Source organism: Hirundo rustica, chromosome 12 (genome assembly GCF_015227805.2).
Source record: "Hirundo rustica isolate bHirRus1 chromosome 12, bHirRus1.pri.v3, whole genome shotgun sequence".
NCBI lineage: Eukaryota > Metazoa > Chordata > Aves > Passeriformes > Hirundinidae > Hirundo > Hirundo rustica.
In genome coordinates this window covers 17,873,306-18,016,058 of record NC_053461.1, presented here as the reverse complement: position 1 = coordinate 18,016,058, position 142,753 = coordinate 17,873,306, and the positions used below count along the sequence as shown (strand labels likewise).

The 142,753-nt window shown below is 44.6% G+C and overlaps 1 protein-coding gene and 1 long non-coding RNA gene across 5 annotated transcripts; one reads left to right on the top strand and one right to left on the bottom strand.

The window, feature by feature from the left end:
• The first annotated feature begins 29,433 nt into the window (after positions 1 to 29,433).
• LOC120758291 (contactin-3-like) lies at positions 29,434 to 126,647 on the top strand. 4 transcript variants are annotated; one of them, XM_040076389.2, is made up of 21 exons: positions 29,434 to 29,525; positions 53,555 to 53,691; positions 75,920 to 76,015; positions 87,924 to 88,127; positions 89,201 to 89,303; positions 90,246 to 90,430; positions 98,684 to 98,820; positions 100,838 to 100,967; positions 101,992 to 102,142; positions 109,466 to 109,593; positions 110,925 to 111,100; positions 113,692 to 113,809; positions 114,918 to 115,076; positions 115,938 to 116,087; positions 116,922 to 116,992; positions 118,075 to 118,309; positions 119,021 to 119,136; positions 119,670 to 119,856; positions 122,987 to 123,099; positions 124,007 to 124,175; positions 124,750 to 126,647. In XM_040076389.2, the coding sequence occupies exons 2-21, from the start codon at positions 53,634 to 53,636 to the stop codon at positions 124,851 to 124,853; spliced, it is 2,790 nt and encodes a 929-aa protein (XP_039932323.1). In that variant the 5' UTR covers positions 29,434 to 29,525; positions 53,555 to 53,633; the 3' UTR covers positions 124,854 to 126,647. The 4 variants fall into 4 exon arrangements, with proteins under 4 accessions (XP_039932323.1, XP_039932326.1, XP_039932325.1 ...); XM_040076391.2 differs by lacking the exon at positions 29,434 to 29,525 and adding an exon at positions 31,261 to 31,352; XM_058422232.1 differs by lacking the exon at positions 29,434 to 29,525 and adding an exon at positions 31,350 to 31,479.
• An 8,803-nt stretch (positions 126,648 to 135,450) lies between these two features.
• Positions 135,451 to 140,320, bottom strand: LOC120758292 (uncharacterized). The gene is made up of 5 exons (XR_005702842.2): positions 140,093 to 140,320; positions 139,937 to 139,996; positions 138,186 to 138,277; positions 137,697 to 137,869; positions 135,451 to 136,181 (listed from the first exon to the last, which is right to left on the bottom strand). It is a non-coding gene; the product is annotated as an uncharacterized LOC120758292 (long non-coding RNA).
• Positions 140,321 to 142,753: the final 2,433 nt, after the last annotated feature.

Here is a 142,753-nt window from a genome sequence, read left to right as displayed (position 1 = left end):
GACTGTCACAACAAATTTTTTATTCTTGTCTTGATCCACAACTATGCTCATGTTGAAGCCCTGTGGTAGAAATCATATCTTACACTTACATATTCATGATTTTCTCACCCAGAAACTGCCAGTGTCGGACTTCTCCAGGGTGCATTGATGCACTGATAGCCAGTATTCCCAATGACCTGTGCAACACAGCCAAAAATTAGCAGATTTTATTTATTTAAGTCTCTCTCCTCTGCTTTTCCCACTGCTGTAACATCATGGAGTAGCTGCCTACAGTTACAGCTTTTGGGACTCTGCTTGAGCAGCCTGAAACCTCCCCAAGCACTCCTGATCTCCAGGAAGCAGAGTTTGCTCTTTATTATCATTTCTGATTGCAATGACTTCCTTGGAGCAGATATCTCTGGCAAGATTTCTCTTTCTCTCGCTTCCTGTTCCATCAGAGGTTTCTAGAGGGTTTTTAGCATTTTTGTTTTGGCACAGGATCAGGGCTAAGCTTGGAGCAAGAGTATTGGGTTCCCCTGTGGGACACCAACATCCTTTTCTGCTTGCCAAGGAAAGATCTCTCCAAAACCAGCAGTTTGTGGATGCCTCATCCCTGGAAACACTCAGGGCCAGCTTGGAAGGGGCTCTGAGCAACCTGAGCTGATTGAACCTGTCCCTCCACGGCAGAGGGGTTGGATAGATGGCTTTTAAAGGTCCCTTCCAACTCAAACCATCCTGTGATCTATAATTATTATTATTATCCTGAGCATTTGGGAGGATCCGAGGCTGATAGGATGGACAGGTTTCTTACCCCTTCTTACCTTTGAATAACAGATTTATTCACTAAATGTGTGGGTATTCTGGAAGAGCAAAGCAATGAAATAATGGCCTCGCTGGAGAGAAGGGAGGGATAAGCAACACCTGTGCTTAAACCCGTGGATTTCAGGGAAAGAATGGTCTTGTACTGATGCCTTCTCTTTTGTTCTAGAATTAAGAGCCAGACACGGTTAAGAGATAAAGGGATTTTTTACTTTTGTATTTAATAAGGATTTTTTGCGGTGCAACAATTCGCCAAGGTGGAACACGCTGAAACGCACGCACCGGGTAGATCACGTGCACAATTTTATAAACTTTGCAAATTAGCATATTCAGCAAAGATGCTCCAATGAGAGGCTCAAATGAACAGCGTGATATTTTTCTGTCTCAGAGTATTTCCCTTTAGATGGGTTTAATCTCAGTTTACAGGATGTGTTTTAGAGGGGACTTTGGTTTTTCAAGATAGTGTAAGGCATTCTGCCTTTCAGCTGTGAGGTGTTTGGGATGTTTGGTTCTCTGACCTAACAGAATACCAGGATTATGCTAAGGTATCAGACTTTAAGGGATTACAAGTATGAGTGTTAAGGGTACAGAGAATACATGAGAGGTATGGACAAGAAAAGGCAAAAAAGTCATCATGGCATCAGTACAAAGCAAAAATGCATCAGGGACCCTCCTGAGCTGGTGCTGCTGAACCCGTGGCATTGTCTGGGCTTTTGCTGCCTGGCCTGTGGCACCCTCCTGCAGCCCCTGGTGTCACCTGCGTGTCCCTGCCTTGTCCCCCTGCCTCTCACCCTCCTCCTCCCCTCTGCCCAGGGCTGGTGGTCACAGCCTGTGAGCATCCTCTGCTCGTGGAGGAACATCTGCCGCCACCCCCTCCCCTCAGCCCGTTCCCGGTGTCAGGCTCCAGGCTGCTTCCCCTGCTTTTGCAGCCTCTTAAAACTCCGTGGCACTGCTCAATGCCTCTCGTGATGGATGAGCTGGAAGCAGTGCTGGCTTCTTTCAAGATTTATGAGATTTAGCTTGCTTTGAGCTCTTCACAGAATCTACAAATGACATCTAAACACAAACCCTTTGATTTGTGAGCAGGGCTGCGCAATGCTCTACATGTGCTTTTTTTTTTTTTTTTTTTTTTTTTTTTTTTTTTTAATATATATTTAGGAGAACTCTTCAGGGCTCCCTTCTGGAAGCTGCTCTTGCAGGGCTGCAGAGATGCTGTTGCAGGCAGGAAATCTGCTGGAATTTCCACCAACCCTGGCCCCAGGAGTTGCTTAGTAACCACCACTGGTTTTCCCGGGCACAGCTTCCATGTACCAACCTTAAAGTCCAGAAGAGCCAAAGCTCGAAAGCGGCTCTGAGCTTGCACATCCCCCCTGCTCCTGATGTGCCATGAGGCAGGAAATCTCACTGCTGAATTTCAGACAACAATTAGGAATGTATATATCCAACAGAGAGGGTGTTTGGGTTAGCTCACACTGATTTGGGAAGCAGTTTGTGGAGTCAAAGCATTGCTCCTATAAATTGGATTTACAGTAGGACAATGGGCATTGACTGCATTAAAACAGGTTAAATTTCTGGAAGAAGATAGGAAAAAAAAAACCACAAAAACCCCTAATTATTCACTTCTGGTGATTTATTAAATGACAGATTTCAACCTGTCCAGACTTTTTATACTTAAGCCCCACGAAGGAAGAAGGGGAAAATCCCAGTGTGGCAACACTGCTGGGAACAAGGGAAAAGCTGCAGTGGAGGGAAGGCAGAAGAGAAACTGGACAGTGCTTAGCTTGTGTCAGAACAGGAATTAGCACCTGAGGCTGTGAGAGCTGATATCTCTGCAGGATTACTTTAAATCAGGATTCATTTTCTGAACTGATTAAGAAACTGCTGCCTAATGAAAATTCAGTTATGTACTTAGAGACTTGAAATTTCAGACAGGTGAGGCAACCTCGCTGGTGAAGGCAGTCAACAGAAATAACTCCTTTTTAAATGCATTTTTCTCAAAATAAAGACAGAAAACAGGAGCTAATCATCCAGACAACCCTATCGGAAAAGCTTGGGAATTGTATCACACCCTAACTAACCTCCTCCCATGCAGATAGTTAAATCCCTCTGTGTCAGTGCCAAAATGTGACAGCACAAGGCTGCTGCTCCTACCTTCAAATGCAGCCCTTGCAGGATGCCAGGGATGCTGGGGAGGCCCTGCAAGGAGGAGAAATGCAACTGCAAAGACAAAATGCAGCTCATTACCTGTGCTATCTTGCAGTATGTACTGGTTTGAGATATAAAAATTATGTTTGAGTCACAACAGTGTGTTTCTATTTTTACAAGAAGAACTCTAAGGAATTTTTTTTTTACTTTTGTTTTTGGTCGGAGGCAAACCACCAATTCAACTGGTGTCCCTTGTTCCAAAAGTGGCCGTTCACCACCAAGTGATGCAGGGCAGCCTTAGTCTGGAACATGGGCTGTTGGTTTGCTGTGGTTTTGGTTCTGTTTCTGTGGTTCTGATCACCAAAAGCGCATTGAACGCTTCAGCCTCTGCTGTGGCAGCACAGTTTTAAGCTGGGGAGATCCCATCCCTGGCTGTGACAGCACAGCCTGAGCAGCTCACTCAGCACAGCCATTATTTTGTCCCTGCTACTCACATGCCACGGCTGTGTAAACCCATCAAACTCCCAAACCACAGATATAACCCCCTCAATTGCCTGGAGCCCCAGCCAAGGCCCCATTTGGGTAATTGCATTTTGTCTATTTAAAATTCACATGTCAGGTTTCAGTTTGCTGTCGATTGGACTCTTCCCCTCTGTCCTCGCTCCACCATCTGCACGCTTCCAGGCAGGAACTGCAGTGTCTCTTCCAGGTAGCTGTGCTCCAGCCCGTGGTGCAGGGGCTGGAGGAGGGATGGCCAGGCTGTTCCAGTGCCGTGGGCAGTTCAAGTGGCTCCTTGACTGCCTCATCAGCAGCTGCTCCTTCTCCTCAGCCAGGGATGTCCCCTCTGCCTTGGCGCGGTGATGGCAGCTCTGCCAATTCCACCCCAGGAAATGCCTGAGATTTATTTATTTTTGTTCTTGGCATCAAATCCCTTGAAAAACACAGCCTGGAAGGAATCTGGTAGATTGAGCTAAACTTGGTCCCCTGCCACCTTGGCAGGCACAGCTTACGAAATGCTGCTGTCCCATCCAGGCTGTATTGATCCCAACACTGCCAGGAAAAGCTGTTCCCTGTCCCAGGGGCGCACACCGACCCTGGAGGGCTCAGCTGGTGATCACACTGCTTGCTCCTGGCCTGTCTCCACCCCTGCAGTTTAATATTCCGACAGAATTCGCTTACCAGGAATGTGAACTTTGCTGCAGAGCTGAAAGGTCCCAGACAGCCCTGAGGAAAGGTCCCCAAATGCGGCTGGGCGGGGAAAAGAAAAGATATATTCTTCCCTTTCATCCTGAACTTTCCATGAGGCAGTCAAGCCAAGTTGAAGCTTTCCACCAGCTCCAGATAATTCATGGCATGAAGGAGGAAAGTGGGATACAAGATCTATTTCTTGCTGAATATATTGCTGATGAGCAGTGGCTGAAAAGCTCTGATGCACAATTACAGGGACAGAGTGCTGGAGCCAACTGTAATTAAAGTTCTTTTGACATTACAGTAAATCCTTAGTAATGGGGTCTTGTTATTCCAGTTTCCTTTGACTGGCGTGCCTGCAATGCCCACTGGGAATGGGAAAAACCCTCCCTGGAAACCCTCTTGCCTACTCTGCTTTTCTGCAATTAGCCTGAGCCAACAATGCCCACAAGAATATCTCTGAGCCACTCGGTGGACGCTCAGCTCTGCTTGGAGTCCTTCATAAACTGCAGATAATCGCCCAGAAAACAAATACAGCTCCACCTCACCCTGCTGAGCCCTCGGTTCCATCTGGGCACCTGAGAGCTGTGCCCATGGCTGTGTCCATCAGGATAAACGTGGGCACCATCCTGGTGTGTCCACGAGTTGCCCTCGTCAGAGGGTTTCTCCTCAAGCTGCAGAGAGAAACAGACACAAATTCTTTGATCAAAGCCAGAGATTGACAGAACGATTAATAAGGGTGCAATCCATCCTCTCTAAGTCTCTCTTCTGCTTAAAATCTGCTGGAAATCTGTGTTAGTGGACATTTCCCAGCACCACTGGCGCTGTAGTGCTTAAAGCTCCTGGGGTGTGCAATTTCCTGGGGTTTAAGATGCTTTTTGGGATTTTTTCATGTGTTAACCAAGGAGAGAAACTTGTGAACCTCATTTACTCGGCTAAGAAATGCAGAAATGCAATCCAAAAAGAGGTTCCCATATATAAATTATCACAGCTCTGTCATTTCCAGTGTTCTCTTCTCTACGATATCTATTACCTTGCAATAAATCTTGGTTCTTTAATATTAATGGTGTAAACACTGAAGATTTGCAATATCTCCAAAAGCAAGATACCCAGTCACATTCAGATGTCACTCTCACAGACCATACATTTCTTTCTCACTTTTACAGCATTTGTAAAAATAAGCAAGTAACTATATAAGAAAAGAACAAACCATATTTAAACATTAAAAAAAAAAAAAAAAAAAAAAAAAAAAAAAAAAAAAAAAAGTAGATAATTCAAAAGCAGGAAGGGAGGAAGAAATAAGAAGCAGCTCAAGGCTGATGGTAACAGATTTAGGAACGTTTTTACTTTTGAAGGAAGTTCTCGACAGCAGAGCTCAAAATAAGCCTCACACTTGGGAACAGGGGGCAAAGCAGAGCAAACAGGGTGGGGAATGCAGGTTCATTAGCTCTGTTCAAGTAATTGAGGAGTTGTCTGTATTGCTTTAGTACTTGCATTACCCTGATCTATACAATGTTCTGTGGAATTTATACAATATACACCATACATTCTATGGGATATGCGAAATGCTTCTATGGAATTACAAATTTATCCATAGGTTGCCTGTAATGTCTGGAAGTGGTGGCTCAGACCGGGCAGTTTGTTCTCCAGATTGTTCTAGAACTGAACAAAAAGAAAATCTCAAGCTTCTCTTGTGGTTTTTATTATTTTTTTTTTTGTTTGGTTTTTCTTCTGGAAGAACACAAAATTGTGCAATCTGTGAAATTATCCCGAACTTTTGTTTTGTTCAGTTGAGTTCCATTAAAAACAACAACAAAAAAAAAAGAGATCCAATTAATGACTGCAGAATAATTCATTTAAACACAGACAAGCCAAGAATCTCCTGATGAAGGGAAAATAAGATTAGTGCAGGAAGGTACAAGTGTCGTTAATGCTGCTGCCAACTACCCAACAGCTCATTTTGTGCGTTTTGCAGGGAACAAAACCCTCAAAAGGCAAATCAAAAGGCTGATGTAGGAGACAATCGTCTCTTAATTCCCTCCACTGCCCAGCTAACGGCTGGTGATGAGTGTGAGCATTCCCTCAGAGATGAGGGTGTTTCTGTGGGACATCCCTCTTGCCATCCCAGAAAATCAGTGTGGGGTTTGGAGCTGGCAGCCACCCCCCAGGGAGTCAGGCTGGGGCTTGGGGCGGGATGGTAGCAATAATCATATTTCTTAGTTTATTTCTTGTAATTGCTCCTTTGATTAGAAACCTATGCCATTTATATGGTCATCCTGCACAGAGGTTCTAAATACAGAACTAATCATTTTTCGAGGGGAAAACTGCAGGAGCTGGGCCTCCCTTTACTGCGCACACACAGAATCCCAGATATTTGGCGCCAATTTAGGTTATTATTATTTCATTCTCCCTTTTTATATTTATTTCACTGTAAAAGCAATACCACCAAATCCTTCAGAACCAGCCCCGTGGCTGATGGGCGCTGCTGGGAGTCAGCTCAGGGAGCAAACAAATGAAAGTATTTGGTGTCACTGCATTGGATGGGATTCTGTGAGGCCTAAATGCTGTTATCACTTCGTCATGAGGAAATTTCTGTTGAAAACCATAAATAAAGAGGACAATCTGTGATATTTAGCCTGCCAAGGAGCTAAGAGAAAGAGGAATGTCTTAGTTAATAACTAATTTGGGTTATTTCTGAATGTTCTAAAAACATGCCCAAAACTATTAAAAATTAAAGCATCAACAAGATGCTAAAACCATATGTTTCCAATATGCTGTGTCTGAAAACTTTTTGAAGCCTGGATGCTTTTGAGTGGGTTAAAATCCTGTGGAAGAGATTCATTCTGAGCTCTTCCATGAATCAAAGACCACTGAAATGGAAAGAGGCCACCAGCAGCGCCGGGTTCTCCAGACAGATTTGGATGGGAGCAAAAATGGCACAAATATCCAAACGACACCAGATGTTTCTGGCCAGCCCTAACCTAATGAGCATGAGCAGCAGCACTGATAGGCAAGAACAAACACACTTTGAGGAGCTTCACTATTATTGGCTTCTTTTGGTGGCTAAATGATGAATCTGAAAAGTGTGTGCTCATCCCTTATATAAAACTTTGATTTTTTTTTTACTAAAGTGTGGCATCATCTTCACACACGAGCTCTTGTCCTCCTCTCTCCTTATTTATGAAGCTGTTTCTTAAATTATTCTGTCTTTCAACCTTGAGAGTGGAGGCAATGAAATATGTCACAGAGGTGACTGGAGCCCAGCAGTTCCTAACAGAAGCTCTTTTGCTCCACAAAAAAACCCCCCACAAACTTAATTACTGAGGAAACTTTCTTTTTAAGTACAAAAATAAATTAAAAATTCTTTATTTTATGAAGAGGAGGAGCAGAGGATCAGGAATCCCTTGACGTTGTCAGAGCTCAATCCCACTGAATAGACCCTACAGATTTCTCTAATTATTCACAAAACATTTGGAGCAGATGTCCACAAAATAAATTATCTGCTGTCTGCCAAAACCTACTTCTGGCAGGCAGCGTAGCAGGTAAATAAGATGAGAGGTTGGGAACATGAATAAAACATGAAGAGAACAGCTTTGGGCGTTTTGTTCCTCGTAAATTCAGCAGCACCAGTTGAACCCACAGAGGTGCAGAAGGCCATCATATGAGGAGGGGGTGGAGAAAAAGCTCTTAACAAGTATTTTCTTGTCTTAGAGGTGGTATCCCTGTGCCAAGTCACAAAAAGCACTTCAGGGCAACACTCTGCAGCATCTACCACAGGAGAATTTGAATTTCGAGAAGAAGCCTAAAACCTGGAAGTCCTGTGGGACACCACCTTGGATTCTTATACTTAGCAAAAGTTCCTAAATTGTGGTTTTGGCAAGGACATCTTTATCTAATTTAGCCTTAGTTTGATAATACAATGAAAAATATTTCATTTCTTGCCCTTCCTACTAGGAATGTGCTTGATGCTTTCCTAATGAAGGCAGGATGCTCTACACCAATAAAATCAGGGAAAAATTACCCCTACAACAAGGCTGAGCATTTCAATGAGTAAATCTGCAAACAGAAATTCAGGAGGCAGAACTTAGGTTTTAAACCAGTCAGTCTCTTGTTGGCTCATCTAGTTCTGAGATCACCTTTTGGGTGTGGTATCATTTCAGGCAGCTTCATACAGATCCAACCAAAGAAAATATAAATTATTTGAGGGGAAGGGGCTTCCCAAAGACTTTGTATTGAGTTAAAGTTTGTTACTCCATATTCTTTCATTGAATAATAAAAAATTTGTAGTGTTTTAGGAACAGGTTTCGTCCTTCATCCATATCAGCATTTTACTGTGCTGCACAAAACGTGCTGTTTTTTTGTTTCAAAGAGGAAGACCCCATAAAGGGAGGCTGGTAAATCTAAGCATCAAGAAATATCAATGAATCATTTTACCTTATGGGAAAGGTTGCCACATAAGAGAGAGAGAGGAAAAGATGGGAGGGCAGAGTAATTTGAAAACTGTGATTAAAAGAAATGTATGGGCAGGTAGGTAACTCCATAAATAATGGACCAGATTTATTCACAGTGGGTTCATTAAAAGCAGTGATAAATTAGTGCCAAGCAGAATTCTGCTTCTCTGCAGTGGTTGTGACCTATTCGGTGGAACCATTGTAGTTACTAATTCACACAGGATTATACATAATTGGGATGCCCAATTATTACAGCTGAGTTTCAGAAATGACAATGTCCCCTCTCCTTCAGGGATCTGTAATTTATTCCATTACCTTGAACCTTGCGTTATGCAATCTGACAAAATAAAATTCGCAAATGTTCTGCTAAATCCTGCTATCTTTGGTTCATACTCAATGTGTGAGGGAAACATGTTGAGAGGATTAAAAATATGGGAAAGAATTACCATTTTAATGCATTTGACTTGTCCACCAAGAGACAATAGAAGGATTTCAGCCTCTGTAAATCCACTTTAATATATGGAAAGAGTTCATAAAAAGTTATTCTATCCCATTGTCATCATGAATGTTATAGCTGGTCTGTGCTGGAAAGGCCAAGAATAGATTACCAAAGAAATCTAAAGATTTATTTTGTTTTGCAGGGACAGCTTCCCTTACCATGTTTTATTCTGCTCAAATACTTCCTTACCGTATTAATTCAGGTAAAATCATTTATATAAACTGCCAGCAGAAGTATCAACACTTTCAAAAGCTTGGTTGATGCCACGTTTCCCTGCACTTTGAAATTTCCAATGCAGAATTTGGCTAATGGCTCTGCTTTCCACGTGTCGACTCAAGAAGTTGCTGAGATATTAAGATAATAAGTGTTTGAAGAAAAGGATCTATTCATACAGAATCAATAAAGCGTTGCCAGGAGAAACCTGAAGCTCTCAGAAAGAGGTTTCCTAGAAAAAAAAAGGGTTTTCCAGGGAAGAATGGCTTGTACATGTTTGATCCCTTCTGGTTGCTGCAGTCTCATTGCTTCTGTTCGTGTGGCACTCAGGCCTGTCTGCTTCAAAGCTGGAATTCTCCTCAGGAAGATCTTCCAGCAGCAGAAAGTGGAAAAATGACTTGCTAGGATGTCCAGTCTGTGTTACAGGGGTTGGATGAGGGAGAGGTGTGTGAGCAGCACCCCAGCAATGCAAATACAGAAGAGCTGGGGAGGGCTTGGGGTTTGGGGGACCTTTGGGTGTGCTGGAGAATTTTGGGGGGAAGTGTGAGAGCTCTGGGGTTTTACAGCTTCCATAAGGGCAGGGATGATGATGATTTGATCAGCTTGCTGGAACCTGGAGGAGAAAGTGTTTTTTCTCACAGCTTTTGTGCCTGGACAATGCTCTTGGGAACACGGTGTGGTCCTTGGGGTGTCCTCTGCAGAGCCTGGACCTCCAGTGACCTTCTGGATCCCTTCCCACCCAGGATGTTCTGTGATTTCTGTGATTTCTTTCTCTCAGTGGAACAGTGCAGACGTTATTTTGTGGGTGTTCAAATGATGTGAACTATAGAATATGCATGCAAGTACATTTTTACCTTTTTCCAGGGTTTGAGAGAGATATCAATATCTGTAAGATGTGACAGCATTATCTTCTCTTGCTACAGTGAACAGTTCATCACCAGCCTCTAAAAAATTGGATCCTAAAAAATTGGGGATAAAATGGATTATTTCCTAGTCACTCCTGCAGAGTTTTTCCTGTGTGGTCAGCAAGCCTTTGGGCACATGTGACACAAGAAGTGGTGCTGTCGGAAACCTTTCTGCCTCCCCACAAAGCCAAAATCCTCGGACTGTCAGCCCAGCCCAAGGACAGGCTCTGCGCTGCTGCACGCTCCACGGATATGAACTGAGGGGCTGTTTCTTCACCTGCCTTTGAATTCAGTTTACAAGGCAATGACTTGGAACAAAGCCAGAGACATCCCCGAATGTCAGAAATGGGATCTTTGAAGTGATTCTGGATGCACAGCCAGCCAGACAAGTTCGGTCCCTCTTCAAAGTCGTGATGCAGGTATTGTAATGCAGATTACATCGATTTGCCACCAGTGGCTGACAGCTCGCAGGAGTCTTTTCAAGATTCCCCACAGCACCCATGGAATAAAGAGCTCTCTGCATAAATAGGAAGTTGTATTTTCATGCAGATGACAGCTCGAGAAAAATAGTATCAATGTTATCATATATGTAAGGCAAAATTCAATTTTGTGTAGTGGATTTTATGGCTGTGTCAGGGTTCAGCTTACAGCACAAAGACAACTTACATCCGGCACTTGAGGACCGGGTTTAATGGTAGTTCTGGGTTGATGGTTGCACTTGATGACCTTAAAGGTCTTTTCCAACCTGAATGATTCTCTGATATTATCATTTAAGCACATAAGAAAGGCTGCTGGCTCGAACACCTGCTTAAGAGCTTGTTGATTATTTGTTTTGTAATTAATGTATTGCAGAGAGGCAACAGAAAAGCTGACTTGCAATATCCCCACAGCGAGTTTGCCGTGGTTCTGAGCTCTCCTTGGGCAGGACCGGTGTGCAGGTGTTTGATGAATGAGAGTAGACAAGATTCTACAATAAATACCTGAAATACCAAAGCCATGACTACTGAAGCATAAAAGGAGTGCTGCACCGGGCCACAATTCAAAGCAGCATTCCATTTACAAATGGAATAAGAGTAATAGAAAAGATTAACTTTCATAGGGAATTACAGTTTGGGTGTGTGGAAGTGCCTGTTTTTATGAAGTGCAGTTTCTTACAGGTTTATGTTGCTGCATCAAAGTCACCGGACGGATTTGAGGCTGCAGCTCCTTTCAGTGATGTTCTGTCACTGTGTATCAGTGCTCCCAAGGACTGCTTCCCACTGGGACCAGGTTTTTGCAAAGATCTCTGTGTGTATTTACAGCCTACGCATAATCCAAGAACTGGAAACTGCAGTGTGTGCTTTTTTTTTTTTTTTTTTTTTTTTTTTTTTTTTTTTTTTTTTTTTTTTGCATGTAAAGGCACCTGCAAGACTTTGGGATTACACCTGAACACTGGCTATAGCTGGATGCACAGATTTGCAGACTGGAGGAATATTCTCCATAATCTCTTTCTGTATGGAGGAGCTGGAAGTGGTTTTGATTCATCCAATGCCATAAAATATGCTCTGGCCCCTCCAGTTCCTCATTATCTATGGACAAAGGGATGCAATGTGCAACCAGGGCAGGGACACCTTCCACTGTCCCAGGCTGCTCCAAGCCCCAATCTCCAACCTGGCTTGGACATTTCCAGGGATCCAGGGGCAGCCACAGCTGCTCTAGGAAAAGATGCCTTTGACTATCCAAACTCCTCTAATTTTTGATGCATCTGCTTTTTTTTTTTTTTTTTTTTTTTTTTTTTTTTTTTTTTTTAGTTGAGTATAAAGCTGGTAATCGGGATTTAGCTAGAGCGAGCACAGAAAGAAAATTCCTGTGGACAACTGGATAACTTAGGGCTCTGTTCCACATGGAAGATTTTCAAGAAATGTTTATTTCTTGTTTGTAGCAGGCATTCCCTTTTTTCCCCAAATAACTTGGGAGATAATCACTTGGTGAACGATTTTCAACTTTCTGTGTGACAAAGACATTAAAACAGAATTGGGTTCCCAAGGCTAATTGAATGAATGAATTAATTTTCTTTTTCTTTATTTTGCTGCCATTTTGCTCCACTGTAAATTATTCCATGTACTCCAGGTAACCCCTGTATCACCTATTTTTCCAGAGTTCTGAGCTGCTAAGGCTTGGGATACTGCAACCTCCAGAGGTGCAACTGTGTGCTGAGCTCTTGCATGACTTAAAATCCAAAGTGGAAGCCCTTAACATGATGGACCACCTCTAAAAATTCTAATTGAGCTGCACACTGTAATAGATTGGGGGAAATGAGGTAAAACGTTATCACTAATCTTTGTGCTAACTGCATTAAATCACAGGGTATATTTATAAAGGCAAGGGAGGATATTAGCAAAAAGATTTATCCAACAGTGAAGGGTTTTTTCCCCATTAACCAACTTCTAAGTTTCAAAGTTCTCGCAGTTTAATTGGAGATAGTGGAATTTAGGAGAAATAATTATAAACCTGACTACACAGGCAATATGCTGCTATTAAGCACAAAATACAACAACTGTTTGTTTGGGGCTAGTAATTGAACCAACACAATGGGAGAAAATTTGAATAAAATTAACTTTCATTGGGAAATGGGAAAATGATAATAAGGAAATTTTGAACAAGCTGTCAAAGGCTTAATCTGACTGCCATTGAGAGGAGCATAAATACATGGAGCAAGAACAGAAAGACAACTAAAACCAAGTGGCCTTATAGAAGGTTTGGGGTTGTTTTTCTCAAGGAAAAGAAAGAATTTAATGTCTGAAGTCAAAGTTAGACCCAATCAATACATTCAGGGCTCTTGAGAAATTTTGAAAATAGTTTCCTACTTGTAGTGATTTAGGGCAGTCAGGCATATAAAAAGATTGAATCGGTTGTGAGAAATCAATGACCTCCCCCCAACATCCCCCCCCAAGATTCCTGCTGAAATGAAAACTTGCCAATTACAATGGGAGTTTTGATAAGGCCAGCAGGAGAGGGATGCTCCAGACTCAAAGAAATAGCATGTGAAATGCAGTATCTGTTATTTTTTGTGCCATTAGGGTGTCTGACAGAGGCCTGCTGAACATCTTAGCTCAAAACTCCAGCCTCCATCTCTCATGGCAGATTAGGGGTGGTGATGCAAAGCAAATAAGCAGAGTTCTCACCTGCATGGGATAATCATCCTCCACCTTCCAGGGATGTCTGCAGACATTTGCTTCCACACCCAGCAGGTAACTGAGATACTCCTCCCTTGCAGTCTTTGGAACACTCCGTCAGAGTCAGAGCTTCCTTTAGGTAAAACGTGACAAAAAAAAAAAAAAAAAATACTACAATAGGTAAAATAACAGATAATGGACTATTTCCCTTTGCCATTTAACACCGGGATCACTGGTTTCTTATTCTTTCACCACAATGGTGTGTCTTTTGCCACGCCAAGCACACAGGTGCTGGTGGAGCCCTGTCACCACCAGTTAATAGGGGAGATCCACTGCTGTGGGGAGCTGGTGTTGGCTCTACAATTCCTGGGGCTTTCAACTGCAGAACTGGGCTGGTCTCATCCCCTGGGATGAATTTCCTGAAGGTGTTCACTGTGTGTGCTCCTTTGGGGACATTTTCCAGTTTATTTTCACTTAAGAGGAGCCAACTGGTGCAATGTGAGAGTTTTCCAGGACGGGAAGTGATGGATATAGGGGGTGATGGGGGATTCTGTTTGACGAGTGCAGAAGGGAGGTCCTGGCTTACAGAGTGGAAAGCACCAGGTGCAAACATGGAATGTGGGTCACCATAACCCTGCACTGCCCTTTCCCAACCCTCTCTCCCTTTTCCATACCTTCTCCTTCCCAGTTTAGATATTTCAGTTGGGGCAGCATTCTTCCTTGACTTGCTGCTATGGCCACTTGCCAAAATATCTCTCTGAGGGATCAACTAATGCTCTTGGGGATGAACTTCTCAAACCTCCACATAAGCGCAGGACCCCAAAAAATCCTGATTGCCATGGCCTCCTGCAAGCACCCAGTGATTCCTCCTAAAGACCAAGGCCATTCCCTCTTCTCTTGCCTTCCAAGAGCAGTGTTTGAGGGAAGAGCCAAGCAGCTGTGCTTATAGGATCTCACAGAGATCCCTAAAAGGTGATAATCAGGTTTGACAGTCATGTCATAATTGTTAACAGTGGTACTGGAGACACGCCAACAACCTCACACTCTGCTGCTGCCGCTCTGGCTGAGAGGAATTGCTCCATGAGTGCAAGTCTGCAAACCAAATTTGACACCAAGGGATGTTTCATGAGGGGAAATGTAAAGTGCTGGATTGTATTATTGCCAGATTACACAGTGGCCTCGAAGGGCAATGTAATGAAAGAGAAGAAGATGCAGTGACACCACGTTAATATTCGGTATTTCTGCTCTCGGTGTACTCACACTTATTATGTTTTTAAGGCCTTTAGGAACCCGATGGAGAGCCTGGTGTGCAGGTTTGGCAGAGGGTGCTGGGCGTGCTGTGCTGGGAGAGACAGCAGTGATGGATTCACGTTGACTGCTGCTACCTCACCCCATGAAAGGCTCTGCCCTTCTCTGCTCCTGATACACCACACCAAGAAAAGTTTGCAAAAGTGTGATTTGGAGCTCCTTGTGCTCCTCTCCTGCACAGCCATCTGTCCCGGTTAACATGCACCCAATAATGTACCTGCCAGAATAAATCACAGCAAATGATACTTTTCCACGTGGGTGTTGTGAATTTCAGTGCTCAAGGTTCTGGGATTGTTTCAGGCCGATGGAGGGGACCAGCTCCTTGTGAAATTTGTTGACCCTCAGACAGCTATAACTCTTAGCAACCTTCACTGTGAAAGGAATCAAAATACAAATCAACACCATAAAAAGTGACACATGAGAACGATGTCCTTTCTGCCCACGTTTGAAATTCCTTCTCAATGGCTCTATTAGAACTCCTATCAGCAAACCCATGCAGATCTCTGCACGAGCTGTTAATGATTATAGACTGTTGTTTACCTTATCAGGGAAGCTGTCAATACTCCTAGTTAATGAATTTTTTTTTCCCTTGTCATGGGCATTTTATTTAACAGTTTATTAACTCCTAATCCAATTCACTAGAGGTCTTGGCAGAATTCTAGAAGATGTATTATGCATATGCTCATGCTTTCTTCTCTATTTAGACAATTTCTGGTCCAGAATTATTACATCAATTTCCCAGCACTGCAGATACAACTCTGACCACTCCAATTATCTGTCTGCTCCACAATACAGCAGCCGTAACTTCGAGCCATCATAAAGAAGTTTATTAATTTAGATCCAGCTGAGTGCCAACCATTTCACTGCAGCGCAGCAGAAAGTGATCAGCCCACACAAGAAACCTTGCCCTGTTCGTCTCTTGGCTCTTCTAAAAGGACTTTAAAGAATTTGCAAGGATGAGCAGTGGCTCCAGTGCAGAGTCTGCATGGAAGCTTCCCCAAATCCCTTCAAGAACAAAGGAATATTTCAGGTGAGAAGCTGCCATTTTTTGAGCCTCTGAGGTCAGGTTTGCTGGGGACTGCAGCAGCACTGAGGACCATTTTTCCCCCTCATTTCCAGGGGCTGGAGTTTGTTTGTTTACACTTATTAGTGTGTGCTGTTTCCCCTTGAGTGAGCTTTTGCTGGTAACTCCGAGAGCAATCGCTGAATATAAACCTCCAAATTCACGCCTAGCCATATTCTTCCCAAGAATGCTCACAATCTTAATATCCTGAACATGGGATACACCTGACCTTCAGGCAAAATTGGGTTGAATTTCAACTGGCCGCTGTGCCCTGGGGCTGTACAGACACCTGGGATGTCAGCAGGTGGAAGGAGCAGAGGTGCAGCAAAAAGAGATGTTCAGAATAGATAAAGCTGGACTCTAATGGCCAGTGTGTCATGGAGGAGTCACCTGCAGAGCACCTGGGGATCACAGAGCTGCTCCAGGTCTGAGTAGAGGGAAGGAAGGGAGAAAAAAGCTCCTCAGCTAGATAAAATGAAGTACTCACCCAGGAAATCAAGGAGTGAGGGAGGGACAGCCCTGGCAGGGTTGTCAGTCGGGTTGTGACACCTGATTGTGTGCAACCTCCAGCATGATCCTCACTCTGCATCCTTCATGAGACAGGAAAATTCCTAGGGATTTCCTCCAGCAGAAGAGATTGGTCTGGGATGCAGAGGAATTGCTTTTCCTGCAGAAAGAATGGTATTTCTCAATGTTTGGCATAGATTCTGTGCTTTCCAAGGTACTGAAGCAAAACAAAATTCCCTGAGCTCATGGCAAGTGCAGGTGCTGCAGCAAACCCGGCCACTGAAGCTGAGCACGTTTTGCAGGTGAGGTTCTGCTGTCTGTTTGAAAATGTTAGTTGCTGTGGGCATTCTGGTACAATTCCAGCCATCTCCTGTCATCTCGAATTGCTGCTGGTCAAACACCTGTAACCCCAAACTCCGAGCCTGTCTCTGAATGACAGAAAACAGCTGCCAAAACCAGCAGCTTAAATATCATCACTCCATCAGCTGGGCACCAGCCAGGGGTAAATGCCAAGGAGATGTTCCTGCAGGGCCAGGCAGGAACACTGCAGCCAGGAGAGAGCCTGGGGGATCTGTGGGTCTCCTGAATGCACCCCAGTCAGGGTGCAGAGCCCAGTACAGGGAACTTGGATGAACTGGGAGCAGGTCTGGTTTCCTTGACTGCTTTGATAAGTCACACACGAACCCCTGACAGTCAGTGGAAGACAGGGCCAATTTCCCTGATTAGATTTTCTGCTTAATGGGGGGAGGAGGAAAAAAAAAAAAAAAAAAAAAAAAAAAAAAAAAAAAAAAAAAAAAAAAAAAAGAAGGCAGGTCCTGTGCAGTGCTCCCAAAAGAGCCAAAAGTGACCTTGCAGAGCCCAGCTGCTGCCCAGGGTGAAGGCCACACTCCATTTCACAGGAATATCAAACACGTTTGGCAGTCAGAAGGTCTTTTCCTGAACGGAGAATGAACTGTTGCACTTCATGGATGGTTACTAGTGCAGATGTCTGGGGTTATGAAAGAGCAAAGATAGATTCCTGATCTTTAGGCAAGGCAAAACGGAGAATGGAGGAAAACAGAGATTTTCTCAAGTGTGATAAGGAACAAATGTGAAGCAACTATTTGAAAATTGCTTCGAAGACACTTAAGCCAACGAGAGGTTTGATTCCCCACTCATTCCAGTAAGCTTTTAATCAGTCCAATAAAGGGGAGACAGAAACAGACTGCTGGAAATTAGAGAGGTGTAATCAAAACACGTGTATCCATTTGGAAACGGGACATAAAACGGACTTTTCCCTTTGCACCATGTTTAATGCTCATGCTCCTGAAGATATTTATTTAGAAAAACAATCAGATTCTGGTTGGCAGGGGACATAATAATCTAATAAGTTTTGCAGACTTATTTGGAATGGTAGCTATAAAAGACACCACCTATAAATTAAGGTTCAAAAGGTGATACAGAAACAGAATATTAAATAACAGCACCTTTCCCTAAGTTGAGTTAACTGTTCCAGCAAAATTTATTGCCAATCTGGCTACAACATCTGCAGAACTAAAGGAATTGCTAGAGAAAAATGAAACTTGTCTTTCTGCCAAAGTTTGGAGAGGCTTAAACAGAAATTAATATCCATAAGAAATCCTGGAACATTTTTGAAAAATTATCTGCCTGGCAATTCCTGCTGCTTTTCAGAGAAATAAAAGCATTTTAAAAGGCGTCTTTCACAGCGCAGCACAAACTTGCTCCACAGAAATGATGGTGCTTTGATACAACTGCTTTCAAATGTCGTCCCTGTGGTAAGGTAAATTTATGCTAATCACTCTTATTTCTATCAAAACAAATCTGATGCATTCTCTACAGAAACAGACACCAGGCTCTTGTATCCTCCCGGAACGTGGCACGTGTTGATGCTGAATGCAAGGGATATGGATGATAATGCAGGAGCACATCCCTATGAGCGGGTTCAAGGTGACACCTGAGGACAGTGCTCTCCTCTGGGTCATAAATCCTCTCTCTGGTGTGTGTTCCGGAGGAGAACTGCCAGAGCAGCTGAGATGGGCTGCAAGAGGCCTCAAAACTAATCAACACTCACCCATTTTTGCCTATAAAAGATCCAGCTGCTTATAGTCAAACCCGCTAATGGCTCTTCCTTTCAAATCCTGGAATCCTCCAGTTCCTTTTAATTACTAGATTGTAAGAGATTAATGGCACCAAGAATTCAGTCACTCCATGACATGCTGCTTCTCTTTTTTTCACTGGAATCTGATGCTTACAACCTCTACTATTTTTAAGAATAGACCATAGAAAAGAAGATAGTCTATGCTGTTACATTTTTAAATCTGAATTCTCTCTCTTCTCAGGGCACCTCTCAGAGGCTCTCTGGGCTGTTCCTCATTAGCAGGAGGCACATTGCATTGCCAAGCAACACTGTTGCTGAGGGACATGCCCAAATTCCTGACTCAGGGTGCAATGCCAGCACTGTTGGAAAACCTGGGTTTAAAATGGCAAGGCCCAGAGAAGAACATCAGCTGAACAAAGCAGCCTTCGGTACAAACTGAGATCCCGGTGCTGGGCAAGGGTAGGGGCTGAAACGCTGAATTCACGACCTAGAAAAAGAAATTTTGATTAGCCAGTAGTTGGTGGAGGACCAGAAACCAGGATTAAATCGACTCAGGGATGGCAAAAGACACAGCATTTGTATAGCATGAACTTCTCCAACACATGGAGCACTCTTCACCCCTGCTCAGTCTAACTGGGAGGAATTCTTTCACAGCATTAAAGGATCGTCAGGACTGTGAACAATGATTTCTGTTCATAATGCTTTGGTTGTTATGACACCTTCTGGCTGTGGATTTCAGCTAATTACAGTAATTATTTTATCCACAGCGTCTTCAGCTCTGGTAAAGTCACCACCCTCCCATTATCCATAAGCACTTCTGCACAGGGCAGGTCCCCTGTGCCCACAAGGACCAACATGTTTGGATTTTTCTTCCCAACAGAGCATCAGGGATAAATCCAAGGTGCTTCTTGGTTCTGGGATTTCAAACTTGCACAGTCCTCATGTGTAAATAAGTCCCTCATGCATATTTGATTGCTGCCTTGGGTGGCAATATCCCTGCCTTTAATATATGCGCACATTGTGCAGTTGCTGTGGGAACTGTAACTTTGAGGTTTCACAATTTAAAAAACAAAACGGAAAGAATGTATTTATAGCCTTTATTTATTTGGCTTATGAATCAACATGTTAATATTGATGCAATGGAAGAAGAAAGGAAAACAAACTTCTAAACAGAAAGCATAACATCAAACACTGATCTGTTTGCTTTTCTCTTCCACAAAGTTCCCACACCAGCAAAATCGCAGCAGCAGAAAGGGGAAGAATTCTAAACCAAGGGCCAGACAAAAGAGGAGAAAGCAAGCTGCAGAGAGGTGAACAGCTGAATTAAGTTCTTAGGGACCCAGTTTTGGCAGTCACAGATGACACCGTGCCTGAAGATGCTGTGACACATCCCAGGATCTGCCATCTCCAGGTGTTCCCCCAGGAGCCTCCAAGCTCACCCAAGGCTCAGGTGAGTGCCCCAGGCTGCTCAGGTAATCGCTGCACTGCTTTCCATAATCATCACTGAGGTCTGGGTGGTCACAGAATGTGGGATCTGGCTTTGCTTGTAGCTTTGGGCTTGTCTGAGCTCCCTTGAGGGGTTTGTGCTCTGGGGAGCTGCCCCAGCACTGTCCTCACTGACCATGTGAGTAGGACTGCTGTTGGTCCCGCTGAGAGTTCAAATCACAGGTATGTTATGAAGGAAAGAGAAAATTCCCCTCACAGGTGGCCCTGTGGGGTGAGTCCGTTCTCTCTGAGTCCGGGAGGGAGAGATGCTCCTGTGGTGACGTCAGAAGAGTAAAGCACTGTGGTTCATTTATTACACCAGGGAATTTCAGGGAAGGATCCAGCTCGATCCCTCTCTCCCTCCCAGGGCCAGGCCACTTCAGCACTTCCCTCTCAGATGTCCTTTACCTGCATTCCCACCATGGGAGTTATGGCCACAGAAAATGCCTGATATCAACCAAATGTGGAAGGAAGATAAAATCTTTCCACTCCTGTTTCACGGAGGGCTGGGATTGTGCCAGGGACACGGAGCAGGGCAGAGGAATGGGGAAGCAGCTCTGGTGTGTGGATGAAGTGGAATGAATTTCTACGATTGACCCACAAGTAACCAAGGGCCATCAAGCCTTGGGCACTCTGGCTAATTGTTGTAACCAATTAATAAGTTGGAGTCCACATAGTGAAGCCCAAGGAATGAACTTGAATGCAACAACTGCCTGAAGGTCGAGAGTTTTGTCACCAGGCTCAGGGTGGAGATGGTCATGGCAACAGAATTGGCTTTCTCTGAGATAGTCCTGTGATACATTAAAAAATATTCTGCTTTCCACTGATTCAGCAAAGACACGCAGTAGATTTCTAATTTAAAATATTAAGGGATCTCTTTTTTTTTGGTACAGAAAAGGGCTCTGCCATAAAGGTAAATACATTTGAAATAGACAGCAGTTCAAAGCAGCAGTCATGTATGAGACACAAATATTTACTTCTATTGTGACACAGTTCAGCACAGAGAAGTTGGCAGAAAGAATTGTGCTATAAGCACAAGTCCATCCTCCGCTTTCCTGTGTGATTACAGCTCATTTGGGCAGTGCAGTTTTCCCTGGCAATGAAGCCCTTAATAGCAGCTTGAGATTTCTGAAGGCTGACCCCGTGCTATTTGTACCCACCTCATCTCCGCATGCAGGTCCTTGTGAATAAAGCCACTTAGAGGGGACATTATAACTTAATTCTGTGATTAATGATTTGGATTCTGCTGGTAAACAAACCCTTCCCACTGCAGAGGGACAATGCTGGAGCCAAAGAAAGGGGCAAGAGCACACTGGCCCCTTCATCTGCTGATTATTAAGTTTTCTGGGATGTAATTATTTTTTATTCTTCTCTGATCCGTGCGGTCTGGTATCCATTTAATCTGCAGTCTGAAACTACATTTTGCAAAAGGTGAAAAATGAGGGATCTGATGCGTTCCTATAGGCTGGAAGAAAAGTGTGGAGCCGACTCCCAGCGCGGGGCTGCTCCCCACAGCTCTTTCAGACATGGCCATTATTGCCACTGTGCTGCGTGGATTTCATATCGCGGCGTAAATCTGTCAATTAGGATTGCAATTAGCACCCCTGACTAATCCTGCCCATGCTGGGAAGTTGCAGCATGCGAGCTCCTCACCAAAGGGGATGGTTTTGTTTCTTTGTTATTCCACTTTAATGCCAGTTGACAACTGCAGCGGTGGGGGATAGGACAGAAAATCGAGTTTTCTTTTTAGTGGGTGGTGAAGGGTTGATTAGAAAGGTTTCAGCAGAGGGTGAGGTCTTGATTCTCCTGTATTACTCAAAATTTTATATTCAAATTCACATTATGCATCAACTCCTACAGATTTGCTTTAAAATGAATGCTCCAAAGTTGCTCTGAACTTCATCAAGGACTTTGTCACAGGCTTTGTTCTCATGGATAGCAACAGCCCTTAAAAGTCTCATAAAAATGAAGTTATTCTTAACTGTGCAAACACACCCTCCCCACCATCATATTCTTCTATGATAAAGCCTTTATACACTCTCTTAACAGTATAAACTGATTTTTATTAATATATATATATATGTAAGCAATTAATGTGCTAACATTTAATGATGAAAATAATCCAGTCTTCAAATGTGACTAAAATGTAACTAAAAAAAAAAAAACAAAAACCAAGGAACAACAAAAAATTGATTTGGGCACTGTGTTTTGGTACAACATATGGGAAAAAAGGGATTTCTTTCTCTTTTTTCACTGTTTTCTTTACGCCAGTAGAGGGCACAACAGTTTAAATCACATTTACTTCATACACAGTGGGCCGTAACAGAGGCAATTTAAAAATTCATGGGGAAAAAAAACCCCTCCACATCTATTTCCAATAATGAAAATTTTGTGGCATTTTCCTGCATTATCCAGGAACTGCTAATAGCAAAAAGAACGTTATTTAAATGATTTTGCATTCCACAACTGCAAGAGGGTTTGAGTGTTTCTGTCGAGTTCACTATCAGAAAGCAAATTTTTGGGCAATGGGATTAAGGGAACGAAAGATAATGAGATGGAAGTGCATGAATAGAATAAAAGCAGTGTTAATTTAAACCCAAACCCCCATTAATTTTCTGCTTCTAAATAATAGGAGTTGGCATATTTGTGACTTTTAAATCAAATTTATATAAAAAATTGGTAAACTTTCTGTACAAATCACCTCTGCAATGGGAAACAAACTCTTGGGGTAATTTTTCATTGCATTATTCCATCTGACATCCATGTAAAGGGAATTAGAGAGGCTTGGGATAAACCACGGGCTTGAAAATGACAAAACAGCGGTTCTACTTTTCATGCATAGCTTAGGATCCTTTCATCCCAGAGTTTATTTCTGGAAAGGCTTTGAAAAATCCTCAAGTCAATAGATTAATAGCTTACCTGGAATTGTAAAGGAAAAATTAATTAACAGAAAGAGCATCCAGTGGGACAAAGTTTAATAAAACACAGGAAAAAAGAAAACAACCCAGTAACTTGTTTTCCTCCACTTTCTGGCCAACATCTCCAAATTTTTGGAGCCAGCTCCGTGAAGAGTTCCAGTGAGTAGAAAACCTGATCTTGGATTGATTCTAATGCTGAAATTAGAGATGTTATCTTCCAGCCAACCAGCACTCTGCTGTCAAGGGAAGTTTGACAGAATTATTGAAGAACGTGGAAATTTGCCAGCCATGGATGGAATTGGCGTTTGGGAGGGGGGCACAAGAAGGATCAACAGCAGGAACTGGGAAAATCATATATTATCAACTCAAATTCTCTTAGAATCTTCCTTTTATTTTAACATTCTCCAAGTATTTAAAAGTCTGCTTTCAATGTGTTAAGGTTCACAAGTGCCCTGACGCTGAGCTGCAGGAACATTCTGGCTGGAGGTCACTGACATGCTGTTTTCCTTATTTTTCCTGCACAAAGACATTTGCACAGGGCCATTTGTATTCATTACTGACGCAGAGTTTTCCCATCAGGGTATTTATAGATCTCAAAATTATTAATATTTGATTTAGGGAAGTATTCTTAACCCGGGCAGGAATTAAGGCGTGTGTATTTTCATGGAGACAAACGTAAACAGTGGCTGAAATATTTCACCAAATCCAAGCTCCTGGGGCCCTTTTTTGCCTTGTTTATCTCTCAGGTAGGCTGGTTTTCATTTTGTTCCTTTCCAGGTCACTGTTATTTATGCTCCTTGTTTTATCTGGCTGCATCTGATCCTGCTGGCAAAGGATTAAATGCATTTACCTTTTCTTCCCCTCAGACATGTTTGGGATGCCTGAGCTAACTCATGAATGAAACTGCATAATGCTGAAGCCTGATCCTCCTTTATCATATTAACATTTCAAGTGTCAGATGCTTTTTAAAGTTCTGCAGAATTACTCCTTGGCTGCATGGAAGGTGCTGTGTAAGAAATGGCTGAAGGGATGAAAACTGGCTGCCATGAATTCCCCAGCTAGGAGGGAAAGCTTTGGGAAAGACTAAAATCCTGCATCACATTTGCAAGCAAATATTGTCCCATTACAGAAATAACTTTAAAAATATGAGTTAAGCAATTTGGAGTAGAATGAAAAATCTCTGTGAGGCCAAGGAGGGAAGGAGGAGGAGCTGCTGTTTCCTTCTCTCCTCCTTGGCATGACAATGCCAGTGATCACATTTCAGAGCACTTTTCAGGAGTATTTCTTTGCTGGTCAAATATTTACCAACCACATTCTACTGCCAGTGGCTTTCTGTTCTTTGGTCTTTGTATTCACCCCCTGAACAGCAAATTCACAGTCAGGCTCTGGATTCATTTATCCTCTGTGGGTTCACCCCCTCAAAAACCAGTTTGAGCCCAGAAGAGGAGTCATTTCTCCTCCAGAGAGAGCCTTCTGCCCTGTGAGAGCTCCTCAACACTCTAAACAAATTCTCTCATTTCTTTAACAAACTAAGCTGAGCTTTCGGTGGAATTAAACCCTCTCATTTAGAAAATGTTCCGTATTTAGCAAACTTGCATAGTACATCAGGCAATTTGTTGGAACAAAGGGTGGCAGGGGTGGTGGGAATATAATTTTGTGTCTAATTGGATTTGATTAGGAAAGTTACACAGCCCATCACTCAGCTTCCAGGACAGCCATAAAATGTCTTTGCCTTCCACGGAATTGCTGGCCAGGCCTCCAGGCATCAGGCTGGCTCCTGCTGAACACTTCAGCTCAAGGTTGCCAGTTAATGGGTAATGATAAGAACTGATCCCTTGCATTTTAATGGTTGTGACAAAATCAGGCAGAAGTACTGCAAAAATAACTTGAAATATAGGGGAGCGATCGTATTTTAATGCCTGGTAGCTGCAGATGTTCAAATTACTGTAATGCTATTAAAATGAGTAGCTATTAATACACAAATATTTCAACGCCACACAAAAGCAGAGTCAAAAAAACCAACCCTGAAATAATGATAAAACTAAAATTGCCTGTTTATTGGAATTAGCCTTCAATCACTTCTTTCTAATGGGCAAAAGGCTGCACGTCTGACAGCACAACTCTCATTGCTCTTCCTCCCAGAGTTCACAGATTGCTTTTATGCCTCCATCTACCTATATGTGAAATCATTTCCCCATTTTAATTTTCTTTCCCTGTGATTTCAAGATATTGTGTATCAGTTTGCACTCACTGGGCACTCAACCTTCCTATTATAACTTTCTTTCTGTGCGATGCTCTCCAGCACAATTGCACATAATCCACTTTCTTTGATGGCTTTTGGAAGAGTCACTGCAGCCTGCTGCAGGTCCTGCCTGCATTCAGGACATTTGCACCCACAGAACACCACTGGGGTTATCACAGAGGCGTAAACCCTTCATGCAGGCTCTGTCAGGGCAAAGTGAGGCTTCCAGTGCTGCACTTTAATCCAGCCACAGAATTAATTTCCTTAACACAGACAGGGCCTCTCATTACACCTCCCCCCTCCGGCCCTTCCCTCCTGCTGCTCCCAACACCAGTTGCACTCTCCATTTATTAGCACCAGCAGCAGCTCATGGAGGCAATGAAATGGGAATTTTAAGATGCTCAGGGATTTAATCAATTGGGTCCGATGCCAAAGGAAGTTTCCCATCCAATTCAGTGAAATTGGGCCAGAGCTGTGCTGGCTGCTTCTGAGAACAGAATTATTTTAAGATAACGCCTCCCAGGCCTGTGGAGAGCAGGATTATCCAAGGTGGGGGTAAAATCCAGCTGGCCATGGGCACGAGGAGCTTGGCTGATGTTGGGGTCAGTGCTGGTGACCATGGACCAGGCAAAGCAGGGAATGCAGCTTATCCTGTGGCACCACCACACCAAGGGATCTCCCCTTGGCTTGTGACACAGATACTCCCAAAAAACCCCAGTTGTTACAGCTGACCTCGATCTTGAAAGAAATGCACAATCTCTTAACTGTGCCTGCAGATCAAGCCCTCAGATTAGTTGGTATCAGTGTCAGCTTAAGGAGGGAAGTGTCACTTAAAAATTAGGAAGATTAAATTGACATTAAGCACTTCTCTTTAAATAAGAATTTCATAACGGGAAAGATTTTTCTCCTCATTTAATGGCATCCAAAGAATCCTATATTTTGACCATATATTTTTTGCCATTGACACTATTAAGCCTAAAAGCGTGATTGGAGAAGGTGGGCTGCTCTAACCTTTACACCTAGAAGGACTGAAAATTGAATTTTCAACAGGTTTTAAATTTATTTTTAATATTCTACTTTCTAGTGGCTGTTTCTGTTAATTGAAGCTGATAGTGATTGTCAGTGGTAAGACCAGACTAACGGTCCATTGAGGCCCATTGGCAAGATGCCACTTTGGCAACGTCCTAGAGATGTTTCACAAACCAAGTTCAGCTTAAGCCTGAGGTGAGTTATTTGGTATTTCTGCCAGTGGTAAGAGAAACTCTTCAAAAGCTAAAGCAGCTGGGAGAAAAGCACTGATTGATTTATTTTTTTTTCTGGAGGAATTCACGGTGCATCTGAGTCTGCTTGTTACTGGTGGCTAAATTCCCATCTAAAATTTGAAAAAGAAGGTTTGTCAAAGCAGGACACAAAAGTTATACGGGCAACCCATGTGTGAAAACATGAACATAGAAAAATTGCTTGGAAATTGATACAGCAACTAAAGCAGAGGACAGTGAGAGGGTGTAGTTGATAGGAGCAAGAGCTCAGTTGGTAGTTTAGGTTCACACCAGCTGCCATCAGGATGGACAGGGTTAAGCCAGGTCTTTGAAACAAATTTTTAATTGGGAAGTTTAAATATGATCTTCATGGACCTGCTTACACCTGTGCAGGGTTTGGTTTTTTTCCCACTTTGGTTCCTAGGAAGCGTTAATTAGACAACACTAGAGTAGAGGCATTGCTGCTCATCACATGTAATTTCAGAGAGCTGTCGACAGTGACGTTTGAATGACAAGTGGAAATGAAAAAAAAGAAAAAATCATTAGCTGGAAGGAGTGCGAGACTGGCAATTAAGTTGTTATTATTGAACGTGAATACTGCAGTGGGTTCAGAAGCCCCAGATGGCAGAAGGGCAGCACAGGCTCAGGGGCTGTGTGGAAACATTCCAGGTAACCTCAGAGAATTCACTGTCTGCAAATTGTTTCCCTTCAGTAAGTACATGGCGATACTGCAGCTTTGCTGTGTTTTCTGGAATGAATACAGGGAAAGCACTTACAAACTCACTATTTCTGCATGCCTGGGTTGCTGGAAAATAAGTGAGGGGAAGAGTGGGTTTTGTCCTTTTTAACTTGTCATCTTAAAGATTAGAGTCATCTTTTCAACCTCACAATCTCATAAAGTGCCTCTCTGACAAACTTAAAATAAAAGCATCTTTTATGTGGCCTAACTTGATACCTATGACAGGAATTTGAAGTCCTTGACTTAACTGAAATTGAAAAAATATATTAGTTGGCCAAAGGAGTCCAAAGATGGGGCTGGAGGTGACAAAGGACACCAGACAAGGCAAGCTGCAGGATGCATTTTCAGAATTCAAACAGCCTCTGGGGTCGGTCAAGCATAAAAATACAGGCTATCCTTCTCACGCTGGTCTTGCACAGCTAAAGCTGATATTTCCACGGTGAGAGCTGTGCCACAGGTCCCCGACCTTGTCAGCTCTTGTAAGAACTCGGGTGTTGTGAATACGTGACCAGCAGAGCTCTGCAGAAGCCAAATCTGCATTTGGGGTTTGCTCCTGCCCCGTGCTCAGCCACTGCTCCACAGAGGAGCTCACAGCCTGAGCTGGAGCTCGCTGGGGAACCAAGGCTTGAGCCCAGCCCTAGCGAAGGCTTTGTGCAATAGTAACTGAAAGTTCGTATTGCCTTCCAGGCAAAAGCCCAAAGTGGAATTTCAGAGATGTGGTGAGGTGATCAGACCGTGCTACATCAGCTCCAAGCAGGCTGAGAGCATCCTCCTGCTCCGTGCCAGGGCTGAGCTGGACCTCGCTGGTACAAATCTCTGCGCTGAGCTCATGGTAACTCATTAAATCCCTGTAATTCTATCATGTCTACGAGTCCTATTTGATCACACTCTGCCAATTAAAAATGCATCTTGTTTTTCTGAGCTAATTTATTTTTTGACATCCCTTCCTCTGACCAGTTCCACGTTTCATTACAAAAGTGGCTGCACTTCTGTGCTGGACATTTCTTGATTAGAGACCTGCACACGCATGGAAATTAAGGACATCTCTTCAGGTCAGGGCTCCTACACCAAGTCTGGGTCAACAGATGCTGTGTCAAGTCTCTGCTATCCCCAGAGGAGATGTTATTGTTTCTCAGCCAGCACATTTCAATAATTCATGACACAACTGGACAGAAAGGGAAACGGAGGTGACAGTCACTTAAATCTTATTTGCTGAAGAAGCAAATTGTTTTCCTCACGTCCTTCCTCCTTATGCCATGACAGCAAAGCATCCACCACCCTGTCCAGAATTCCTCTGTGTACAGAAGGACAGACATCAAGTTCCTTTCTCCCTTCTGGGAAGGTCCCAGCACAGGGAGGAGCTGGAGCTGCTGGAGAGAGCCCAGAGGAGGCTCCAGGATGAGCAGAGGGATGGAGCAGCTCTGCTGGGAGGAAAGGCTGGCAGAGCTGGGATTGTTCACCTGGACAGGAGGAGCTTTGGGTTCACCTCACTGTGGCCTTGCAGAGCCTGAAGGAGCTCCAAGGAAGATGTAGAGAGGCTGATTAGAAGGGATGGAGTAACAGGAGAAGGGGGAATGGCTTCCCACTAGCAAAGGGCAGGGCTAGATGGGATATTGGGAATAAATTCTACCCTGTGATGGTTCTGAGGCCCTGCCACAGAGTGCCCAGAGCAGCTGTGGCTGCCCCTGGACCCCTGGCAGTGCCCAAGGCCAGGCTGGACAGGGCTGGGAGCAGCCTGGGACAGGGGAAGGCGTCCCTGCCATGGCAGGGGTGGCACTGGATGGGATTTAAGGTCCCTTTTCACCCAAACCACTCTGTGGTGCTGTGGTTGACTCTCTTACATCAACACTTAACTTGCGGCTCTGAAGACAAAGTGATCCCTGGCAAAACTGGATTTCAACTGAGGCACAGGGAGCTAATGCACACTTTATTATAACGCACAATTCACTGTGCTTTGGGATGCTGAAAGATAATACAGGTTTCAGGAAATTTAGTACCACCTACTTTAAAAAAAAAAAAAAATAAAAAGGACTTAAAGGAATTCTGCTCTGCCTTAATTACACCACCCAGCTCTAATGCTTCGATCAGCCGGAGCCAGATCCAATAAAACCTCCACCCGGCTCCTGCACAGCGATCTACGTGAACCTGACTCCTTCCCTGGGCTTCCAGCCCAGAAACGAGATGGAGTTTTTTATTTAAGCCGTAACGCCTCAACTTTCCCCGGCAGCGCATCCACCGTGAGCGGGTGGGTCCAGCGGGGCTCTCGGGGGAACCCCGGCCGCCAGCGGAGCATCCTCGGCGCCACCGGGCCCGGCTGCGTCCGGAGGGGCTGGGCAGGGCTGGGCAGGGCTGTCCAGCCCCGGGGCGGTGAGGATCCGTGAGGATCCGTGAAGATCCGCGAGGAGCGGTGGGCGGGAGATCGCGCCGGGCCCGCCCCGTCGCCGGCAGCGCCGCTCCAGAAGAGGCGCCGGGAGCCGCGGGAGCCGCAGGATTACGGCGCCGGCTCCGCGGGGGAAGGCAGCGCTGCGGCGGCTGGAAAGGCTCGGCTGCAGGTGGGCAACTTCGGGGAACAAAGTTGGGGAGCGCCGAGCCCCCCGCATCCCTCGGGGGGGATGGAGCCGGGCTGGGGGAGCGAGCACCGGGGACACGGAGGGTCCCCGCCGGGAGGCGGGATGCGGCGCCAGGCACGGGCGCTCGGTACGTGCCGCTGCCCGCCTGGGTGATCCTCGCTGGTGGGATTTGCGAGGCTCCTCGCCTGCCTGCCTGCCTGCAGGGAGCTGCTGTCCCCCCTCCGTCCGCCTGTCCCGGGGGCCGGGGCTCCGCCAGGCGCCCGTGGCTCCCCCGAGGGCTGGGGATGCTCCCCGGCTCCGGCGGCGCCGGAGCGTGCGGCTGCTGCTGCTCCGAGCCCCGGCGCGGGGTCTGGGCTTTTCCCACCCCCCCTCCTAGAATTGTTCTGAGTCTGGAGTTGCTCAAGTTCTAAAGCTGGGCGGCTCTGGCTTTGCTTTTAATTAAGTGCTAATTGTCTCAAACGCGAGGAGGCGCGTCCGGGAGCTCGCCCCCAGCCCTGGTGGGGCTCTGGCGTGTTGGCTTGAAGCAACCCCCGCACCACGCCAGTGAAGGCTCGTGGAAAAGCCTTTTCCCTTTCCCTCTCGAATGAGAATTCCGCTCTTTCTGCGCGTTCCTCGCGGTCGTTCGGGTTTGACGGAATCCTGGCGATCGCGGAACTTTGCCGTCAGCCGGGGCAGAGCGCACCGAGCTGGCCGCCAAGTTTCAGCCGTGGCTCGGCGGCTCGGCACAGCCGCTGCCTCCGCTCCCCGAGCAGCCTCGGCAGGGTTCGCCTGCTCTGCTGCTCCTTCTGTAACCACCGATGTGCTGCTCCTTCTCTGAGCAGCCCCTTCTCCAACCACTGCTCTGCTGCTCCTTCTGTAACCTCCGATGTGCTGCTCCTTCTGTAACCAGCCCCTTCTCCAGCCACTGCTCTGCTGCTCCTTCTGTAACCTCCGATGTGCTGCTCCTTCTCTAAGCCCTGCTCTGCCTTTTCTCTCACAACTTTACGTTTGTGGTTCGTACCTGGCTGGCTGCGAGCTGCCCGTGTCCCCTGCGTGGTGCTGGGCGTGTGACCTCGTTGCCAGCCCAGCCTGGTTGCCTGGCTGTGGTTAACCCAAATCCAAGGACCATTTTGTTGGATGCATCAGAGGGAGATCAGCCCATTCCTGATGGGGGGGTGATCCAGCAGTAGGGTGGGAATTGGTTGGTCAGGATTACCTTACACACTGACACACGCACAGAATCAATCCTGATTTTTAGCTGTCCTCAACGCGCGTGTTTTACACGAGGGGAAAGAATGTCGGTGTTTTTATTGTGAGTGCAAAAATCAAAACCAAGACCTTATGGTCTTGATCAAGATCTGTTTATTTTGATCTTTATGATCAAAACCAGGGAACTTTCCGAAGTATTGACTTCTGTATTTTGCAAGAGAAACTTAAACTCCAGCTTAAGCTGCATGCTGGACTTGTTCGGTGATGTATTTTTTAAACGTATATGGGAAATTATGAACAAAATACTAAAATCAGGAATGGAAATACTGAACTTGTAAGCACTGAAAGTGTGTTACCACCCCATGTGGAGTTGTTCCAGAAAGTTGTTTATTATGCAAGAGACTTCCCATAGTAATCTGGCAAATGCATTAGTGAAAGCATTTGAGGGGAGTGACTGGTGAAGGTGTTTGACTCTTGCCAAAATGCTGCCGGGTTGGTGTTGGGGCTGCAGCCAAAGGCACAGAGTGCTGCTCCTCAGGGCTCCCACAGCATCCTCGGTCCTTCTGCTTCTCCCTCGGACTCTGGCGTTGCCTTGCACTGCAGGGGATGGATGAACCGCAGGTTTGGAGCTGGAAGCAGCGGTGTTTTCTGGGAATGGAGCAGTGGGAGGTGCTGCTCGGGATCTGGCAATGGCTCTGGGGATTTTCCAGACTGGGTTTTGTGGATGGCACCTCAATGAATAGGACAGGTAGGGGTTGTCTAGCTGATCTGAAGCTTGGGTTTTTTTCTGTTTTAAGGAAGGTAAACCACTGGATTTTGGGGGGTTTGGAGCTGCTGTGGGGTGGTGGCAAGGTTGCAGCCCAGGCACTCACTCAGCTCCAGTGCTGCTGGCTTAACTTGGGGTCTTGTCCAGAAACCTGAGCATGCATCCAGCTGGCTGCACACCCTGCAAATCCTTGAGCTGGCTGTGATACATGGACCTACCTAGACAACTTGCTCTTTAAATTCCTAAAGATCACGTCACCGTAGCTAAGGAGCCGTGCCGTATTTTCCTGTCGCTTTTCTGTGGTGCTTCTGTTGGAGCTTCCACCCACAAACAAATGCTTCCAGCCACTTGTGCAGGGGAGGTGGTTTTGGTTGTTTGTTTTTTTCTGAGCGAGCCTCGCTGTCTTTGATGTTGTTTATGTTGATGTTGTGGTGCTTCTTGTGGGAATTTTCCCATTGCAGTACCACAAGAACATCTTAATGCTGTTGTGGTACAGCAACGGGAGGTTTCTGCAAATAGATTCAATCTTTTTACTGTTCTTCCAGGAAGAGGCTGAGCCTTACAAGTGACATAAGCCAGTGGTTTTATATGTATGGAAGTGATTATCAGGATTTACTTTGATACCAGAAGACACAGATTAACTGCTGTCTGCAAACAAGATTTTTTGTGTATTCACAGTGGCTTGAGGAGTGTCTGAGGAGCCAGCAGGGACAGGGAAGTTATTAGTGATTGGGCATGACTGGGGCTGGAGGTGACAGCATCCCTCCTGACTTTGGGTGACTTGAGAAATAATCACAAGCCTGGTCTTGGTTTACTAGATCAAGGAAAATGGGAAGTTTGGTCATATGTAAAGTAATTTTTCATCCTTCTTGGTGCTCAGCTTGGAGCTAGGTCTGTCTTCTTGTGCTGTCAGATCCATAACCTCCTATTCCTGCTGGGAAACCAGGGAACAGTGGATTAGAGTCCCATGGGATCCACACACACACATTGAACACTGCTGGAGATAAAAGTGTTGAGAAATGACTTTTTCAAGGGACTTGTGTGGTGCAAGCAGTGCTTGAGCTCCTGTTGTGCAAGGGTGATGTCAAGATGGATGAAACATCAGAATAGTCTGAAATTAACTTTTGTTTGAAGGAGCTTAGGAACTTGATGTTTTGGTTCTTCAAAACTGAATGTGCCACAGGAACTGGCTCTGGAAATGGATTTGCCTTGGTGCTCTGCTGCTGTTGTCCTTAAAATAGATGTTCAGCGATAGGAATTCTTTTTTCAGGTATTTCCATTTGTTTGTTTTGTTTTGCAGCTGTGCAGCTGAAGTTTCCCTCTCTCGGCCAAACCAGGGATAATTCAGTCAGTGATTATCCCATTGAAAAGCAACTGGAATTCAGAAAAAACAAGACTGGAAGAGCTGTAGTTCCCTCCTGTGCCAACATCTCCACCTTGGATTTAGTGAAGCTGTTTAGAATTGTAGCCCAAACTTTTCAGTGGAGATTTGATGGTCCACGTTTTATAGACTGTGATGTAGGAAACTGAATTACAGGCAAAAATTGAATAATTATCACTGATAATTTGTAATGTGCCTTAACCAGGAAAAGTTTAGGTAAAGGCTGCAGGTTTGCATAAGCTGGGAAGGACTTTTCTCTTTCAGATCTCAAAGAGCCTGACAGTTCTCTTGTCCACTGAGACAGATGAAAACCAGATCAGAGTCGATGCCCTTTCAAACAGAAGTGTATCCAGGAGAGCACTGTTGGGGTAACAAAAGTGGGAAGGGAAAAAAAAAAACAAAACAACCCTTTGAGCTTTGACTACAGTCGACTGAAATTTACTGTACAGAGATTATTTGGTTTTAAACTGCTGTCTCATACAAAGAAAAGATTTAATACAGAGTGAGAGGAAGTGGCAGGAGTTCAAAAATCTTATGGATTCTCAGTCTTCCTGATTGAGTGAAGATTGAAGGTGGTGGGCAGCTGATGAAATAATGGAGTTGGTATTTTATTAGTGTGAAGTTGAAATTTGGTGTGAGAAAATACCAATGGAAATGCTGGTCATGGTGTTTATAGCATTGGCTTTATTTTTAGAGAGCAGTTAGTTTTAAACCCTAAAGTTTCACTTTTAAAATGTAGTAAAGTATAATAATACTCATTAAAATAAGTAATACTTTCCTTTGGCATAGCTGATGTGGGAATTTTTCCCAAATTGTAACGTCCAGGTGTTTTTCTCTTGAAAAATTGATCTGTTAATTAATGCAGGGAATAATTAATTAACTGGCAGAGATGTTGCACTTCCAGCTGGAGGAGGCAGCAGTGGGAGCTACTGAGGTTGTGCTCAGCCCTGGCCAATCCCACCTGCAGCTCCTGCTCTTCTGGAGAAACTCATTTAATGGGAACAGCCAGGATTTGAAACCTGAATGTGTATTTTAGTGTTTTTTTTAATCCTGATTGCACGCAGGAGGGACTTTACCTGTGTTTAACTGAATCATGGAGTGTTTCAAATCTGGGCTGCAGAGCTGCCAGGCTGGGGGGCTCCCAGAAAATGAGATTTGGGCTGTAAAAGGTTTTGGAGTGAATGGCAATAGGAAAAGTAAAGAAGAGCAGGAATGACCAGACTTGTCTGGGAGGTTCTTTTTGTCAGCCAGTTCTTGGCTGCTGGAAAATCCAAATAAAGCATTTCTGAGCTTGCAGTTTGAGGGGGGAGCACTGACTTTGATGGCAAGGAGTGAATGGGTGGGAGCAGGAAGGAGCTGAAAAAACATCTTTGTGCAAGTGAAATCTGGCTTACAAGACAGTGCCACCAACATCCCTGAGGAGCCTTGTGTGATGTGCTGCAGTGTGAGCAGCTCTCTCTGCTTTCCTGGTCCCTGCTTTGCAGAACGAGCCCAGAATGGCTGAACCGGTTCAGCTGTTACAGATCAGTCCCTCCACACTGGGTTTAAATGAAAAAAAAAACCACCTAAATAAAGCAGTTTCTAACCCTAGGAAGTCACTTGTGTAGTGCACAAAGGAAGCTTTGGGGTCCAGAGCTGTTCTGTCTGAGAGATGGACACAGCACTGCAAGAGGCACCAGGTGTGGGCAGGTCTCCTGCCTGTTCTGTAGATGTGTTCCTATATCCTGTTCCTTTGGGTTTGAGATATGTGGCTGAGGAAAGACACACTTGTACATTGAATTTTAACAGAGAAGTGAGAAGTCTTGAATTTGACTGTAGTTTTGAAACAGTGGTTTGAGCCTCGTTGAAAATCTATGGTTAAATCCAGATTCCTTTTCCACCAACATTTTAAGTGGTAATGAGCTACCCTGGTATTAACTATTCTAAAAACACTCCTCTCACTATTCCTGTTTTTTGTGACTGACTCTTAAAAAAAAAAAAAAAAAAAAATCCTACTGCTTTTCCAGCGCTGCTGAAATCACAGTGCCATGTTCCTGATGTGGGAAGCATATTTCACTTCAATAGGCCTTGACAATTCTGAAGAGTATTACTGCTCAACATGTTCAGGCCTTTTGTGAGATGTAAAATACAATAAATTACAGCTGTTTGTAGCTGTAAACCTCTCGTTGGAGTAAACTGGTGGGGAAAATCAACTGGCTTTCCACAGTCTGGCTCAATGTGAAGCATGTCCAGCCTGCCTTTTGCCTGTGCTGAGGTCAGGACAGTAATTTCCAGCGTAGTGCAGTGCTTGCCTACATAAGGAGCAATTCCTGTCTAATCCAATCCAGGGTGGATCAGTAAATGATAAATTCTGTTCAGCTTGCAAGCATACAGATTTTCATAGTTCATTTGCAGAAGGATCACGCATCTCTGCATTCGAAGGCATTCCATTTGTTGAAGTTGGCGTCTCTTAGCATTCCTGGTAAAGTGTGCAAGATGAGAAATACTGTTCTAATGACATATTGCTGTGGAGTATTTTATAGGGAGAAGCCGGCAGATTCAGCCGGTATGGTTGTTGCAGAAACCAATATTTATTTCCCTGGATATTGCAAAATGTTTGGATTTTATCCTGACTTCTTAAAGCTCAGTGCAGTCACCTGGATGTGTCTGTCCCACCTGTCCTGCTGCTTTCTAAACCCATGAAAACAGGGTCTGTTTTTGCCAGAGTGGGGGGATACTTGATTTTTATGAGGTGCTGGAGCAGGTAACAGCCCTTGGAGTGGTCCTGGGTGCTGCAGTTTTCACATCAAAAGCTCATGACTGAAAATATCAGCATTCCTGTGATGACTTTTTTTTTGTTTAATAGGAAATTTTTGGTGCCTGCTGCTGCGAGCGTGGTGCAGATTGTTGTGTGGGCAAAGCAGAGTGGGAGGAGAGCTCTCTGCAGCACCCTGGGTTATTTATTTAACATCTCAGCCCAGTGTGTCGGTGTGGGTTGTAAATGACAATAAAAAGAAAAGGCTGGAGATGCATGTTTGCTTTGCCAGGGTAATTTATAAAGCAGGATGTAATTGGGAACACTTCTGCCAGGTCACCGCCTGACCACCAGCGCCTCTTTACCTCTGGAGTTTGTGTGCTCTAGGAACAGGCTGCTGGGCAATTAAATAATAACAGTGACCTTGTTTTCAGTTTTTAAAAACAAGTGTTCTAAAGGAACAGGATGGAGAACCATTAGCCTCTCCCCTGCCACAGGTGCATTCCTTTCCACTGTTAGGATCAGTGAAGACCCCAGGGTTCTGTTGTTTGTAGTCCTTCAGCTGCATCAGTTCAGTGTTTAAGTTCATGTTTTTAGCAGCGTGCACCTCCCTTGGATAAAGATTTCTGGATGCTGCAGAGCTTTGTGTTGGTGTGTGTGTGTCAGTGGTGTGTGAAAAGCATCTGTTTGCACGCTGAGCTTTCCACCCCACAGAAAATGTTTTGTTTTAGACTCAAGATCGTATCGTTGATCCTCAAAGAAGGAAGATGTGCCTCCATTTGCTTTCCCTAATGTCTTCCTGCTAAAAGTGGTCGAAGTGGCTAAATTCATGGTGAAAACTTTAGTTTTGTGTGCTGGGGTGGAATTCCAGGTTTCCTGGACCTCTGTTAGCCCGGGGCTGCATTCACAGCCCCCAGGAGTTCTGTGCCATCCCTGCCTGCCTGCAGGGGAAATGCACTTTAATGGGTTTTTATCCTTCTGGACAAGATGAGAGGCAGCTGGTCATGTGTAACCCTTCCGTTCTTGGGCATTGACTTGTTTGTTTTCTACTCTTGACTGAGCAAGAGTTCGCTTTTGTCCCAGAAGGAGCTGAATTGATGTAAGCCAGAGTTCTTTTCCTCTTCTCCCCCATTTTTGAGGGGCTGCGTTCTCGCACAGCACCGTTCCTCTGATTGATTGTGTCACATCTTTCCTGGTGTAAAAACCCTCCTGAAATTACAGCGGGAAAAGCAGTGAAGCCTCGCAGAGGACTGGCAAACAGTTTGTAGAAAATCAAATGCGGTTCTTGAAGTGGTTGCATACGCATGGTAGTTTTCCTTTTAGTCGTGGAGCCTAATCTGTTTATAGATCTTGCAAATTGTTTCAATTTCTCGCTGTAATTTTTGTAGCTGTTTGATTTTGAATCTCACATTGACTGTTTTTGCTGTTGCTGAAGAAAATAAAACCCGCCACGGCCCTGGTGAGGAGCAGTGTTTCTAATGCTTTAAAAGCTGTGCTTCGTGGTCTCCTTGAGCATCTCTTTTCCTCGATAAGCTTCAAATGTAAACAGAAGAGGTGTTACGTCTAAAAGTGCTGTTCTTCTGCGACTGTTAAATGAAGGATAAGTAGAGTTTCATGCCCTCTTCTCCTGGAATAAGAGAGCGTGGGTTTTGCTTGGCACTTTTTTCCCTGCAGCGGGTTTTTCCCTGCCGCAGAACTGTGGTTTGCTCGCTAAAACCCCGAGATTGGAAAGTTCCAGTAGTTCATCAGGAGCGCTTGGGGACTGGAAAGTTGTTCTGCAGATCTGTTCTCCTATGCAGCAGCTGAGATGAGCGTGATCTCGGTGAGGAGGTGCCCCATCCTCTGCAGAAGCACAGCCCTGGGAGCCCAGGCTGGGCAGGGATGTGGTGCCAGTCCCTGCGGTGTTTGCTGAGCCCTGAGCCGGTGTGTGGCACCGCTGGAAATGGTCCTGCTGGCATTTGGTGCCTCTCCAGGAGGCACTGAGGTGAAAGGAAGGACTTTTCCAAGCTTTTTTCATGCTTTCTTCAACACCTGCCAAGAGGACTGCAGTTTGTTTGGTACTTACTCAATTCCCAGCTTGGGTGGAACTTAATCAAGCCTCTTGTAAGTCCTTAAGGCTTTGTCCTTTGTCCCTATTCTGTCCCATAAATACCCTTGATGAGGCCCATTGTGAGTTGATAGGTTTTCTTCCAGGTTTATTTTCAGATGAAGAAACCTCAGTAGGTGAGAATGGGTGCAGTGTTTCTGTTCCTTTCTGGAGCTCTTTTGCTTGCACAAGTACCAGCACAAAGCAGCTTCTTCATAGTCAGGCTCCACTTAGAAGTGTGAAATAATCTGTGGCTCAGAATCTGGGCTTGCTGTGCCACTCCCAAGGTGCAAGGGAAACACCAAGGAAAACAAACATGGAACTCATCTCCTCTACTCAACTGTACCTGGCTTCTCCTGGACAGATTTTCTTTTTTTGGGAGGGGACTTGGGTTTTTTGCTTCTTTCCGTGGTCAGAGGGGGCAGAATGACTCCTGAAGTGTCTGTCCCAAGTGTGACTTAACCTGAACGCTGTTTGCCATCACTTTGCTGGGTGTCCTCCAGAGTTAAGAAAGTTGCATAAGCTCCTTATCTGGAGCTAAGCAGCTTAAGGAAGTTGCAAAGCTCCACCACCTCGCTTCCTCCTATCGAGCTGTTTTAACGGAGTCCTCTCTTCCCCCAGCATCTGAGCATCCTGATGTACCAGGTTTTGATAACCTGCATGGTTACCTCCTCCCGCCTCTGTGTCACCCCGAAAGAGCAAAAAAAATCCCAGGCCTTTGCGTAGTTGTGGGTACAGAATGAAAACACAGCAGTAAAATGTGTGAACCTGATAGAAAACAGTGCTGAGGCTTGGGGTTAAATCTGGAGTTTTCTCCAGTCTCTTCTCGTTTTGAGATGGACTCTTGATTACTTAATGCAGAATAGGCATCACTTCTGACCTGGGTCATTGAGTCCCTTTAATTCCTCACCTGCTGCCTGCTGTGTTTTTGAGAACCTTGGGCGTTGTCACATAAGGTGTTTCCATGAAAAATTATGTCTCAAACTTATAAATCCCTAATGACATAGACATACTTCCCCTCGGTGTCTGAAGATGTATCTCTCTGAAGATAATAGTTTAGAGGGACATTTTTAAGAGAACCAGGCTTGGTATTTTTTATTTGAAACATAGAACGTACAGAACGTAAAAATTACTTTTTTTTTTTTTCCGTGCAGGTAATCTAGGAAAATCAGGAGAAGGAAAATAGCCTCCTTTGTCCTGATGCCCCTTTACAATATGGGAACAAAGGCCATCTTCTCCCAGCTCTTGGCTCCCTGCAGCAGTTCCTCAGTATTTTCAGGAAAATTTGAAGTGCATTATTCCCCAGAATAAGCACTGCAGACAGTTAAGTGCCTGTAATTCTAATGCAAATTTCTTTTAATTCTAGCTTGGTAAAGATCCACATTTTTCTTTTCCAAAAGGCTCAGCAGCTTGTCCAATAAGCCTAATTAAAGGTGGTAATGGACATTCCATTCTCAGATTGATTTATTCCCGTGCAAAGCGATTTGAACTGGTTAAATGGCACCTGTGAAAAGGGGTTGAGATACAGGCAGGGATGGCAGCAGAGAGCTGGTGTGGTTTTCTTACTTTCACAAAAGAGATGTTAACTCTGCGCCGGTGGAAAAGCCATTTACTCCTTCCTTTTAGAAAGTTTAACTCATAATGAAATTAGAGAGAATCCCAGAATGGTTTGGGTTGGAGGAGACCTTTGGAGGTTGTTCTACTCCCTGCCATGGACAGAGACCTTCCACTGTCCCAGGCTGCTCCAAGCCTTGGGCACTGCCAGGCATCCAGGGACATCCACAGCTTCTCTGGGCACCCTGTGCCAGGACCTCTCTCCAGATGCAGGGAACTGCAGTTCTGGGCACACTTGTAACTTGTTATTTATCTGCTTCCTTGCAAACGCTCCTGAGGGATGCATTTTTCTGATAAAGTTCGCGAATTCTCTTTGCATTGTGTGGAGGATTTCTAAAAAATCCCAGCCCTTTGTTTCACTGGGATAGGTTTTACATACCTGAGACTTTTCTGGCTAAAAGAGGTTGGTACTTCTAGAAACAAAATCCCAGCAAGGCTTTATCAACAGTTGGCAGAGCTCTGTGATTGTGTTCTTCCTCTCCACGATGTCCAACACACGGAGATCCAATTAACATTATAGGGAAACGAAAGAAGTATTGAAAGTCTTTAATATTAGGCTTTGAAAAATCCTGCTTCTCTGATTCATTGTGGTCTGGTGAATTTAATGGTCTGCTTAGTCAAAAAAAAAAAAAAAAAAAAAAGGCTCCAAAAGCCTTTGTAGAATTAAAATTTTTTTTTTATGACTTAAAAACACGCATTGCAGGCACAGCTTCAAGTACTCTGGTGCGAGGCTTTTTCGTAGATGAGTTTATACTTTGTTCTTGCATTAATGGCACCACTTCAGGCCAGGCACAATGTGTTTTCTTCAAGGCTCTGCTTTTCACCTTCGCTCTCCTGTACAATGAAGGATGCAGAGGTGTCCCAAATGTTTTAGCAGCTGCAGCATCTTTCAGGCCATGTGTAGCAAATGTGACTGCTCAAATTCAGCTTATTATTCAGCTTATAATAATTTTTCCTTGTCAGGAAGATGAGAACCCATCCAATATATGTGTTGACACACACAAATACCCATTCTTCAGAGAGCATTTTCCCTCCTGATGATGCTAACTCCAGAAAAATGGAATGCAGAAGATCTGGAGTTCTCGGGGAACATCTGGAAAGAGTTAAGAGGTGCTGCCCCTAGATCTGAGAGGTTTAGGAAGAAATATTAGGTAGGACTGTGCTTCAGCACAGAAAAATACAGATTTAGTGGTGGACTGAATTTATGTAGCACATCTCTAGTCTCTGTTTATAAAGGACCTCTGGAGTCTTCTGGCCTCTTCCTTCCTTTCCTGGCTCAAAACACAGCACTGCCGTTAAACCATATAAACAGTTTCCACCCTGTGCTTTAAATCAAGGTGCTAGTGGATCTTGCTACAGGGAATAGAGCAGCTTTGTGTGCCTGTAGCCCACTGCAGGAAGGGCTGAGCTCTCTGGTTCAGTGGGTTTATTGGTTTTTAAAGAATTATGAATTTAGTTTGAGGTCATTTCTGGAAAAGCACTTTCTCTTGGTCTGCAGTACACGATTAATGGTGAGAGCAACGCCAAGTGCATTAAGACATGAAGTGAACCTTGGAGATCTGAAAGAAAAACAGCATCTTCTCAGGCCTGGGGCTTGCTGCTGCTTTCCTGTTAGACATGGTGCAGAAGAATTGTTGCTCTCTGAAGGAAAGCGATGTTTGGGAAGTGGAGCTTTTTGGTTAGTAAACTCCCAGTGTAGCTTTTCTGGAGTTGTACCTCAGACTCACTTTGGTGCCGTAATTAACCTCACAACAACATTATTATCATCATCATCATGATGAAATAAAGCTCCTGAACCTCAGAATTTAAATTTGTACTTGTTTCTCCATCCCCCTCCATGGGCTCTCTTTGCATCACCCTTCTGCAGATTTGTTTTCCTGTCAGGGAAAAATGCCAGGGCATTTTGTGTCTTGGTACTTTAAATACAAACCAATTAACCTCTCTCCCCATCTTCTTTTCCTTCCGTGTTTTCCAGACCTTTGTCAGACAGAGATTTCCTAATTTGAATTAGTTCCTAAGTCAAGAAATTGATTTTTTTAGTTCTTTAGATGCTCTTAGGTTCATCACCACTGAATGTTATCTCGGTGTAGCTCTCTGCTCCTCCCAGTTTTGTTTGGGTTTTTAGTTGTTTTTTTTTTTTTAAAAGCTGTCGAACTTGCCCAGCAAAGCCAGTGGAGTCTTATCACATCTAACCTTGTACTGATACTTACAGAGATCTTGTTAAGTAATTTAAATACTTGGTTGCTTTTTGGTTTTGGGGTTTTTTTTCCTCCCTGAAAGTGAGGCCTCATTACATGGGAAGGATAAAAGAGGTGTCCCACAGTTGTTTGGCTGAAAAATCTGGTTCTTTTTTACTGCTTTTGGTGGATCAGCCGTGTTTGCATGCATTAATCTTGCAGTGGGCTGTAACACTCATCTTTCAGCGTCAGTGGAAGAAAACTCAGTGGAATTTTACCTCCAGTTTCTGCTTTTTCCAAATTATGGTCTTATGCTGAGGTTCATTTTCCTGAAGACACAAGGATCAAAGACACCCAAATAATAATAATTATAATATCTAGATTGTACAAAACTGAGATGAACTTTCCTTTCCATCCCAGGGGTCTGTGTACTGGCCTCTTCCAGCAGCGAGTTAATGAAGCAAATGTGTATCTAAACTAATGCTGGAGTTAAGTGGATTAATGAAGGGGAGCAGGGATGTGGGCAGCAAAACACAGAGAAGGTGAGGAGTGGGAGGAGGTGGCGAAATGTTCATTAAAATGAATATAATTATTAAAAAGAAGGTATTCTGTGTTGCTAATAATAACCAGGAAATGGTTTGAGTCTCTTGCTCTCCTGTCATGTGCACACAAATCAGCCACACTCATCCCCTGAAAATCTCCAGTGGGTTTTGTTCTGCCTCCTGGTTGGGTGTTTTTTCTCTCTTACAATCTCAGTTTTTGATGAATATCTGTGCTACCGGTTCGGAATTTGGCTGAAATGCAGTATTCAAGTTCTCAGGCAATGTCTCATAGCTTTCCTTTGTTAAAAAAAAAAAAAAAGAAAAGAAAAAAAAAGAAAAAAGAAACTTTTTAATAAAAATATTTGAGCATTTTGCTCCTATTCATAAGAGAGGAAAACTCTCTCAGGCTGGAGAACTTTTCAAGTGAAACTTCATAGACATCAATGCAGATTAAGCTGCCTTGGTCTCAAGTAAGAAAGAGAAGCGGGGGGGAAAAAAGGTGCCGGAATGGGTTCAGCTCTAACCATTCAGCTGTGACTTTGAGCTTTTCTTTCCTTTCACATCAGTGCTCTATGCTGCAGGGGATTATTTTCCTGCATGTGACTTGGAGGGAGATAATCACAGACAGGATAGATTAAGGGTACCTGTGGCCCTATCTCCCAAAGCTCAGTTCCTTCCTGAAATTGGTGAATATTTCTATCAAACTCCTCCATTCCCAGGCTACATATATATATGTATTTGAAAAGAATAAGAAAAAGCTGGCAAAGATGTATATGAAACGTAAATTTCACTTTTTTTCCCTTTATTCCTCTTGTTTGTTTCCTTGCTTAAAGCATCGATCCCATTTTTCTCTCTTGCTTTATTACTTCTTGGGAATTAATTGCTCTTTTGTGATTAAACCGAGACAAAACATCTCTACCTGTTGTGTGTTGGGCTGTAAACAGATGTGATGCTGGAGCATCAATTTTATGTCAGCTCTGCTCTGGGGACTTTTCACTGATGTTGGTCAGGAAGAAACAAATGTGTGTTATAATAATAAAATATCAAATTCACACCATGTGTAGGATCCATTTAGAGGACAATCATCTGCCTTTGTGTCATGTAATGCATTTATTTGTTTGCGTTTTTGATGGATTAGACTCTCTAATGTTAAAAACCTCGAATAAAACCAGCCCTGCCATCAGAGATCTGCAGGGCGGTGGGGAAAGGCTGTCCTGCCTTGCTCTGAGTAAATTGGCCAGAAAAGTCTGCATTAAAATGCATTATTAAAGAGTTTAGAATCTGCAATCTTGGAGGCTTTTTCCATTTAAAAGCCACGTTGAGGCCAGGGCTTTGTGGGAAGCCCCGATTCCATGGTGGCATTTGGGTGGGAGAGGTGCAGGTTCTCCTCTTCACATCTGTTGGGAATTCTTTTTAATTTCTAGAGGGACAAAGAAGTAACTGTACCGCTTACTTTTTTGGAAAACTCCTGGCTAATGCAGTGCACAGGTCATATTTTAAGGTTGGCTTGGGTGTTTTAAAGATGTGGTGGTGTATGGGGGATTTCTTGTTGTGTTGGGTCGGTCATAGGACAAAAACGCCGTTGAAATGGAATAAATTTTCTTGTAGGCACTTGAGCATTAATGAGACTCAGAAGGAGGAAAGAGAGGGTGAGGAGGAAGAGGTTTTTCTGCCATTCTCTCTTTAGCATACATTATTAGACTGATATATCTCTATATTTCTCTGTAAATACAGGTATATGTACGTGTAGGTAGCAACACATTTTACTGTTTAACCTAAAAAAGTCTCTAGAGTTTTTCAGTCCCAAAGTGTCTGACTTGTTTAATTTGTCAGCTCTAAAGGTATTCAGCACAGGATGATTTTTCTTGTAAGTTGCAGTTTAAAGTGTCAGTGTAAGGGAAGTTTAGTGGGTTGGAAATGTTGTTTCTGTGTGCTCTGGTCGAGTTTGAGTCTCTCCTGTAGTGAGAGGGCCAGGCAAGCTGGAGTGCTCATTCTGACGAGGATTTTTGGGACTAAGAGCAACAACAGGGAGCTCCGAAAATCAAACTTCTTAGGAGAAGTTAAACACAGGGCCCTGCTGATGTAAATGTTGGCACGTTTGGATGTTGAGAATATTTTGGTGTTGAATTTTATGTTCTTTCAGGTTGCAGAGTAGAATTTAAGTGGAGTGTCTGTGTCGCTGTTTTGTGGTGTTTAATGGGCTGTCTATGGTTGGGTTTTGTTGTTTCATTTTTAATTGGTTTTAAGTCTTCGTGTTGGGAGGAAGTTGAGGACAGGCAGATTTTTTATTCCCTTTATTCAGGCGCTTGCTGGCCTGTCATCACTTGGCTCCCTGGGTGCCTCAGTTCAGGATCTGCCTGAATTTCACTTCCTGGGATTTGAAGCCCATCTCAGGTGTAGGATCTTGTCCTATCCTGTGATTTTGAGCAGAGATATGAGGGAGAACGGCACATTCTGGTTAAAAAAACCCAAACATTCGAGGTAGCCGGTTTTACCGTGGGCTGCAGCATCATTGGAAATTCAGCAGCCTCTAAATTTTTGATGAAGAGGGAACTGCTGACAAATTGCTGCAGGTGACCCTTGGAGCCAGGGCAGCCAGTGTGGATCAGAATTCCCGGGGATCCGTGCGGGACCTGGGTGTTAATTCCGGCTGGGACGCCACGAGAGGCGTGGCTCAACTGTGTTCCGGCCAAGGGATATCAAAGTGGGATTATGTATGCGGTGCAAAGTGAGGAGTTCTTATTGGGGCAACCGTGCCAGATGAAAGAGGCTTTTGAAGTTGTGATTTGTAGTGGATGGCACCAGGGAGAAATGCTGATTATTTGTGCCTCGCCGCAGACGGAGCTGCGTGTGGTGACAAAGGCTCCGGACTCGAGAGTGAGGAATGGATCATAAAAGTGTCCTGGGCTGATCCCGGCAGGAAAGGGGGGATTCTGCCCCTCTCAGGTGGGACCCCACCTGCAGAGCTGCCCCAGGGAGGAGCTGGAGCTGCTGGAGAGAGCCCAGAGGAGGCTCCAGGATGAGCAGAGGGATGGAGCAGCTCTGCTGGGAGGAAAGGCTGGCAGAGCTGGGATTGTTCACCTGGACAGGAGGAGCTTTGGGGTCACCTCACTGTGGCCTTGCAGAGCCTGAAGGGGATACAGGAAACGTGGAGAGAGACAGCTGGCAAGGGATGGAGGGACAGGACACAGGGAATGGCTTCAGACTGACAGGGGGCAGGGGTAGATGGGATATGGGGGAGGAATTGTTCCCTGTGAGGGTGGGCAGCCCTAGCACAGGGTGCCCAGAGCAGCTGTGGCTGCCCCTGGATCCCTGGCAGTGCCCAAAGCCAGGCTGGACACAGGGGCTTGGAGCAGCCTGGGACAAGTGGAAGGTGTCCCTGCCATGACAGGGGTGGAATTGTGATGATCTTCAAGGTCCCTGCCAACCCAACCCATTCTGATTCCAATGGTCACCCTTTTCAGGGGGTAAGAACTGGCCCTGCAGCAGCATCTCCATCCCAAGGCTCCCTGTGCTCCTGGCAGTGAGTCCTGGCAGCCCTGGAACACAAATCCAGACATTGCAGTCATTCCTCGTATGGAAATCAAAATCAGGTCTCACCCTTTCCCCCCACTGCAGCTGCACAAGCCAGAGTTCACCCAATTTCGTGTTTGATTTTCTTAAAATTCCAGCAGCTCTGATTTATTTATCATATTTCTCGAACCCTGCGTTATTTTGAAGTGATCTGTGACATGCTGTCATGTGGGTTCACAGAATTCCTCACCTCTGGAAGTACCTGTCTTGGGACGCCTGGTTGAAGGTGGTGACCCATAAATGTTACCAAAAGGGTGTCTGGAATTGCTAGGTCACAGGGGAAAGCTTCACGCATAGAAATTACAACAACAGGGGCCTGAAAGTAGCAAAGGAAATACTTTACTTGTGACAGGTCACTCTTCTGGGAAGAAAAAAAAAAAAAGAATTTTTCAAGCTGATTATTGGTGTAAAATATTGTTATTCCAAGAAAGGAAGAATTAATGGGCAGAGCACAGGTGATGTCATCTAGGGTGCATTGCAATTTTAACGTTTTTGTGTTAATCAGCATGGGTTTAAGTGCACGAGTTTGTGCTGTCGTTGGTTGGGAAGGCACTTAATAATTACTGAAGTGTAGAGAAATATGTCTGTGCAGAGTAATAAATGGAAATATTTAAAGCAGCAGCTGAATTTAGCTTTTGGCAGTGAGTGCTGAATATGAGTGTCTGCTTTTCAATTCTATTAATGCTTGTACGGAATCTCAAACTTCTCTTTGCGCTAAATATGCAAAATTCTGGGTTACCACAGGTAAAGAGTTCTTCCCAAGATGCTGCAGCCTGAAAGTATTTGGTTTTTAACATCCTTCCCTCCTGTGTGTTTGGGAAGTACAATTTTTTTGCTGAACGAAGGAGCCTGGGGGTGAATTTGGTGTTAAGCAGGCCACACAAAGTCTGTGTGCAGATGAGATGAAGGAGATTTCCACAGCAGTTCAGTGCGTGGACGTTTCACCAAGTAATGCAGAAAAAAAAAAGGCAATAAAATAGCGATTTAATTTGATAGCTGCATTTTGAATATGAAAAATTTAGCCTGCTCTATCAGCATAACACCTTCACTGCACCAACACCGAAAATTCCCAGGAACTACACATGGCATGAGATTTGGGTACTGTGGTGGGAACTGGTCTGCAACAAACCCAGTTTGTTGGGTGTTGAGTTGCTCTTGCTTCAGACTTGCTAATTTTAATTGTGCCTCACAACTGATGAAATGGCGAGAGTTTAAAGAGAGTCTGGTAAACTTTTCCCAGAAAACTTTGGGAAGAATGCAAAGCCGGTTCTCTTGTGAAGTGCTCCCATGGGTGTCCCAGCGTTGGTTGAGCTGAGCTGTCTCCAGAGGTGCTGCAGAATAAAGGTGTGAGGAGGCTCTCGAGTGGTTGCTGCAGAGTTGTGGATGGTGATGGCCCTGAATCAGAGCAGGATTCCTGAGGACTTTAGGATAAATGTCACGCCTTAGTTATTTTCTTTTTGCAGCCATGCCGCGTTTGTTGCGATGGAATAACTCCCTGTGGTAAGGGCTGAGCTGAGCTAAAGGTTTTTTGGTGGTTGTAGCTGTGAGATGGCAGAACTGCAGGTAGCGAGTTCAGAAAAGCCTGCTGGTGTGTGCAGGGGCTGGAATGTCGACAGGAACGAGAGATAAAAAGGAGAGATGCTCGAGAGATGAGGATGTGGGGAGAAGGGGGCATTCCATCACTACAAATGCTCTTTGCTGCAGTGGGAGAAGGAGGGACTGAAACAAGTTCCCGAGCCAGGGTGGATGTTCTGCAGTTCTGCAGAGCAGAGCCACCTGTGTGATCTGTGTTCCGGGGAAAATCAGATCAAGTGCAGAGGAAGGACGGGCAGGGGAGGCGGGGGACACTGCCTGAGAGCCGACAAACGCAGCCGGGCAGGAGAAGCCGTAATAAACCTCTCCGCACAACGCTTGCTGCTGCTTCCGTATTAAGCCGTCGTAAATTAATTTTGTATAAAACGATGCTTTTAACTAGGCCTCTGCTAATGGCACGCTGGAGAGAGCTCGAATGCTGCTCGGTAACGGAGGAGCGTCTGTGGAAGTTCCTCGCCGGTTTTTGAGCTTCCAGCCCGGTCAGCAGGGGGATTGGTGTGCGGTCAGTGCCCCTGCAGGGACAGGAGGCTGCGAGGAGCCGCGGGCACCTCCCGGGGGCTGCCCGGGAAGCAGCTTCCTAATGAGCAGAGCTGGGATCTAATGAGACCCCAGAGGAGATGCAGCGGCCGCGTTTTCCCTTGGAGCGCCGTTTTAAGCTGATCTCAGGAGCGGGCCACGCAGCACCGCTGAGCAGGGTTTTGACTGGTCAATCCCTTTTGATTTGCAGCCTCTCGGGTGCAGCGGATGTGTTCGCGTGCCTTTCAGAGGCGTGCTGCCGCTGCCGGCTCTGCGCTGGTCAATACTGCCTCGGTGTTTTGTTTTCCGAAGCCTTTCCAATCTCGGACGCGAAATTACTCTGATATCTTACTCTCCTGATCTGCCTGGTGGATGATGTCAAATTGAATTAACTCTTTCCTTCCACTGGCAAAAATCCCTTCTAATGTTCTCCAGTTGACGCCATCTCCGCTTCAGTGCAGCGGATGCCAGACACCAGTTTGATTTTAGTGAATAATCAGTGGTCAGCTGTGGCATTGGGCAGTCTGAGCTTGCCTGGATATTTGCAGATAACCTGTAGCACTTTTGGATTAATCTCAACACAGATTGAACTGGGCTGTGTTGGTATGGAAGCAAAATCTGGAGATGACCTGGTATTAGAGAAGGATTGGCTCGATAAATCAGGTACAAATGGAGAGAACTCCCAGAGGGGTTTAGTTCTCTCTCCTTTGGGTTTCTGAAAGCCTGTAGGTAGCAGCATTTTTATAATTAGTTCTTTATTGACCATGGAGAGGTAAGTGTGGAGTTCCCATGGGAAACTGGAGTATTTTCATCGTGGCACTGGTGCCTTTCAGGCTTGGAGGAGGAACTGTAGGAGGCAGAGGTTTGATTCAGAGATGGGGGGAATCGCCAGCTCAGCAGTTCGCTCATTGAGACCGAGTGCATTGGCTCACTTTTCACAACTGCTGATCTCAATCTGAGGGAAACCAGAGATGGGTATCACTCTCCTCATGGAAGAATAATAAAATGCTTGAGCTTCTTGTGGAGTGTTCAGCTCCTCATCTTTTCATGCACTGTGCAGATGACTTCAGCATTAACTGGAGTGTAAATCTCATCATTTATCCACCTGAGGCCCTGGCACAGGGTGCCCAGAGCAGCTGTGGCTGCCCCTGGATCCCTGGCAGTGCCCAGGGCACTGGGGCTTGGAGCAGCCTGGGACAGTGGAAGGTGTCCCATGGCCGGGTGGGAATGAGATGATCTTTAAGGTCCTTTCCAACCCAAATAACTCCGTGGTTTTATGAGATTTTAATAATTCCCTGCCGTGGCAAAGATCTGCTGACCTCTAGTGTCAGGACATCACTTGATTTTCTGTGCTGTGCTTTGTGATCAATACAGAAAAATAAGTTCTGGGTCTCCGTAGCTCTCCTGAGTTCCAGGAATTTCCGATTAATTTAGACTCGATGACTCCACAAATTCCTCCTGCTCAAACTCCCAAGTATAAAATGAAGTTGCCAGCCAGCTCTGACAAGCTCCAGTTCTATATATAGAAAAAAAATTTCCACCTTTAGGGAACTGCTGCTTTTTATGTTTGACTCTATGTAGTAAAAATTAAGGTCACTGACTAAAATTACTGACTCTCGAACCTTTCCCAAACTTTTTATTTCTCTCAGACATCCATGTGCATCATTTGCCATATTACGTGATCTGAAAGCTCTGAGGTCTTCAGAGGCTAATTTTAAAGGGGAAAAAAAAATGAAGCTGATTTTTTTAATATGTGCTCCCATCCTACTTAATTTGTTTGGCTGGTTGTTTTTTTTTTTCTGGATAATCAGGGGTTTTAATCAAAAAAATGTTTGGAGCAACTCATGAGAATGGACTTTTCTCTGAAAGTTAAAGAAATACATAATAAAGAAATGTAATCTGTTCGTTTTTCACACCACTTCACAGCTTTGCTTTTTTACTGCCTCCAAATAACTTTGGCTTCTGCAAACAGAGCACTGCCTAATAATAGGAAGCTTTCTGATTTAAAAAATAAATTTCTATTTCCTTTTGCATATTCTTGTGGCAATTACTTGGTTTCTTTACAATCTTTTCCAACCACACCACGTGCTCTTTGTCTTTATTTTTTCTGGCCTTTACATACAAAGTGTAGAATTTTGAAGGAGCAAGTTTAAGTCTTCTTTCTAAAACCCCTCCAGATGATGTTGTGGATCTTCTCCTTTGCTTTTGTAAAGGGGGGCGTGAAATAACTCTTAATATTAAGAGTAGGTTTTTGATTATTGAGATTTTATTATTATTAATATTTTCATATGGATATTTTAATATTACATTAACATTTATTTTTTTTGAAAACAAAGTCCAGAGGCAAGGGGCTGGGAGCTGTGGAGGTGACAGAGATGCTCAGCGTTGTCCTTGGATTTTGGCTCCCTGCATTGGCAGTGGATTTCCTTGATGCAAAGAGATCTTCCCACGTGAGAAATAAGTGGAGTATGTATATTATAAAAGGCTGCAGTGAGTTGCTTTCCTAATGCAATGTTTTGGGGGTTTTAACATCTTAATTTTTAGTTCATCGCGGTAAGAAAGAAAAAGTTACAGCGAAGCTGAGCTGCTGTGGAGCTCAATATTTGAGGAGGTTTTTTTTTTTCCCCTTTTGGAGCAATTTCCAAGGCAGAAGCTTTCTCCAGTGCCAAGCATTGACCAAGGGTCAATAAAGAGCCTGATCCCAGTGACTTGGCCAGGAGCAACTCTGCTTTGTAGCCCTTCATGGACCTCCCTGCAGAGAAAAACAACTTTGGGCTCCTTTTCCTTGTGGGGAGGCAATGAACTGAGGAGGAACTTGGTGAGTTCCTACTTTGGGTGTGTGTCACCGACACACAAAGCAGTCACACACGGGCAAGAGATTTTCGCAGAGGTCCTTCCGATCCCAGCTCACAGCTGAGAGAGCCGAGAGAAGAAGAGAGCCCTTTGTTTATTTTTTTACTTTTTATACATTTGTGGGTCTAGCAGAAGATTGGCTTTTTGGGGTTTCCACCCCTCAGCCTCAGTGGCCAGACCAATTGTCAGTTACAATTGTTTTCAGGTTAGAAATATGCAAACAAAGGACAGATAATGAAAAACAAAGGATTTGTTTATGTTACATATGTGGGAAAGGTAGAAAACTGCTCTTAATATTGTACACTAACTAAAAGATCTGACTCCATTTAAGAAAATCAAAAGGCTCAGAAAAACCAGGGTGACAGTGTGTGCATCTGGGTTTGCATTTTGTAAAAAGCAGCCATTGCTGGGCATAAGGATGCATTTGTCTGGCTTAGAGCTGGAAGTCTGAGCACTCCCAAGCGTGGTGCTGTTAAAATGAAGCAGTGGTATTCGGGAGTAGATCCTAGATTAGCAAAGCCTTACAGAACGCGGGGAAAATGAAGTGTTTAAAGTAATTTAAGTCTTACAATGCTAGCTGGTAGCTACTATTCTCTCTTTAGATATTAAAATTTATTAAACTATAATGCAGCCAGAGGTTGGGATGCATTTCTGATTTTATACCCACATACAAAGCTTTCAATTTTTTAATTTTGGTTTTTTATCTCCTACCAAAGCAGTTTTTTTCTGGCCTGAAACGGATCTATCATGTTCTGCTTTGCCCAGAGCGCTTAGAGAACAAAACCAAATTAATTTAGCTTCTCCATATTATTTTTTTTTTCCTTTACAAGACTGCAAGGAAGCCGACACACGAGAGTGACCTACTTTAATATTCCTGCTTCCCTCTCCCCTTTCCACTCCGGGGAGCTGTGGAATTCCTGGATTCCAGGGGCTGGGATGGTGATGTTCCAGCAGGATTTAGCTCTGCAGCCCCAGGCTGGGCTGTTCTGGGATGCTCCTGTGCTGGAGGGTGTCTGGCTGTCTGTGGATATCGTTCCCTTCTTAATTTCTTTGCTGGTGCCCCTTGGAAACCCAGGGTGAGGAGTGACCCAACACCAAGTTTACAGCTTCAATAGGAAATTTTTGTTGTTGTTGTTGTTGTTGTTTGATTTAGTTTTTGTTGTTTCAGTTTGCCCATTTTTCGTGGGGTTTTGTTTTCATTCTGCTGGTTTGTGGTTTTTTGGTTTGGGTTTGATGGGTTTTTTTTTGTGGGTTTGCTTTGCTAAGGAAAGAAAAAAGGCAAAACCAAACAGAAAAGGAGAAAACTAAAGCCTTGAACTGCAGGTCTCACAGAAGAGGTTTCTTTGTAGTCTCACTTTTTTTTTTCCTGGCTCAAAGAACAGTTTGGAGAATGCTCTTGGGCACAGGGTTGTGACCCTCAGGGTGTCTTGTGCATGGCTGAGAGTTGGGTTTATCATCTTTGTGGCTCCCTTGCCACTCAGGATATTCTGTGAAGAATGATGCTGCTGCCAGAGCACCATTCTGAGGTTTTTACCATGCAAAATGAACAGAATTTGCTGTACTCCCATCGCTCCTTTTGAAAACCAGTCACATTTTCATTGCGTGTCACGAACATTTTTCAATGTGAGGTCTGTGAGAACCTGGGTGAGGCTCCTAAAATTGCAGCCAGGGGTGGGATATTCCCCTTCCCCTTCCCCTTTGAGGTGCCTGGGGATTGCTGCACCCCTGCAGTGAGCCTTCCTCTGTGGCAGCTTTGCTGGCAGCAGCTCTCTGCTGGGGGATCAATACCTATTACTTGATAGAGATGTGAGGGCTTGGCTTTGCTTATTTTCTGGTTTAGAAGCACGTGGGGAAAATGAGAAAGCAGGAGCTTCAGCGCTGGATGGAGGATGTCACTGCCAGCTCTGTGTGGAGGTGACAGTGGGTCCCACAGGGATAGCAGGATGAGGAAAAAAACCTCACCTGGTGGCAAAGGCTGATGTGTTTTGGAGGAGAGTAAATTCTCCTAGCTAATCACAGCTTGGGGATGCATCACAGAGGACCCCCTGAATTGTTTTTCGGGGGGGCTTAGCTCGAAATTCAAACACTTGTTCCACAGCAATATCAATCCCTTAATTCTAATGTTAAAAAAAAAAGAGGTAGTTCACATGGAAACATCAAGTTCAGGCAGCTCAGATCTGGCTCCTCAGAATTGGTAGTTGCTTTCTTGACCTGAATATTGCCGTGCAGTGATCTGTAGGTTAATTCCAGAAGGAATCATTTACTCTGCCTGCCTCCCTTTCCTCTGAAGAAAGAGGATGCTGTGGAGGTGACATCCAGGAAATAAAAAGGCCAGAGTTGTCTTGCAACTAAAGGAAAATTATTGTAAAGCTTCTTTTGGAAGAAAACACAAGTAAAAGAGTGCCACAGCCAGGTTGGTAGGCCTTGGCACAGGGTTTATCATTTGGCCAAAGGTAAAAGTGGCAATAAATTGGTTCATTGCACCTGATACAGAATCCAAAGAGGAATTAAAAGCTGAAAAAGCCATCAGTGGGCACATCACACTCCAGTACATCAAAAAAAGGATGGGTTGGACGTGGTTTTAATTAAATCAGTTACTGGTTTGTGTTGTTGCCAGCAGCACAGGCTGCTCCTCCCAGATGTGTTCAGCTGCTGGCCTGTGTATGGTTGTGCCTCATGGAGTCCCTTCCTTTAAATCCACTGTATCTCACAAATAAATCAGTGCTGGAGCTTGGTGGGAAGCGGGAACTGCAAAGTCAACTCAGCTCTCAGCTCCGCTCCTGCTGGAGGATAAAACTTCCAGCACCTCAAGTACATGAGAAAATGTGAAATACGAATGCACCCTTGTGTTGGGGGATTAAGTCCTGGTAAAAAAAGAGGAACATTAAAGGATCCGCCAACTTTGTATTTATTTAAAAGCGCATTAACAAGGACGTAAGTTCTTAAGGACCATCGAGGGATTCAGTTTTATGTCTGTTCTTTTAACAGGTTAAACCTTGCCCCCTGAAAGAATTAAACGCACAGTTCCTCCGAGACCAGCGGAATTACTGAGTTCAGGAGGCTGGAGATGCTGCTGCTGCTGTGGGGGCAGCTGCTCCTGGTGTCATTTGCTGGCTGCCTTGCAGGTAACTATGATCTCTAACTTCTCTTTCAGAGCTGTGCTTAAGTTCCCAGATTCGAGGTTTCAGCTGCACTTGGGGAGAACCCAGAGGCTTTGAAATGCACGAGTGATGTAGGGTTTAGACACCGGGCATGCGATAGACGTGTTAAATAATGCAAAGTATTAAAAGTGAGTGAATCAAAAGAAGCTTTGCTACGTAGAGGTGTGCTTTCAAAGCAAGCAGAAGATGTTTGAATGCACTAAGGATGCTGCTGATGGGTGTGCTGATTGAAGAGCTGTTTGTCTTGAGCTGGACACTGCAGATTCTCGCTGTGGCTGATTGCTGCAGCTTCTCTCACAGCTCTGCGTTAGGATGGGGTTCATTCCTGAGGAGCAGCGCTGTGATGTGTGGCTGAATCTGTGCGGAGGTTTGCTTTCCTTGCTGTGCCAGACAGCTCTGAGAGTTTGGAGCTGGTGCTGTTGTTGAGGTCTCCTCTCTGCTGCCACTTCAGCTCTGCAGAGTCATTTTTCTTCCCCTTGTGGAGCTCAGTGCTCGCTCCCAGCAGCACGAGGCTTGCCGTGCTGCTCTCTGCTCCAGCATCCCCAGCGCTGCCAGGTGTGTGAGGGGAGGGCAGGAGCTCCTGTCCTGTGTCAGGGCTTGGCTCTGGTGAATTCTGTGCCCCTTGGCCTGCCAAGATCCCCTGTGCATCCTCTCCAGGGTGGCCAGCACAGCTCTGGGGAGGAGGGCAGAGCCTGTACTTCATGGAGCGTGAAGATGGAGTGGTTTGTCCCCAGGGACTCTTGTGGATGGATGAGTTTGCTTTCCAGGAGCTCCAGTGCAGGAGGGGATGGGGGGAAATGCTGTGGCTGTGATTTCCTCCTGATCCTGTGCTGTGCCAGCCTCTCCTTCCATCCCCTCCCTCCTGTTCCCAGTGCTTGTGTCCTGGCTGTGCTCAGGGGGTTCAGTCCTGCACGCAGCTCAAGGTAGATGGATTTAGCTTTTCATGGAGGCTCAGGAAGCCAGGGTTTGGTTTTGGCTTAGTCAGGAGCTTTAAAGAAAGGGAGGTGACACTGTTAAGGCAGTGTCCATGCTCCCAGTCCTCCTTTGCACCTGTTCCAGGTCGCTCCCTGCAGCTGGGCACTTGCCAAATGTCATTTTAGTGCCCATGGGGAGTTGGTAGATCGGAGGCACAGCAAGAAGTCGAGTTAAAAAGCTGAATTTTCTCTTTCCAAAAAAAGCCAGCTGGCGTGGTGGGGCAGGGCTGCTCGGGGGCCTGGAGCACCCATCACAGCTGTGCATCCCTGATTTAATGTTGGCACTGAGGAGCTTCTGTGGAGTCCCGGTCAGCACTTGCAGAGACAAGAGTTGAGCCAGATGCAGCTTGAGGAACTGAGCATTTCCAGCTGCCTGGCCCTCAGAGCTCTGCAGAAGGGCTCAGTCCTGACAGAAAAACCTCCTCTATTTGGAGCCTGGGTGTGTGCTCCACGCTAACATTGCCTGTTTGCTTCGACTGTGTGGCTCTTTAGTGGACCTTTGGAAGAGCAGGCTGCTGAAATCCACTCGGGAATCCCTGAGCTGAACTGATTTCAAAACAGATTTTAGTAAGAGCGCGCTGTAAATGTGAAAGCAAGTTGTCAGGCAGTTTGGAGAATGTTATTTTAACCTCTTATTAAGACAGATCTGCAGGTATTCTGCCTCCCCACAGAAAACCATTTTTCTTTTGCTTTGCCTATAAGCAAAAAGACAGTTGTTGTAAGAGCTGTCTGCGGTTCAGTGTTATGAAATAACATCATAGCTGCAGAAAAGGAGGTGATGCTGATCCTGCCTTATAAACCCTGACATTCTCTGTCTTTGCAGATAATGTATTTCAAACCAGGCCCCTTATTGCAGTGTCCTGTATTGAATTGCTTTTCCTTGATCCGTCGTGGATCTTCATAGTTCATCAAAGAGGGGAATGTGAGAGGGTGTGATGGAAAAAAACAACCGGTGGCCCTTGGGTTTGTGTTTATTGAAGTGTGATTACATCTGTATGACTAATGATCCCGTGGTCTTTTTGTCCATTTACCTCGGGGGAGCAAAAAGGTGATTACTGAGTGTTAAATACCTGTCTGTATATGTGGGGTTTCCTAATGTCTGCCTTGTTAGAGAGGAATTTCAAAACACACTCTTTAGCATTGTTACCTTTAAATTGCTCTGAAGAGCGACTTCGAGGATAAAAAGGAGTAAAATATGCAAAACAGCATCAACAAAAAAGTGCAAGACTAAGCTGTGGGGAAGTCGTGGATTAATTCCAGGTGGAACTTCTTGCAGCTCCTGGTTCTTGTGGTGCCTTCACCCCTCCTGAGTGCCCTGATTGCACTTGGTCCTTTGGGGGGCTGGGGCAGCAATTCCTGCCTGGAACGTGTGAGCACGAATCTGCTGAACACTTTGACGAATTTGTGAACCCCCATCGCTCGAGGGTGTGAAAACTTCCCGGCAGCTGCGTTTTCCCACCGCTTTTGGGAATTCTGGCTTCATTTTCCCGCTCCCCTGGAGGGCAGGAGGAGGCTCCTGGGGAGCCCCAGGTGCGGTGCTCCAGCCCTGCAGAGCCTTCTTCAGTTCCTCACGATGCTCTGCTGTTTTCTGCTGCTCAAACCAGCTGCTCTCTCCTCCCCAGAAAGGCACGTCCTTAAAGGATCACCTGAGAATTAAGGGGGAAAACAACTTTGGAAGGATGGTCGGAGGGGAAGGAAAGCTGTGGATGAGGAGAGGGTTCAAAGAAATGAAACAAGGAGGGCTCTGTGTGTAAATGCATGAAATGCTTCTCCTTCAGGAGATGAAAGGGCGCCTTTCAAACAGGGTGAGACCTGGAGACGCCACTTGGATTAAAAATCCTAAAATTCTGACTCCTTGCCACCACAAACACTGTATCCTAACTAACACTGTCTTTGCTGCACTTTATTTAACTAGAGAAAACTGAAAATAGTTACTATCTTTTTCCTCCAGCCATTGCAACCTTGGCAAAAAAAGCAACAACAACAACAAAAAAAACAAACACAAAGCAAACAAAACAATCCACCAAAAACGCAAAGCCACAGCAAAAAATCTACCCAATGCACTACTGTAATATACTGTAATATATAGAAACTATTTGGACATCTAAGCCTGGTTCCTGTACTGTCACTTCATACTAAATTATACAAAGTGGTTTTTTTTCCTAATTCCTTATTCAGCAGTCCATTTGAGTTTAAAACTAGATCATGTTCTGTGTATTTCTTTGTGTCAGTTCAGGTGTTTTTATTGCTTTCATTTTCATTTTTTCATTTTGTTTTCTCAGTCTAATACAGAAATAAACTGCGAAGCCCTCAGGCACAGCAATGTCATGTATCAGATTCACAGTTCTCCTCTTTTTCAGTATCAAGTTTAGGAGACTTATGAAATTGGAAAGCATGATTCTTTCTTTATTTTCCAAAGAGCATGAAAGCAAACCTTCCGTGTTCTTACTGCTCTGATGTTGTGATTAAATCATACTACAAGGAAAGCAGAAACATCCTCTTCAGATTTAGTCTTTGGTGGAGAGTTTCTTTACGGATAAAAGTCCATTTGTAAGAGGGGGAAAAAAAAAAATAAATAGCATCATTCGCTACTCTTGTTCAAATTCAGTTTTCATTAGGAGTTACAGCCTTCAGACAGAATCAGCCTGGCTTTTGATGCATAATGCTTTTGCATATTAATAGTGATCTCCTTTTTGTGCATTCTACGTGTCCAGCCATCATGTTCAAGTGCGGCTATGCCAGCAGTGACTGTCAGAATTGTTTAGCTGGGATGCCTTGTGCAGCACTGCCAGGATTCATTGCACGGGCAGAAAGTTTGGGTTGAGTTTGTTGCAAAATGAGAAGCCGGTCTTAAAGAGTTCTGCTTTTTTTCTGGAGTGTTTGGTGCCCGTTTGGGGAGCAAGAAAGGTGATTTACTGAGCATTAAGTATATAAAGATATGTGTGTGTATGTATATATATATATATTTGGAGTTTCAAAATGTCTGCCTTGCTCAAAATTTCAAAACACGCACTTTAGCATTATTATGTTTAAATTACTCTGAAGAGCGACTTCGAGGATAAAAAGGAGTAAAATATGCAGGACAACATCAACAGTTGGATGTGCAGAAGTCGTCTGTGAGCTGTGGGGAAGTCATGGATTAATTCCAGGTGTAACTTGTTGCAGCTCCTGGTTCTTGTAGGGTCTTTACCCCTCCTGAGTGCCCTGTTTGCTCTTGGCCCTTTGGGGAATGGGGTTGCAATTCCTGTCTGGAGCGGCAGGATGTGGAAACACGAAATGGAATGGGTGCTGTGAATCGGCAAAGGCTGTGCTGGATTTCCCTCTGCGCTGAAGCCTGACATAATCCCGAGCCTAACTCCCTTGCGGTGGGCACAGGACGCAGGCTGGTGTCCAGGCTCAGGAGCAGGGATCTGTCCTGCTCTGGCTGTGTTAGTGAGCTGGCAGGTGCTGGGAGCTGCTCCTCTTTCAAATCTCGCCTTCCTCTGCAGCTCCTTTGTTCCTCCTGGAGCAGCCTTGGGCGCTCCTGGGTGAGGTGACCACATTCAATCCATCCACTTGGAATTAGGGGAGAGGAAACAAGAATCTCCTTGAGCATCTGTGTTTTCTGCTCAGCTGAATACAAACTTGGACCTGGATATCAATTTAACTCCATGGATTTCCAGGAGTCTGGGTTTCCGTGGTGAGCGTGCTCTCACCGGTTACAATATTTATTTCCGTAAGTGCAGAAAATGCTGTTATATTCAGATTCTTTCTGGAGAGAGGCCTCTAATAGCTTTTGAAGAGTCTCCTTGGTTTCTGCTTTATCTTTGAAGCTGAAGAAAGCCTCCTCTTGAAAAGCAGCTCCCTCGTGCTGCAGATACTGTCTAACCTTAAAGCTGAGTCCTCACCTTCAGACAATTAATGCTGCATTTCAACAAGACAAATGCTGCCTTTATCTTCATTAATTAAGCTTATTGCAGATTTGATGACATTTGAATGGAGAAATTTTGGCTAGTGGCAATTCTGATTTTTCACATAAATTACCAAGAAGGAATTTCTAAGCAGTTTATCCTGCAGTAAAATTTTGTTACTGCAAATATTACTGAGCATGAAGGCTGTACATTTGTACTTACACAGTTCTTCTTCCTACTGCAGTACAATAGAAGAAGTAATTCCAATGTATTTCTTGTAAAATGTTATGGAGCTTGGGCACATTGAATAGTAATCCCTACTGGAATACTTACTCCAATGCACAAGCTAAATATTGATTTATTAGGAATTTTGGTAAATCCCAGCACCTTAGGATTTTTGTTTGCTGTTTTTTTTTTTTTTTTTTTTGGTAGGTAGATCATTGCCTGGTGTTTTGTTTGTGCCTACTTACTTTGCTGTGTGACTTCAGCCTTTTTCCCCAGGCACCTTGGAAGAAGTGACTTTTGAAGATTCCCAGCTTTCCCTGATGTCCCTTAGCGTGAAGCCTGGCGTCAAGGACAGGACAGGAGCCTCTCCACGGGTGTTTTTTGGGTTTTAGTGTGGGCCAGCACAAAGTTTCAGGAGAAGTGAGGTCCTGGAAGTTGTTGCAAGACCTTTGGCTTCTGTCCCTTTCACATCCTCACTTGGGAACATCAGGACACAGTGGAGTTAAAAAAAAAATCAGATTAACGAGGCTCTGACTGGCAGTTGAAAAACAGGGGAAGGTACACTGGGTTGAAATCTAAACTGAATAATTTGGCAGATGTTCAGCAAAACAGCAGGACTGAGAATAATTCAGTTTGTATTTAGAAAAAGCTCTTCAGTAGAAACTGTTCTGATTTTTCTTGTTGTTCTTAATGATGGTGTTCGAAATGAATGCTTTAGGTTTTTAAATTTTGTGGTGATTTTAAATATGTGGCTGCCAGTGCCTTGGACAAAAGCTGTATTTGTGCCATAATTAACCTCTCAGTTTTTTGTGTAATAACAAATGTGTTAATAGTAGCCTTTAGCTCTTCCAATACAGGATGAACGTATCAGCAGTGAGATCCCAGGGATCAGTGTTTGTCAGGGATTAGAACACAATTTACACGCTGTTTTTTCAGTAACAAAATAACACAACATCATAAAGTATAAAGCTTAACCTCAACCGTATTTACTAAACGTGTGTGAAAACCTAAGCGGGCAAAAGCTCATTTGTATTCTTGTCTGATTAGCACAATCAGAACTTATTGATGCTAAAACGAGCCAAATTTCCATAACTATAAACAGAATATTAAAATGCAGTTGGCTAGCAGAGCATGATGTTTTTTTCCCCTCCTTGGATGGAACATGGAGTTACGACTTTCTTGGTGACTTTTTGGGGGTCTTTCAAGAAAATCAAAGGCATTTCAAAGCCAGGCCTTTGGGCAGGGAAGCAGAACTTTTTGTAGGCAAGTGTTTGGTGCCTTGGAATAGAAAGCAAAAGATGGCGTGTAGGTAAATGTGTTTGTGCTTGGCTTCATTTCGGCATAGTTGGGGGTCAGATGTTCAGGAACATTTGTAGAAATCTCTTTATTTCAAGCAGCCACTACAAGTATTTGTAGTATTTCACTCAGTAGATTGGGCCTTAGTGAAAAGGGGAATGTACAGAGTGACTTTGTGAAGTGATGTAAACTAAGGAATTCCACGCTGGGTGTTTCCTTATGGTATAAAATGAGAATGACAGAATAGTTTGGGTTGGAAGAGACCTTGAAGACTATTTCATTCCACCTCCAGTCCTGGGCAGGGACACAGAAACGTGGAATAGCACAATGCAAGGAGTTTCGAGGAGACCTGGGTTTGAGTGTGATGGCTGTGAGCTTGTGCAGGTGTCCCAGGTTTCCATTTAAATTGCCAGGAAGAAAGATTTATGACACTTTGGAAGTTTTTGTGTATTCCCAAAGGTCTGGGTGAAAAGAGTCCCAAAGCTGAGACTTGCCACATTTATCCTAAATGGACTTCAGGGTTTGTTCTTATCTCTGAAGTGACATTTTGTCAAAAAGTACCGTGTGAGGAATGAGCATGGCTTTTATTCAGCAGAGACAGCAGAGTGTGTCAGGTTCCTGTTGGAAATAATCAGGAAATTCTGCATCTCCAGTGCTGCCACTCCACCCTCACAGACTGTGCTGCAAGCTCACACCTTGCACCTGCTTTGCACAATAATTCGAGGTGCTCTGCATCCAGCAAGAAGCGAAGGACTGCAAAGGAAAGCCTGGCATTCCCTTGCCTTTGGCTGTTGTTGAGCAGTGAGGACCTGGAAATGGTTTAAACCTGAATTAAAAACAGCTCCATTTGCACAGTCAAGGGTAATTAGTGTATATTTTATCCTGACTCCTCCGACGGCTGTTTTTGACTCTGGAAGCAGTGAAGAAAATCCTGAGGTAGTTTGATGTTTGATTCAGTTAAGGATTCTCCTGAAGCTCAGAGGCGGCACATGAAGATCTCACTGTCGGTAAACACTGAATGGCAGATTTTCATATGGTGTAGCTTGGGAGAGATGAGGTGCAAAGGAGAATTCTGCTTCCAAAGCTGTGCTGCATGTCCAGGAAAAGTTTTTAGCTTGATTATTTCCAGTCTTTATGTTGCCAAAGGTCATCCACTGGTAGAGACTTTACGAATTGGGTATTTTAAGGTTTGATCCCATTTCTCATTTTTAAGGTTTGCCGTGTAGGGAGATCTCATGGCCCTGGATTTATTGAGTCAGGACAGCTCTGGGGTTGTGGAATGGAAGGAAAGACATTTTCCCTGCGCTTTTCAAAACGGGCAGAAACATTTATCCTGTATCAACAACTGGAAAATAGGACAGATTCGTTCCTTGCCAGGGTGTTTTGTGCTGGCTGGGCAGCGATTCCGGCGAGCTCTGATAAGAGACAGTGTTTTCTGAGATAAGCTGCTGACAGTAATGGTGCCTTGACTTTTTGGGGAGAGGAGGTGTGTGACAGTTCTTTCTGCCTTCAGAGTTTGTAAGAATTGCCTTTGATTGCGGCTGTAGACAAGCCCCAAATCTGCTTACTAGCCTATGTAAAACTTTATTGTAGGCCATAGACTGTGGTTAAAAGTAAGACAATTACATGGCTGGATCTATTTTTTATGCATAATTTATATATAAAATCTAAAGATTCATCTCCAGCTTCACATCTCCATCCATAGCATTGCTGCAGAGGGGACATATTTCAGCTTTTGTGAGAGTTTGCCTAGTGAGTGACAGCAGTGAGCGACATATTGGAAAATATTACTTCTAATTCATTTTTTAAAGTTTTTTGAATCTGAACATGAAATACTGTATTCTGCAAAGAGGTTCTGACGAGAAAATGAAATTACATGAAAGCATAGAGGAAATGAGGGAGAAAAAGCAGTTGTTTCAGATCATAACCTCATTGGTTGGGGTGGCAGTTTCAATTCCATCTGAGTTCTCTCCAGTTCTCATCCTTTTTATGTTGGATTAAGTAACAGTTTTTGTCTTCTTATTCCCATAGCAACCTTATCTCTCTTTATTTTTTTGATGTAAATCTGCTTGTCTCTTACTATCTTTCAAAGCTTGTGCATGAATAGCTTGTGAAGGAGAGGAGTGTGGCAAGGAGAAAGCAGAGACTTTCTGGCATGGAAAATAAGGGAAGGAATATTTTGGAGCATGAAATAGAGAGCTAAAAGATGTTTGGGGTTTTTTTTTTCTCCCAAAGCTATTTATTCCGTCATTTTCCCATGCAGTTTTTTCACCAAGGCTGAAGCTTTAGTTCTGTTTTAGGATGTTGCATGAGCTTAACTCCTCCAAAAAGTTTAGGCCAGCCTACGTGCTCAGCCAGAAATACAGATTTAATGATCCGTAGCGTTATGGTTTCTATAATTTGGGAAAACTAGCACTCTGAGCAAAGCCAATCGTGCCTTGCCATGATTTTGCTCCTCATGGGACTTGGAAGCTCTCAGGAGGAGGTTGAGTTTTGGGCAGGACCCCCAGCTTTGTGTCCAGCCCTTCTCCCAGTTGGTCCAGAACTGGGAGAATCCCGGTGTTTGAGTGCTCAGAATCCCGGGGATGAGGCTCCAGGTCACAGCATAAAACCTGTTCACACAAAAGGCTGCACGTCCTCAGTTGAGCTGGTTGGCTTCAGGCATTAAGTGAAGTTGGAAAACTCAGCTGTTGATTTGTCTCCCTACAACTTTTTCTCATATTAAATACTTCCCTCGACTGGACTTGATTAATGTGTGTCTGAAGTGCGAGGGAGGCAATGAACACCAGTGTGATTTTAGGTTTTTAGACTTTATGCCTAAATTCTGAAATCTTTTCAACAGGAGCCTTTTGAAATGCTGGCTTCATTTCTGTAAAGAATATTCATAAATAACTAAAAAATTCAGGATTTCCTGCACAGCTCCCTTCACCTGGGAAAGCTCTAAATCAAAAATACTTTAATACTTTGTATGCTTGGTTTCTTTGTTTAAGAAAAGTAGCAACATTCCTTAGGATTTTTGCGTTGCAAAAACTCTGAAATATGGATTATTTGGGAAAACAGGGCTTACATTCACTGTCAAAGCAAGTCCTTGCCAAGGAAAGTATTTCAGCCCTTGATTTGTTTGTCAGAATTACCCTAATGGGGTCTTGTTAGCCCATTTAACATGCTGCTGATAATATTAAGATAATACTTAAAAATGTTTACATTACATTAATACCCCATTAAGGCCCTGATCTAAAGCCCATTGAAGTTAATAGGAACGTTCAGTAGGAATTGAATGCTTTGATCTTTCAAATGTAGTTTTTGCGAGTTTAGAAGACACGAAAATCAAACGTGAAACAGAAGCACGGCCGCGCTGTGTCCTGCCCCACCCTTCGCGGCTCAGAAACCATTGGATTTGGAGCCCCCTCAAACTGAAATAAAGATTTAGAGTATGAATTTGGGCTGTGTCTTACACCACCAAGCTGAGATGTAGAAAAAAATGCGTGTTGCTAAAAGGCTTTTCATGAGGGCTTGAAATAAGGGGGAGCTTGGCTGGGTGGCTGAGAGAATTTGACTTCGTCATTTGGTAGATGTGGGGTTTGGTTTTCTTTTTTCTTGTGTTTGTTTGTGATTTTTGGGGGGGAGGGTTGGTTTTGTGGTTTTTGGGGTGTGTTTTTGTTTGTTTTTGTTTTTTGGGATTTTTTTGTGGGGTCTTTTTTGTTTGGCTTTGTATTTGGTTGTTGTTTTTTTGTTTGTTTTGGTTTTTGTTTGGCTTTGTTTTTTGATATGTAGAGTGCCCTGGCATGGTTTTAGATATTATCTCCTTGAAGGTGTTCTTCAAATAATGCAGAGCAGATGTCCTTTTCTTTTGAGGTCACTTGGAAGATATGTAGAGAGGGATTTAGGGACGTGGTTTAGTGGGCCTTGGATGGGCTCAAGGATCTTGGAGGTCTCAACCTAAATGTTGCTGGCATTCTGTAACAAGCACAGGTGCCTTGTGATGTACAGAATTACTCTGACATTCAGTGAATTTATAAGAAATACACAGTAAAGTTTGACTGAATTAACCCCTGGCTGCAGCCCAATAAGTGTGGACAGATTGCAAAAAACAATCTCAGTGCCTTCGCTGGGTATCACATTACTTTAAATAGACTTTTTCAGGGCTCCAGTTCGCTGCCAACCTGCGTATTTTGCTTTCTGATGTTCCTTGCAAAGCAAAGCAGGCGTCTTAAAACTGAAGCAGTGGAAGTTAGAGAGCTGCTCCTGTTACACTGCCTTGCTTGTGGCTTTATTCTTGTATTGATTATGTATTTATGTCTTGTTTCTCATCCACTGTGGCACTGAGTAGTTACAGAGAGCACAGGCTGGGACTTGTGGGGAGTCTCATTTAATAACCAAGAGAATTCTCTGTACTTCTGAGAAGAGATGCAGTACCTGATTTTATTTTCCTGTTATTGCCTCTCTCAGCCCTGTGCAGCCAGACATCTTCTCTCTTCTTTTTTTTTTTTTTTTTTTTTTTTTTTTATGAAACTGTGTTTTTTCAGCCCATGACTTTTTATTAAATTGCAGTTAATGATACATATCTGAGGATTACATCACCCTGCAAGGAGCAGTTTGGCTTAGGCTGGGGATCAGCCTGCACACGGAACATCTGGCAGGGAAACGTTCTGCTCACATCCCAGCAAAAAGATTTGAGGTCCCCCCGTGTTTTGGGGGTTTTCTCCTTATGCACAAATCCCAATCTATTAAGCTCTCCCCAGCAACACTGGGATTGTACTTGTTTCTATGAGAAGAGTAGCAGAACTCAGATATTTCTCAGGAGCTGCTTTTTTTTCCCACCCCTGCAGCCTCTGTTGTTGAATTTATTAATCCATGCCGTTGCTTGCTCAGGTGTAATCCCTTGTTCAGCCACATTTATTCATCCACTGAAGGATGTGCACATTGGTCCATCATGGCATATTAAAGGTTTGCCTCCTCCTGCCACAGCTGTCATCTCTTTGACCCCTCAGTAAACTAACAGTCTTCCACATAATTTTGCTTTCATTCAAGTGTAATGCCATTACTGCGGAGGCAGACAGAATGCAATTCTCTAAAGATCTTGTCTCATTCCCTTCTCTTCCAGGGAGGTTAATGTGCTCAGATGATCCCTGCGTTTTCTTTTTGCTCTCTTGCTGCAAGGAGAGCAAAAAAACAGAGTGCTCCTGGACAATCTGTTTGGACTGGCTTTTGGGGGATGGAGCAGACTGGGAAGATGAACTCACCAGCTGGGTACAAGCTCCCTTTACCACTTGTGTTCCAAATGCCTTGCTTTGTTTCCTTAGCACTTCTTATTTCTACAGCTTTTCACAAAAATGTTACACAGATGTTTTCCTGAAACGGAAGCAACTGAGTCAAAGCCTCTTTACCCAAAACAAGCTAAGCCAGGTTTAAATATGAATGAGGCGTGGGAATCACTTGGGTCCACGGCCATTTGTCATTTACAGGTGGTACCATTCCCAAAAAACCCCAGCCCCTCCCTCAGCCTGCAGGGAATGTCTGCGGTGTCAGTGCTGTGCAGCCTGTGGCCGCAGTGATGCCTGATTTTGGGAATGCCAGCTGGGAGAGGATGGTCAGCCCCAGCAGGAATCCTGTCCCTGAGTGCAGGCTCCCTGGATGAACTTACAGTCCCCGTCACATCTATTGACTTGCAATCGCATTGATTGCCCCTACTGGACACACTGCTGTTTTACCCACTAATTAAGTTTAAAAAATCAAATGAGCCAGTGATTTGTTGGGTGTAGGGGCTGGTTCTGCGCTGCCACAGCTCCTCATCTGCTGGTTGAGCTCTTGGGTGCCAGAGGCTTCCCTGGGCATCAGATAGGTGTGTGATATGATGCTTTTGGTTTTTAATAATCTGATATTAACGGTGGTATTTTGCATTTCCTTTTCTGCTGTTAACACTCCTTTGCATTCAGGTTTTGAACCTCTGATTTCTTACTACATCTCTCTTCCTGATTTTTCTTCAGATCCTTTTCAGAATTTTTGTGCTGCTTTGGTTGGCAAAATGCAGCATTTTTCAACTTAGTGTTTCATAACTTCAGGTCTTAATAACACATGCTGCTCTTACTTTCTCTTTCATCTTTTTGTGTATCTCCTCTTTGCTTCCATTTAAAAGTAACTTTAGCATCTCCTTTAAGCCAATTGCATCTTGTCCATCCCTAATTTTTCTCCTATCTTTCCTGATGGGGATTCAGTGGAATCACTGTCTTATTTCTTCAAGAAACCTTATTGCTTCATTATAAAGCCTTCTTTAGTGGGGAAAAAAAAAAAAAAAAAAGAAAAAAAAAAAGAAAAAAATCAGCTTGTTGTGTGATTGCTTTGTATCTAAACTTGTGGGGACCTTGGCATCCTTCCACGCTCTGGTATTTACTGACTCCATGGCAAGGGTAGAATTGGTTTCTCACATCCCAGTGTCTGGGGGGTTTTGGGAAGGGGCTGCCCTGCTCCTGGTGCGCCACACGCCCTGGGTGCCATTGATCCGTGGCTGTGGAAGGTGACCGGGTAGGTCGAGGAGCTGAGTTCTCACCACAAATGCTTTGTGGGACGAATTTAATTTATTCCAAGTCATGCTTGCGAGGGTCTCCTGCTCTTCCTCCAGACACTGCAGGTCCCAGTTCGGTCTGAGCCAGGCCAAATGCAGTTTTGTCATCTGTTTGCCCCTTTGTTTAATTGTGTAACGATTATCGTTCCTGCCTTCCTGAAGCAGAACACGGGATTTGTTATCTGCGCGGGGATTACACTGACTGGGTTTTCAACGTGTCTCTCTTACATCTGGGTCAGAGCAATGATTAATATTGAAAGAGAGGTTTTGTAACCAGGCTGGAGCTCCAGCACGTGTCCTGAAAAGGCTGCTGTGATTTTTAGAGAGGCCGTGAGGGGCTGAAGTGGACGTGTGGCGGGGCGGGTGGAATTTGGGCTTGATTACAAGCGGGTGGAATTTGGGCTTGATTACAAGCGGGTGGAATTTGTCACCCTGCCCGGGCTGATCGTCCTGGGCTTGTCACTGGCAGGAGCAGTGCTCTGCTGGGGTGACAGGTGGGGCTTGCAGCACTTAGACTGGAGGAAAGGAGCTGTGCCAGGGGTTGTTCGTGTCTCCCTGTGACGGGAGATCGGGAGGAGCTGTGAGCTGTCCGTGCTGCTCTCTCAGCTATCCCTGCACGCTTCTGCTGCGTGACCCCTGTGTCAGCCCCTTCCCCACGCTGCAGTAACTCACCTGGGCTTGTCATTCTGGCTTCAGTTTGGCTGGCTGCAGCCTCTGGGTCTGTCCTGCCTCAGAAGGGCCACCAGGATCAAGTGCTTTGGCGTTGTGGTGGGCAGGGAAGCGGGGGCATCCTGCAGGGAGCCTCTCTGGAGCTGCTCCCGAATCCCTTCACCCCACACCAGGGAGCCTCTGCTGCCTGCTGGGAGCTGCTGATGGGAAGTACAAGTGTGAGAAAGTTGCTTACACAGCTCCAGAGCAGCAGAACAGCAGCCACGGGTCCGGCTCTGCGTGTTGGAGCAGCTACAAGTGACCGCTGCTCCTCTGGTGTCCCCAAACGTCCCAGCCTGGATGCAGAACAACTTCACACCTTCCACTGAGTGCTCAGACTCTTGAAAACTAATTAAACACACTCAGCAGCACTTAGGAGGTTTCCAGGTAAGGCAGGGAAGTGGCTGCTTTAATAGCAGGAAGCTCTGGGGTGAACCATCGGCCCTCGGTGCTGGAATCTCGCTGATGGGGCTTTTGGGTTGCTCCTCTGCCAATATTTGTGGTCTTAGCCAACCTTAATTCTGGTGTTTTCTACCTCCAAATAATTGAGTTTGCAGCCTCAGCGCGTTCTTTTAATTTTATTAGGGACTAGAGAGCAATAGCTGTGCGCAGTGCTGAATTGGGTTATGCAGTGGTTTTCTGCTTTTCATTAAATAATTAATTACCAGCTCGTGCTTGTGCACAGGTTGGAGATGTGACTTCATTGGGAAGCTTCACAGTTTGGCTTTCATCTTCAGCACTCAAGAAATGATTCTGCCTCATGGACTCTTCCGTGGTGTGCCTCCTGGAGATAAAGTTCTAATTTTCATTTTTGCATTTTTTATGTGAATTGGGCAAATTATTATTGTTTTAAACCTCTCCGCTGTCCACATCACAGTATCGTGGGCTTTCTTTCGATTTTTCTTCCTTATCTGCCACAGAAAATACCTGTTTGCTTGTCAGCTGCAAATGACAGTCAGGGTAAGAAATGCCTTTCCTGCATTCCTGTTCCCTGAAGTCTGTAAGGAAATAACTCCAGACCGTCTGCTTCAGCCACTTCTTGCTGCTGTGAAGGAAGAGAACAAAATCTCTTCTGGTCTGCTTTGATGTGCTCCTGAACATCCATTAAGCTACAACTTCAGTTGTAGTTGTTGCTGCACGGTGCTGGGATAGAAATAGATCATTTTTTCTTATCTCTGCTGTCCTTCTGAGCCTGCTAATGTAGTCTAATCCCAGCGAGTAACCCCAGAGATTTATAGTCAGAAATGTTTGCAGCAATTTTCCAGCACCTGTTTTATGCTCTGGTGACATCCTGGTGCTCGCTCAGCTCCTGCAGGGCTGGGAGGGGAGCACGGGGAAGAGCACATCATATCCCTGGTTCAGAAATGGTAGGTTTGAACTTCACAGGAGCAATTAATGTCACTCCCAAATGCTGCATGCAGGATACGGAGTCTGAGCTACTTCATTTGTCAAATGTGGGAATTCGCCCACCTCTTCTTTCAAGTCGTGATGTGAATAGTTAATACGGTGAAATAACTGTTCTTCCTCTGCATGAGCCGGGCAAATGCGCTCTGAAAACGTCTTATTTCTGCCTCTTTTTCTTCTCCTGCAGCAGAATTAAAAGTTTTAATTTCTCCTCGATTCCTTGGTAAATATTATTTTTGTTACCGTGTGAATCAGTCCTTGCACCTTACCCTCTCTACAGCTTACTTCAAGTGGGTTACTGAATTCAGTTATGTAGAAATAGTCACCTTCTCCAGGTTCCCTTGTGTTTTCTTGCATTAAAGAGTTGAGGCATGACATAGCTGAGGTTGAGAACCGGTTAACAGGAGAGTTAGTAAAATAAATACAAAAAATAAAAGGCCATTAGTGTCTAACACGTCCAGGTAAAAATACTGAACAGCAGCTGGGACTGGAAATAAAACCCAGGAGGTTTTGGAACAGGTAATTTTGGCAGGTTAAGGTTGGATCTCCTATTCTTGGCACATTATTTTGCTGTTGTATCTGATGGATGGGGAGGTGATTCGTTTCACTGCGCATACAGCGAAATATTTCGTATTATTTTGCTCAGCCCAGCTAAGGCCACGCATTTTGGATGAGAACACAGCTCTTTGGAAGGCCTGTGAACATTGGATTCTTCTGCTGACTCACAGGTTGGTGGTTTCTGGTGATGAAATATTTTATAATAAATACTTGGGGCAGAATCTGTCCATTTCTCTGTGGAAAGGTGGCATCTCTGCAAACGTGAAGGACTGAAGTCAGTGGCAGGAAAAAAATAACAAACAAATACCTTGTCATCAGCATGTTCCCAGTGCTTTAGAACTGAGCTGTTGCAGGATGGTTTTCATTGATTTATTTATTGAGGAAAGGCTTTTTGGGAGCACTACTGCATATTTAATAAATAAACAAACCTTCAGATAATTAGAGCTCGATCTGGCAGGGCTTTGGCCATCTGTTTAACTATTAAAATGTGAATAGTCTGGTGTGCTTCAGCGCTACACCTGCTTTGTGGTTACGAGGGCTGGCGCTTAGTAGACTGTCAGGATGTTCTTAGGGCTTGTTTTGGGAAAGTATTAGAGGGAAAAAAAAATCTGTGTTGCATCTGAGAAGTCGACTGTAGGATAATTTCCTTGAGCAAACATCCTTGCCTCCTGAGATACTCCTCAAATTGCCTGAATTGCTTTGTTCAGTGCTGTGTTTGCCTGGAGTTGAGCGGTAATTCCCGGATAATATGAATTTATGAAAGGCGTATTTTTGGAAATACCTGTTGGAGAACATTTTTCTTTCAAAACACGCATTTCCCTAGTAACGCTGTTAGGCTTTGGTTTGCTTTTTTCCCCGTTCCTTCAGTTCATTTTTGCCGGTTCAAAGCGTATTTTAAAAAAATACTCCCTGCTTATCGGATGTTGACTCAACTTTCAAGCTATTAATATTCTTTTCCTGCCTTTTTTTTTTTATAATCTCTGCTGACTCTGGTCCCTTCCTTCAGTTCCACAGAGCCCACAGATCAGCTCATCCCTCTCTGTCCGTCTTTCTCCTCGTTATTGCAAACTCTTCCACCTCTTCCCATGCTGGCATCTCCTCCTCACCACGCTCTGATACATCTGTGCCAATTTATTTTTGTAGCTTTTCCTGCTTGCGTTTATATGACACAGAGTTTTGAATTATTCTCCTTTAATTGGTGCGAGAGCATTTAATTTCGCCCTGTTTCGTATTTTCCTGCACCTCGAGTAGATTCAAGGGAAGGGGAAGAGTTTGAAAGATTTGTAAGGTTTTGTTTTGGGGTTTTTTTGCTGCTGTTGATAGGCTCCAGCAGCCTGTTCATCCCAGCAGGGCTCACCTGTGAGATACTCAGCATTTCATGGGATGGAAACAACCTGCAGGGTCTGCTCTGCACCGTGGTTTGCTGCATTTCATTGGCAGTATTTCTGTGGACACTCAGGTGGGATCTGCTGGCGGGGTTGATGTGAGCAGAGATGGGGGCAGTATTTCCAAATGCAGAAGTTGTCCGGAGTAGCATTTCGGGTGTAAAATGAGGGTGGGAGGTTGTTTTGCTTGCCCTGCTGTGGTGCTTTCGGGGCATAAAGCGCAAGTTCAGCAGAAAGGGATTTTGTAGAGGTTGGTGTGCAATTCTGTGGTTCCCCTGAAGCACCAGCCTGACCAAGTGAAACCCTGGAGATGCTTCCCCAGCAGCCTCCATCTCTCCTCAAGTGAGAAATCACCCCCAGCCTGCCTGCTCTGAGTAATGTTCGCTGTTAATATTTTTATCCCCTTCCTCTGCCTGGCAGAAATTGATCACAGAGATCATTTTTGGTCTCCTCCCTTGCTCCTGCCTCAGTGTGATTCTCCCAGGCTCGATTGGGAAGGCAGCAGGAGGTTTTTCACCACCTGGTGTGTTGGGGTTAACACCCTAAACATCCCAAATATCCTGGTGGAAATTAATTCTGCCAATTCAGTTCTGGGCACCTGTGTAAAGAAACACGAAATTCATGACCACAGCAAAGCCTTGATACAGCAGATTTTGGGATGCAGATGGTGGGGTTTGTTTGTGCACACAGGTGAGTTAGGGGCTGGTGGTGAAGTTTGTTGGGTTTTGTGGTTTTGGTTTTTTTTCTTTTTAAAGAAACAGATTGGTGCTAGTCTGTTTTCTCCAGCAGTTCTCATTACCAGCACAGCTATTAGAACGTGCTGAGGCTGTTATTTGCCCTCAAGAGCTGAGAGAGTGGAATTTCCGATCTTTTTAATAATGTGACTTTTACCAGGGCGAGTGGGCTGCGAATTAGTGCTTCATTATGGGCTGACATCAAGCAGAGTCCTCACTTCAGAATTACCCACTCAAGAAAACAGCTTAGATTTGGTTGTCTGACTCATTTAGGCACTTGAACATCCTACCAATACAGAATTATACCTAAAGTATGTTTAACAAGTTCTGCTCCTTTGAAAAACAGCGGGTCTGATGCAGCAATACAATAAATATTTTCGTGGCTATTAAGGGACAATTATGTTTGTAGAGCTTGAATCCTTGTTCTGCAGTTTTCAAAACGTGGTAGAATTGCTAATAAACAGGTGCTGACAATAAAGAGCAATTGATACAAGCGTGATGAGATGCTTGGGTGTTGCTGGACTTGGAGCTGGAAACCTGAAATTAAAAAAAAAAAAATTACCTAGCTGGAAAACTGAATCCTGCTCCTCTCACAGTGAATATGTTCTGTGTATTGCTTAAAAAAAAAAAAAAAAAAAAATTAATAGGGCTTGGTGTAAATTCTAGCAGTGCCTGCAAATCTTACAAAGTTCCTGTGTACAGGATTGGTGTCTGGGGGTGAAATATCACCCAGGTTCCTTGACAAAATACGACATAACTCAGCACTGCCACACGCCAGCAGCTGTGTGTGTGTGGAGCAGCTCTGTCATCAGAAATGCTCTGAATTTTTCAAGGCAGGGTGTTCTGCGCCTCCTCAGAGCATGGCTGTGGTATTTGATGTGGTTTTGCCCCTGTCCTCTGCCTCCCTTCGTGGTTACACAAATGTAGGAGGTGCTGGCGGTGGATGTGGTCAGCGAGCTCTGCAGACGAGTTCTGATTTATTCTTTTATGACATGTCGCTGTTTTCGGTCTCCTTGACCTTACAGAGGTGCTCCAGGTCGCGTTTTCCCCTCACGAATCCACAAATCCGCGTTTTTTAGTTGTGCTGAGTGTCACAGGAGTGTTTGAGGCTCACGTTACTGTCACTCCTCATTTTGGAATCTTTCTCAGCGGCTTTAAGTCTCGGTGCTTGAGACTGGAAACTTGGCTTGCCAGAGAGAAGGAGAGAACCCAGTGGAATCTGCAGTTTTCACATCCTTTCTGTACGGGCAGGAAGTCGTTTTGTTGTTCTCACTTTGGGCAGAATCGAAGTCTGTTCAACAAAGCTGAATTGCGGGTTTTTTCCCTCAGTTTTATTGCAATGGTACGTGGATTTCAGTGATACAAGTTCATGGACTTGGTACTAAAGCAATGAGGCAAACACATGTATTAGTAGGGGAAAGGAGGAGAAAATGCTGTTTCAGGAGTCAGAAAGCCTCAGTTGCTGGTTTTAAACTTCCTTCTACATGGCAGACTATAAACAGGCAATAAAAGCATTTAATTGGCAAATTACAGTTCTAGCTTGGCTTTTATGTTGGATTTTTTTTCCCTCGTAGTCAGGAATTTTTTGTAACATTTTTACCAAAGTATTTTCAGTGGCAGGATTAGAGCCTTTGCCCGGTAGGGTTTAGTAATTAACTGGTTAATTTTGTCTGTGAATAGTTGCATTTCAGATGAAAGGAGATTAGAAGTGGGGTGTAATAAATGCAAGGGAGAAGTGAAAAGATGAAGGCAAGAGAAACTAATGGAAGCACTTCAGTTTGGTGACCAGTCTGGGAGAGTTTTAAAAACCAGCTGGTGAATAAACCAGTCTTTAGTCCAGCAGACAAAATGCAGAAATACTTGAGGTGTTTCTGGCCTTTTCTTTCGCTGAGCAGTGGGATATTGTCATCCCACGGGTGCTGAAAAGCCAGTCCGGTTCTGGCTCACCACTCCTCAGAACCATCCTCTGTCCTCATCTCTGTTCTTTGCTTCTGGTTATATTTTATCTACTGAGGCATTTCGGCGGGAAAAGAGCCTCAGATTTCAGGGATACAATTCCATCTGTAAAAATAAACAAGCTTTGCCATTATTAGTCCACCTTTTAAGGTGTTTTATTTACCCAGAGGACTTAATGTCCCTTCCCAATGAGTTCTTGTAATAATAAGTTTTGTTGGAAGATACAGCACTGCTCCCTGGTGTTATTGTGCTTGGGACAGTGGCTTTATTAAAACAAACAAACAAACAAAAACCTCGCAAAGAAGCTCAAGGATAAACAATCACTTTTGATATACTTCCAAACATGCCTGGATTTTACCTCCAGTCCCCTGAGTCCGCTGCAGGAACACCAGAAAATCCCACCAGCGTCGTGTTTAGAAGCAGCCCGTGCTCTCCAAGGTCAGAGGCTGGGACTTCACTGTGCAATGCTAATAAAGAACCCTGCTCCTGGTGTGCATGTTGATTTTGCATTGTGGTCAAAGCCGTGCCAGGCAAGAGAAATACAGAAGTTTGTAGGGAAATTAAGTGACGGTATTTTGGCAGCTGTGTGGTGAGTCAGGTAGTTGGGCTGCTGTGGAAGGTGGGATGGGGAGCTTCCTGCTAATTTGTGGAAAATCATTCTTTTATTGCAGCGTGGCTCATATTCTCCATTTTTGGATGGAGTGCGTGGCTTCTTCTTTTCCCCAAAACCTGTTTTTCTGTGACAGCAGTCTTCACCTGCAATCAGCGATCAATAATTCCAGTTTTTTACAGCATGGGTGGGTCCTCTTTGGTTACCTCTGTGGGATGACTGCCTTCCCAATCCTCCAGCATGTCCCACATCCCTTCCCGAGGTGCTCCCAGCCCAGTCCCATCCTGCCCATACAATCTGTTGGACAGCACAAAGACAAGGAAGGTTCTGAGGGTCTGTAGTTGCAATAAATGGGCTTAAAAACCCATTTCACTTAATGGAAATTGTATTATTTAAGATTAAGACTTGTGGTGGTTGTGACGTAGGAGGGCAAAATGTGGTTTAAATTAATTTTACATGTGTAAAGTGGTAATTCTTTGGGTGTGATTCACCCTGAAACAGAACAGTGTGTGTTCTCTGAGGTGCTGTCAGCTCCTGGTTTTCCCTTCCATGGCTCTGGGGAATGGTGTTGGGCTTGAAAGGCCTGAAATAACCATTTAAGGCTGTGCTGTTTTGATCCCTGAGTGAAATCGGTTTGGCTGGGGTTGTATGTGACTTTGACACCGTGTCCAGCAAAAGGATCTGAGTTTATTCCGAGCATACCTGCGTGAAAATTCACTTGGAAAGCTGAAAACAGCCCTTCTGAGAGGCATTCCCGTGAAGTTCATGTGCACTGACAGAGGATTGTACAGCACTCTCCTACTGCAGCATTTTTTAAAGGAGGCATTGAAATTCTGATCGCTCTTATTCAGTGTTCTCACTGTAACAGCTGTTGCTTTGCAGTAATAAAAACCCGCTATATTTTGGGGAAATAGCTACTGTTGGTCAACTCACTGCTCCTATTATGCTTGGTTATAAAGACAGCCTTATTTAAAGACTGTGTTAGTTTAGTATCCTATACAAGGTTATAAACAGATTTTTTTTTTTTAAATTGCCTGCTTCTCTGTTACAGAAAAATATATGGTTTATTTATGGAAAAGCCTTTGTTAGTGTGGGACTAAGATCTTGGTGTGTGTTACATGTTGTATTTAGCTGAGTTTAAGGGTATAATGAGGCCCAGCTTTCTTGGGTGTTGACTCACCAGGTAGAGGGAAGGCCAATCTAAATTTATGATAAAATATTTACATTTATGGGAGCCGAAGAGTTTGCTTCCCCCCAGGAAGTGCTGGACAATGCTGTGTGTGATTTTTGGGGTGTGCTGTGCAAGGCCAGGAGATGGACTCAATAATCCCTGTGGATCCCTTCCACCTCAGGGTGTGCTGTGATCCTTACACAGCTTAAAATAATCCCAGAGAGCCGAGGCCAGGCTGGGTCAGCACACCGAGGTGCAAAGCCCTGGTTTAATGATGCTCCAGGGGATTCTCCTGCGGGAATACCATCCAGGAGGTTCCTTTCTCCTGGGATAGATCCATATCTAGCTGGTATTAATGTTATTTTACACTGGACATGGGAGCCTAGCAGGATCTTGATGCTGTGTTCATCGTAGCCTTCATTCCCAAAGAAACAGTGGCTTAAGGATGTATTTTTAATCCATTGGCTCCTTTTCGGTTGTCAAAGCCGGGGTAGCAGAAGCCAGGCATAAGAACAAAATTAGCCAGAGGATCTGTTTGATTATCTCCCTGCAGATTAGTCCTTCCAGCCCTAATTCCGTCATCCTCCCTCGTGCCGAGCTGCCTTTTCTCCTGCCGGGTTTCGTTGCAGACCGGGAGTTCGGGAGGTCAGGATTTCGGGGTGCCAGTCTCCTGTCCGTTGGTGTTTCCTGATTCCCTGCTCGCTTGTGTTTCCTGGCAGATGTGGAGAGCTCCAGGACGAAGATGAGGAGCGCGGTGTCGGTGCGGGAGGGCCAGGGGGTCGTGCTGCTCTGTGGGACCCCGCCCCGGGCTGGAGGTAAGGGGGACCCTCGGGGCTGGTGGGGCTGGGCAACACCTGGAAACACTAAAGAGCGGAATTACAGCAAAATCTGAGTTCTGGAGTGAACGCAGGGAGAGAGAAACCAAAAACAAAGGGGGAGGGAGGGAAGTATTTAAGAGGATTTACTTTTATCTTTAAATGCCTTTCTGGTTCCTGGTAATTTCTGTGCACTTAATGTGTCTGGTTTTTATGGGATTTCCTGTAATTAATGGAGTCTCTTCTGGAGTTACATTCTGCCCAATTTCACAATTGCTGAGCCTGGATGAATCTGTTTTTCCCTGCAAGCGGAGAATTGCAGAGAGGAGATGGTTGTCTCTAACCGTGCTGGTGTCTGCCCGTGTTCTCGCAGTCAGGACGTTCTGTGGTGGGATGGGATGATGCTGGGGAATTTGAACCGCTGCTGCACTGAGGGGCTGGGAAAACTGGATGCATGGATTCTCGGTGGACCAAAAGTTGCAAGTACCTTTCACCCCTCATTCTGCATCTGCAGTCTTTGACTAATTGCTATGGAGCCTCGAGTAATATCTGAAAGGAACTGGGTTTATTGTTTTTAATTGATACAGAGTGTCGCTATTGAAGGGCTGGGATGTTAAACATTAGATTTGATTGCAAAGACAAGGTAATAGAAGCTAGACATTATATTCAATAATATAGGTGTTGTGGCCTCATAAATTTGGCAGAGTCCAAGCAGACGCAGCCATAAAGTGGCAATTTTACAACTGTCTGAGCTTGCAGAATTTTTTCCCCTCTAAACTGATACGTGCTCTTAAATCATCTTTATAGCCTTACAACAGCTTTGTCTTTCAGCAGCTGAGAAAATGGGTCGTTCTCCCAGCTATCTGTAAGAATTAGAATGATTAAATTTTCCTTCTAGATGCAGTCCAAGGTCTGAACCGCCCCAGCTGTTGTTACAGCTGTGTCCTGTGTGTGCCTTTGCACCCAGAGGTGATGGCCAAGCTGAGACAGCGCTGCCTGACTCTGGCAAGGTTTAAGTTTGAGGTGTGGGACAGGAGGTGATGCCAGATGTTCTCGTGGTGCTGAGAACAGTGGTTGGAAGAGGTGAGAATTCCTCTTGCAGTCAGCAGATGGGAGATGATTGGCACCCCCCCACTAATCGTGGTATTCATGCAAAAAACGGAGCTGAGCGCTCCCAGAGTTACCAAATGGGACTGAGAACTCCTACCAGAATTATTTCAAACCCTTGGATCTGTCTGAGAGCTGGAGGATTAGCTGTTAAAAGTTTTCAGGAGACATGGAGCAAGGTGGAAAAAACTTCTCACTGAAATGAAGCTGCAGCAAGGTGACGTCAAGCACGCAGTGCCCCTGACAGGGTGGGATGCAGGGCAGGAAGTGTGGGATAAAACATCCAGCCAGGAAGCAGAAGTGGTTTGTTAGGAAGGGCAGGGATGGTTTAGGACCAGCTGATGTGGCCTGAGGGATGTTCAGCCCTTTCCAGATCAGTGAGCTGACTTTTTTTTTTTTTTTTCCACTTTGAGTCTGTATTTATTGCGCTGAGCTATCAGATAATTCCAGACAACGCCAGTTCTAAAAACCTTCTCCACCAGCTTATTTCCTCTCCCCCTGTAGCCTCCAAAATACTCTGCTTTTGTTTTCTGGCGTGTTGTGCAGTTTCTGAGATCTTGCTAACTTAATTGCACTTATTTCTTGCATTCTCTGTAAAGAGTTTGCAAGAAGAGGCTTGATTAAATAGTGATTATTCCTCCACGTACAGCATCCCAGTTACAATAGAAACCAACGTTCATCCCCAAAGAAATGCCAGTTCGGAGTATGGAAAAAGAAAATTGCTTCCCTTCTACAATTCATCCTATTTTTTGCCTTGCTTATCTCAGGCACAGATATTTACATAAGTCATATGAATGTCCCTTTTCAGCGGGGAGCAAATTATTCCTGCAGTTAGCAGTGGTTTTGTCCTTTGGAGTGTGCAGTTCCAGCTCCACTGGGGTGTGGACATCCAGCATTAAACCAACAATGAAACTCCATTTACGAATCACAAACCACTCCAGTACTTTTCTTTAGAGTTACCACATTTCCCCTTTCTGGAAATTAAATCAAATTCCCTTTTTTAGCAGTCTTGTTTGGGATTTACTGAGTGGAAGATTTGGTAAACAACTGGCTTTGGGTGTGAAGATTTTCACACCCCCCCCTCCCCCAGTATTTTTCTGATCCAGGCTGGTTTTATGTTCAGTCCTCTAAGTTGTATCATAATTGAGCAATGGTGTTTGGATAATTAAGATGCTCATCTGTCATCGTTCTGCCTGGCCATACCTCTTGCTCTTTGAATTCTATTGCAGGGAACCTATTAAAATACCCTTTTTTTTGCCACCAAAAATCAGTAAATCATCTCACCCACGTACTCAAAATAACATCAGAAATGGATTTGTGTAGCTCTCCTGCTACTTCCTCTGTTGTTACAACCTTTTAATTGCACCGAAATCTCTACAGCTGTTTTGACTTTTTACCGTGTTTCTGTTATGTCTTTAATGGTTTTAAAGGGCTGTCAATCCAGCAAACATCTCAATATCCCAAACTTAATGTTGGACACAGTTAATGTGCAGCTGGTTAAAAAACATTCATGTGATGCTAATTTTTGCCCATTCTGCCAAGAATGGGAAAAGCTAGACATATGGAGATCTAAAAATGATTTTCCTCTGCTATTGATTTTGTTCCAAAATTGGTATCTAACGACTGACAAAGCCCTCAGTAAAGCAAATCTGAGTTTCCTGCAGGGTTTTACCTCCTGTTACTACCGTACTGCATTGTGATTATTATGTAGCTTTTCTTCAGCTGTTATTTCTGTTTCTGTATATTGCGATTTTTATTTGTTTAGTACAGTCGGTTTTCCTCATCTGACATTGATTTTGGATTTTTTTGAGGTATTTCTGCTCTTGGAGAGGGGAGGAGGCAATGATGATTTTTTTAATGGTAGAAGTGAAGATTTGCTTGATGGTTATTTGAACATCTCAACAAATTTTAGTTTGCCTGGAAAAACTAAAATTGGTTTTATGTTAGTTTTACATTGGTGTACTTCTGCTGCATGATTCCCACGGGGAATGTGACCATAACCCAGGAGAACTTCAATAAATAAATAAGAATTTTGTGGAGCTGGCGAGCTGTTGCTTGGAAATTGCAAGGGAATTCTGCTTTCTTCCTAATTAGCCTTGTGTGCTCTGTGTTCCTGTTTCATGCAATACGGCAGGGATGTTCCTACACGGATAAAGCAGCAAGGATTTGCCCTCCCTCTTCATATAAACTCCTTGATAAATGTAGATTTAATCCATAAATGAGGCTGGATTTGAAGGACAGGAATCAATTCAGCTCCGGGCATATTGTGCCAGAGTTGTGACACGCTGGTAGGAAATAATATTAGATCATGGAAAAATAGATCCCAGTTTATTGCTCAGTGTTTGCTGTGACAAATCCTTCACTGAATAATGTCATGTCTGTTCCAAACGAGTGTTTAGACTTGCAAATTTTTGCTCGTGTCTCTTGTATTGCCATTTGGAGACCTGCAAGTTCCAGCAGGGCTCTGCTTCATGAATAACGTGGCATGGAAAGAGTCTCAGATGCCAGAAATGTTTGGATGCTCTGATTGCTTGTCTTCTGCAACTCCTGAATAGCAACGTCCTATTTTTCAGGGAACTGTAATTTGAATTAATTTTAGGTATTTGGCTTTGGAAACGTTTCATACTTTCAGAGCAAACTGGAACAGGTGGAACTCCAGAATCTGATTTCTTTCCTGCTGCACATCAGTGTTTTGTGGAAAGGTTTGGGTTGGAAGAGACCTGGAAAGATCTGATTCCACCCCATGGGCAGGGACACCTTCCCCTGTCCCAGGCTGCTCCCAGCCCCAGTGTCCAGCCTGGCCTTGGGCACTGCCAGGGATCCAGGGGCAGCCACAGCTGCTCTGGGCACCCTGTGCCAGGGCCCCAGAACCCTCCCAGGGAGGGATTCCTTCCCAATATCCCATCTGAACTCCCCTTTCACCATCCTGGTTTTGCACCTTTCCTTCCTGCTTTCATTGTGGATGACACACCCCTGGGCATCAGCAGTAAATCACACTCGCTGAGCTTCTTGCACAAAAAATGTATTCTAATGAGAGTGGTACCTTGAATATTGTAAGAGCATTGGCCTTAAAAATGGCTCCATGGTGTTCCTGTGCTGTTTCAATCTGCCAAGGAAGAATGGCGTTTTTATTTAAAAACATATTTTTCAATAGTCCTGCTGGTGTCATCATCATCATCTGCACAAATTTCAGCTGACAGTTTGAAATCAAATGGTACCTGAGAGACACTTCTGTTTGTCCATGTGAGGGGAAATAATACATGTTCACAGCTGGATCTTCCGATGATTTCTGTCTGCCAGAGCATTATTTTCATCAGCAGCACCAAACCAATGCTGCTCTGCACTTTGTCAAATGCAGCCTTTCTGAAGCGCTTTTTTCTTTTGATAAACCTGTGCTCCAGGCTGAAATTAATATGTCTTATTTCTATATTCGTGCACCATCTTCAGCTGGTTCATAGTGCAGGTTTTTAAGCTGACACAGAGGTGGATCAGTGACCTAAGAAGCTTTATAGCAGTTTCTTACCCCAGAATCTCACAGAACTCTTTAACTCCACGTTCTGTTGTGGGAAGAATGGGAGGATGGAGAGAAAAAGGAAGAAGTAGATTAGGAAGAACCAAATTGGAAGAAAAAAAATTCAGGTTGAACCTTTTCACTTACCCAGTCCCAGATATCTCAGTGATGCCCTGGGGAAAAGAGGAGAAAACTGGAGACAATAACTGCATTTGACTCTCCACCAGGGTTATTTTTATCCCTAAATCGTGACTGTGGGGTATTTGTCCTCCAGCTCTTTATTATCTTCTCGTCTAAAATGTTTGGGTTTTTCTTTGGAAACAGGATAATTGATTAGGAAGAGGCAGGAGGGAGGTGGCTGCAGTCCCAGCTGATCCCAGCGCTCGGGACAAGAGTGCTGAGAAAGATTTTTGTTCTTCACGAGGGTTTTATCAAATACCTTCTGCTAAAAGAGTGCTAGAGTACCAAATGAAAGCGTCACTAATTACTGCTGCCACGTATAAATATTGGTGCTTTGCTTTGAAAGTTGACTCCTGGGTATTTCCATTAGTTTCCCTCGGTTTATGTCTCTAATATTTAACATTCACAAGAAATCAGATTTATTTTAGTTCGGCGATAAGCTAAACTATCGCCTCTTTTATCCTCAAAATTATTATAGGCAGGAAGCAATTTAAAATACTTCCAGCTATTGAAAAAGCACAACAGAGTTCTGGAAGTGCTCTCAGCAATTAAATGTAAAGTTCTAGGGAGGTGATTAAGAGAACAATTTGTCACTTGAAATGGATATGGCTAATGGGGATGTATTTACATATTGCTTCCTCAAGCACTTTCGTACTTTTCTGCCTGCTTCCAGAGTGGGAGCAGTGTGCTGAGAGCCAGGACACTTGGAATGACACAGCGAGTCTGGAACAATCAGTGCAGAGAGGCGATAAAGAGAAACCAATCCGTCTCTTGCACAGCTCCAGGGGAAGGGAAATGTTTGGGGGTTTTTTTTTATTCAGCACTGGAACCCAAGTGCTGCAGAGCTGCTCTGTCAGGCTCTCATTAACATCTGGGCTTCCCTGGGAGCACGCAGGGATGTTTAACCTGGCAGCTGAGGAGCAGTTTGGGATGGAAAAGCTGTGTTCGTGCTCCTGGCTAATGGTCCCTGTCCAGCCCTTCTCCAGGGAATGTGCTCTTTGGAGCTGGGCTTACCCAGGAGGGGTTTGGTGTTAATAAAGAAATCAGCTGCCAGTCTGGAGCATCTGTTTCCCAAGGATGAGCTTAGAAGCGTTGGTGCTTTCACTGTGATGGTGAGCGTTGCTTGCGACGCTGCTTTGGTTGGTTTAGAAAAGCTCCAGGAATTATTGAGTGTACAAGGGACCTTTAGTGGCTGGCTGACATCCCTGTAGCAGCTGGGCACAGGTGACCTCTTGGCCACTTCCGTTGCTGTGCTCTAGGCTGGGGGACGGCAGAAAAATAGTATTTTTTGAAGAATTACATCTGTCTTTACATCAGACTAAAGCTCATTCCAGAATTGAAAAAAACAAGTTTGACTCTTAACCTTGTTTTGTTTAAAAACGAAAATCAGGTTTTAGCCCGAAGTAGGAACCTTCAGCAGCTTAAGCTGAAACATTTCAATATTCTCATTAAACGAGTGGATGGGAATTGCAAGATATTCTGTGTGTGTCGGTGCTCTCATTGTTCTGGGCTGTTCCATGCACAGAAGTTGCATGCCTGATTACCTGCACAGCAGGCTGAAAATTGATCTGGTGTATTTTAGCTATAAGATAATTCACCTCCTATGCCAAAACAATTAATGTCATGCATTAGTTTCAACTCAGAGTGTTGCCATTATACTCTGGAATGAAACTGATTCGTGGGGATACGTTCTTCACTTTTTGTAGCTGGGCTTGCATTCCCATCACGCAGTTTACATTTTGCATGGACAGAAATTCAGCCAAAAGAGTTCCTCTGCAGAGTTCAGGTGAAATTTCAGTGGCTGGGAGAGCACTGCCCCTGCCTGAAGCAGATCTCACTGTCTCACTCCTGGAGGCCACAGTTCAAGCCCTGCTGGAGAGGTTTTGTAATTGTCGTTATTTTTATATGGAGAACATGAACAAAAAAGTAAACCACCAAGCCAGTTTGCTCTCTGAAGTGTGACTGCAGCTAAAGACTTTTTCATTATCAGTGATAGAGCTGCTTGAATGCCTGCAGCCCAGGATCCCCCTTGGAAATTCACTCTGAGCGCTGGTTTGGTTTGTTTTTCCCAGCTGCACGTACCTAGGATAGTTTTTAATTACTGGGCATTGAATGTGTGCAAGAACAGACCCTAAACCCTTGAAATGGTGTACAGTTTATCTCAGACAATATTCTAAACGGGTTTTTCTTCTTTCATTGCCAAAATGCCGCCGTTTCCGACGGCAGCACCTCGTGGCGTTTTAAGCTCCAGTTTACACATTTGTGATGGGAGCACATAAACACCTCGTCCTACGCCTCCAGTGCAGAGGGTTTTTATTTGGAAAGCAACATTTAACGTCTGCCAGAAGAAATGAGGGAGATGTTAGTTGTTTCATGGCACAGAGGAAGAATCAACCAGGAGCAGCTGGTGGTGGGGGCTTGCCCAGGGGATGCTCGAGATGGTGAGCTAAGTGCAGGAAAATTGGCCCAGGTGAGAAGGAAAACGTCTTGAGGAGAAGTTTGAATTGATGTGAATTAAAACAAACGACACCCCTGGGAGCGCTCAGGTTCCAGAGTCCCAGTCCCACAGCGGTGCAATCCAAGGATTTGCCTGCAGGGAGGTGAGGACAGTTTGCACCCAAGAGCATCCTCTGGGACCTTAGTGCGCTTTCCCCTCGTTAATTCATTTATTACTTTTCAGTAATTTGTTTGCCCTCTCCCAGGGGTTCCTGTGCAGACAGCCAGAGCTGCAGCAGTGCTGACAAATGGGCATTTTTTGGGGGTGGTTGTCCCATAAAACCCATCCTGAGTGCTCAGTGTGAGCTCCCGGAGCTCCTCCCTCCCTCCTGAGCGACGCTCACCCACAAACAAGAGACTTTGCTCCCTCTTCTGCCATTTAATCACACTCTGAGCTGAAATCGGGCCAAATGATGAACTAATTGCTTTCTGCCTTAATTAGGGAGTCTGTTATTACCCTCTCAAAATCAGTGTTGCTTTTCCATTATTTTTAACTTAAGGTAGATCATTCAAAATAGCTGTTTGCTGCAGATTTCCATCGTTTTAATTGCAGTTTCTGTCATTGCTAAATCCTGTCAGATCACTTTCTTGGAGGCAGTTTTCCAGGAGCCACGTGCCATCCTGTGGGATAGGCAGAGAGACACTTGGGGACACAAAATTCCAGGATATTTCAGCTTCTCCTTGTGTGTCTGCTGCAGAGTATTGTAAAATCAGAACTGGAGAAGTGCATGAAATCATTGGGTATCAATGATTGACATGAAACTTCTTTCTGTTTTGGTTGGGTTGTGGGGTTTGTGTGTGGTTTTTTGTTGGTTTTGGGTTTGTTGTTTTTGGTTTGGTTTGGTTTGGTTTTTTGGGGGTTTTTTGGGTTTTTTTTGGTGTGGTTTTTGTTTTTGTTGGGTTTTTTTGTTTTGTTTTTGGTTTTTTTGTTTTGGTTTGGGTTTTGGGGGGTGGGGTTTTTTTGTTTGTGGTGGGGTTTTTTTGGTTTTTTGTTGTTGTTGTTTCTTTGTTTTGGTTGTTTTGTTTTGTTGGGGTTTTTTTAACCTTGAAGTACTGTTCAGTCAGCTCCATGCTCCCCAAAATCAAGAATTTTCATCTCCTACCAGCTTTATTTCTGGAAACACCCACCTGGCTAACTCAAATCCAGTCAGTTTGGAACATTTTAGGTCTGTTTCAGAAGAACATTGTTCTCATCTCTTACTCCCGGCTGTTTTAGAAGTCTCAATTAGGTGTGAATTGTGGGGCTGGCAGGTAAATATTGAGCAGGTGTAAAGCAGCGATGTCCCAGAAGACAAGGAGCAAGAGCTGGCATTATTTATGCAAATGGTGGATAAAATGAACTTTATGAATTGTCTTTCTCCTTTTGATCTTAAGTCTGTGTGCTTATTTTTCACCCATAAAGTTCTGCTTTTCCAACTTTCTGAATTTAATTACAGTTTGGGATTTCTGCTGCTGCTGTTGTCACTTAAATTCTGTTTACAGGAAGTAAAATCTCCCTGGCTGTGTAAATGATCTCACAGTGAAGTGTTTCAGTCTCACTTAGAGGAAATGTGTAATTTCTTTAAATTCTGTGTTTCTGAAATTCTCTCAACATAATTTAAAGCCATATTTTCAAAAGTATGTGCGTAACTTGCGTAGAGGATGTCAAACTTAAGGCTTGACTTAGAACATGATTAAAAACCAATAAATGTGTGGGGTTTACCCCATTATGTTCCTTTAGCAACAGTAATTTGGGGGGGGTTCAAGGTTCATAAATAGCAGGAAGTGACCCTGGTAAACCTCAAAAGTCCATGGTGATTTAATTGTTGAATTTCATAAAGAATTCAGGTTTTAAAATGACAGAGAATTTTATAAGCTTTTTTTTTTTTTTTTTTTTTTTTTTTAATTAAGCACTTAGGTGCACAAAAGGCCTGGAACAGTGTGAACATGCTGAGTGTGTTGGAGACTGCACAGTAAATAATAATCAAATAATGCCAAATAAAGAGGAGCCGCCAACCAAGATGTAGTAAACAAATAAAAATTGAGTAATAACTGTAATTCCCAATACCTTATCCATGTATGGTCCCCAAATAAGGGGAAAAAATGCATTGGAAAGCAAAGGCTTAGAACTCAGAGGAAGCCCAGGAGAGATATATTGCTTCCATTTATAACAGAAAATCAACTGAAAACTTGTAATTGACAGAAAGGGAGTGAGTTTGTGTCCCTGGAGGTGCCCTGAGATCAGCGACAGGCAAATGGTGTAAACATAATAAATCACACACAAGTTGTTTAATATGATTTTTTCCCCCCCCTTTTTCTTCTTTTTATTTTGGAAAATAAGAATATAATTTTGTCAAGGACAATAAATATAAAATGAGGTGGTGGTGGGGGCACAGGGGTAGAAGTACCCCAGCCTTTTTTAAGAGAGTCAATGAAAATATGTGTTGGATGGGGAATTAGGTTTCCAGGAGTGTTTTTTCATAGGCTGAAGAGCCCAATTAAACTGGAATCCACTTTGCATGGCTGCCATCATCCCAGTGACTGATTTCAGTGGGTTTACCCCTGACTTAACCCAAGATCATAGGAATTAAATTAAGCTGCCTCTTTTCCTGCTGCATCTCTGGATCTCCCCACCCCCTCACACTGCTCTGGATGTCTTTTTTTCATTTTCTTATTTTTTTTTCTAAAGTATAAAATAATATTTTGAGCAAGGAGACACAAGTGGTTCAACAAATACCAGATCCAGTAAATCCTTGTGTCACCCACTGCTGCCTCGTGGGTGTCTGAGTTTGGAGTAGAGCTGAAAATGGGATTTTTTTGGTCCCTAACTTGGTGTTCAGCCGCTCCCTGAGCCCTGTGATCACTCTCTCCACCCAGCTCCTCTGTGAGAAGAGCTCTCCTCTATTTTCTGCCTTTCCCATTTAGAAATACCACCCATTCCCTGCTCCCTAAGACCGTGTAGAACCCTCCAAACTCCTCAGGTGTACTCTCTTTTTTCTTTTTTTTTTTTTTTTAAGAAATAATTTAATGCTTCCCACTGCACTCACTCCCCCATTGTTTCCTGACAAATCCTTGCTGCTTTCCTTTCCGTTAATGAATTTCACCTCTGGAGTTCTGGAGGAAGGAATTGTGCTGAGGAGATGCTGCAGGTCCACAGGGGTGATAGTCTTGCAGGTCTTTTCCTCCTTATGGTCCTGGTTTTGACCACTGATATTTCTCAGTGTGATGAGAGTTGAACTCCTGAGCCCGTTAATGGTTGGCACATGCTGCCGCCCCTGCGAGATTATCATAATGGAGGAGGTTTAAATATTGATGGAAGAAAATGAAATGCAGTTTAATGATCAGCCGTTTCATTTGATGCCTTTTTTTTACATTAGGCGGCCCATAAATATCCTAATAATTTCATTTATTGAGTGGTTTTGTTGTTTTTTTTTTTTTTTTTCACCTGCACGGTCTCACTCGGTGCTAAATTGCCCTGTTGGCTTTGGCAGCCTGGGGAGGTGTTGAGGGTTCAGGATGTGTCGCCTTTTCTTTCCACCGTGCACCCAAATTTGTGCACCTTCAAATTAAACCCGTGCAGGAAGGGCTGATCTCCATTTCCTGGGGGCAGTGCCAGTGCTGCAGACACTGCAACACCGGGAGAGGTCAATCAAGCTGTAATCATTGCTAATTAGCACTTCCAGAAGCTGTAATCTTTGTGCAAGTGGCACGTGGGTGAAAAAAATGATTCCTTGCCTGGAATGCCATTAAAAATTTATTTTCCTTTGATCCTGTAGGAAATGAATGAGACAAACACGTGGCCTCGCACAGGAAGGGGCTTTTGCCAATTAAAATTGGGCACAGAAAGCTCAGAGTGATGCTCAGGAAACAGAACAAATTCCGTGGATTTTTTTGCCAGATCTCTTGGTTTATCTTTCGAGGTGTGGTTTGGTTTTTTGGTTTTTTTTTTTTCCCCTTTCAAACAATCATAATGAATGGTAGCAAGGGCTGCTTTGCCGCATCACACAGAAGTGTTTTTAATGGAGTTTTTATGGATTTTTGTGTGGAAAAAATAGTTCAGCTGTGTGATGAGCCCTACTGGGAATTTAGGCTTCTTCTGACATTCTTATCACGTGGACACTCCTGTCCTGTTCCTACCTGCTAAGCATCTGGCTGAGGAATTAAGTAGCTACTGAATGAATAATCTTTCCGTTTTAGCAAAGTTTGCTCTCGTTTTTGCTGCCTGCTCCTATTTCCTTGCATATTAAATTAAAAAAGAAAAAAAAAAGAGAGGAGAGGAGATTTAAACAAACCCCCTGACATTCTGGATTTCTTCTGCCTTTTTTTTTTTTTTCCTATGCTGGAGGAGATGGGGATTTGGTGAGAAAAATGGAGGGGGGAGCGTTGCTAGTTTCTGGTACTTCTTTAAGACGTATTATTATGTATTATTATTTATTATTATGTATTATTATTTATCATTATGTATTATTATTTAAGATGCATTCAATCATTGGCTGCGTTCGTTACGCCGTAAAGCGCTGTGAATAACGCAATGCTGTCAAATACAGTCATAAAGGAGGAAAAAAAGAGGCAAAAAAGCGGAAAAAATCCAATCAAACATCTTTACCTGTGTTTTTTTTCTTTTTCCCCACCCAGACCTGTCCTTCGCCTGGATCTTCAACGAGTACCCGTCGTTCGTGCAGGAGGACAGCCGGCGCTTCGTGTCCCAGGAGACCGGGCACCTGTACATAGCCAAGGTGGAGCCGTCAGACGTGGGCAACTACAGCTGTGTGGTGACCAGCACGGCCACCAGGAGCCCCGTGCTGGGCTCCCCGACGCCGCTGGTGCTGCGCACGGACGGTACGGCTGCGCCACTGCTGATAAAACTGCAGTGTTATCTTCCCTGTCTTTCGGGTTCTGTGCTGCCCAGGTGCAGCTCTGAGCTCACACTCAGGGTCACTCAGCTCTCTGCACACAGCAGCCACACAAAACAAGTCCTGCTCCTGCTGCACACCAAGGACAACTTTCAGCCCCAAAAGCACAAACAAGGGTGGCTGGAGGGAGGAACAAGAAGGATGGGAGCTCACAGCCTGGAGCTGGAATGGGACAATTCAACCCCAAAGTGCAAATGGACCAAAACTGATCCAAGTGTGAGACCTCGTGACCCTTGGTCCATTCTGGGACCATTTTGGTTCCACCTTGGGTGCAGCCCTGGCCAAGCTCTTGTCCTGCCCAAGGTGGATCCTGGAGGCCTTTCAATAAATATCTGCTTTATTCTCCAGCTCTGCCCAGTCTCTGTTCCAGCTCAGCCTTCCCAAGGCATCACCACAGTCAGGGAATCTCCAGGAGTCTGGGATAATTCCCAGCATCCCTCAGAGCTTTTGGCTCTTGCACCACGCTAAAGGCTTTTGATGAGGAATTGAAATAAGGGGAAGCTTGGCTGGGTGGCTGAGAGAATTTGACTTCATCATTTAGTAGATGTGGGGTTTGTTTTGTTTGGTTTTGGGTTGTTTGTTTGGTTTTGGGTTTTCTTTTGATATGTAGAGTGCCCTGGCATGGTTTTAGACAACATTATCTTATTGAAGGTGTTCTTCAAATAACGCAGAGCAGATGTCCTTTTCTTTTGAGGTCACTTGGAAGATGTGTAGAGGGGGATTTAGGGATGTGGTTTAGTGGGACTTGGCAGTACTGGGGAATGGTTGGACTCGAGGATCTTGGAGGTCTCAACCTAAATTCTCATGTGCTGTCCAAACAGTGATTGATTTCGGCAGAGGTAAACTCTGTTACATCCTGACTCTGTCCCTGATCTCCCCGTGCTTCCCTTTAGAAGCAGATTGTCAAGGAAATAAACTTGATTTTGAATTGCAAAAGAGAGGAAGAAAACCCTCTAAAACTCACCTTGGGAAATTGACCTTCTCGATTGTCTCCCACAGGTGTGATGGGAGAATACGAGCCCAAAATAGAAGTTCAGTTCCCTGAGACGCTGGCAGCAGCCAAAGGCTCCACTGTGAAGCTGGAGTGCTTTGCACTGGGAAAGTAAGTTTTCATCCTCACTTAAAATTGAAGCACCTTAGGGTTCACGTGCACAAGAGGTGTGGGGCTCTGGCACTTGTTCTGGTGTTTTCCCAACACTTAATTTTGGTCATCACAGCTCCTGCCGTGAAATAAGACGGCAAAGACTCTTGGAGTGTATTTGGATTTTGTTTAGAATTAAGATGTGTATGTTGGCAGCACAGGAATTGACATTTCATTTCAAATTAACTTGAGTAGATCCAGGGTGGTTTTGAGTATGGCCTTTGAACTAAGTCTCCTTTCCCTGTGCAAGGAGATTGTGCTGCAGTCTGTGAGAATGTTGTCTGAATTTTCCCCGTAAATGTACTTGATGCTTTCATAATATTCTTCTTCCTTTATAGCCAGAATAAAGGTGGAAATGCATTTCTCCTCTGAATGGTACTTCACTCACAGCTGATCTCTCTTCTCTTTCCCAGATGATCTGAGAATGCATTTGCGTTTCTGTGAATGTATTTACTCACCGGTGTGGGGTTTGTGTGCAGGCAGCTTTGTCAGGTGCCCGTATCAGATTGATAACTTGATCACACACTATTGCTTTGGCTCCCCGGTGAGAGGAGGGAAAGTTTGCAAATCAGAGAGTAAAAGGCAGCTGGAGGATGGCAGTTCCAAAAGACTTGCCTGGATTCTTCCTCCGTGGAAGCCACTGGGGAGGCCAGTGCTGATTTATGAGAAATTTTGCAATTATTGGGCATTCCTGACAAATTTGGTGCCACAAATGCAGCGTAGGAATCAGCAGCGAATGCAAATCAGGTGCCAGAGTGGCTGACCATCTGTCATGTACAGTGTGGTTGCTGCTTTTAACGCAGCCTGTAAGTCACTGCTGAATTTAGGTTGCTTTAAGTATCTCATTATGACAATCAAGGACTTCAAGCAAAACTGTTTAAAATCTCATTACTCTCTCTTTAGCCCTGTGCCTCAGATTAACTGGAGAAGAACTGACGGGCTGCCGTTTCCAAGTAAAATAAAGCTGAGGAAATCCAATGGCATGATTGAAATCCCTAATTTCCAGCAGGAGGACGCAGGGCTCTATGAATGTATTACCGAAAACTCCAGAGGCAAAAACATCGCAAGAGGACGTCTCACTTACTATGGTAGGAAACCTCTGTTCTGCCTCTCTCCCGCCTTTCCTTACTCATGAAGCACAGACTGCTCTGGGATGCCCTGGAATTCCCAGTTTCTGCAGTTCCATCAGGCATTTTGGGCTTAAAAATCCATGGCATTTTAAGTGCTCCCAGAAAATGAGAACTTCTGCAGCAGTTTCTTGCTAAGATCTCTAAGAAACGGCTTAAAAGCTCGCAAGGATTGCTGAGAGTGAAGCAGAGTGTGCTTGTGCCTTTTTTTTTTTTTTTTTTTTTTCTGTGATGGAAAGACTTTTTCTTTTTTTTTTTTTTTTTTTTAACATTTCTTCTTGGTCCATTGGTGAAACCTTCAATTTTCAGTCAATTGGATTTATTTGGGGGATCATTTAGGCCTCCCATTTATGGGAAGTACAAATTTGGTCTTGCTTTGTGAAAAGATTACTGATGGATATTCTCAATCCTGTGCTTTCAAAACAGCCAATTTTATTTTAAAATGAGTAAATAAATGGTAGGATATAATCCAGTATAGGAAATGAAATAATATGAAATTTTATAGCTGGAAAAAAGGCAGTCTCTTGTGCATTTAAGGCTATAGAGTGAAATGAGTATCAGCAAAGCACACTGGTGGTGGTGTAAAGCAAGAGTGATTTGCAACAAAGCGGTAATTGACAATTTTTGTTAAAGCCAGATCTCAGCAAATATAATTTTCTTTACTTCAGTGGCAATTTAAACACTGGTTCTGACTCTGCCTTGGAATGTTTCCCTCATGGAGGAATATTGGAGCGAAGAGATGGGTTTTTAGTTGGATAAAGGCACAGAGCACAGCTCCTCTGCAACTGGGAGCAAGTTCTTTACTGCCTCTCCATGGGGAGCTGCTGCTTGGTGGAACACACAGATTTTGGTCCATGAAGATTTCAGTTTAAGGCACGAGAGATTTTATAAGGAGGAAGGAAGAGATTTCTCTCCTTGCCAGCTTCCAAATTAACCTTTACACTGAATGAATGCCCCGTTGTTGGAAATGTTTGAGGTCAGGGTGGACAGGGGACTTGAGGCAACTCAAATTTTCCATGCACTGATTGTAATTATGACTTTTTGAGAAATCCTATAACTCACAAAGGGCAATAAATCCAAGCTGTTTCACCTGCCAGTGTCCTCTGCCATTCCAAACGTGGCACTGTGCTTTTGGTTTTATTAAATTACTTTATTTGCTGCTTGAAAGTTCCAGAGCTGTGGTTTGTACATCGTTTTGGCTCAACATTCCTATGGCAGCGTTAGATCAGGGCATTTGTGAGATACATAGTGTAAATTGCATATAAAATAGATTTGTTCATCAGTCCTTGTCATTCCAACAGTGGCTGTTCCTGGGGTACGTGTCCTGGTGCCTTGGGAAGGCTGAGCTGGAACAGAGACTGGGCAGAGCTGGAGAATATAGGAGAGATTTATTGAAAGGCCTCCAGGATCCACCTTGGGCAGGACAAGAGCCTGGCCAGGGCTGCACCCAAGGTGGAACCAAAATGGTCCCAGAATGGACCAAGGGTCACGAGGTCTCACCCTTGGATCAGTTTTGGTCCATTTGCACTTTGGGGTTGAATTGTCCCATTCCAGCTCCAGGCTGTGAGCTCCCATCCTTCTTGTTCCTCCCTCCAGCCACCCTTGTTTGTGCTTTTGGGGCTGAAAGTTGTCCTTGGTGTGCAGCAGGAGCAGGATTTGTTTTGTGTGGCTGCTGTGTGCAGAGAGCTGAGTGACCCTGAGTGTGAGCTCAGAGCTGCACCTGGGCAGCACAGAACCTGAAACACAGCAAAGATAAAACTGAAGGCATCAATGCTGCTGCCCAGATTCTTCTTTGCTCATTAAAAGGCCTCAGAGCTGAAATAAAGGATGTTGGTAATGAACAAAAGCAACCCAGCTGCAGTTCTGTAACAGTTGAATCAGAGTGAACGTTTTCATTGCAAATCCAGACAGGGATTTGAACCCTCAGATGGAGTTCATATTCCAGCAGGAGTGGCTGCCCATGTTAAGAGTCATCCCTGATATGGATGTTTATCTTAAAAAGAATAATGAGAGCTGTAACGGCACTAATGGCACTCCAACTGTTTCATTTCATTTGTTCTGCTTCGTGGAACCCATTCTGCAGAATTAAATAGATTTAAGTGATCTTTCTTATTTTGGTTCTTGCTTCGTTGTTGCAGTTAGAATTCCATCAAGCCTGGATTCAGGATAAGAGCATTTAACTCTTTTTGATAATTCAAAGTTTTATAACTAAGGATAGTATCTTCTGATGAATTGCCACCTCATCTGGTGCCAAAACCCAGAAATTTGTCTGGTGAAGAAATCTAACCACATCCCACTCAACTTTCCAATAAAAGATCATTATTTAGAGAAGTTGTTCTAAAAGCAGATGAGGATTTGGGGGAAACTAATGCAATAAACCGAAGACATAGAGTAAAAAATTACCCATCTGCCAGAAAGTACCAATGTCAAAAATCCACAAATCTGTTGTTTTTAGGGAGTGGTGGCTGCTGTTAAAGCGACTTTACTGGTAGAAGTTTAAGGCATTTCTGCTTATCAAACATAGAAAAATACAAACATTACATAAGTACAAATGTCCTTTTATTTCGATGGTGACAGCATTGATTTTCCTCTTGGCAGAACAAAGCACGTTCCTGCCTGACCCAAAAAAACCCCCAAAAAACAGTATGAGAAGGATTGGGGTTAACATTTTGCAAGTTGTCATAGTGAAATAATGCGAAAAAGAAATCTTAAGGATGAAAAAGTATTGATAAAAATCTTTCATGTGCCTGAAAAATAGGTTTTTCTTTCTTTGCAAACTTTTAAGGAGTCCTTGTAAATGTAACTGGTCCTAAACAAAAGCTTGAAACATTCATTGCTCTGCTACGAAGGGGAACACTCTTGTTCTGTTTTGCTTCATGAGCTGAAACTGGAAAGTTTAAAATCTGGAAATCAGGTTTTCCAGTGCATAAATAGTTGGGTTAAAAACCTTATTTTTTCATCCAGTAATGAATTACAGCCTTGGAGCCACAAAGCCCTTGAACACAACTTTACTCCTGTCCATAGCATGTTTCTCAAGAATTCCTATAAATCTGTCACAGCTGTAACTCTTGTCCTGAAAAAAATGAAATGAGTCTGTTTTATTGTCATTATGATGTGTTTTAAATATAGCTCTCAACCCGTAGTTGGCGTGGATAATTAAAATAGATATTCTAAACCAGATATTCTGGGCTCATTACAGTGCTCACAGACTATTAATCTTCCCTTTTTCTCCTGAAGGATTTTATCAAGAGGAGCCTGACATCAAATGTTCAGGGTTTTTTTTGTCCTTTTTACAGTTCCAGCATTTGTTAAATGCCAGTTTTCTACTTAGAGGAGTGCAGATCGTGCTAAAAATAGGATGAGATTATCCAACTTTGATTGAATGTAGAACCTGAATATATAAATAATTTGCTTTCCCTTTATTAGCATGTTCATTTGTCGTCGCTTTTAGCTTCCCATAAAGAGATAAGAGGCAAAAAAAAGAATCCACGGCAGTGTTTCATGGCAGAGAAAAATGAGAGGAGATGAAACAATCGCATTTTCATGTTTTAGGATGCAATTAAACATGAAGCACGGTAAAGATATGTAAAGCAATTAATTTAAAGTATAATTGAAGAAAATATATTCTTAATTAGCCCATGCTGATATACCTGCTTGGCAGGACCAAGGTAAAATGTTTGACAGGGAGAAAGAAATTCTGCTGCTGTTCTCCTTTTGCTCTGCATTTCTGGGCTGTGATAACAAAGACAAAATCCCTCGGGAATAAGTGGAATCTACATAATTTCTTTAGTGTATTAAAAATACTGGTTTGGTTGGTTTTTTTTTTTTTTTTTTTTTTAAATAATCTGCCAGCAAAATTAAACTGAAACTGTGTTATTTATGTATGTGGAAGAATATCTCTGTTTAAAGGTTTTATCCGATAGCTTCACTCTGTCCTGTGTATGGAGGTGTCTTCAAAACATTGACAACAAAGCTTCAAATAACTAAATAATGTCAATGAGTTGCTGAGTTTGATCAACCTAGCGTTTAATTGTTAATGCTGCCTAATAAGCTGCCCAGACAAATAGTTTGTCTTCTTTTACATACCAAAGCTTTTCCCAGTGATTTGGAATTACCTGTTGCTTTGAGGGCGTTCTCATTTTCCGATGGGGGCCCAAAAATGGGCATTTTCAGGGACGTGTCAGCTGCTTCTCTGGGCACGGCTGCTCCAGCAGAACAAAAGTGATCCCTGCTTGAAATCCCTCGGAGTTTGGAGACAAAACAAGGGTTCATCCCTGCTGCAGGCATCAGTGTGAGTGTCAGAGCCTGACTTGGAGACAGACTGCCTGGAAAACCGCAGGGTGCACTTTTGGGGTGGGTTGTTTTTTTTTTCCCCCCCGTTTGCTTCACAGCTGCTTCATCCTGTGCTCTGGGAAGTTCTTTCTGCTCTGATTCCTTGCCCAACTGCTGAGCTCCCCCCAGCCAAAGGTGTTTGAGAGATTCCATAGTGGAAATGTCAAAGTGCAAGTGTGAGAAGGCAACATCTTGTGTGAATCCCTGTTCTGGGAGAGCTTCCCAGAGGATTTGGCTCCCAGCAGAGCCCAGAATCCCCTGGAAGAGTCATGGCCCTGAAGTTCTGCATTCCCCTCGCTCTCTTCCCTTGGCCTAAATAATTAAAAACGGATTTTCATTGGATTCTCTCACTCTGAAGGAAATAATACATAAAAGTGCGTGTTTTGATGCGCTGTGCCTGGTTAGTCCGCAAATAATCTACAAATCCCAGCCCAGCCTCTGGAAAGTGTCACTTCTCCAGCCAGTGCTTCACTGCAGCTGTTCTTCCTTCACATCGACCCCCGGAACGCCACAAAGGATTTTGTGAAATCCGGAAAAATCGGTAAAATCTGGAAAAGTGTCACTTCTCCAGCCAGTGCTTCACTGCAGTTGGTCTTCCTTCACATCGACCCCCGGAACGCCACAGAGGATTTTGTGAAATCCGGAAAAATCGGTAAAATCTGGCTTCTTCCTTCCCTTGGGGCCTACAGGGAAGGCCTGGAGTGTAATGAGGCCGCAGTTGTTTCCTGCAGGCTTTAACAGCCTGGAAGAGCAGGGTCATCATAACCGCCTCAAAAAGAGAGAGAAGCCTCTCACCGGGATACTTTTTATGAAGTTACACACTTGTTCTCTCCTTGCCTCTGGGACCACGGGCACCGCAAGGAATGTTTTAGGCTAAAACAACTGAAGTGAAATCCAGGCTGGTGCTTTTTCCGAGTGACTGGCCATGGAGCTGACGGCTAACCTGCTTTAGAAAATCACTTACCTACAAGCATTTCATCCTGGGGGAGCTCCAGATGAATCTTTCATGAAGACTGCACAGCAAGTTCCGGAGGATTCTTGGTATTATCCCAAAATACGGGTTCCTGTCGCAGTCTCAAACCCTGCACTGTGAACTCCTTTAAAATTGACTTCCAACCTCTCAGCTTACAGGACAATGTTATTTTTTTTTTTATTTTTTTTTAATCTCAGCAAGGATGTGCTGCCTGCTTGTCTGTTCCTTGCTTTAGGAAGAAGTGACTCCGTCCTCTCTCCTCAGGAAGATCCAGGTCCCACAATAACTGTGCAGCAGTTCCAGGAGAAAAACGAGGCTTTGCTACCAAGCCTTCCTTCAGGAGCGCAGATGTGGCAGAGATGGTGGAATCGGATATTTTGGGCAGTAAAATTTGCCTGGCAGCAAGGAATAAACCTGTTTATTCAGAGTCCTTCAGCTGTCCTCAACAAAAAGGGGGAGGGCTGAGCTTGGCGAGTCCTGCTCCTGTTTTGAGAGGGTGTCCAAGCGTCAGAGCAGATCAGAGCTACTGATACCCGAGTTCCTTTCTGCACATGAAGCACCTTTATCCTGGCCGGGAGTCAGAGTATTCCCAGCTGGAATTGCCCCTGTTGAGCTGCCTTTTCAACTTTGAGCTGGTTGGTCGAATTGTTCTCTTCCAAAGACGGATGGAGAGCGGTGCCTTTCTTCCTGCTCAACTCCTCCATCAGTAATGGGGAGAGAAGAAGAGCCTTCCTCCAGGAAATCACTGAAGTCTCCATCAGCAGTCTCTTGTGGACAGACAAGCACCAGGAATTTCTCACCCTGTGCCTTGGGAAGCTGTTCTGTGCTTTTCTGCTTTATTGTATCACGTGGGAATTTGGGAAACCCTCCTATGGAGACTGCCTGACACAGAGTCCTGAAACAAGATTAGACAATGTGTTTTTTGGGTTTTTTTATTGGTAGAATTGAATCCAAGATCTTTAGACTTGAAAATGGTTTATATATAACCCACTATCAAGTGGAGCTGGGCAGCAGATGTTAAACATTCCACGTGTATGGATCCATCAGTAATTCAAGCACTGCTGAACGCTGCATAAATATTTAGCTGTGCAAAGTGCTCATTACCTGGAGCCCTGAGCTTTCATTCCCTTGGCACGTGTGTGGCAAATTGTCCCAGTGACAATGTGAGATGAGGTAGTGGCTGTCTGGAGCTCCGGTGTTGTGACGTGAGCTTTGAAGATGTAACCCCAGTTAACAGCAGTGAAATTGTACATCCATGTGACACAAAGATCAGGGAGTCCTGTCTTTTGCAGCTGGCCTCGATAAAGAGGGTGCAAAAAATAAATGATCCCCAAATCGGTAAAAGGTGTTAATCCTCATGGGGATGTGGAGAAAAAAAGAATAAATATTCAGAGGGTTTCACTGTCAGCAAATGTTGGTTGAATTCCATTATTTATTGCTAGTTAAAACCTCAGTGAATACATTTGAGGAAGTTCTTCTGTAAGATGTTAACCCTCAATATGGACACATAAATCATAAATAGATCAATAATCATTATCATAAAAGCCTGGTGCTGTGTGTGGTTGTGTTGAGGTCTTTTCACTGCATTGCAGAACCCGGGACCGAGAGGAAATTTCCATGCTAGGACACAAGGAACCTTTTAAAATGAAATTAGTGCCAGCCCTCATCCAGACCTGGTGCTGTGCCCGTGGCAGTGGAAAGGTTCAGCTCTCAGCTGTGCCCGCAGGCAAATCATTAATTACCCTGGCCTGAGTTAATTGCTGCTGGAGCTCCATTGTAGGGGGAAGTTCAGTGGGAATTAATCTGACCTTCTGTGCTTCCCAGACTCGTGTGTTTAATAATGTCTTCCTGCATCACCAGGGATTTGTTTTCTCCCGGTTGTTTTCATATGAGGGAGGTATGAGGTTTTCCTGAATTACTGACTTAAGCAAATTGACTCTGCAGAATTCTTTGCCCATAGCTAAGAGTTTGCAGCCAAGTTTCATCCTACTCTTTCATCTGTTTTTTTTTTTTTTTTTTTCTTTTTCCATAGGCAGTGTCCACAATTTATCTTTTCTTGGAGAAATAGCATAGGCTGAGATTATAAACTTCCTGGTAACTTAAATAAATTCAAAGAAAATTCACAAATTACCTATAAAACAGTGTTGAATTGGTGTGTGAAATAGCACTAAAGGAATAAAAATAAATTACTTTTGTCTTTCATGCATTGGTGTTTATTTGCCAAGTGAGCCTTCTCCTTCCTGTGGAATCTGTTACAGATGTTTTAAATATCTTTACAGTTTTAACTGTATTTTGGGTAATTCTGAAGGATGTGTGGTATTATTGCATCAAATTTTGGCTTAAAAAATACTGATTTTTATGGACTTTATTCCACTGGTTTGCATTCCCCGAATTCTGTGCCAAGACTTCTGCTTTCAAAACCAATCTCGTATATCCATGTTTTCATCCAGTTAAGTGCTGCCTTGCATTAGAAAACAATTTAAATGGTATTTAGCACTAAGGCTGACACACCATTATTTTTTTTTTTTAGGACTTAAAGGATTCTCTTCAGCATTAATTTGATGATTTAGCCACATCACTTATTTAATTTCAGTCTCCCCATTAATGTCTTTCTCTTACATTTGCCTCGATTGCAAAATGATGTTGTTTAATCCTTAGTGATTTTAATATTGGTTTCACTAGTCCAGCTTTAGTGACCTGCGCTCTGGATTTCCTTCTGGTTCAGTGCTCGTAATAAAAATGTGTAAGAGGAATAGTAAGTTATTTGTTTTATCAGGGGGCTTGAAGCAGGACCAGTGGGAAGCTCTGTTGGTGAAGCAGAAAGCTGATGAGTTCTGTGCCCAGTAACCCTTTGATTCTGCTCTGGGGCAGTAACCTGTGAGGGTCTTTGTTGTGTCTTTTATCTGCAGCAAAGCCCCACTGGATCCAGACCATAAAGGATGTGGAAGTTGCTGTGGAGGACACCTTATACTGGGACTGCAGAGCGAGTGGGAAGCCCAAACCATCCTACAGGTGGCTGAAGAACGGAGAGCAGCTGGCAATAGAGGTAACATTCCGCTTGGAAAAAGGGGTGCTGCGTAAAATTAACAGCACCCGTGCAAACAGGAGGATCCAAAACTCCCTGGTGTTAGTCAGGAGAAATCTTTGATACCGGGTTTGTGTTTTTGACAGCATCCTGATGAAGCCTCAAAAGCTGCAAAGACTTTTTTATGTTGTACAAAAATATTCCTAAAGCTAAAAGCAGATTCGAAGACAATAGAAGCACAGAAAGAAACACGCAAGGAATGACTGGAGAAGGAAGTTTAATAATATTCTAAATAAAGAACTATAAATAAGGCATGGAGGGCTTGAATTATTTTACTACATTTGCAGCTGACATTTCATTAGAGGTAGTAAGAAAATATTTTCCGACTTCTTGACAAAACTCCTGAAGATTCATGGGTTTACCACTACTTGTTGCAAAGAATAGAATACAAAAAGCAACATGACATAGATGTTTGCTTTAATGCAGTTGTTGTAGTAAATTAATTGAAAGTAATGCATTTGGTGACAGGATAAATAGATTGAACTTCGAAGGTGAAAGGTCAGAAATGCAGGATGGGATCTGGTACCCCTTATTTACTGATTTTAAATCTCACTACTTTGTTGGAAAACAGCCCTGTTCAGGAGCATAAACTCCAGGCATCTTGCCCTTGGCCAGTCCTTGTGGCTTTTTGGGGAATTTTTGAAGTGCTCAGGTGAATTCACTGGGTGGTTCTGAAAAATGAGCAGAGCGCTGGGAAGCATTTCTTACATGTGTGGGCAAAAAGGACTGGTGGTGCTTTGTGGGCAGGTTAAATGAGGGAGCACAGAATCTCCCCTGGGTGAGTTAAGAGCATTGTTGCTGTGTCGTACAGAGTCACTGAGGTAATGGGCTTTTTTCAACTCGTACAAAAATACCTTGGAATCCTTCACTCTCCCCATTTCTCCAGTTTGGAGTGTCGCTGTCCAGCCTTTTGGCATGATGTCAGGGCAGAGGTGTGACTTCCTCGGGAAGTAGCGAAGGAGCTCTGGGAGAACCAGCCCTGAGGAGTTCTCTGTGTGCAGTGATCAGGTGTCTTCTGCTCCTTGGCTGCAATCATCCCTCGTGCTGGGATTCCAAGGAATTCCCCCTTCACAAACATCTCTTAGGGTTGTTCCACTCTCCCCTTCTCCATGAACAAATCTTTTTCAAGGGCAGCAGCTTGGGATGCTGCAGAGGAGACCCAGGCAGGGAGACTCAGGCATTTTTCCTCTTTGGGGTTGTTTTCTGTCTGTCTGGATGAGCCCCTCACACTCAGCTGGGACAGGACCTGGCAGGGAAGGAGCTGAGCCGTCCTGGACTCACCCTGTGCTTGGGCCAGCTGCCCTTGGCCTCCTAAGCCAGGTGCAGACACAAAAAGCAGCCCTTAGAAAATACTTCTGGGCAGGTAGCTTGGGGTTTTGTCCCTTGACTGTGTCTCTGGCTTTCCCCAGAGCCGATGCTCCTTTGGGTTTGTCTTTCTCACCCGTTCTGCCGCTCACATTAGTCACTTGCTGCTGTAATGGAGCTTTCCAGGAAGAAGCAAGGTGAGGAGACCCGGATCCTTGAGTATCTGTGCTGGCTCCAAGGCGCTTCAGTTTGTGCCTTTGGTTTAATGGCTGATGGAATTTTTTCTGCGCAGTGTTAGAGCTCGTTAGCAAGTGGCACATGTGAAATCTGAACAGGGTGAAATGCCGGTGCCATCTGCACGGTTTGGATACTCTGCTCCGTCTGAGGGGGCTGGTAGGGTTCTGTCTGTGTGTCTGGAGAAATAAAAGGGCGTTTGAGACTGCAGCTGGGCAAATTTGAAGAATTCCTTGGTACACTGCGTTGATCTCCATATCTGATCACCGTTGCTGTACCATGATGCAGTCGTGTCACTTCCTTTAGAACTGTTTTCATGATTATGCTTTTGCATTTCCCCTGTTCATTGTATTTATGCTGTCCTGTTTCTGTTCCTTACTTATTTTAAATTTTTCACAGGAAATATATCATCAGTAAAGATATTTTTCTTAATATTCAGGGAAGGATCCAAATTGAAAATGGTGCACTTACAATATCAAATCTAAATCTGACAGATTCTGGCAGATACCAGTGCATAGCTGAAAATAAACATGGTGTCATCTCTTCGAGTGCAGAGCTCAGGGTTGTAGGTAAGATGTTCCTTTTTTCACTAAAACACAAACCTCATTATCCCTCTCCACACCCCCTCAGATTTAACTCACTCGGCTGCTGTCACTGAAATAAAACGTTTTTTGTCAACCTGATGTCTTTATCTGCAGGGCTGAGGAGTTGAGTCATCTGCTGCCAGAGGATTTTCAGGCCAATCATTCATTTACAACAGCGCAGGATAAATTATTCACGAGGGGAAGAGCAGGGATGGGGGTTTGGTTTGGGCAGGAGGATCGAAACCTCTGGGGTGCTGTGGAGGTGGCGCTGGCTCCATCAGCTGCTGTCACCTCTGTGTGGGGCTCAGGGACACCCTGGGGTTAAAAACCTCTGTGTGCAGCCCCTCTGGAGCCAGGGAACAGGGAGTGGCATTCACCACCCCAGCCTGCCTGTGCTTGGGGCTGAAGCAGTGCCCGCTGTTAGTTTGGGGGCTGACACACTCACACTTGGGCAGTTTCTCCCTCCAGCAGCATCCAAACTAAGCTGTAACAGCGCTGTGTTGTGGGGACACAGGTTATTTCCTTTGTGGTGTTGATTAGCACACGTTCCTTCAGCCTTGCTCTCCTCTAACACTGAATTTCCTTTCCAAGTTCATGGGAAAGCTGCCCCGTCATTTCCTGTCGTCTGACGTGCTTTGGCACGTGAAACTGGGAACTTTCCTGTTCCCTGGGGTTCAGTGAGACTCCTGGTGTGATGTTGATGAGGTAAATCTGCTGCCCCCAGCACAGCAGCCAGTTGGGCAGGTGCTGAACACTCGCTGGGTTCATTCAGTGGGCTTCAGTCACTGTGATCTTCTGTTGGGTGCTCACCTGCACGGCTGAGACCTTAGGTAGCAGGATGGGGTACAAAAAAGGAGGAGGAAATTCCTAATAGCCCATTAGAAGATCTGTCTGAACTAATTAATGGTGTTAATTGTGTTTGAGAAGTGCTCGTGTAAGTGCTAAATGGTAGTATCATTAATTTCATTGGAAGTGCTTTATTTCACTACTGCTGCCCCTTCTGTTTCAGCTGCTGCTCCAGATTTTTCCAAGAGTCCAATGAGGAGACTGATCCAGGTTCAGATAGGCAGCACAGTTGATTTTGAGTGCAAACCCAAAGCTTTCCCTAAGGCCAAATGTTCCTGGAAGAAGGGAGGTGAGCAGCTACACGAAAATGAAAGGTACCACGTTACATTGGTTTATTTGTTTTAATCTTACAAGAAGCTTTTGTGTATCGTTTTATGCAGGAGATCCAAACACTTGTAAAGTCTCTCTGAAGTCTGGCTGGCCTGGGGGTTTTCTGATTTTTTTGTTTTGTTTTGTTTTGGGGTTTTTTTTGTGATGGTGTGAGAGCACTGAGAGTGCACGTGTGGTGCTTTCTCTAAGGTCAAGGGTCAGATTTTGTTTTTCAGTTGAATGTAGAGTTTGGCCTGATTTAGAGAGAGCCAGGAGCTGATAGAAAACTGGGAATGCAAAGCCTGTGCAAAAACACTGAAAGGCTTCAACAAACTGCTCTGAAAATGTTGGCAAAGGAGCAGTTGAGGTGTGTTACAGCCATGGGGGTGATAGAGCTGAGAAAAGAAAGAAAAGTTAATTGAGAGGTCAAGAGCAGCAGCTGAAAACATAAAAAGAAAAGGAAAGTGCTCTTCCAGGTTCTTTTCAAGCAGCCGTGATCCTACCAGGGATAACAGATGTCATCATTGCTTACGTGGCAGTGGATGTGTTTTGAGAATGTGATTCTCAGGGGAGGGTTTGTGATTCACCCATGCCCCCAGCTATTGATTTCCAACAACATGTAAATGTGTTTTTTTTCCCAGCAATACCCATTAAAGCGTTATTGAATTAGTCATAAACCGAAACTGCACACGTGTGCTGGTTAAACTGTATAAAAGGACAGCGCAGGGCTCTGCTTGTGAGCAGCCTTTGGGTTTGCATCTCTCCCACGCTGGGCACTGCTGACTTTCCAGCCTTTCTCTTCTACATTTTCAGTGTTTACACAGGCTGGGAGTTTCAGGGAGCGAGCTGGGGCAGCAAAGAAGCTCCGTGGAGGACAGGTGTGATGAAGAGAGTTTCAGGTCTGATTTAGCATGGATAATAGTCGGTGGGCACACTTCAGTGCTCAGGACAGGCTGTGCACGCTCAGAGGAGCCAGAATAGTTTGTTGGGAGCTCCCTCTGGCCCCAGGTCAGCCTTTCTGTCCCAGTTAGACGCAGGCTGCAGTGCCAGCAGCAGCTCTGGAGGGTCACAGTGTTTGCTGGGAGCAGTGGGGACAGGCTGGCTGTGTGTGTTCCTCTGGTGTCATTGGCAGGGTAACTCACGGGCAGCATCCAGAGCAGCAGACATGAGCCTGGGGAAGCCACAGGTGTGGGTTTTGAGGGAGGATTGCCATGGCAGCATGGTGTGATTTAAGGAATGTGTCCCTGCTCCCCTAGGACTGGGCGTTGATTTGTGCAAAGCTTAGCCTGCTTCCGAATTAAACAAAATTCTTCTGGTCCTATTCCTGTAAAACACCACGTTGTGCTTTCCTTTTGCAATTTCTGAGCACAGAAGTTGCTGTGATAGATAAAACCTGGAGAGATGCAGTGGAGACCTTTATTTGTTCCATCCTGAGGCTGGAGCTGTCTCCTTGTGCCCAGAAGCTTTGGGCAATCGTCTTTGCCCTTTGTTCACAGGGGCCACAGGAGTTTTCGTGCGTTCTGGTGTTAAGTGTTGTCAAATGTGACCATTTGGCAGAAGTTGGAGCATCTGTTGTTGCAGAGCTGGACGTGGTGCCACAGCCTCGCTGGCTGCCTGCCTGCAAGCAGGCGAGCAAAATCCCCTTCAAAACAGCATCCCCCGGTTATGGAACGCTTCTAGCCTTTAATTAAACAGTACTAATGCATGAAATTAAACGATGACCTCTAAAATTTATGTGGAACCTGTTGCTTTTTGGTGGATCTCGATCGGTTTTATTTTTATGACTGCTTTTGCGAAGCGTGTACAAAAAAAATGCACGGCGCCTGATTTTGTCCGTTTAGGAGAATTCCTAGCTTTTGTCCCCGTTCCATTTCCATGAAAAGTAGAATGGTGCCAGGCTTCATTTGGGGTGATAGTGCCAGGCTGAAGAAATCAACACTCAGTTTCCAAAAACGAATTGAATGTGATGCTGCCTGCTTAGGTTTATGAACATAAATTACAGCTGTTGCTTCTGCCAAGTGCAGGTAATTCCAAAATATGACCCAGAGTGTGCATTTTTGACAACATACTGTAAATGGCTTCCAGAGGAAGCACAATAACAAGGCAGTAATCCTGAATTAATCTGAAAGAAGTAAACTCTCCTTCAGAGAAGAGCAGAGTGTGGCTCTTTGCAGAAAACCCTGGAGTTCATTCCTGTCTGCTGTGAATAGTTGCAATTCCTGAATTTCGTGCAGTTCCTCAATTCCTGCAGTTCGGGACAGGGTTTCAAATTAGCAGGGCTTTTTTTCAGCCATTTGCTCCCTTTCCGGTGGAGAAGTCTGGTGGGGAGGGTTTCCTCTTTTTTAATTGCAGCAAAGAGGAGGAAAAAGTTCCTGCCACAAGGGAGGTCCAGCATGGACAGCACCTGCGAGAGGTGCTGGGGTGGCAGAAGGAGCTGAATTTTAATTACGTTTCTTAATGTCTTAAGGAAACTCCCATTTGAGTAATGAAGGTAAAGCACAAATACTTGAATTTCTTGTCATCAGAGAACTCAGGTTTCACTGAGGTACTGACCACAGTGCTTTAGTAAAGCCTGAGAGGGTTTCGTTTGGATGGCGCTGTCGCTCGTATTCTTAATTTATTTTTAAATGGTGCTGCTTTTTTCCTGTATGCAGAAGATTTGGATAATGACTCAGTAAATTTTAATTAAATGAGCTGAATGTAGTGTGTCTTGTGGAGGGGAGAAAATATAATTCAAAATGGATTCATGAGCTCTGGGCTGAGAAATCGCTCAGCATTGAAGAAAGCAATCTTGTTTCTTGTTAATTTTGCAAAATACGTGATTCTTTTTTTTTTTTTTTCTAGAATATCTTTAATAAAGAGAGCTAAACATTAAAGAGCAATGGAGTGCAGAGTAGCGAAAGCATAGGATAACATGCAGAAGGAAAGATGGAAAATGGGAATTAAATTTATTGGGTGCCTGAGACAGCTCCACCTCCAGATAGATGAATTTTTGTTTTCAAAAACTCTTTTTATCCTCCAGAAAAGGAGGAGTAGATGTTCCACCAAGGTTAAATGCTCCTGATGCTGATTTAACTCACCAAAACCAGAATAAATACTAAAATAGCTGCGACCCAGACATAACCCCTTCCAAAGTTTCCTTAATGTTTTATGTATGTACATGACTTTTAATTTTCAGTTCGTGCTTGACAGTTGCTGCCTGTGGGCTGTGGTGGGTCCTGAACTCCTGGCTCAAATACCTGACTGGAAGGGGGTTAAAAACCAGGATTTTGTGGAAATGCAGAGCAGCATTTCACCTTGAAACAAACTCACCTTTATTCCTAGATGTTTCTAAATTTACCAAGACTAGAAAAAGATGCGAAGATGCTGCAGAGGCTTCAGTAAAAGACTTCCCAGTGCAATTCCCTCAGGAAAACTCCAGTTCTAGCAGCTGTCATTGTGGCCAAGTGATGGCAGATTAAGGGAGGAAGGAAATAATTCCTGATAAAAAATTGCACTGTACTTAGAAGTATTAGTTAATGATTTTAGCTTCCCTGCAATTTGAATTAAATATTTTTATTCATTTTGTTGTACAGTTTGAAATGCTGTGATGTGAAAAGTAATGCATTTACTTGCCAGTACTTGCATAGGATTTTTTTTTTGCTGACTTGCCTGTTAATTAATCTGCTTTAATTGAGTTGGAATTTGATTGATACATTAAAAGACAGTTTTGACCCAGTTTTCCACTGTTCCTCTGCACTGAAGAGTTACGAACTGGAAAGGAATGTGTTTATGTTTATTACCATATCAATAAGCATCTAAAATAGTTGAAGGTTTTTTTTTTTTTGCTGAATAATCTGACAAATGAAGCAGACAGTGATTCCTGAACTTGGTAACGTCTGGTAGTTCAGTAATAAAGCATTGCCCTGGGAAGATGGAGAGGTTTGCAGTCGTTAACAGCTGCGTTAATTGCACCAGGGTTCAGTGGATCATGAGGCACATTCTGTCTTCTCTCTCTCTAAATATATATATGATGTATACATTTTTTTATATATCATATATATTTATATACTTTATATTAATATAGGTATTAAATACATATTATATAGTAATATGTATATTATGTATTTTATATACAATATACTATATACTACATACTACATATGATATACTATATGATATATGATATATGATATATGATATATATTATATATAATGAGGTATATATATTTTAAAATAAGTTTATAAAGAGAGATAACTTCTCTCAAATCAGGAACCCCAAAGCCCTGAAGTTGTTTAATCCTCCTCCTCATCCTGCTGACCTCGGTGTCAGGGTGTGGGTGTGAGTTAAGGGGGTTTTATTTGACTGTAGAGAAAAAGAATCTCCCCAGACATCAATTTCCCCCCAGTTTTGCTGAGGAATTAGTGAGAGATGATGAGTTTGTCAACGATGCTTTGATCTGATGACCAAACAGGTCTAAATCCATCTCCAGCTGGAACTGAGGTGGATTTAGGACCTTCACTCCCCCCATGGTCCCTTTTAAAGGGATAAAGGCTTCGTGCCATTCTCCAGGGTATCCCAAGGGTGCAGAAAATGGGATTTCCATGGAAAATTGCTGGCCTTCAGCAAAACCACCTGTGGATGCAAAAGGAATGGCAAAGGCTGGGTTGTTACTCTTGTGTGTCGCAGGTCTGGGTCTCTCCCTGGCGGTGTTCCAGCACCCTGTGTTGAATATTGAATAATTCTAAAAGCAGAGCTCATTCTGGGTTTAGGGTTTCCATAGGCTCCGAGCTGCATTTACTGCTCTGTAATTGGAAAAAGTGGGGCATTGCTCTTTTTCTAATTTACCAGTAAAGATTTTATATCGACTATAATATTTTTTTTCTCAAATTGATTTTTTTTTTTTTTTTGCTGTATTGTTTGCTTTTTGTTTTTAATTCTAGAAAAAAAAAATTATTCTTAATTACCTCTGGGTTTTAATAAGCTTCCTGTTTAATTATTTTGGGCAAGCTAGGCTTACAGGTAGCTCAGAGCACTCTAAAATTAATTCATTTTAATTAAACAATAGAACTTTTCAGGTTTATTCCCTGATCCTGCTTTTTCCTTTGTTTGATCTTTGGCTTTGTCAACTTTCTTTAAGTTTGTATTTTTTTCTATTGGAAACTGCATCAAAGTAGATGAAGCCTCAGCTAGAAAGTGCAACAGCAATTGCTTGTGACCATAATTGATATATTTTAACACCCTTTTTTGATGTCATCCTAATTACCTATAAAATGCATCACTCATGTCTTTAACACATTTAAAATACCTATAAACCATATGGCACGGTTTAATTAATCTTAAATGTTCCATCTAACATGAAGTGCAGCCAAATATGACTTAGGAATTTTCCAAAACAAGTTAATGAACCTCAGGAAAGTCGCTGGTGAGGCACATCCTCCCTTGAAACAAAACTCCTCAAATGCCACCACCGTCGGCTGAGGTACCTCAGGGTGCTCTGTGGTTATAAATGGATTAAACTGCCTATTTATGGCTCGCTTTCTCACCCCAATAAGGTGCTTTTGTCTGTTTTTCTGACAGGGTGACTTGGTACCTCTGGTAATTTGCATCTGCTAATTCTGTTATTGCAGCACCTATGCTCAGAGGAGGAGTAGCTCAGCTGCAGCGCTGAGAGCTGAAACTCCCTTTTTAAGGAAATACAAAACGCAATATTGAACTAATTAAGTGGGAAAAAAAAGCGTTTAAAAGTTGTGTATATTCCTGTAATTCCAAAAACGCTGTTTCCCTGTCCAGATTCCTGCTTTCAGAGGTTCCAGACAGCCTCCAGGAGGCTTTGAGGATGAGGTGAATTTGCTGTCCAGGCAGTGGAATTCCAGAGCCCTGCTGGACATCCACCGCTGTGGTTTGCATTTCGGGAAGGCGGGTTTGGGTGTGCAGGATGAGATCACTGAAGATGACCGTTTCCTGAAGAAATTTCCCTCCAAAATCCAATCTAAGCCTCCCTGACCATTCCTGTTGTCACCTGGGCGAAGGGACTGAGCCCTCCCTCACCACAACCTCGGGTCAGGGTTGTGGAGGGTTTATCCCATACTGATCCCAACGCTGCAGAACTCACCTGGGACGAGTGACAGGGCATCTACTGACATTAGTTTACCTCAAGAGCGTGGCAAATAAAAAGAGCAGCGGAGGTGTTAATTAACGAGTAATTAATTAACCCTTTTGTACTGAATAGAGCAGCGGGTTGATAACGAGGCACGTGCAAGCGAGCAGGCAGAACCCTCCCAGCTCTTCTGAGGGAGGAGGGAAGGTGGCAGTGCGAAGTTTGACGACATTTGCTGCCTTTTCAGCTGGCTCTTCCCCTGAAAGCCAGCGAGACTCCAGCTGATGCAGGCAGAGCTTTGCCTGCAGGGGTTTTGTTTGCTGCCCTGTCCATCCTGTAGCTGAGTGCAGAGCATTCCCAAATCACCATCCAGCCCGGGTGCTGTGCTCCAGCTTGGTGCCTCTCAGTTGGGCTGATGGGATGTGAGAGAAAAGCTTTTTTGACTTGGGCATATCAGGAAAACGGGTACCTTTTGTTAATTACCGTGGATGTTTTTGTATATATTCGGTTATTTTGCTGCTGCGGGTTGTCTGAGGATAGAAGTCCCCGCAGCTGTGGGTAGAATAGATGGGAGGACAAGAAATAGGGAAAGAGGGAGGCAAATCAGCCCTACATCCCTCCAGTGCTGCTGTCTGGGATGTCACCTCTGCTTTGGGGACGTTCCTGCTCCCCTGTGCCTGCCAGTGCTGTGGGTTTTCTTCTGTCCACATCTTTCATGAGCACCTTCCTGCTTTTCCATGCTCTCGCTTGTGGGGGGTTGCGTGGGGCGAAGGGAATTTTCTGTCCTGCAAGTCCTTCCACAAAGGAAGTTGATGAACAATCCCATGGAGTTGTCATGGTAATCACAGTTATTCTGAAGTTGCTGTGCAAGGTTGCTTGAGGTAAACAACAAAAGAGCTGAAAATTATTCCGGTTTCAATTGGTGCAGCTAAAAAAGATGGAGCTCTTGTGGGGTTTCTCTCTTTCACACACATACATGTGCCCACATCTCTTAAAAACTTGGTTCTCTGGGTGTCCAAAATGGTGTGTCCAAATAAGTGGTTGGGTTCAGATTTGTTGTTTATTTTCAGTGGATTGTCACACCATTTTCAACCCCCAGGCTGGTAATTGTCCTGGTTTCGGCTGGCGTAGAGCTCACTTTCTTCTTAATTGTCGATACAGATTAACGTGTCCGAGATAACAGTAAAGCACTGAAACATTTTATCTACAAATTCTGCCCCTCTTAAAATCTCCCGGTGATTTTTTTAGGATCACACTGTTAAAGGATGGAGGACTAAGGATAGCCAACGTGACCAAGGGGGATGCTGGCAGCTACACGTGCCTGGCCACAAACCAGTTTGGAACAGCCAGGGGCTCCACCAGCTTGGTAGTTACAGGTGGGTGAGCTGGGACACAGGGGCTGGAGCTGGAATTGCAGACTCAGGAGCCTGCAGGGATGTGGTAGAATGTGAAGAGTATGAGAAGTTATTTATTCAATGTATGAAGATAAAAGGATAGCTGTTACAGCTCTTTTATTAGCTGGAAAGACACTGAGGGAATTTTCTGCCTTCTGACAAAGATATTTCTCAGATGTGAGGGAGTTCTGAACGCTTCCCTCCCTCCTCTCACTTCTCCAAACACTAAATTGTGCAATTACGCTTTTAAGTTCGTGGGGGTTTTTTAATTTGTTATGAAAAAAACATGTCAATCAAAAAAAAAAATCTTCGAGGTAATTTTATATTCCAGTCGAAAATCTCTTTTGCCCAACGGAGGTTTAAATGCTGTTTGCTTATGGAAAAAGATGTGGTGGAAACTCCAGCTGCAGGGGAGCATTCAGGGACTCCACGGGCAGTAGAACACATGGTCTTTCAAAAGCAAATTTTTTACAGAACTCATGTTCAGAGGGATCCTTCCTCCAAGTCATCCATTCCTGGCTGCTGGTTGAGATACTGGATGAAAAGAGCCAGGGGCTTGTGAAGTTTATCTGAAAAATGTCTTCTCCCATAATGTTCTTTTTCAAAGATTTCAATGCCTGAAAGATTTCCCAAATTCAGAATTACATATCCTGGATGTCTCATAGGTCCAAACAGAATTATTTTGTTCAGTGAATTAACAGCTTCATGTTTCCAGCCTGTGCTCCTAAATGATTCATGTCCCTTTATATACAAATAATAGAATTATATACTAGAGAATTCCTAGAATTAAATTTTATTTTTAAAATATTTACAATAGCTGAAATTTTTCTCTGTTAATGTGATTCTGGAATAACAAACAGGTGTTCTTAATGACACTGTTTATGTTCTGTGTGATGTATGGACCCAGATATCCAGTGTGTTCTCCCTTAAGTGGATTTCCTCCAGTTTCTGGGCTTTATTAGGTTCTTCCCTCACTCCCACCTCCTCATCTGCCCAGTGGCTGCTGCTGCTTCGGAGCACAGTGGGATTGCTGAGAGCCACCCAGCTGTGGAGTGGCAATTCCTGCCTGTGGATTCCGCTTGCTGGAGTGGGCTGGCTGCGCTCAGCAGGCTCAGATTCACCTTGCCAGTGAATTTGAATCCCAGCTCCTCCTGGGAAGTGCAAGGACACAAAGCTCCAGGCAGCATTCCCAGTCCAGCTGCATCTTTGGAGGTGGCTGTCACTGATCCCCTCCCAACATGGGGGGATAGCAGTGACAGGCAAAGCTCAGCAGTGCAGGAAAATCCAATAACCAGTGTCTGTGCTCCCTGCAGAGCCCACCAGGATCACCTTGGCCCCTTCCAACATGGATGTCACCGTGGGGGAGAGCGTGGTGCTGCCCTGCCAGGTGCAGCACGATCCCCTGCTGGACATCAGCTTCACCTGGTACTTCAACGGGACCCGCACGGACTTCCAGAGGGACGCCTCGCACTTCGAGAAGGTTGGAGGGGTGAGTGCAAACCCTTCCCTTCCCTTCCCTTCCCTTCCCTTCCCTTCCCTTCCCTTCCCTTCCCTTCCCTTCCCTTCCCTTCCCTTCCCTTCCCTTCCCTTCCCTTCCCTTCCCTTCCCTTCCCTTCCCTTCCCTTCCCCTTTAGCCAGCACAAACTCCTTTTTCCTCATGCTAAAAACGAAGTTGTTTGTTCTTTGAGATTTCTCTTCTGTGTTGAAAGGAAATCCTCCCTTGGCCCAGCTTGCTGCCCATCACTCGTTGCTCATGTGCCCTGTGTTTTAGACCTGAAGTTTTTAAGTTCTTAATTTCATTTCTACCTGGCTTTCCTCGGGATCACATGAAGCACGGCAATGGCAGACACAGGAGCCTGACACAAAGAAATTGGTCATGAGGGATTTTATAGACTATGGACATTCAGGGGTTTTGTTTTTTTAAGCTGTTATTTGTGTGAAGAGGAATTTGAGCTTGTTGGTAGAAAACTTCACAGGCTACCAAGAGATCCATGAAAATACTTTATGAGCTTTATATCACATTCGGGTCAGTGGAATATTTCAATCTAGAGTTACATGCAGATCGTGATGAGTAAATAATCCTAAATATGTTCCAAACCTTCCAGTAGGTCCAGTGTGTATTTATTAAATGGAAATATCATTGCAAAAAGTAACTTCAGCTTAATATTTATTTTTTTGATGGATGCATTTCCATGTACTCATGTCTGGGAGGCCTGAGGTCTCTGACATCTTGTAATTTTTTGGATGTTCTGGGAGCACCACTTGATCTTCCAGGTGGTTGGAAAACTGCGGGATGTGAGGCTGTCTTGCTGCTTTTTTTGGTTTTTTGTTAGCCAGGTGATTTATCAAAGAGCATGGCAGACCGAGCAGATGCCCAAATTCTGAGCGGACTTGCCCCAAAACTGGGGATCACCAGCGATGGCTGGAGTTGTCCTGCAGCCAGGACAGGCCTGAGGGATTCCAGCAGCTGCTCCTGCAGCAGGGGATGCTCAGTGTTTGTGTTCCAGGCAGCTGGGGAAGGGAGGAAGGTGATTCCAGTGACACCGGGGCTTGTCCGCCCTGCCAGAGGCTGAGTGTGGCCAGGCAGGGGTGGGAATCCCCGACGGAAAGGGGTGCCTGCTGCAGGGGAGCTTCCTGCTGCCCCCCGGTCCCTTGAGGCTCTTCCCAAAGCCCCACAAATTACTGAAATGCGCTGTTAACATTTTTCTGGGGTTTGTTTCAAGTAAAACCGTTCTGTTTGAGGCTCCCCCTCCCCGTTGTTGAGATGTCTCCAATCGAGTTTGCCGAAATGGGTTTGTGTAGGACGTGATTTGCTTGCATTCGCTGCCGGTGTTGGGCATTCCCTGAATATCCACTTCCAGTCGAGGAGATGGATTTTAGATTGCTTTTGACTCAACTTTTAATTCATTGTAAGCAATCAGCGCTGAATTGTCCTGCAAACAGCTTCCATCTGTGCTTTCACTGAAGACCAGGCACACACATGGAAGGGAATCAGGCAGAATTGGCTTCAGCTTGTGTTGGGTAAAGAGCTGAGACATTGTAATGCTGAAACAAAGAAAAATAACCAAATGTTTTGAAAGGTTCATGTTTCTTCCAAGACTAAAATAAACTTCATGTCTTTGCCTTGCTCCTAAACTAGTGTTTGCCCGTGAATCAGTGGCCGAGGTAGCTGGAAAGGCCCACAAATTAGGGTTCTGTCCTTGAAGGAAATGCTGCTTCTGCAGAAAACTAAAATTTAAAAATTAAAATTTAAAAATTAAAATCTGACTGAGGCGTTTTTCACCTGGAAAATTCAGTTGGAACTGAGTTAAGGCAGTAATTCAGCTGACACAAAGACAAGATTTTTTTTTTTTTAAGGGGCACTGTCTAGCAAAGATTTAATATCAAGTCCTCTGTTCAGTGGTGTAGAAAACAAACAGTGCACAAAGAGCCCTAATGTGATAGGGAGTTACAGTTTCGTTCAAGTTTTATTTCTGTTTCCCCTGATGCAGGAAATAACCACATCTGAGAGAGAACAACAGGGAAAAAAAAGAGTAAAGATTAAATACTCAGTGAATAGCAAAGAATAGAACTTGGCCTTGTAAAATGGGAAGTTTAGCCTAGAATGTGCAACCTTTAAATGGAGGTGCTCACAATAACCTGGAGAATGGACGCATTTGAACTCCTTAAAAATCTGTCATGACTTGACTTACAAGTTCTAGATAAAAACTCTGTGGATTCTGTCTAGAAATCAATTTGGTAATGACCACAGAAAACACATTTTTCTCTTTTTAGGGCTTTGAGACAAATAGTCACAGGTCACTGAGGTTACTGGGGTTTCCAGGCAGGAGATGCTTTCCCAGTATGAGCTCTCCATGTTGGAGTTCATTTCCCCAAAAAAAGGGAGTATTTCCTCATGTTTTTTTGGGAAAACGCTCCCAGACAACAAGCACAGAGCTGCTGATGGGCAGTAATTTACTGCCCTGAAATGCGTCTTTTGAGCAACTTCACGTTTCTGGTGCATTTATTTCCCCTTTGCAAAGAAAACATTGGACAGCAAGGGAGGTATATCTGCATTAATTCCGTTCTGTGTTCCCCCAGAGTGCATCAGGGGACTTAATGATCAGGAACATCCAGCTGAAGCACAGTGGGAAGTACGTGTGCATGGTGAAGACAGAGGTGGACAGCGTGGCCTCTGCTGCTGACCTCATCGTGCGAGGTACAGCCCAGCCCAGCCCCAGATCACCTTTTCCATCCTATTTTATGTTGCAGCCTATAGAAATAACTGATGTTTGAGGTTACAGGACCAATCCATTGGCTTGGATAGCGTGATGAATGGCTGTGAGTTGAATGATGTCACTCTGACTTGCAGCTAGGGAGGATTACAGCTCAGGCTTTGGGTGAAGCCTGATCTTTCCCAGAGAAATTAGGAGCTGGAGGTTGTAATAGTGACTGCACATCTTTTTTCATTGCCAGTCCTTCAGGTCACTGCCAAGAGGGAACTCATTGGCAGCTCTGAGGCAGCTGGAGTTGCTGCCTCTGCAGACTGAAGTGTTGGAGACTCCAGAATCCTTCGTGTGTAATGGGCAATTCTGCCAGAGCCCGGGAGAGGCTTTGTCCTAGGGTTTAAAGCCTATAATGAAGGATTATTCCCTTTGATTCCGAGTTGGAATGCTCGCAGTTGAGCCAGAATTGTGTCTTTCTTCGCTGATGTTACAGCTACATTTATTGCAAGGTAAAAGCTTGGATCTAGAGAAGCACATTATGTGATCAGCACTTACTCAATGTATTTTAAAATGTCCAGTATTTTCTCATTGTTAATTCACTGTTACTCATTTCAACCCCCTTTGCTGGTGCAGGTGAGACAAAACCCAACATTTTGGCCAAGAAGTGCCCAGAATGAGGATTTTTCCAGGAGGCAGCAGGAAGTTTGTCTGACTGAGTTGCTGCTTCTGGTGCTGGTCAGATGTGCTTAAAAATTGTTCCCAGTGCCTTGTACAGTAAAGAAGTTGTAGGTAAAAAGAATTCCAGACTATAGAGATGTATCTGTAGATTAAAGAGGACATTGAGGACTGAAGGAAAAGACATTGGAGGGTTGTGCTGAACAAGGGTTCTTGTTTGAAAACCCAGTCATCTGTTCTGCCCTTGAGAGCATTTCAGGCTGAAATTATCGCAGTTTAGTGAATGTAAAACCTGGTTCTTATTCCAGTCTGAATTGTTTTCCTCCTCCCTGAGGAAGAAAGAAGGGGAATCCATCCTGCTGGAAGTGATTCCCAGACTGCTTCAGGGCTTCACCCAACTCTGCCTGGTTTCCCATCCGATTGCAGGCTCTCCTGGGCCCCCTGAGCACGTGAAGGTGGACGAGATCACGGACACCACTGCCCAGATCTCCTGGCAGGAGGGCACGGACAACCACAGCCCCGTGACCACCTACACCATCCAGGCCAGGACTCCCTTCTCCGTGGGCTGGCAGCGAGCCACCACAGGTGAGCACAGTTCCCAGCCCAGGCTCTGTGGGAATGTCTCTGTGTCTAGGTTTGGAAAGACAGGCCAGGGAAAGCTGGAGCCTCCCTTGGAGTGGAGAATATAACCCCCCCCTCTCCTCCAAATTATTATAGTTTGGAATTTAAGGGGCTCTCAGGCAAGGATATGGGAATAGGAATAACACAGTTCTTTACTAGGGAATAGGAATAACAGTTCTTTACTAGGACTATTAAAAGTGTAGTAGTACAAAAAAGCAGACAAACAAACAAACAAACAATAAATAAATAAATAAAAATGCTGTCAGAGTCAGAGCATGACCTGACCCCCTGTTGGTCAGGGTGTTGGGAGCAGTCCAACCAAGTCCTCCTGGAGTGACAGATGTGGTTCTGTTGGAGCAGAGATGATCCTGTAGAAGGGTCCTGTGGTGATGGGATGGTTCTGATGTTCCTCTGGCAATCCAGTGCACACAGGCTGTGCTGCTGTTCCCAGTCCCAGGTTTTATCCAGGTAGGAATGCCGGGCTCCTCCCCTGGGCGCAGCATCTCCCAATGGATGATGGAATTGTCTCAGCCATGCAGTGAGCCTGGATGGCCCAGGAACAGCAGAGATCCCTGCAGGGAGGATGATGTGGAAGAGATAAAGAACACTCTCCCAGCTGGTTTAACAGCTGCCCATTAACAGGACACACCCACCCCTCCATCCAGGAGTCATGAGGAGTTGGTCATAGAAGAGGGAAGAAAACCCCACCCCAACCAATTTCAACAGATGATAATAGAACACGTACTTTTGGTTACATTTTGCATTGCAGCCCAAGACACTCTGGCGCCGTGTTCCTGAGTCTCCTTTTCCCTTTCTCTTTCCCAGTTCCGGATGTGATCGACGGGAAAACCTTCACGAGCACAGTAGTGGATTTAAATCCTTGGGTTGAATATGAATTCCGTGTAGTTGCCAGTAACAAAATAGGAGGTGGAGAGCCTAGTTTGCCCTCAGAAAAAGTAAGAACTGAAGAGGCAGGTTAGTGGGTCCTTCTATTTGTTTTTAATTCAAGAATTTTGATTATTAACAAAGAAAAGGAGCGTTCATATCTTTGGCTCTTGGCAAACAAGCTTGGAATTGCCTTTGGGTATAAAAGCCTGTCACAAGTTTGTTCATATTTTTTCATTTAGCTGTGGGACAGTTTGTGTTGCATTACTGAACATCACAGAAGCGTAACATCTAAATCCATTTAAACTGTATTTACAGTGCCAAAATCTGCCAGTTCAGGCAGTGCTGCAGAGTCTGAAGGTATTAATGGATGGAAAGAGGTTCATTTTGACAGGGATTTTTCATTCCTGGTGTTTGATCAGTGAAACCCTTCCATGTAACAAGCATGTGGCTCAGAAGAACCCATCAGTTATAACCCCACTTCACTTGGAATGGGGCCATTTCCCAATTTATCTGCATAACATCCCTGGAAGTGTTCAAGGACGTGGAATTCTGAGCAACATGCTCTACTGGAAAGGTGTCCTGGAGCAAGAGGATCTTTGGGGTCTGTTGTAACACAGGCTGTTCTCTGGGTTCACTCTAGAAAAGTGAATTGTGTCTCCAGTTTTTAGAAGTTCCTAGACACAGCAGACGTGGTGTAACCTGTGAGCTGCTGAGGTGCTCCAGGTGCCTGGGAAAGCCCCAGGCTGGCCCAGGGAAGGATGAATGTGGGTCAGGGCTGGGGCTTTCCAGTGCTGCCCCTCAAAACATTTACCCTAATTGCAGGAGGAGTATGACTGTGGGTTAAACTCAGAGCATGAGGGAGGTGTGTTGTGTTCTCTTGTCTCTGCTCCGTGCAGACTTCTCTGCCTTTCCTTTCCACAGTTCCCGAAATCCCCCCGTCTGAGGTCAGTGGGGGAGGAGGCAGCAGATCTGAGCTGGTCATAACGTGGGATGTAAGTCTGATGGGGTGAAGTTTTATTCACAGCGCTTCTTTTCTTCATTTTCTCTCTGCTGTCCCTGAATTTCCCTGGCTGCAGCAGCTCATCCTCTGGGATGTGCCCGTGCTCTGTGCCACGTGTGATGTCACACTGGGATTGCTTCTCTTCTCAGATGTTACTGCTGAAGAGGGGGCAGGAGGGAAGGGGGATGGTTAGGCCAAAGAACTGGGCTTTGCAGTGCAGACTTGCAGTTCTTGCTTTCCCACCAGTAAATCTGGATGCACACGCTAACCAATACAATTTATATTCTGTATCCCTTTTTTAATGATTTAAAGGTCTGTTAATATTCTCTTCCTAGCATTGACTACTCTGTGTGGTTATCTAATCATAATCACATCAGAAGGAGGTTTAAGGCACTGTATGAAGGTGGTATTGGATTCTCTAATAGCTGACCAAGCAGATACTCATTTTTTATGAACTGTGGATTGATAAAAGAAAAGTGTTTACTGAAGAGTGTCTTGAAGCAGAAAACTTAGTGAAAACCAGAGATTATTCCTGAAAGTTGATCTCTTCTTGAAATGCAAGCCTTAAAATAGGTTGAAGGGAGCACATTTTGCTGTGCTGTCGGATTATACCTTTTTCAGACCCAGAGATGGGACAGCTGAGAGGCGTTTTTAGAGACATTTATTCCATTTTCAGTCTCATGTGAGGGGTGAGACAGTACAGATGTTACAATTCACTCCATCACAACCAGAAGCTAAACTATTTCCTAATTACAACACATTATAAGCGTTTCTTGGCCTGTCAGCTTTTGCCCCACCATGCTGTTAACGCCTTAAAGCCAATCATCTAAAATTATCCCTCGTGGGTCCTACTACAGTGCATCTTTCTTGGTTCTATTTCTCCAAAGTACCTAGTCTGTTTGCTTTGAGAACTCTCCACAAATCCATTTCCCACGTTGTGCCGGAGTTAATTGGCTGAGGGTTTGATGCTGAGCACAGTGCCAGCGCCTGCGTCGTGTCCGTGAGTCGTGTCCGTGAGTTTCTCCCTGCCCAGCGTCCCCAGTGGCCTCACAGATGCGTGCTGTCCTGTCCCAGCCCGTCCCCGAGGAGCTGCAGAACGGGGAAGGATTCGGGTACGTGGTGGCATTCCGCCCCTCGGGCACCACGACGTGGATCCAGACCGTGGTGACCTCCCCTGACACCCCCAGATACGTCTTCAGGAACGAGAGCATCCTGCCCTTCTCGCCCTACGAGGTCAAGGTCGGGGTCTACAACAACAAAGGAGAGGGGCCCTTCAGCGCCGTCACCACGGTGTTCTCAGCTGAGGAAGGTACAGCCTTGAGCCTGGGGTTTCTTGCCTTCTTTTCTTCCTGTTAGGGCCGGGATTAATGCACAGGAGACGCAGTTCCCATGTTTGGACTCTGTGTTTATTAATTTTTATCTATAGCACAGTCTCAGGAGTCGTGAGTTCTAGCTAACAAGGTGGAAAATGGATGGCTCTAACTCCTTCCAAGGTCTTCTTAAGCATAAACTATCCAATAATGAGATGACACCTCTATTATTTATATTTTTAACCCAGTAATTCACCACCCGAGGGCTGCAGGAGGAACTCTTTCACCCAGTTAGAAAAAAACACCCAAAGCCATGAAGAAGGTGAAAGAGGAAGAACTCAGCCTACGCCCTAAATCTTCCATATTGCTCTGTATATATTACTATATACTAAAACCTTAAACTCTTAAGTTTTTCACCCTGTGATATCACACAATCCTATTCAAACTCCACACCCACAACCCCAGTGCCATCACTCAATTTTGGAAGCCTGTTCCACAGCCTCTGGTCATGTGTTTGCTTGGGGGTCAGTGCCTGTCAGTGCAGAAAAGCCTGAAATCCTCAGCCTCCAGGGTTCCAGGAGAGCCACCCCGAGCCCTTCCAGCAGCTGTTCCACCAGGGAACGCGGCAGCAGCTCCGGGGAGTGAGGTGGGTTGGGGTAAGGAGCCAGGTTCATTCCCTGTCACCTCTCCCTCGCTGTTTCCCCACGCAGAGCCCAGCACGGCCCCCTCGGGAGTGTCTGCCACCAGCCTGTCCTCCTCGGCCATCCAGGTGTCCTGGACAGCCATTCCCTGGAAGATGAGCAATGGAAGGCTGCTGGGCTATGAGGTGAGTCTGTGGAAATAAAAATATTTCAACGAATCAACCCTGTTTGTTAAATAAAACCTGCTCCTCTTTGTCAAGGGCCACGGGCCGGAAGGGAGATTCACCCCAGATCTTGCTCTTCCTGCCCCACCTAGAGCCAGGAGAAGGACGGTTTTTTCCCAAACTAACATTTTTTTCAGAATTACATTTCCTTTCAAAGAGACTTCTTTGTAAGGCGCATTTTTTCTGAGCTTAGCTGGCTTCATTCTTAATGAAGTAATGGTTTTCCTCTTGTCATTCTTTAGTTCAAGCAAGATCTAATATTTCAATTGCCTTTTTTCTGCAGTCACACTGAAAAAGAGCAGCAAGCGTGAGAAGCAGATGGATAAGGATATTTTATTTTTTGCACAGTAAACATATTTCTGAAACTTTAATGTATTTCTACCTTTTTCAGCTGAAGAAAAAAAAAAAGGTGCTTAAAAGAGTCGAGTACAACGCTGTGGGTCAACAGCCCATTCCAGGCGAGATTTAAATGGTTTTGGTTTTTTATCTCCTAGGTTAGATACTGGAATAATGACCAAAAAGAAGAATCTTCAAACAGAGTTAAAGCAGCAGGGAATGAAACATCAATAAAAATCACGGGGTTGAGGAGCAACTTGGCTTATTACACAGCTGTCCGTGCCTACAACAGCGCTGGGGCAGGGCCCTTCAGTGCCACCGTCAATGCCACCACCAAAAAGCCACGTGAGTACCTCAGGTTAAAGAGGGGAGAGGCACCGGGGCGTGGCAGCACGAGGAGGGGAGAGAAAAACCAGTGGCATTCCTGGGAGTCACGGTGTGAGTGACCTGAATTTCCGTGTAGTCGCATGGATCGAGCACAGAGCTGCCACGCTCTTCTTCAGCAGGGTGAGTAAAACCCAGCCATTCCAGGGGAGCCCAAGGAAGAGCTGCAGTTTCTGCACAGAGCCTTTATTACGCCGCTAATGGCTGGGAGAAATTGAAAAGAAAAATCTCTGTCACTTAGAAGGGGAGGGGGCAAAAAAAAAAAAAAAAAGAGAGAGAGACTTGTTGAATTTTTCAGTGTTCTATAACATATTTATAACCTCTCTGGGGCATGGCTTTTGAAATGCAATGAACCTCATGGAGCTCATGCAAAAACAATCCTTCATGTCCACTGTTTCCCCTTGAACAAATTGCACAAGAGGCCACTCTGCTGCTGCAGAGGCGAAATTAAGCTGGAGAACCGATTGTCGAAGGCTGCGCTAATTTTTCTGCAAGTGGAAATATTTTTAGTGTGCTCCTCCGTCGTGATACAGCTCAGAATCAGGGTCATCGGTCTTGAAGTGTTTCTGTCAGAGGCACGAGAACACACAATTAAATCTGTCTGAAGGGTCAAATCCCCTGCAATAGTCATTAACATCCCCCGAGCAGACGGAGTTGGAGCATTAATATTACGAAATAAGCTAGTTACTCAGAAGTTATCAGATGCAGAAATGAGTGTCAGTCTGTCACCGAGGACTAAACCAGCTCGGATTTGCCAGAGTTTAAATGTGTTACCGTGAACTGGCTGATCTGGGGTGACTCACTGCCTGCAGCCTGGGCAGGACGTGGGAAAAGGAATTTTTTTTTTCGAATTAATCATCTTTGTGGCTGCTCCACTAGAGGTGGTGCCAGGCTGGTCAGCTCAGGGATTTTTCAGTCCTTTTTTAGTGTGCCCCACACTTTTGGGGTGTGTGATTGAGAACTGGACAAGCCCCTGGTGTGAAGAGGATCTGCATCAGGCCCTTGGGCAAGTCGCTGCTATTTGGAATAATTAAAAAGGAAAATTAATTGCATTATGTCCATGGATCTTCCTGGTGAATGAGGAGAGCAAAGCCATGTAATGTCAGTGTGAAGATTTTGATAAATTAGTTGGATGGCTGAGAGAAATAATTCTCCGTGCAACTGCAGTAGAAACTGATTCTTCATTCAAATGTGTGATTTTTAATCAATCACGATTTGTAATTTAATTTGAACGTTTGTGATTGGTGTGAAGGATTTGCATTCCCCCACAGGACCTGCCAGGTACATCTCAGAAACTCTTGCCACATCAAGAAATACAAACAGTTCAGTTCTACTGGCAATGTATTTCAGAATGGGAATTGAGCCTTCGACAATTAAAATATCTTTGCTCTTAAATTTGAAATGTGCATGTTCACAGCCCAGAATAACAAGTGGAGGTTTAAATATTGCCATGCAAAATGCCCAGTGGGTGGGGAAGACTTGCCTAAGTTGTTACAATTAATTCATATTTAGGAAGTCTTAAAATAAAACCCGGTGTTCTGTGCATCAGCTCTTAATTCTGAGAAGCGCTCCTGTGTGAGAGCAGCTTTCAGCACCTGAGCAGCTCAGGAATCCCTGCAGCTCCTTGGACGTGTCCTGACGTGACTTGAGTGGATCAGGACCTGCCACAGATGAAGTTCTGAGCACTGGTGGTTGCTGGAGATTTTGGTGTCTGCAGCAAACGGAGCCTTCTGCATCCCACAGGCAGAGGCTTACAGTTTTTAGAGATAATTACTCTTCTTTTTTTTTTTTTTTTTTTTTTTTTTTCCCCCCACATGTCATCTTAATATTTTGTTGTGGATTTCAAGGATGACTCATTTCCTTTGAAATTCAGCTGTAATATCTCAGTGTGAAAACGATTCATACATGCTGTAACACTTCATTCTCAGGAGTGAAACTATCTCCTCTTACATTTACAAGAAGTGGTTATTATTAGAATGTCAGGTGAAATCTTCCTCAGTACATGGAACAAGATAAATAGTGGGGGAAAAAAATAGCTGTGGGTGGTTGGTTGACTTTGGAATATTTTTTTTTTTTAAGTCTCACTGGGGTTTTTTTTCTGTTTTTTGAGTATAATCAGGTGGATTTTGATCTGACTGCTTATGGAAAGCAGGCGGGGAACTTCCTGTGTGAAAGAACTGAAAAGAGGAGGGGGGGAAAAGAGGAAAAAAAACATAAGCACATGGAAAGAGGCATTCAAAACCACTCTCAGTTCTTAAAGCTGGAGCCTCCAGTCTCCAAGCACAGCTCAGTCCACCTAAGCAGCAGTTGCCTCCACTAGGTGACAGCAACAGTAAATTGTTTTCCTTAACACATTTAGAAAAGATTTTAATCATTGATTTGTGTCACTGCAGGACCCATTTTCTGGGAAACCAACCTGAGGTATTTGAGGAGGTTTGTACTTCCCTGAAAGCTCGGCAGCTCCAAGGTACATGGAGGGGCAGAGGCCGAAGCATGCAGCTGCTTTGCAAATACCAGGCCTGGGTTGCTAAATGAACAAAAAATCCCAGCAGATCTCCTTGGCCAAAGCCCACTTTTGGCACAGGCTCGGTTCAGAACACAACTGGAGTTGGGAGAACCAACAGAAAAAAAAAACCAACTTCAAACACTTTGCATAACAAACATCTTAAAGTAAATCAACATAGTGGGTAAATTTGAATATTCGCTGAGACTAAATTTGTCTTAACGATCTACTGTGAAGAGTTTTCCTTGTTCTTGGCACTGTACTAAAACTAGAAATTGTCTGTTACCATCATTAGAGTTTGTTCTAATTAATCACCCGTGTCCTAAGGCACATGCTTCTATCTGGCTGTATTGAATGAAGGACCAGCAACAGATACTTCAGCTTCAGAAACAACATTTATGTGCCGTTCTGGCTCTTTCCTTCCTTCTGTTTTTCGAATTTAGCCTCTGAACCATGACGTGCACAGAGAGGAGCCTGCACTGGAGCTGCTTTTGCATCCCAAATGTAATGGCAGGCAATTACCTGAGCTGGTGAATCCATCACCAGTGCCAATGAAATTAAAGTCGTGCTTTTGTTGTGTGTTTGAAGCACCCAGCCAGCCTCCAGGAAACGTGGTGTGGAATGTCACAGACTCCAGAGTCATCCTGAGCTGGGAGGAGGTCAGAGCCATGGACAACGAGTCCGAGGTCACGGGCTACAAGGTGAGTGGGGACAGTGGGAATGATCCAGAGCTGGTATTTCCTTGTCTCTTTGCACAACACCACCCCTAAACCATTTCACTGGGGTCTCCTTTTTAGGGATTCTAAACCATATTCCAGCAGTGTCTCACCATTGATGTCCCCTAAAATCCCTCTTCCTCCCCATGCTGGCATTGCTCAGCTCTTGGGATCTCGCCCACGCCTGGATCTTAGAACATTGGAACACTTACCACATCCATAACACTTTTATTTTAAATTTGTAACACTCACCCAAATGGATAAAACTTTAAAAGAAACCAAGAAGATTTGGCCTGATGGATGTAGCTCCCATTGCTGGCCAGGTATATTTATTATATTTATTATTATATATGATCACATATATTAAACTGATATTTTTAAACCCTTTCTCTTCTTACCTGCTGTGTGCCATGCTCATTTCTCTGATAGAAATTGCACTGTTGGATCTGCTCTAAATCTGATCAGCACACAGATGCAGAAGTGTTTAAATCTGTCACATAAGAGTGTGTAAAAGAATAGCTGAGGGTGCTCCTGATAAGCTCTGTACAGCTGGATCCCACAAGATATATTCATGAATAAAAGATTTAGGCTGAAGATCTGATCATCCACTGAGCTGGATTGGCAAGAAGTACGTGTGTACAGCTTGTTCCAGTGTCCCACCACCCATTATTTCACGTTATTCTAATAAAAATAATATATTAATACGTATTATCATCCATTGTGCCATTTTAAATTAAATCTGGAATAAGAGGCTTTAACTGATGCTCCCTCCTTTCCTTTAAATGTAATATTAACCAAAAGATCAGCTCTTTTCTCTCACCCCATCGCTTTTGGAGGCTGGCGGCTGGTGTGCTGGAGGCAGAGCCGTGGCTGAGGCTGTGCTGTGTTGCAGGTTCTGTACAGGACCAGCAGGCAGAGCGGGGTGGAGGTGCTGACCACGGCCAGCACCACGGCCGAGCTGTGGCTGCGCCTCCAGGACGATTATTTCATCGAGGTCAGAGCAACCACGGAGGGCGGAGACGGCAGCAGCAGCGAGCAGATCCTCATTCCCAGACTAGCCAGTAGGTTCAGCCACTTCCCTTCGTCCCAGCTTATCTTTGCTCCCTTTGTTGATGGGCTGGGAAAAGCTAAAATTAATGCTCAGACGTTGTATGGTAATAAGGTAGTAAAAGGGGAAGCAATTAAAAGTCTTCATGCCCTTACGCATGGCAAGCTCCATTCTACTGAACTGGTAAATTACCATGTAAATTGGTATTTAAAATGTTAAGGTTTTTACTTTTATTTCTCCTTTTTTTTTAAAAAAAACCCAAACTATTACCTTGAAAGTAGACTCACAGGATCATTGAGGTTGGCAGAGACCTCCAAGATCGTTGAGTCCAGCCTTTGACCAAACTCCACCTCGTCAGCTAAACCACAGCACTGAAACCATTCACCATCACTGCACCTTGCAAGACATCTCTGTAATTTTTAAATATTTACTGTGGTTTTGGTAGATCTCTAGTGCTTGTAAAAAAAAAAAAAAAAAAAAAAAAAATTACCGTAATTTTTGCTTAGCATCTAGGAAGAGTAATAATGCGGCACGGCACATACTTACGCTTTAGTTTAATCCTGAATCCGTTTTTTCCTTTGTCACAGGTATGGATGCAAGAGGTTCTGGCCCATCAGTCTTGAGTACCTTCACTGTCTCCAGCTTCTTAGCAACAATATTCTCCTTGACCCTTAATTCCGTGTTGTGCTGATACATTTGCATTTGCTGAAGGGGGAAAAAGATTGGTTACTAAAGTGCTTTTAAAAAAAAAAAAAACTGCAGTGGTTAATGCATGTCTTTTCTTCTATCCTGACGTGTTTTTAAATTCTTTCTATTTCACTGTAAGTTGAAGTAAAAATACCGTGTAAAGTTTAGGAAATCCTTTAAAAAGGGATCTAAAAATGCCTTAATACTTGAACCAAAGGAGTTTACATGTTCCATACTTCAGATACAGTGTAAGAGAGAGGGGGAGGGATGGCACTGCGAGGTCAGGGCTGTGAGGGAGAGGGAGAAACTCCATTTTTGCAGCAACCCTGAATTGTTCTGGGCCCGTTGCGCATTGTTAAAATAACATTTGGCACGGGAAGGATGAAATGAGAGCTGTGGGTGTCACCAGTCAGAGGGTGACACAGCCCTGCTCCCAAGGCAGTGCCCTCACCCAGGAGTTTGGATCATTTTCCTGCTGCCCTTTGTGGGAGTTGCTCTAAGTGGAATGAAAATCCTGAAATCCCATCTGGGGCAGGGCAGAGGCATAGCCTCCTCTGCTGCTCCCGAGAGAAGATCTCCCAGCTGTGCTTCGAGGAGCTTTGTGCACCTTCGTCAGTAAATTCTGAAATTCCCTTCCTCGTCTCCCCACCTCCCCTCTCCTCGCCAGGTTCTTTGTTCATAAGCAGACTCTCCCACCTTGAGGATGATTTGTTTACCCTCCTGCCAGAGTTCCAGGAGCTGGGGTGCCCAGCTGGCGGCTCTGGGGAGACGCAGGGGCACCGTGGCCTTGGGAAGAGGTGACGTGGTGCTCCCAGCCCCGCAGCCCCAAATTCTGCTCATTTCTCTGCCGCACTGCGCTGCAAACACCCCGAATTCAGAGTCAGGCCTCTCCTTCCTGCTGCCCTTTAACCACTTCTGAACTCTTCCACCTGCTCCGGCTCTCAGCTGCACCCCGTTACTGTCACTTGAGTCTGGGAACTTCATGGCAATACCAGGATATAAAAAAAAAATATATACAACAATACATCAGCCTTGCTGTTGTAGAGAAATCTGTGCTTTCTTTTCATGGCAGTAAATTAAGGACACATTAAGCCTGGTCCATTTGACTTCTAGAGTTGTGGTGTGGCTTCAGTCAAATCAGCCTTTTAGAGAGGTCACAGCCTCCCTGTTCCAGTTCCAGCACGTGACATAAACCATCTCCTCTTAAAGACTGGGCTTTTCTTTAATTTCACAATACTACTGCAACACACAGAACTACACAGGGAGAACCAGGATTAATAAAATTGTGATAGCAGTGTAGAAAAAACCCACCTTGATATGCATTCAGCTGGCAAATGAGCTGCTGAGCTCCAGATGAGACAAAAGTGCTGCTGAGGAGAGCAAGAGCTGTATATACTGTACATAGAGAGCTATCAATGAGTTAAAAATTAGTTGCTTTTCCATGTGGCTGACCAGTGTTGTTTTCTGACACTTGCAAACACGGGGGGGGTGGGTGGGACATGGAAATCCAGGTGTTCCTCGTGAGTAAATAGTTGTATTTCATGCAACAAAGGGTGACTCTTTATCTCGTCTCACAAAATTCTAGTCCAGGTTCCTGTACTGCCCGTTTTTTCATGCGCTTACGTTGTATTATTACTTGATTTCTAGTTCTATATCTCCATGAGATATGTACCCACTACTTTGTTTCATATTGAAAAGGTTGAAATTTATCCTTGGACTTCCAGTTGTGTGTGTATCCTATGGTTATCTGTATGCATTCTTTTCTATTGCTCTAATAAAATATTTATTACATTGAGGGATAATGGAATATCTCTAAGTGTTATTGCTTGTTCCTGTTACGTATTTGCACACGTTGGGGGTTTAATAAATCTAAAAGTGGTTGTGCTCAAGGGTTTGAGCTCCAGCTCTGCCTGCAGCAGGATGGGCAAAAATCCCCCTCCATTTCCCATCTATCCAGTCAGGCTCTTTCCTCTTCCCTAAGACGAGAAAAAAACCCAAAAAAACCCTCCAAGTAATTATACTGAAGAAGAGTTTGATTTTAGAATTATTTATCCAGTGTATCACTATTTAGCATTAAATTTCAGGTCCTGTGTGCTGCTGCAGTTGCCTGTTCCTTACATGCTGCAGCTTCCTGTAAAACCTGGGATTTTCCAGCACTAAAACCTTTTCCTTGGGAACAAAGGCACAGCGCAACTATTCATTTCAAAGTTTTTAAAGTGTGGCTTTTACCTGCCTAACAGGGAGCTGATCCAGATGCTGCAATAAGGGTTAATAATGATCCCAACAAACCACAAGTGTGTACACAAGGCTGAATTAATTTTTCTTGAGTAAATCAGATTTTTTTTTTCCTTTCACATGGCTGTAGGTGGACACTCCTGCCTTACTCTGCCTTCCCCAGTGTCCAAATTAGTCTTCCTTTAAACTGATCTCTCTTCCTCGTACCATGTTAATTCAGCTCAGGGTTATTTGCATCGATAGAAGTATCTCGGTGAGTTGATAAAAAAACAAGCTGGAGTTGGGAAAGTACAGGAGGAAAAGCTGGAGAAGCAGTGAGGGATAATCCTACCTCTTGCAGGCATTTCCAGAGCAGCTCCTGTGGCCATCCAAAATTAGCAACTCAGTCCTGGGGTGGGGGAAAAAAATAAAATAAATAATAATAATGTGGAATGTGAACAGAATCGCTTATACAACAAGAACTGCAGGTGGTGGAGGAGGTGGTTCTGCCATTCCACTGGACTTGGGCTTCCCCAAAATAACCAGCACTTTGTCACAACCAATACTTGAAATCTCATAGGGAAGAATGGCAGGCTTCAATTACAGTTTTAAAAATTGCATTCTTCTCAATTCCCCGTCCAACACCAGAGCTGCATTCTAAAAAGCCTGGATTTCTCAGAGGTGCTTGGAGTAAGAATTCCTTTTAAAAACCCAACTTTCCCTTTGAACAGTTTACCGTGGGATACGTTACAAACACGCAGGATCCTTTATGAATACAAAATGAGTTAAAAACTAATATCACTTCAGGCCACAGAAATATTGGAGATCTCCATTTTCCACTTAATTTGCCTTTCAGTGGTGGCAGGCAGACGTGGGCAGCGCCTGCCAGGTTCTATCTGTTATGTCTTAATAACAGGCAATAAAGCAAGCTGTCCAGCGTGAGGGAGTGCATTCATCTGACAGCCCCGAAATAAATAACAATGGAAATATTGTGAAAATAAAATGAGCCTGTAAGCAGGCCCCGGCTCTCTTAGGGGAAAACAACCGCCTCGATTGTTTAATGCTAATGCTGCCAACTGCTGCAGAGCAGTAAAAAGGGATGTGTCGAGCAGAGACAGACCTGAGTGCACCTTGCTGCTGCTTTGTCGGGGCTGATGGATGGAGAGGCACTCGCAGCCTGGGAGCTGGGGGATGTGGGGCATCTCCAGCAGCTCGGGGAGCATCCTCGTCCTCTGAGAAACGGGATTTCCTGAGAGTCCCACAGGTCACAGCTTGGGGAGCATCCTCGTCCTCTGAGAAACGGGATTTCCTGAGAGTCCCACAGGTCACAGCTCGGGGAGCATCCTCGTCCTCTGAGAAAAGGGATTTCCTGAGAGTCCCACAGGTCACAGCTCGGGGAGCATCCTCGTCCTCTGAGAAACGGGATTTCCTGAGAGTCCCACAGGTCACAGCCTGGGGCTCTGAGCAGGGGGGAGCAGCCTAGGAAAGAGGCCAGAATCTTTTTTTCCAGGCTGAGCTCCCACTCGGCAAGCTCTGCTGCGCAGTTATTGAAGCCTTACCTTTGGCTTGGAAGCGTTTCCCGAGGTGGCTGAGGATGTGGACACCCCCAGGACAGCCCTGTGCCAGCTGTGCCACTTCCTCCTGCTGGCAGGCGGTGCCAGAGCAGGGCTCCTGTGCCCAGGATTTGGTCACCAGTGTGTCTGTGCCACAAATACAGCCCAATGCCACTCCCAAACAGCGCTGGCACCAGTTTGGGATGGATTTCCCCGTTTCCCTCTTTGTGCCAGCAGCTGTGACTGCCAGTCCTCTGCCCTGCCTCGGATGCACCACAGCTGCCCCCCAGAAGTTTGGTGTTTGAATGAACAGACGCTCACCTTTCCTTCTGTTCCCCTCGTTGGAATTCATGCCCTGCTCTTGCTTTGGGTTTGAACTCTCTGTTTGCAGACTTCACAGCTGGTGCATGAGAGTGTTTTACTATTAGAATTTCACAGGACCTTCATGTGCATCCTTCCTTTGCTTTTTCCACCCTTAAGGGTCAAGAAAACTTGATAAACTCGCCTGGAATTAAATTTCTCTTCTTGAACTCCTCAGTGATCTTTTTGAGGTCAGGAAGTGTCTTTGAAACTCTTGATTTTTTTTTTTCAGATGCACAAATATAGGAGACGTGCCTGCAAGCCCATGCAGCACTACTGAGACGCTTTCTTCCCAGCGTACCCGAGATTATTTCCTTACCCTTTAAGACATAATTAGTCCTGTGAGGTCTGGACCATGCCTGCTCTTTGTGCTGTGCTCTTCATCCCTTCCCAGCGATTAATTCCCTTTGGGGGAGAGAACATCAAGGCGCTGGCAGAGGCTGAAAAAGGAAGAATCAAAAGCATCCCGTTAGGAGCCTGTGAAAGGATGCAACTTCAGGATGTTCATTAACTCGGCTCGTAATAATTTAAACTCAAAACAGCCCCTAGGACGGTGGGACAGCCAAAATTGTTCATCAGAGAAGAGAAACTTTTGAGGGAGTCCAGCTCCTTGCTGCCTGCTGAGCCCTGATCCTCCCAAATCCTGCATGAGGAGGGACAAGGATTGGCTTCCTCGCTCTGTTATGAGCCAAGGGTTATGGCCTGGGAGCAGCACACAGGGAGGGGTTGTGCTGGATATTAAACATTTCCAAATAATGGGACAGGGCTGCCGGGTGAGGTTCCTCGAGGTTTTATTGCAGCATCACCCTCAGGGCAGGGTGAGACAAAAGAGATGGGCACAGCTCATGTCTTCCAGCAGCAGCCGGAATTCTGGGTGTTACAAGGCTTTTTAAAAGTTTTCTAACCAACAGCAAATTGTTAAGAGCTCACAGGCATCTGCACAAACCAATCATTAAAACCACATGTACACCTTACATCCAACAATAGCTCTTTCGTATGTTTGCTATTCAAGAACTGTTTGTACTCTTCTATAAACAAAGCACAGAGCCTCATTATTAAACTTTTCGATTATCTCGTTTAACATTTTTTTTTCTACTTGCTAAGGCCTACTCTACACAGCACAGAAACACAGACTTACTGTTCTGCGTCCTCATTCTTTTATCCTTTTAACTTCAGGCCAACATCTACACTGCTGTGAAAGCTTTCTGCTTTTTCTATTTCCCACAGGTTTGCATGCCCTTGGTCAAAGGTGGGACCTAAACCCAGCTGCCAGAGTGTGTGGCCATTAATGAAAATGCACAATAAAAGTGATTCCTTTGAACAAAAGCTCCAGAGGGAGTCCCTGCTTCCACAACATCCTCCTGCTCAGGGACACGGGGCCTTGGGAAGGCTGAGCTGGAACAGAGATGGACAGAGCTGGAGAATGAAGCAGATATTTATTGAAAGGCCTCCAGGATCCACCTTGGGCAGGACAAGAGCCTGGCCAGGGCTGCACCCAAGGTGGACCCAAAATGGTCCCAAAATGGACCAAGGGTCACGAGGTCTCACACTTGGATCAGTTTTGGTCCATTTGCACTTTGGGGTTGAATTGTCCCATTCCAGCTCCAGGCTGTGAGCTCCCATCCTTCTTGTTCCTCCCTCCAGCCACCCTTGTTTGTGCTTTTGGGGCTGAAAGTTGTCCTTGGTGTGCAGCAGGAGCAGGATTTGTTTTGTGTGGCTGCTGTGTGCAGAGAGCTGAGTGACCCTGAGTGTGAGCTCAGAGCTGCACCCTGGGCAGCACAGAACCTGAAACACAGCAAAGATAAACTGAAGGCATCATCCTGATACTGCAAAATGAGGCAGGGACGTCCAGGAACACATGGGGACAAACTCTGGGGTAACCCTGAATGCTGCAGCCCCAGACAGAACCACAGGTAGATTTTTGTCACCTCCAGGGAAGGTGCTGTGAATGCTCCCCTGAGACTGCAGCACCTAAAGAATCTCCCTGAGCCAATTCCTTCTGAAGATGGGATATGGATGGGCAGGAAAGGTGTTCTTTTGGGATTGCTGTCCCTGGGGGACCTCTCTTTTGTGCTGGAACACAAGCAATAAATGATCTGTTACATCAGGTACAAACCCAAAAAAGAGTCAGAGAAAACACGGGAAAGCCCTGTCTCTCCTGCCACTGATGATACAAAGAATAAATCATTTCCCCAGGACCCGTAAAGGAGTCAGAACAGGACACGTGTTTAACAAGAATTTCCCTCATTAGCAATCCAAGGAGGGCCATGCTTAAGGCAGACAAATAATTTAATTTTTGTCACACTTCCTAACATTGCCACCAAACGGAGGCATTTACAGTCACCCTTGTCACAACACTAATTATCTGTTTGAATAGCAGAGCTCTCTGCTGATTGAATGAGCTCTGCAGTGAGAGCAGATCATTCCATCAGTGGCATCTGATCATCACTACTTTTTGGATATAGGATGTAAATAGACTATAATGACATAAAATATGGCTTTGGTACCTTTACAGCAGCTACCGACGAGATGGGGGAGCTTCTGCAGCAGCCAAAAGCATCAGTCCACGGTCTGGAAAACAATGTCTTGGGGGTTTGTGTTGCCTTGGAAACGTGAAAAATAAAGCACCATTAATTACCTATTTTCAAGCAAGCAGTGCATCCAGTGCTGGGGGCCTGATCCCAGGCTAATGAATCCCTCACCCCAATTTCAGCAGCCTTGGGCTGATCAATCAGCCCTGCTGAACCAGGGGAGGGCTGAGGCACAGAAAGCTCTGCCAAGTTTTCCTGCTGGCTGTGATTCCAGAGGGTCACCACGAGGCTCCGGGACAGTGGTTCCTCTTTCCTTCACATCCATAACCTCAATAGCATCTTCAGCCGCTTGGGGTTTATACTAAATGTGCTTTTTCTTCGAGAGAGTACCAGCAGCAGACCTGATAAATGTCCAGGAAAACGCGTATGCAAGCCAAATATAAATCCCACAAATATATATACACATATATGTGTGTGTATAGAGAGAGAGTCATATTTTTACATATGTATATTATATATAATGCAAAATATAATGTATAGTATATTTTGTATATTTATAGAATATATATTTATATGCATTTATTATATATATATATAATTATATTTCTTATTTTTCTCTTATTTTTAATTTTTTTTTCCTCCAGCTAGAAACCATCCTGGTAGTCCTGGCCACTGGCACAGAACCAAGAGTTCAGCCAAACCTTCTGCTGTTGTTTTACCCAAAACACCGCCAAAATCTCTACTGTTTTTTCTTCAGTGTTATAACTTTTGAAGTGCAATTAAACACTTTTATCTACAGGCTGCGCGGGCTGTTTTCCCTCCCTCTAGTACTGGTGCTAATTTTGTGATTAGGAAATATAACTCTATACCATAACTCTGTGAAATAACTCTAATAACAAGTAGAATTGAAATCAGTGAAACTGGAATCAGCTTCTTCTTGGAGGAGTTTGTTGTTGTCATAAAAGTTTCTTTTGGGAAATGCTACACACCCCCTCCCCTGCCAGCACAGCCTAAATTAATCGGTGAAAATTCGAGGCACAAAAAGTATGGAGGGATAAAAATACCTCCAGTAATTCGGAGACCTTGCCCGCAGCCCAAGTCTGGGGCACAGCCGCCTCCCAGGCTGCTGGAGAAATTCACTTTCGTCTTACATCACACCAAGAAAACGCTATTTTTATATCTGTCCCAGCTATTTTAAGTGAAAATTTGCTTTAAAAGGACACTGAAAGACCTTTCCCGTTGGTGAGCATCCACTTCTAAATGAGCTGTTTACAGCAGAAATTGGGAGTTTTCTTTCCCCTCTCCAGTTTTCCTCAGGACTAATGCCAGCGGCAATCTCTGTGAATCTCCTGCCTCTTTCTGGGGGTTAAACTGGCTACAAGAAAGCCGGATCAAAGGGAAAGAAAAACTTTGTTTGGGAAAGCACAAAAATATTTACATAACACGAGATAAGCCAGAACTCCTCGTTTCTACCATGTAGACACGCTTGTAAAAAGCATGTTAAAAAAAAATTGGCCATTTTTAGTTCAGCTGGGGAGGAGAGAAGGGATTTTACAGCTCATGGAAGAGAAGAGAGACAAGGCTGGAAATCAGTTTGTGATGCAGCTAATTGAAAAGATCCAGAGTTCCCTGGGTTTCCTGCCTGGAGGAGGAGAATCTCTCGGAACCATTTTGATTCGGGAGAAGAAAAGAGAATAAAGTTTCCCAGCACAGACAATTGACTGGGAAATGGCAGCCAGAAACAACTGGGTTGGAGGAGGCAGACCTTGGAAAGTGAAGACAAGGGCTTTGTTCCCACCTCCTCTGAGCTCCTCAGCTGCAACCACCAATTCTGGCAGCAGACTGTTAATAGAACTTATGAGAGATAACACAGATTGAACTGGGGCTGGCCACTGCAGTAAAAAAATTAGAGGTGGTTTTTTTTCACAAGATATTTCCTAAGGATTCACCTCTTCCTGGCCAGCTCTGGTAAACTCAGACAAAAAGGGGAGTTCAGAACACTCACTGGTATTTATTCTAATGTGTTCATCATCTCTCCTCACTGATGTGCTGGAACCAAACCAAACCATAAATGTTTTGATGCCAAACACCCACTTGTGCCCACCCTGGGCGGAGCAGAGCTGTCCCTTCCTCTGGGCAGAAAGGAGAAGGGCCATGCTTTAAATGAGACCCATTTGGGGAAAGCTTTCTGCAAAAGGTGAGAGTTCTGTGATGTTTTGGAGCTGTCAGAGGCCCTCTGTCCTGGGTGAGTGCTGCCAGAACTCAGGAATGCTCCATGATGGTTGTTTAGATGGAAAAGGGGACTGAGGAGTCACAGTGCTGCCAGCTGAACATGAGCACCACCGTGGAGCCTGAGAAAAGCCCAGGTGAGAGCCAGGCATTGCTCCCTGCGCCTCCCTTTCCTCTGACAAAGTCACTCCTGCTCTTGGAGCTCAAGAAAAGAGATTCTGCTGCTAGGGGCCACTTCCCTGCTCACCTGGAGTTTGTGCTGCAAAGGGTTTGTGCTCAAGGGGTTTTAACCAAAGGGCTCTTGATTTTCTTGAAGCCTCTTGGATCAAAATTCTCAAAACATCCAGGTGGATCAAAACCACCCAGCTGCATATTTGGGATGGAAGCACAGATTTTAGAGACCACGGTTTGGTTTCTAGGCCTGGATCATCTGCTATTGGCCTCCGCTACACACAGCCACAAATTCAAGACTGAATTGCTGAAAGTCAGGTCTAAATCTCATTTTTTTACCCCAGTTCTATGAAGTTCCAATTAATTTCCAATATTCCACGTGCTCTTTTCTCCGGTCCCAGCCCAAGAGTTTTGCCATTCCCAAAGCAGCTCCTGACTCACTGCTCTTTCTGGGGCAGCACCGGGCTGGGACCAGCTCCCCAGGAGCTGGAATTCCCAAGGAGAGGAATTGCTGATGGAATTCATGATGTCTCCTGTGGCCAAAATAACCAGACAAGCTTATAACTATAAGCAGACACTATGAGGGACAATATGCTTAAAATGTTGGATTTTATATGGTAGTGGCATTGAATGGGAAAAATTTGAAATTAGAAGAAACTAAAAAGAGCATCAGAGAAACATGGAACATTTTGTCTGTTTCACCTGTCAATAATGCCTCATGTGCTGCTTTAAGGATTCCAGAAGGGTTCAGGGGAGATGTCTGAAGTGCCAAGAAAACATTATTCGTTGGTGAGTGCCACCTGCCCAGCAGCTGCTGTAGGTGGGCTTGCAGGGCATTTTTCATTGGTGATAAGGAGAAAAGCATTCGAGCTGAGAACCACAGAATCATTTAGGGTGGAAAAGACTTTTAAGATCATCAAGTCCAACCATTAACCCAGCACTGCAGAGGTCACCACTAAACCACATCCCCAAGCACCGCAGCTACACCTCCTTTAAATCCCTCCAGGGCTGTGACCGCTGTCCTGGGCAGTTCCAGGGTTAACAACCCTTTCAAGGAAGAAATTCTTGGTAATATCCAATCGAAACCTCCCCTGGCACAACTTGAGGCCATTTTCCCTCTCTTACAGCTCGTTACCTGGGACAAAGGACATCCATTTCCCTCTCTGTGTAGAACACTGAGTTTTTTGAGCACAGGACCTCGGACACAGAGACGCTCAGATGAGCACACCAAAGCGCACTGGAGCATCCCTGCTCCAGAGGGAAAACCTTCCCCCCACACCTGTGGCAGGACAGGACTCCTGGCTCACAAATTCAGCACTTCCTCACTTAAACATGAGGACAAACGTATAAAATACACACCCAGAAACCCGAGGGAGCGCGGGGCTGGTTTCTCCACACGCCAGCAGCGGAGATGCTGCTGATTGCCAGGCTGCAGACGGACGCTGCATTTCAAAATTAAACTGGAAGCGACTGCTTGTCGGGGCTCTTTTACCGCATCACTCGGATTTCGTGTCTGTGGGAAACTTTTCCTCAGAGAGGCTCTTTTCACAGACACAGCAGGGATGGAGGTAACAGCATGAAATGAGAGAGCTTGAAAAGCAGCGGCGTGCTGCAGGAAGCCCAGCATTTGCATGTTAAGCTACATCTATTCCCTGAACGCTCAGGCACATGAAAGCAAGCCCGGATTTTTGGTTAGCAGCAGATCTGTTCGCTGCAGCCTGAATTTAAAGGTCAGGAATGTTTAGAGCTGGGGTTTTTTGGGTTTTTTTTTTTTTTGCACTTAGCTGGAGCAGAGTTTTCCTGGCTGTGCCAGGACAGCGGGTCACGCTCCGGTCTGCGACATCAGTCCCTGTCTCCCAGTGCCAGCAGCCCCGGTTCACTGGGATGTCGTAGGAGAGACACTTCTCTGATACCAGTGACCTTAACAAGAGCTTTTCAGCGCCTGTCAGGCTGTGGCAGCTGAGTCCTTCTAGGCACGTAAAGGCCGCGTGAGCGGAAAGCGGCGGAACGAAACCTTTCTCCCAAAAAACACGGCCCCGAGGGAAGCACGAGGCATTCAAACTCAGTTCGAACCTGTCTCATCTTCAGGAATGAAACGGGTTTTTGACCAGGCTGAAGGTTTCCCTACCTGACATGACAGCTCTGCCCTTTGGCTTCTCCCCACGTGGCTGGCAGGGCTGGCTCCATCCTCTCGCTCCCGCCTCGGCGGCACCGGGGATGCGGGCGCGGATGCTCAGCTCTGCCTCCCGCTGCTCCTCATCCTCCTGTCACACCCTGACGAACAGCCAGGCATGGCAGGGCTGTCATCCACACCCCCCAGCTCCCCAGGATGCCGTTCCCTGCCTTGCTCTGGCATCCAGGAGCAGGTGAAGCGGGAGATAAAGAATGAAATGATGACCCTTGTCATCGCCTTCCAAACGAGCAGCACTGATGTGGCTGCGTGTTTGAATAGTCAGGGCAGGGGCAGGCACACATGCTGGATTTACTGAGATAAATGTCGGTCTCAGCTGTTGAATTCCTGGTGCTGATGAAGGCTGCAGAAAAAATGTGTGTATGCAGAGCGGATAAGAGATGAGGGCTTGCTGTTGCCTGCCAATAGATAAAGGACTCGAGTGACTGCTGCTTTGTTTGGGTTTGTGATTAGATTGATATGGCTCATGCCTTAGAATACTGCTGATACAGGTGAGAAATTACACAGCAGTAGAAGCCAAGAGCCTTGGATTCACCTGAAATGCACTGGGGAGCTGGTGGAGAAGGGCCCCTGGAGGGACTGATCCCACCCCAGAAAGCTGTGCATTCCCTCCAGAGGGATTTTATTTCAGCTCTTCTGGACCTGTCATTTATCTCATGTTGGCGAGGTGGCACATTGTTCCATCTCCTCTGGAGAGGGGACACGACTTCTGAAGCCACAGGGGAGGGAGAAGTGGGGACAGATTTGTCTCACATACACCCAGCAGTGACACCCCCAGCACTGAGAGCGAAGGCAAAACCCCCTCGGACTTCCCAGCACAACTGCAGACAGTGGAATTCAGAGACCTGTTCCAAGTTTCCTGCTTTCCCACGGAACTGAAGGAAGGCACCAACCCCTCCCCAGCAGCATCACTGCAAAGATGAGCCTGCCTTTCTCAGAAACCCTCGAGGTCCTCGTTCAGCGCTCGGCTGGCTGCGAGCTGGGGTCTGACAGCGCAGCTCCCGGGTGCCACCCGTGCCACAGGGGCAGTGGGGACAGGCAGCCGGTGTCACCGAGCCACCAGGCTGAACGCCCACCTGGGACCCTGCCAGACTCGGGCTCTGGCCTCCCACTTCCCTTGCATGAATACATTTGTGCTTTGCTCTGCTGCCTCTGCTGCTGGTGCTGAGAGCATCGCTTATCCCAGTGAGGAATGCGGCAAAAATTGCCAAGGGTTTGTTCTGGGGTTTTTAGCTGCTTGCTGTATCCAGAAAAATCCCTTGTCTTATTCTTGGAGTACATTTTTTGTTACTTTCTGCCTGTAAACCTCCCACCCAAGGGCAGCACCTTCCATCCCTGCAGTCCCTGGGGCATCCCCTCAGGACAATCGATATTGGACACTGAAATCTCGGGGATTTGCTCTGCCACCAGCCCCAAAGCACCTCGAGAAATCCCATGTGTCTGCCTCCCAAGGTGCCTCTGCAGCAGGAATAAACATCTGCCACAGCCTGGACAGGCCCTGCTGAGGAGGGAGGAAGAGGAAGGGAGATTCTCCTTTTCTCTCTCTGCCTTCAACAAATCCACACCTGCTTATGGCATCTGATGTATCCACCTCTTACCTGGTACCTTTATCTGTTCCTGTTCTGGGACTCTGATCCTACCCAGGACAGCTGAACTCCCCAGAACTCTTCTCCTCTTCAGCTCTCTCCTCTCTGCGGGGGTTGCATTGTTACCCAAATTTTGCTGCTGCATTCAGGGTTCAGAGCAGGAGTTACCTAAAGCAGCAGCACCTCTGTAAGGGAGAAGTGATCCCTCAGAGGGGATGAGATCAGCTCCCAATGACCCCCTGAAAGGGGGTTTTATGGAATTGCAGGTAGTACCAAAAAATCTCAAAATACAGAAAAAAACCATCCCACATACCTATGAATGAAAATATTCCTGGTTATATTTAAATGTGGTTTTCCATGGAGAATGCGGTCAAACTCCATTTAAACATGTGACTACCTCAGGTATTGGTGCATCTGCTGAAAATTTTCATTGCAAAGACAAAAAAAAAAAAACCAAAAAAACCCCAAAACATGTAAAAGCTTTGGATCAGAGATGCTCACCTGTACCACCCTCACTTGGGCTGCACTCAGGATCTCAGGTACCAACAGCTCCGTGTCCTCCAACACCTGAACATAAAGTCAGGGAAGGTTTCCTTTGGGAAGAGTTGAGAGAAACAAGCTGAATGACAGGTATGGTTGGCTTAGGAACTCTAATGTCTGCTTGATTTGGGGCACATTCATAATTCACGTTTAGAATTCGATTATTTACATAACTGACAGAAATGTAAAAGCAAATAAGATAACAGAGTGAAAATATTTCTGGTTTCTTATGACAGTAAAAGGCAACTTCAAAACAGCTTTAAAAGTGATGGCCAACATTGTTTCCAGATTTAGAACTTTTAAAGACCTCGAAATCGCACACTCACAACTAAATCAATGAGAAGGGAATGTTGGAGGCACAACACGTAACAGACATGCAGGATCACAGCCTGGACTGGGAATTCTTGCCCTGACACCTGTTGCCTTCGAGTGGTCACAAGAAGTCAGAAAATGTATCTGACTCCTTTCCCAACACCTGCCACAGGCGATGGAGACCCCAGCCCACACACAGGGCCCTCCAGGGCCCATCCACATAATCCTTTTCTTAAAGATATAACAAAAGACAGAATTGGAGGCTGATGTGTGCTCTGTTTCACGTTTCAGTGTTACCTCAGTCCTCCCACCACGCCTGCTCCGGTGAAGGGAGGAGCACGTGGGGCTGAAAATTACCAAGCAGGTGTTTAAAAGACATCTGTAAGCAGTTCTGCTATGGTCTAATTAGTTCTCTAATGCACATTACAGTGCACAGTCATCATTATTTCCTCTTCATTAGCTGCTGAAATATAATGCATCCTTAAAAAAACCCCAACCTGATTTCCCTTTTTTTTTTAATTAAAAAAAACCCCAAGAGCCTGTTTCTGCCATTACCATAACAAAGGCAATAGGAATATGATTAATGCATCCATCCAAGCCATGAGCATTGTGCACTGAGCACCAAGGCACCCTCTCAGCCTGACGTGAGCTCCCACACTCAGAGACACACTCGGTAACATTCACACTTGTTTGCAAAGGAAAACAACAGGAGAAGGATTCTTTTCTCCTCCTGGCAAAGGCAGAATCCTGTTCTTTGCAAAGAGGGAGGCCACGAGTCTGGCAAAAGGCACCCAAATTATTGAAGGCGTGGTCTGAGAGGGACAGGAGAGCTCTGTCCTGCAGTGACTCCTGTGGGGGCGATGGGGCCAGCTCTGCAGAGTCTGGGGTGATTTTGGCTGGTGCTGGCTCTCTCTGTGCCCGAGCACGCAGCTGCAGGGTGCAGAAGTTGCTGAACAGTGGCCTTTGCTCCCAGCTCCTCAGAGGGACTCTGCAAGAGCTGCAGGATCCTGGCCAGCCCCAGTTCCAGCAGCACAGACACAGCTTGGGAGCTGCCGTGCCCCAGGTCCTCAGGAACGCCTCCTTCCTTGGCACGTTCCTGGTGCAGATCCCCACTGGGATCACCTGTGCCGAGGAAAAGGTCTTCTCTGAGCCTGTGGATTTCTTTAGTGGTGCAGCAGATTTGGTTCCAGCCAGACAGCTGGGGCACAGCACACTCCCTGCAGAGCCTTTGGGATAATTTGGGGGATTGGGGGGTAGATGAGGGACCCAGCTCCTGTCCTCCATGCCTGTGCACACTGGACACCCTCACCAGTCACCACAGCACCCCTGAGGCGAGACATCCCCTTTTCCACAGCCCAGTTTAGCTCTCCAGCAGAGGTTGGAGGTTAGGATGAACTCACCTGGGGGCACAGCAGCTGAGGAAGGAACATTTTCCCGCCTGTTGGCCTCTGACAGCAGCCCTTTAATTACAGCACATGGAAAGCCTTCAGCAAGTCCCTGATCACGCCCAATCCCCCAAACCCAACTTAAAGCTTCTCTGCAGCTCCACTCCCCACCTTGTGTGACGGAGCGATGACAGATGTTCCCAAACTGATCCCTCATGAAGCATCACACCACGTCTATAATGAGGCTTTACTGCAACAACAGATTTTACTCTTCCTCCGGAGATCAACAGAAATCTGGCCAATTTTCAGACTAATTCAAGCTCTGGGGCGCAAGAAAACCCCAAAGTCGATGCTGATGGAGCAGCAGCGGCATCAGGGCTGTGGGGCAGTGCCCTGTGAGCTGCTCTGCTCCCAGCAGCCAGGCAGGTGGGGATTTACACCTTGAATTAAAGGGGGTGAATTCACACCCACCTGAGGCTCGGGGATGTCTCACCTGTGCCTGGTCCCTGGAAACACCATCAATCAGCTGCAAACAGCCCCGGGATTTTCTCAGGATGTTTCTCGGCCAGGGCTTCCAAAATCCCTCAAAACAAAACCCAAAACCCCAGTGACGGATGCCGGGGAAGGGAAAGTTTCATGCACCTTCCCTTTAAAGACAGGGGAGCAGCAGCAAATAGGTTAAACAATTTAGCCCAGGTTGTTCAATAAGCGCTTTGCAGAGCCTGGGTTGGGATCTGGAGATCTTGTCTCCTGCTATCGACTAGATTTAACATTGCTGGAAACACCTTAATTATTTTGTTTTGTTGTTCCAAAGAGCTGAGCACAGGAAATAGTCTAAAGCCCTGTTCAGGGCTGAAAAGAAAGCTTGATGAGATTTTTGTTTCTTTTGCTGAGAATACAAAGAGCAAAAGGTTGGAAGTAGACGGGCCACTGAGCTCTCCTGGTTCGCTTTCACAGGTTGTTTTTTGCCTTATTTTCATTATTAATCAAGACCAGGCTGAAGTTTCCTCAGGAAAAGGGTAATGGTGTCAAGAAAATTTAACATGTGCTGGAGACGAATTCAATGCAGCTCTATTACCTGTAGGTCAGCTTGTTGTTTTTTTTTTTCTTTTAGAGACAAGTTTACATCCCAGCTTAAGGAAACTATTGAACCAGGCACAACAGGAGCTCTGTGCTGCTCCTCGAGCCCCGTCGGAGGCGCGCAGGAGTTTGATAATGTTTTAATGCAGCGCGGACGGAGCGTTTGATTTCGCGTATCGATCGCTCTGTACACAATTAGTGGAGTATTGTGCGAGCTGACAGCCGGTGCAGCTCCTTGCTCTTGTTTTTTGGAGTGAATAAAACTGGCTGAGGCTGAAGTGAGGGGAAGCAATCGCGTTCCCTGACCTCAGCAGTGACATCCAGCAGCAGTCACGGAGCATAAAGGCTTTTTAAAATCATGCAGAAGCTCCAAGTCCCTCGGAGTTATGCTGACAGCTCTCTCACCTGTGATTTAAAATTATTTGAAATAGATGCTTAAAGAAACATGATTTTTTTTTTTTTTTTTTTTTTTTTAATTGAGGTTAACCTCCAGCTTTTAAAAGCCAGAGGAAAAGGACTGAATTTCAGTCCCAGGCACTTTTATATTTGACAGGTAAAAATTACAAAAAAAAAAATATTTCACGTATTTAAAGGCTTTTCTTCCTCTTGTTCTGGTATTTATATTGTATTCTAATTGCTGATTACTCAACAGGCAGAGGTAAATGTCTTTCACCCCTGAGACTTTTGGAGATGTTATTTTGACACGTCCACGCAGACCGACACCCACTCAGCGCGTCAGGATGTAACTGCAAAATCAATTAATTCAACAGCTATCTCTGCAGCCTGAAGTGTAATTACCCATGAAATGTTGATGGGTTTCAGGATAGCAGAAATTCATCATTTATGCTTAACCTGGGCTGCTGTCCCCTCCCTCCATCCCAGAAGCGGTGCTCGGATGTGCAGGGAGAAGCGATGGGTGCAGCTGAGCTGGGTCTCACCCACCCTGGGCCACTTTGAGCCCTTTCACCCCTCAGGAAGGCGAGGTGGAGCACGGGCAGCTCTTCCAAACCCAAACCGAGCCAGCACCCAGCTCCCTCCCAGCAAAGCGCCTGGGCACAGCCTCCTCCTCTCCCCTCTCCCACTTTCCCTCCGCTTCTCCTGGCACTGCTGGGGGCTGTGCCAGAGGGTGAGGAGCCTCCTGATGCCCCCGCAGCTCTGCAGGAGCCTCTCCTGCCTCCAGGAGCACAGTGCTTGTCCAGCGGCAGCTCCAGCACTCCAAGGACGCAGCCTGGGATGAGGCTCTCAAAAGCCTGCGAGGAGCTGGCTCCAGTTATGGATGCTGGGTATTAACAGCAACTCTAAACACAATCATTAATTCATTTATCTGCAACTTACAGTAGCCTTTGTGGGGGGAAAAAAAAGCGCGTTTTAGGGTTGAATAATTTTATTTTTTTTTTTTTTTTAGCTCTGTGTAAAACAGGCATCATCAGTATAATCCTTAGAATCTAATAATGATTCCATCAGTGTAAAAATCATTATCCTTAGGCAAGAAGGAAACCAATTCAATTACGATGTCGGTTGAAAAATCGAGGGTGAAAAGTTGTAGTACATATTAAACTTGAGGCTGGAAAAGTTGTAGTACATATTAAAATGGTTACTACAAAATTTGTGCATCCAGGCTAACAAATGCTAATATGTTCTTTTGTTACCTCCTAATTTATATGATTCATGTAAGCCCGCAGCAAGAGAAACTTGTTTTAAAATTCATCTGCGTTAAAAAATAGCAATGCAATGAATTGTAAAGTTATTAGC

Excerpts from the sequence above, each read along its gene's own strand:
- LOC120758291 (XM_040076389.2), top strand. The coding sequence starts at position 53,634 with ATGCTGCTGCTGCTGTGGGGGCAGCTGCTCCTGGTGTCATTTGCTGGC. Across the intron at positions 76,016-87,923 it reads GACCCCGCCCCGGGCTGGAG|ACCTGTCCTTCGCCTGGATC; the intron begins GTAAGGGGGACC and ends TTCCCCACCCAG. Across the intron at positions 115,077-115,937 it reads CTGGCAGCGAGCCACCACAG|TTCCGGATGTGATCGACGGG; the intron begins GTGAGCACAGTT and ends TCTCTTTCCCAG.